Source organism: Hyla sarda, chromosome 1 (assembly GCF_029499605.1).
Source record: "Hyla sarda isolate aHylSar1 chromosome 1, aHylSar1.hap1, whole genome shotgun sequence".
NCBI lineage: Eukaryota > Metazoa > Chordata > Amphibia > Anura > Hylidae > Hyla > Hyla sarda.
Window position 1 is genome coordinate 29,342,597 of NC_079189.1, and position 144,179 is coordinate 29,486,775.

Genomic DNA, 144,179 nt, shown 5'->3' on the forward strand with positions numbered 1-144,179 from the left:
TGGGAGTTGTAGTTTTGCAACAGTTGGAGACTCCCTGCTTGGGAAACACTGACATAGACAGTGATTACAGCTCCCAGCAGATCTTTCTTACTCATATGTAAGGACTTGCTTTATCTATATTAGTGATCTACTTATTTTTCTTTAATCCTCACTTTTTCCTATTTTTGGACGACATTTTGGTGGCTTCAGAACCAATAAACCGGGTTTCCATAGAGTTCTGGTCTCAACATACAATGGTCGTCCTGGAGCCGATTAATATTGTAACTTGAGGGACCATTGCATTTGGATGACATTTGGGGGGGGGGGGGGTTCCACCTACAATGGTCGTTCTGGAACTTATTCATAATGTAACTTTAGGGACCACTGTAATTGGTTAAACAGACCCATGTACATATAGATACTCATTATTAGGGATGTTTCATAAAAAATTAATCTCCCGGGAGATTTATTTTATTTTTTTATCAGTATTTGTGCTTTTTACTTGCTTTTACAGAACTGTAAATTAAAAAGTTTGGTAGCAGACACTTTCTTGGTCACCGTGCAAGGGTCGGGTGTAATGCAAAAAAGGGGAAATGTGTTTAGAAGACATAAAATCGGTTAATAAAAGGTCAATTGTTTTTCCAAAAAGGCAACAAAAGTATTTTTAAAAGGTAAATAAAGTACAGCACATTCACAAGTATTACCAATCCTTTAATGCGCCAAACGTTACATTAAATGAGCTGATATCCAATGTCAACTAGAACGTACTACGTGTTCTTACACAGGTTATTCACCCGTCAGTGGATTGTTTAGACTGTGGCGAGACAAGAAGATGATTGTGAAAGTTTTTGGCCCGTGTAAGCGTTGGCTTCAATCTTGACACAGTTTGACTTACACAAAGGCACAGGAAACAGGCAACTCTCAGTTCCATTTAACATCCCGACGGACACGTTTTAGGAGCTGAACTAAGACCACTCACGATAGCTTTGCCGTATAGGTATCCATGTAATTCGACCAGCTTAGTTTAAAAAGGGGTCATTAGAATAAGGAGATCTGTAAACATTCACATTACAAGGGATAGTTGATACTGCACGTAATCTTACTGAGTAAAGTTGGCCACAAACACAATTCCAGATACAAAGCAATGATCTCCCCAAGTATTTCATCTTGGCAATACATATATTAAATCAAAGGCTGAAGGAGACGTAGGAAACCCACCAACTACTCCTATTCGTTCACAAATGGATGCCCGAGACACTTTACTTGTACAATTCAAAAGAAAAATCTTTCTTTTTTTACACTGGATCCTAGAGCTGCACCATATATATATGGCAATCGCTTTGCGAATTTAGCAAATTGCAATATGTCGATATAGCCCCCCGGGAAAATTCGCAATCAAATGGGAAGACAGTGTTTACCAAACAGGGTGCCCCTAGCTGTTGCAAAACAACAACTCCTAGCATGTCCGGGCATGCTGGGAGATGTCGTTTTGCAATAGCTTGAGGCACCCTGGTTGGGAAACACTGTCCTAAGTAATAATAGAGGCACGGGGGAAAATATAAAAAACCTGACGCTCACCTAGCCCCGGTCCCCGTAGGTCTGCCCCAGATCCTGTTTTCCTCCATGTGGTCCCAGGACCTTCTCTGTGCTCCAGACAAGCATCTGGTTCCAGGACCTTTCTTGCTCAGCCAATCAGTGGCTGCAGTGGTATCATGTGTCAGGCCAGTGACTGGCTGAGCAGGAAGGTCCTGTAAGGCCCATATAAGACACCTGAATGCATGGAGGAGAACAGGATCTATGACAGACCTACAGGGGATTGGTGCTAGGTAGGAATTAATTTTTTTTTTTTTATGTTTCTCCTGCCCCATGTGACAATGTAAAATAAGGGGTGTGGACGTGAAATGGGGGAGGAAGGAAATAGGGGAATCAGACATTAAATGGGGGAGATTGGGCATGAAATGGGGGGGGGATTTCATGGTTTATCATATCACAATCGCATATCGAAATCGCAATATTTACCTATATTATATAAAGGGAATCGCACTTTTCCCCCAAATCGTGCAGCACTAGATCATACATACCTCCCTATGACCAATAAAACATTACCTAATCTTACATATCAAACTGTTCTTTGCTTCTTTGTTACCAAGATTAAGTCTCTTCAGTTCAAAAAGTTAGCAGCCCACTTTCAAGTACTGAATTATTCGAAATAGCATAAATAACAAAACTTTCCTTTAAATGAGCATCTATATTTCCTTAAGTTTAAAGGAATACGCCGGTGGAAAACTTTTTCTTTTATTAACTGGTTCCAGAAAGTTAAACAGATTTGTAAATTTCTTCTATTAAAAAATCTTTATCCTTCCAGTACTTATTGGCAGTTGTATGCTACAGAGGAAATTCTTTGCTTTGTGAAATTTTTTTATTTTTTTTGTCTTGTCCACAGTGCTCTCTGCTGACACCTCTGTCCATGTCAGGAACTCCAGAGTAGCATAGGTTTTCTATGGGGGTTTTCTCCTGCTCTGGAAATTTCCTGATATGGGCATCAGGTGTCAGCAGAGAGCACTGTGGTCAGACGAAAAAGAAATTCAAAAAGCAAAGAATTTCCTCTGTAGCATACAGCTACTAAAACGTACTGGAAGGAGTACTTTACAAATCTGTTTAACTTTCTGGAACCAGTTGATTTAAAAGAAAAAAATATGTTTTCCACCGGAGTACCCCTTTAAAGTTGTCTATACTCAAGATTATCTCCCAAAGAAGCCTCTTTTTGTGGGGTTGAACCACAAATCTAATGTATATCTGGGTGTTCGGCCAGAAGTACATGGCTCAGTTAAAGGTCACAAAGCGGTAGTCTGCACAGTGTTATTCCAACAATGGGCATTACGGACCCATATTTATAGAATGGCAAGCGAATCGAAAGTGGAGGACTCCAAAAACAAATAGTTAATTGTCCTAATTTCTAAGGCATTGCCTCAAAAAGAAAACACAGTGAAGGTCATGTACATGTATCCAAAAGTTACTAAATCTTAAAGAAAAGACTTCAAATCCAGTTTGCGTGTTTAAAGGATAATTCCAGCCATCACACAATTTTACTCCAATGACCTCCTATAGGAGATCAATTCTGATCGGGCATGAAAGGTCTCGAATGAATATTGAGATGTCATTTTTTTTTTTATATCTCCCGTTGCAACATTTCCGATCGAAGTCTCAAAATCTTTCAGAACCTGGACGGAGCTTGAATGTCACACAACCGTATACACTCAGGTAATCAAAGGGGGAAACCTACCGTAATGGAAGAGGAGATTCCTGGAAAGAACATGCCAAGCACTATTGGAATACAATAGCCATAGAAAAACTGTGTATACATGGATCACAAAGCCATTATAACAAACCGATAAGTAACAAAATGTTGACACTATGTGTAAGAGGTTTAGTCTTTTAGTCAACTAAAAGAACTCCTATGACCACTCGTGATTTCCTATGTATAATTCCACCCTTTATCTGCACCCAAATTGTTGAGGTTTTGAGGTCTCTACTTCTGGCTCCAACGAGTGTTGCGTATTGACACGACTGCTGAAACCTGTGACTGGTCGTAGCAGATACATGTGGACATGACAATATTGGAATGGGTCAAGTAAGGAGCAGCAGAAGACTAGTATGGCGAGGACATTGTTTTTATCATCAAACCACCTGTAGAGCTTCACTTCCACATTGAAGTCAACGGGAAAAACGCACAACAAATCCTTGCTCTTTCCACAACAGAGACTGGCACAACTGTATTCCACACAGAAACTCACTATATTTGACCATAAGCTAGGTGCACATCCGCGTTGAGCACCATTCAGGGGAGCTTAGTTCACAGTCTGTTCAAATGACAGAAGTTGAGCAGACAAAAAAAATAAAATAAAAGCAGTTTTTGTTTAGTATTTCTCCACTTACAGGGGGTACTCCACCCCTAGACATCTTATCCCCTATCCAAAAGGATAGGGGATAAGATGTCAGATCGCCGGGAGCTCCGCTGTGGCACCCCGCTATTATTATTGCACAGAGCACACTCGCTCTGTCTGTAATGACCGGCGATACAGGGGCCGGAGCATCGTTACGTCAGGGCTCCGCCCCCTTGTGATGTCACGGCCCACCCCCTTAACACAAGTCTATGGGAGGGGCCGTGATGGCCGCCACGCCCTCTCCCATAGACTTGTATTGAGGGGGCAGGCCGTGACGTCACGAGGGGGCGGGGCCCTGACGTAACTATGCTCCGGCCCCTGTATCGCCGGTCACTACACACACAGAGAGTTTTCTCTGTGCAGTAATGATAGCGGGGTGCCACAGCGGAGATCCAGGGGGTCCCCAGCAGTGGGACCCCAGCGATCTGACATCCTATCCTTTGAATAGGGGATAAGATGCTAGGGGCGGAGTACCCCCTTAACTAATATAAAACAACAGACAGCAGTCCGAAACCTGATGGACACCATCTAAAATCAATGAGACCTGTTGTGCAACCAAAACTGTAATAGGACGGAGCAGATGTGAACGCAGCCTTAGCTGCCAATGTCAACCTTATGCTGTTATTCTGTTTGTGAAGATAAGGAGGAGACTGCTAAAAGGTTTTCTCCACACAAAAGTGTGAGCTTATTATTGGGATCAGTGTCCAGGTTGACACTGGCAAGAGTGCAGGTTTATTTTATAATATAGATAGTAAATTGGAAAGTTAGAAAAAAAAAAAAAAAAAGTCTCTCAAATTCACATTACATATAAATGTGATTTAAGCACTAGGAATTAGCGGTGTTTTCAGCTCCACAGACCCCCTGGACAAATTGTTATATATGTGGATTATGTTATGAAACCCCCGACATGTAGTGTAAGTTCCGCCCTCATGGAAATACAATGTAAAATTAACAAAATGGGAGACTTCCTTTCATGTTAGATTGCTCTTATCCATACATCACTGCGGTAATAGTAGACGGTTTTGCAACTCAAAAAGAAAAAGAACAACCCGGGAATCTGAAATCTTAAAGTACCTGAGATGTTAAATTACTGAATGGTGGCAGCCATACTGCAAAGTGTATTTGAACTAAAGGACTGATCTATTATGTAACAGGAACTTTATACATGAAGCAATGCTTTATGTATTGGACAACTCCAGTTAACTTGAATATGTTTGGAGCTAAATTATGTATTATCCACATTAGTCGACCAAAGGAAGACAAGGGCAGCCGGCACACAAGGGGTGCCCAAGTACAGCCATTATATTACTATAGAAGTGGTCAGGTGACCAGCAGGGCACAACAGATGGCGTTACAAGGCCTGTATGCTGTTATGACATATTTAATTTTACGGAAACCACGCGGAGAACATACCAGGCACCGAGGAAGGAAAGCATGAGGACCACGATACACAATTGCACTTAATTCCAAATTCAGGTTCCAGCAGGTGTCCATGTTATTTTAAAAGGAACACAGTATGGAATCCCATTGTAAACACAAAACCTATAACTTTTTTTTCTTTTTGGACTTTTCACTAGCACAGCTATGAGGGAGCAGAAACGCCAAGGCTACGGCGCCGTTTATATCTCCTAATGTGACCTTTCTAAATAAATATGCAGAAGTCAGTAGAGATTAGCAGCAAAAAGTTGTGTCCCGTTTAAGCATTATATCCCGGAAGGAAGCTGAACGTGATTGGCTCCTCTGGTGTGTGCAGGCGCCAACTTATAGGTGGACCCTCAGCACATCACGGGTGGCAACGGTCCGACTGCAATTCCTGCAGACCACGGAGAGCGACTTCTGAGTTTCGGCCAGGCAAGAGCGACACATGAGATGGCCGCAGGAAAGCTGGTAGATGGGTTCAGTTTTACAGTAAGCTGAAAATGTTCTCATACAAGATGTGCAGCCTTGAACCGCGCTGCCGCTCCTCGTGTGCTCTGTGGAATAAAGATCAGACACGCACAAGACTTTAGTAACACAAGATTCCAAAGAGAATGAATTCAATGTAAAATTTCCAAAATTTTCGGTGTGTTAAGTATGTTCTCTCCCAGCTCTGTGCTATGTGACACTTACAGTAAATTCGATTCTTCACAAACTTCTCGGCTCGGCAGTTGATGACTTATCCTGCATAAATTAGTTCAGCTTTCAGGCGCTCCGGTGGGCTGGAAAAGGTGGATACAGTCCTAGTAGACACTTTCCTAAGACTGTATCCACCTTCTCCAGCCCATGGGAGCACCTGAAAGCTGAACTAATTTATGCAGGAAAAGTCATAAACTGCCGAGCCGAGAAGTTCGTGACGAATCGAATTTACTGTAAGTTCGCTCATCTCTAATTGTAAGCCTATGGCAGTGTTTCCCAATAGTGTGCATATAACAAAACTACTTTGCCTTTGCAACAGCTGGAGGCACACTGGTTAGGAAACACTGGTCTAGACAATCCTCTGTGAGCCCTTGGCTGTCTGGGCATGCTGGGAGTTGTAGTTTTGCTGGATGCACACTGGTTGTGAAACACTGGCCTATGGGATTGTCTGAATTCTAAGAACCCAATGATATGGGGATTTGCTCCTGCTCTGGATCATTCCCGACAAGGACAGAGGTGTCAGCAGAGAACTGTGCAGACAGAAAAGAACTACACAACTTCCTCTGGAGCATACAGCAGCTGATAAGTACTGGAAGGAATAAGATTGGTAGTTTACAAATGTGTATAACTTTCTGGCACCAGCTGATTTAAAGGGGTTATCCAGAAAAAAAACTTTATTTTATATATATATATATATATATATATATATATATATATATATATATATATATATATATATATATATATATATTATATTTATCAACTGGCTCCAGAAAGTTAAACAGATTTGTAAATGACTTCTATTAAAAAATCTTAATCCATTCAGTACTTATGAGCTACTGAAGTTGAGTTGTTCTTTTTCTGTCTAAGCGCTCTCTGATGACACGTGTCTCGGGAACCGCCCAGTTTAGAAGCAAATCCCCATAGCAAACCTCTTCTACTCTGTGCAGTTCCCGAGACAAGCAGAGATGTCAGCAGAGAGCACGGTTGCCAGACAGAAAAACAACAACTTAACTTCAGCAGCTGATAATTATTGGAAGGATTAAGATTTTTTAATAGAAATAATTTACAAATCTGTTTAACTTTCTGGAGCCAGTTGATATAAAAAAAAAATAAAAAAAATAAAGTTTTTTCCTGGAATACCCCATTAAAAGAAAATGTTTTCCAATGGAGTACCCCTTTAAACAATACCAGTAATGGGTGAGGTGGTGGTCCAGGGTGGGCTCCCGGCGCTCTCCATGTGAAAGCCTTGCTGCTGACTCTTCATAAACTTTGCAGTGTAGGATGGCATGGAGCCTAGGGCTGTGGTGAGAGCCTGGTCCAGGCTTTGTGTCAGTCTCTGTTCATGGGACATTGACTCTGTAATAAATAGAAAAAATCCATCTTAGGAACTGTCCTAGGTTGTCTTTCCAGTCATTCCTTACTTGGCACTCAACAGCTTAAAAGTCAGTTCCTTTAGGGAACATTAAAGATGTAAAAATCACATTTTATAAGACAAAATACTTATAAGACAAAATACAATTTCTGAGTTTTAGGCCCAAAGGTTACAAAACCCGCCTGATAAGATCATGTCCATTCTCTACCATGAAAACGTTTATGAGAATGAGCAGGGTGCCTCGCGCTTCTCTACCTGTTCTGTGCCTATGAGACCTGGACTACCCCATAGGCTTTTGTGAGGAGTCCATAAAGGTCACGTCACACAGAGGATGGAGAGAAAGCACTGAGCATGCACATCTCATGGCTCATTCTTGTGATCAGTCAGGGTCTGAACCCCCCGATCAAAACTTTGCATAGGTCTCTATGACATATTTAATGACAGTGCCCATTTAACAAAATGTAATGGGTTACTTTGATTAAAAAATAAATAAATAAATTGACATGTTGCCCAGACATTTTAAAAAGTTTTGATCGCAATTGTTAGGTAAAAGCCGGGAAGTTCATGGCAACATGCGCCGGACTCCCGGGAGGTCAATCAAATCCAACCTTTTCGCTATATAAGTCTAAGGCTGTGTTCAAATCACGATTTCTTCTTCCGACTTGAGTAGACGATTTTTATAGCTTTAAATCGTATGAAATCGTAGATAAAGTCGGATCCATTGACCTCCATTAAAAAAATCGGATCCACACATCCGATTTGATCAACCCCGATTTCAGACCCGAACAAAAATCGTATGTGTGTAATTGATCCGATTTTTTTAATGGAGGTCAATGGATCCGACTTTATATACCATTTCATACGATTTTAAGCTATAAAAATCGTCTACTCAAGTCGGATGGAGAAATCGTGATGTGAACGCAGCCTAAGCAGTGCATAGGTCTGTTATGATGGCAGCCAGGGGAGTCTACCACGATGCTGCAAACTTTACCGGCATATACCGTATTTACCGGCATATACCGTATTTATACCACGCACCCTCATTTTACCAAGGATATTTGGGTAAAAAAAGTTTTTTACCCAAATATCCTTGGTAAAATGAGGGTGTGTGTGTGCATGTGTATACCCCAATACACTGTTTCTGACCCCACAGAAGCCCCCAGGAAAGGCAGGGGGAGAGAGGCCGTCGCTGCCGGCTTCTCTACCCCCCTGCCTGTCCTGGGGTCTAGAGCCCTGCTGCCGCCGCTTCTCTCCCGCTGGCTATCTGCGCCGCTGCCAATTCTCTCCCCCTGACTATCGGTGCCTGCGCCCCATTGCCGGCGCCGATTGCCAGGGGGAGAGAAGCGGCGCCGGCAATGGGGTAGCGGCGCCAACAGACGGGGAGAGAAGGGGCAGCGGCACCCATTGCCGGCTCCGCTGCCCCGTTGCCTCCCCCATCCCCGGTTGTATAATTACCTGTTGCCAGGGTCGGGTCCGCACTGCTTCCGGCCTCCGGTGTGTGTCCCCTGTGTCGTTGCTATGCACTGCACCACGCGGCGCAATGACGAGTGACGTCATTGCGTCTCCCAGCGCATAGCAACCACGCAGGGGACGCACACCGGAGGCCGGAAGCAGCGCGGACCCGACCCTGGCAACAGGTAATTAATTATACAACCGGGGATGGGGGAGGCAACGGGGCAGCGGAGCCGGCAATGGGTGCCGCTGCCCCTTCTCTCCCCGTCTGTCGGTGCCGCTACCCCCTTGCCGGCGCCGCTTCTCTCTCCCTGGCTATCGGCGCCGGCAATGGGGCAGCGACACGGATAGCCAGGGGGAGAGAACGGGCAGCAGCACCAATAGCCAGGGGGGAGAGAAGGGCCGTCAGCAGGGCTCTAGACCCCAGGACAGGCAGGGGCAGAGAAGCCGGCAGCGACGGCAGGTCTCTGCACCTGCAAAGCCGCTGCAGTTCATTGATTTAAAGGGCCCGCTTTAAATCATTGAACTGCAGCGGCTTATCGGCGTATAACACGCAGGTAGACTTTAGGCTAAAAATTTTTGCCTAAAAAGTGCGTGTTATATGCCGATAAATACGGTAACTATTGATCTAGTTACCTTAAAAAGTTTTGATCGCACCAGTTCTCACTCCTAAGATGTGCTGCGATCAAAACTTTTGTCTTGGCAACATGTCAAAAGTATTTTTTTTTTCTTTTAAATGACAGTAACCCTATAACATGAAGAGGCTGAATCTTGTTTTCAGGCTGTGCATCTAACCTTTAGTACGAATTAGTTCAAAGGCAGGATTGCTGCACATTCCACATTTCTTTACTGTACAGTGGTCCCTCAAGTTACAATATTAATTGGTTCCAGGACGACCATTGTATGTTGAAACCATCGTATGTTGAGACCAGAACTCTATGGAAACCTGGTAATTGGTTCTGAAGCCACCAAAATGTCATCCGAAAATAGGAAAAAGTGAGGATTAAAGAAAAATAAGTAGATAACTAATACAGATAAAGCAAATCCTTATATATAATAGTAAGAAAGATCTGCTGGGAGCTGTAATCACTGTCTATGCCAGTGTTTCCCAAGCAGGGAGCCTCCAGCTGTTGCAAAACTACAACTCCCGGCATGCAGGGAATTGTAGTTTTGCAACAGCTGGGGGCACCCTGCATGGGAAACACTGGTCTATGTTGAGGACAGGAGCTTCTTCTGGGTCCTGTACAGTACATGCAAGGTCCTAAAAATGTAACATGGAGTCGCCCTCACCTGGTGTCCAAAGGAGCAGGTAACCCTGGCACAGGTAAAGAGTACAGAACATGTAGTACCTCCCTGTACTGTAGGGGGCACTACCAGACACCAGTCAGTGCATACGCTTCAGTAATACAGGTGTTTTACGAGTATATTGCCCATTCTGATTGGTCAGTTCTTCCAGCCATTGTCAAGTTGCACAGATCTGGATTGTCTGTAGTATTGTATGTTGAGTCTGGTTTCAACTTACAATAGTCCAGAAAAGACCATTGTATTTTGAAACTATTGTATGTTGAGGCCATTGTAAGTTGAAGGATCACTGTATAGGACATCATAGTCTGCTGCAAGGAATATAGTAACAAGCATCCTACTAGAGTCGTGGTCAGAAACTCATGGCACGCAGGGTGCTTTTGAGTGGAACACGAGAAGCAGCAGCAGAGATGGGGCCTGTCCAGCACAGATGCCCCTTCCTGGGGAATCTACGACTACCTACCCCACTAGCTTGCTGGCTACCTACCTAGTTAGCTAGCTACTTATGTAACTACTTACCTATGTACCTACCTACATAGCTTGCTGCCTACCTACTTATTTAGTTACCCATTTACCCACCTAGCTCTACTTACCTATCTACATGGCAAGCTACGTACCTGGCTGTAAATGACAGTTTTCTATGCAGAAGATCACAGCAGGTCTCCAGAAATAACCACTAATGGACACTCCACTGTGTTATAGGATAAGTGGCCCCATTTACAGATAACACCATCCCTTATAGTTGAGGGAATACCTGAATTGGAGCAATCCATCTGGGACATGTGACTGTCGTTTTCAGTCTTCATCTTCTTGTTTCCAAACTCTGAGGTAGACGAGAGGCCGCTCACCGCTGAAAAGTAGGTGTCTACTTTGTCGCCATCATTGGACGAATCCTCCATCCATTCCACTTTCCTCTTCATGGAGGACAAAGTAATGGCAGAAGCAGTCACCGGCGCACCAACTTTGGCTCTTCCTAAGAGGTTTGAGCCTGGAATATTGTGCTGTAAGAGAAAGTAGTCAATCCTAGCTTTGAGGCAAGGGTGGGGGAGAGGCTGGGAGTGTGGAGAGTAAGGAACACCCGTAAATGGGTCACTCGGCATCCTGCCCCATGACGATTCGCTTTGGTTGCATTTATCGAGTGTGCTTTGGTCGATGACTTTCCCCGATGGAAGGATTATAGGGAAAGTCATGATCTCCAGGGTAATAGGGTCCAGAAACTCCTCCGGGACATCTTGGAGTATATTGGCGAGCTCACTCAGGCTGTGCTGTGTATTTTCTGAGTTGCTATAAGACATGTGGTTACTTTCCATAGGCGACGCGGGATGCTGCTGCTGCCCGAAGCCATGGGGAAGACTTAGGCAAGCAATTTGGTAAACATTCTCCACCACTTCCTTGGGGCTCGTCTTTGCAGGCTGTCCCCATACTTCCACCCTCTTTATACTACAAGGCGTTCCCCCCGCTACGTGCGTTATACAGATCTTCAGGTGGGTAACATTACTTAGCGAGTTCAGCCCCTTATTCCACAGATCCTGGCACGACGACCCATGGTAAGACATGACATTATCGGTCTGATGGAACGGGTGTCGTGGTTTGAAGCCTCTGTTATTAAACGTAGCCTTGCTTTGATTTTTAAGCACGACTTTCCCCACCAAAGCAAAGACCTCTTTGTCCAGCGCCTGGCTGACCAAAGACGGATGGCTCGCCTCGTGGGTATTCCAAGACATTTTGTTGGCGGAGGTAGCTGTATAAATGTCCATTCCTGAAAAATGCTGGTGCCCCCCAGAGGAAGTGTCTATATTAATCCTACATATATCTATATTAAATGGAAAAGAGAAGGTGATGTGTATGGGAGGCTTAATGAAATATTCGCAACGGAAACCCCGATTTCTTTTAGCGAGGTCTTCGGAGACCAGATTCTCCACTTCATACCCATCAGCACTTATCTAAAAAAGAAAAAATATATACATATATATTTAACAAAACTAAGAAATTAAATATATTCTTGTGTGTAATGGTCTTGTGTGTAGTGGTTTTGTGTAGGACGCATAGATATTTTAAAGTTGTCTCGCAAGCCCTGAATGATGTTTGGGTGCACTGCATGCACTGAAGTGTTCGCTCCGGGTCTGAATACGGGTGGCGTGTGACGTCACGCCTGCGTGTGACGTCACACTCCGCCCAGCAATGCAAGCCTACGGGAGGGGGCATGATGGCTATCATGCCCCCTCCCGTAGGCTTGCATTGAGGGGCGGAGCGTGACGTCACACGCCGGCGCAGGCCTGACGTCACACGCCGCCCGCCCTGTAGTCGCCGGTAATCAGTTCGCTCCGGGGACTGATTACAAACGAGGTGCCGCGTGCATGATCCCGGGGGTCCCCAGCGACGGGACTCCTGCGATCAGGCATCTTATCCCCTATCCTTTGGATAGGGGATAAGATATTTAAGCACCGGAGAACCCCTTTAATCCTTCCAGTACTTATTAGCTGCTGAATACTACAGAGGAAATTATTTTCTTTTTGGAACACAGAGCTCTCTGCTGACATCACAAGCACAGTGCTCTCTGCTGACATCTCTGTCCATTTAAAGAACTGCCCAGAGTAGGAGAAAATCCCCATAGCAAACACATGCTGCTCTGTACAGTTCCTAAAATGGACAGAGGTGTCAGCAGAGAGCACTGTGCTCGTGATGTCAGCAGAGAGCTCTGTGTTCCAAAAAGAAAAGAACTTCCTCTGTAGTTTTCAACAGCTAATAAGTACTGGAAGGATTAAGATTTTTTAATAGATGTAATTTACAAATTGGTTTAACTTTCTGGCACTAGATGATTTAAAAAAAAAAAATTAAAAAAAGTTTTCCACCAGAGTACCCCTTTAAAGTAGTGCTGAAAACTAATGGTGGCCACACAAAATATAGACACTTTGGGCCCAACTTGGACATTTCCACTTAGGGGTGTATTCACTTCTGTTGCCAAGGTTTAGACATTAATGGCTGTGTGTTGAGTTATTTTGAGGGGACACAACATTAAGCAGAAGGTCATTTCTTCAGTGTTGTCACATGAAAAGATAATGGCCCAGATTTATCAAACTGTGTGAGAGAAAAAGTGGAGTGATTTCCCCACAGCGACCAATCACAGCTCAGCTTTCACTTTACCTCAGATCGTTAGCTGAGCTGTGATTGGTCGCTGTGGGAAAATCCCTCCACTTTTTCTCTCACACAGTTTGATAAATCTGGGCCATTATGTACATAAATGTAAGAAGAGACTGCATGTTCTAAATCACTTAACAGTAGTAAAGCAGAAGCCAAAAATTACCTTGTTGCAAAATACTCTTGGCTTAAACTGAGGAAGGCAGAGGTTCACAACCATCCTGGCGAATATTCTGTAGGGTCTCCACGTAGCAACACCTAGGAGGTGAAATGAATATATCAAAGCACAAGCTTCCCCATGGGGGTCATAAAAATGAACTCTGACCATGCACATTCACAAATCACTTGGTCCTGTTCAGCTCTTCGTTACATTAGGGTTTGGATGAGTACAGCAGGACTGTCCGAGCCGCTCCAGTAGCCAAAATGACCATTTTATTGGACCGGCAAAGATAGATGCTTTATAGCAGTAGAAAAAAGCATGGCACAATAGGCAATTGGCTCCTGGGCCTTCACCATATTGTTATCCATGGCAGCCTCCAACCTTTAAAGGGGTACTCCGCTGCTCAGCGTTTGGAACAAACTGTTAAGAATGCTGGAGCCGACGCCGGGAGACCTGCCCCATCGTGACGCCACGCCCCGCCGCGCCCCCTCAATGCAAGTCTATGGGTGGGGGCGTGACGGCTGTCACGCCCCACCCATAGACTTGCATTGAGAGGGTGGGGTGTGACGTCATGAGGGGGCGGGGCTATGATGTCACAAGCTCCTGGCGCCAGCTCCAGCGTTCGGAACAGTTTGTTCCAAACGCAGAGCAGCGGAGTACCCCTTTAAAGCGTCAGGCCCCTTTCACACTGAGTAATTCAAGAGGAATTTACTTGAGTTATTCCTCTTGAATTCTCCGCTCCAAACTAATGCACATCTCCTCTGCCCACTGACTTCAATGTTTCTTCCGCTGTCCTGTTCACACTGCAGAAATTCTGCTAGCGGAATTCCGACGCTGAATTCCGTTCCGCTTGAAGAAAGAGCATGTTCATTCTTCAAGCGGAATCCGCTAGCAGAAATCAATAAAAGTCAAATGGTAAAAAAAAAATTACGCCCGACATCACTTTCGCACGAAATTCGCGCGGAAATGGCCGAATAACCCTTCACTTCTTTCTCCCCCATTTCCGTGCACAATTCCGTGCAAATTGCGCGCAAATTTTGCACGAAAATAAAATAATTTTTTCCGCCCGTAAATTTTTCGGCGAGAATTACTCTTCATTTACTCAGTGTGAACATAGCCATACTGTCGTTAGAAACAACTTTTTTCCATTTAATACTTCCTTAAAAACGAAGCATTTTCATAATCTACTCCATTAAAAATTTTTATTACTAAAGATGTGAAATAAACGTTTAAAAACATAGCCACTAGGGTCTCTGGTTTGGTTTTCCTGGTCTGGTTTTCCATGTGGCCCAGTATGTACTAAGAAGCCCCCTGACAGGTGTCCCATGGACGTCTAGTATTCATAGTTCCTTGTTGAGAAACAGCTTTTCTGGGTGGATGTGAAAAAAAAAATGGCAACTGGATTTGTTATAAAGACCAACACCACCACCTGGTGGTCAATGGTGACTACAGCAGATCTAAAATCTCAAAAAAGGAGATTATCCAAGGAAACACGATAATGCTAATGCATGATGCTCACATCTGGAAGACGTGCATGGCTGGGCATGGGACCCTTCAATGACAGCAGGGTAGTTGGGTATTCCCAAGTGCAAAATGTTATCTCTTGGAAAAGCAATTTAAAATTTCCCCCCCCCCCCCCAAAATATATATTTTTTAAAATTTTTGGGATGCATTGGGAGGTCTTTAATTTACAACTGGAGCACATCGGATGTACAGTAAAAAGTCTTCTTTAGGTCTTATAGAGTACATTCACATATTCAAGAACTGCTGCAGATACATATGTAAATAAATAACTGAACACATCACCAAATCTGCAGCAGATTCTATATGTGCAGAATATGCAGTGTATTTCCCGCTAGGGATGTGATTGATTTGCGCGATTTTTCATTTGGCGATACTGAATAAATTCAAAATAGTTTTTAATCGATCCTTTTAGGGATGTGGAATTTGTATCTCCTGACGCCCGGAACAGCATGTCCCAGGCGTCAGGAGATACAAATTCCACATTTGTGGAGCTGGGCAGGCCGGATCTGACGCGGCGGCACTCTGGGTGTATGGAGCGGGCTCCGACTCGTGCCCGCTCCGTACTCTGCGGCCCACGGCTGATTTCAGTAGCCGGGGGCCGCTGATGCATCACCGCCGCTAATATCCAGCATGTGGCGCTCAGAGGGGTGTATGGAGCGGGCTCCGGACTCCTGCCCACTCCATACTCTGCAGCCCCTGGCTGTTCTCAGCAGTCGGTATGGAGCGGCTCCGGACTCCTGCCCACTCCATACTCTGCAGCCCCTGGCTGTTCTCAGCAGTCGGTATGGAGCGGCTCCGGACTCCTGCCCACTCCATACTCTGCAGCCCCCGGCTGTTCTCAGTAGCCGGGGGCCGCCGCTAATAGCCAGCATGCTGCGATCTCCGCGGCTGGCTATTAACCCTTTAGATCGGCGCTGTCAAAGCTGACAGCGGCATCTAAAGGGATCTGTGAATGCTCCCTGGTGGGCTAGTGGGGTGGATCGCCCCTCCCCCCACAGCACGATCGCGGGCGGGCGGTCCACTGTGGAGTTAGCCGGAGGGCTTACCTCTGCTTCCTGCTGTTCCTTGGCTCTGTCATTGATAGAGCCTGGCTTGACCAGGCTCTATCAATGGATCGCAGATCAATGGAGTTCAATAGAACTCTATTCATCTGTCTGAGGAATCTAATGATTCCTCCTAAAAGTCTAATAAAGTGTATAAAAAAAATTAAGTTTTAATAAAAGTGTAAAAGACATTGTTTTTGAGACAAACTCGGGATATCGAGATATACCTAGAAGGTATCGCGATATATCGAATCGCCACACTGGTATCGCGATTCTTGGCGATTCACACCCCTATTTCCCGCTGTGCAGCACATTTACGGTAGCTTTTTTGTACATGATCAACCCCTTAAGAACCAAGCCTATTATATTTTTGCATTTTCATTTTTTCCTCCTCACCTAAAAATCATAACTCTTTTATATTTTCATCCACAGACCCATTTGAGGGCTTGTTTTTTGCATCACCAATTTTACTTTGTAATAACATCACTCATTTTACCATACAATGTACGGAGCAACCCAAAAAATATTATTTATGTGGGGAAATTGAAGAAAACCAAAATTTTGGAAGGTATTGTTTTCACGTTGTACAATTTACGATAAAATGACAGGTTTTCTTTAGTCTGTGGGTCAATACGATTAAAATGATACCCGTTATATACCGTATTTATCGTCGTATAACACGCATTTTTTAGGCTAAAATTTTTAGCCTAAAATCTACCTGCATGTTATACACCGATAAGCCGCTGCAGTTCAATGATTTAAAGCGGGCGTTTAAATCAATGAACTGCAGCGGCTTTTTCAGGTGCAGAGACCACCGCCGCCGCCGGCTTCTCTGCCCCTGCCTGTCCTGGGGTCCCTGCTGCCGCCGCCTCTCACCCCCTGCTATCGGCACCGCTGCCCCTTCTCTCCCCGTCTATCGGTGCCGCTGCCCCTTCTCTCCCCCTGGCTATCGGTGCCGCTGCCCCATTGCCGGCGCCGATAGCCAGGGGAAGAGAAGCGTCGCCGGCAATGGGGCAGCGGCGCCGACAGACAGGGGGAGAGAAGGGGCAGTGGCACCGATAGACAGGGGGAGAGAAGGGGCAGCGGCACCCATTGCCAGCGCCGCTGCCCCCCTCATCCCCGGTTGTATAATTACCTGTTGCCGGGGTGCGTCCCCTGCATCGTTGCTATGCGCTGCACGGCACGGTACAATGACGAGAGACGTCACGCGTCATTGCATCTCGCAGCGCATAGCAACAACGCAGGGGATGCCACACCGGAGGCCTGAAGCAGCGCGGACCGGACCCCGGCAACAGGTAATTATACAACCGGGGATGGGGGAGGCAACGGGGCAGCGGCGCCGGCACCGATAGACAGGGGGAGAGAAGGGGCAGCGGCGCCGATAGCCAGGGGGACAGAAGCGGCGGCAGCAGGGCTCTAGACCCCAGAAAAGGCAGGGGGAGAGAAGCGGGCAGCGACGGCCTCTCTCCTCCTGCCTTTCCTGTGGGCTTCTGCAGGGTAAGAAACAGTGTATCGGGGTATACACATGCACACACACGCACCTTCATTTTACCAAGGATATTTGGGTAAAAAACATTTTTTACCCAAATATCCTTGGTAAAATGAGGGTGCGTGTTTATAGGCCGGTGCGTGGTATACCCCTATACCACTATAATTGTACAGTTTTAAAAAAAATCTCAAACTAATTGAACAAAACTGGTATGTTTGAAATTGCCCTATTTTGACCACCTATATCTTTCAAATTTTTCCGTATACAGGGCAGTATGAGGGCTAATTTTTTGCGCTGTGATCTGTAGTTTTTATCAGTACCACTTTTGCTTATATTTAACTTTTTATAAATTTTGTATACATTTTTTTGGGAATAAAATGTGACAAAAAAAAAGCAGCAATTTTTTTTTATTTACGTTTATGCCATTTACCGTACAAGATAATTAATATATTTTGAAAGTTTGGACTTTTATGCCCGTGGCGATACCTAATATGTTTATTCCTTTTTATTTTATTTATTTTTTACGCTTTTGGGGGGGGGGGGGATTAAAATGGGGAAAAATGGACGATTTTCATTTTTAAAGGGGTAAGGGATTTCCCACATTTTTTTTAAACACTTTTTATGTCCCCATAGGGGATTATTTATAGCAATCAATTGATTTCTAATACTGTTCAGGGCTATGCATAGGGCATAGCACTGATCAGTATTATCGGTGATCTTCTGCTCTAGTCTGCTCGATCTCAAACCAGAGCAGAAGACCCCTGGAGACAACAGGCAGGTGAGGGGGACCTCCGGCCGCCATGCTGTATGATCGGATCCCCGCAGGCAATCAGACCATCCATTTTAAGTACCACACTACCGCAGATGCCGTGATCTCTATTGATCACGGCATCCGAGGGGCTAATGGCGGACATCCGCATGATCACTGATGTCCACCATTACCGATGGGTCCCTGGCTACTGATAGCAGCCAGGACCTGCTGCATATGACTGGATCGATGCTCGCGGTCATGTCCATGACATAAATGTGCGTCATGGTGTGCCACGGCACCATGACGTACATTTATGTCCATTGTTGTTAAGGGGTTAAAATATAAATAAAGGAAGATTATAAATGTGTGTGAATTCAACAGTAAATAGGTCAGGTTGTGAGAATGCACCCTTGTTCAGCTAGACACTGCCCTTTTTTGGGTTTGTCAGATTCATAGGTTTACTGCACAAACACAATTTGGTTGCACACTACACACCATTTTGGCGCACAACCCCACAAAAGCAGGCCAAGTTCACAGTAGTAGATCAGGGCCAATGTGTTAAAGCGTACCCCTGATGCTTTTTTAACAAATGACGTTAGCACTGTCATTTTCCTAAATGACATTAATTTAAAATTTGTCCACCGGATCGGGGAAAAGTAGCTGATCGTGCCACATGCTCCTCACTGTATCCCCAGGATAGGGGGATAAGTAGCTGATCCCGGGGGTGGGGGCTGGTCCAAGTGCTACCACACCCCGCAATCAGCTACCTATCCCCTATCCTGTAGATAGGGGATAGCTTTTTTTTTGCCAGATTTCTCCTTTAACCCCTTGGGTACTCAGTTTTGTGCACTTCTGTTTTTTCCTCCTTGCCTTTTAAAAATCATAACCCTTTCAATTTTGCACCTACAGACCCAAATGATTGCTTATATTTTGCATCACTAATTCTACTTTGTAACGACATCAGTAATTTTACCAGAAAATCTACAGCGAAACCCAAAAAAAATGTGTGTGTGTGTATATATATATATATATATATATATATATATATATATATATATATATAGCATTGTGCAAGAAAATTTTTGTAACTTTTGGGGGCTTCTGTTTCTACTCAGTAAATTTTTCTATAGAAATGACACCTTATCTTTATTCTGTAGGTCCATACAATGAAAATTATACACTACCTATATAGGTTTGATTTTGTCGTACTTTTGGAAAAAAAAATCATAACTGCATGCAAGAAAATGTATACGTTTAAAAATGTCATCTTCAGACTCAACTTTTTTTTTTTTTCTGCGCACGGGGTGGTATGAGGGCAAATTTTTTTCTCCGTGATATGAAGTTATCGGTACCATTTTTGTTTTGATTGGACTTTATCGCTTTTTATTCATTTTTTTTATGTGTGTACGCCATTGACCGTGCGGTGTAATTAACGATATATTTCTGACATTTATGCATACGGCGATACCACAAGTTTATATTTATTTTTATTTACATTTTGTTTTTTAATGGGAAAAAGGGCGTGATTTAAACTTTTATTAGGGAAAGGGGTTAAATCACATTAATACATTTTTTTATTTTTTTTTATTTTTTTACAATGTTATAGCCCACATAGGGGACTATAACATGCAGTACATTGATTGCCAGCACTGTTTAATGATATGCCATAGCATTGCATTGAATAGTGTTTTCGGCGGTCGACTGCTCAAGCCTGGATCTCAGGCAGGTAACGGACGCTCCTGTACTAGCTGATCGGGACACCGCGTTTTCACTGCTGTGGTCCCGATCAGCCCGACTGAGCTGCCGGGAATGCTTCTTTTTTTACAGTTTAGACGCGCGATCAACTTTGAACGCCGTGTCTAAAAGGGTTAGTAGCTATTAACCCCGGGTCCCAGCTAATGTTAGAAGCCAGGACCAACCCAATATGACGCTGGGTCACTGTGTGACCCCACGTTATATCGCGGGAGTGGGATCGGGACGTACAGGTACACCCTGAGTACCCAAGAGGTTAAAATTAACGTAATTGAGGAAAAGTGCACAAAAATAATTGACAATACAATGGGAGGTACGCTTTAATTTAAAGAGCCAATGGGTTAAATAGGTTATCCAGGACCAGAAAAACATACCCTTTCTTCAAGAAACAGCTCCACTCTTTAGTTCAGATTGTCTGCATTATTGCAGTTTAATTTCAGTCAATGGAGAAGGCAGGTGTGTCATTTTTGGAAGAAAGAAGCATGTTTTTTCTAATGAAATAATAAAAATAAAAACTATATCACACAGAAAAACTTAAATCCTGCAGCTTTTTTATTTACATTGTAAATAAAAAACATCACCATCAGGAACAGAGATCACCCTTGTTTGTGTCCATTTAAAACCAGTGAAATATTTTGAATTTTATTATTTACGAAGGATCTATATTGTGACCCCTGAATCAATTTCATTCCAATCTCTTCTGGTGGGTCACCTATGACCTTATGCTGCTGCATCGGAGCCAGGATAATGATGTCGTTAGCAGCCGACACAATAGACGCAAACACCCATCACCTGACACGTTCCAGAGACCCAAACACTTTATGATGCAGATAGGAAAGTTTTTCCGACTGTGATCGTTTCGACAGAGGATACCATTCCCAGTGCGGCAGCTCAACCACCACGTAACCCAACTTTCGCAGCTGCCTCCTCTTCATGTCATGGAGACCCAAGAGCCGCTTGCGTCCATAACAGTAGTGATTACGGTTAGTAACCTGGATTGCCAGCTTAGTGACCTCAGTTGCAGGTATTTTAGTAAGTTTTTCTCTCGTGGTCAACCGGGACAACAGGTCTTCAGTGATTTTGGTGGTACTCTTCGCTCTAGAGCTGGACTTTGCATCACCAGGAGTTTGGTTTTTATTCAGTAACCGGCTCATGAGGTCATCAGTGACTTGAATGCCAATGGGTTTCTTCTTAGATTGTGCGACTTTGACATTTGCTTTCAGTGGGATGGGCTTGTTGTTCATATCAAAGTGCACCTCCAGGTCTTTCGATCTAGTATGAGGCAAGATCATATGGTGCTTTACAAACTCTGCTCCTTCCAACAAGATCTCCAGCATGGAGGCAGCTTCCAGTGCCTCCTCTTTCACATATATGTCTTGATTTGAGAAATTGATAAGCATTTCCGTGACTTCTTGTCGGAGCTCGGGTGAAATGGTTTTTCCAGTGTACTCCGGGCATTCGATCTCTACGCTGCCAGCTATAGTAAAGAGATCCTTCTTCAGTTCATACATGCTTATTTTAGTAGACTGTATTAAGAACTCTTCACTCAAGGCCACCTCAATAAGATCTAGGGGGAACCTCTGACAGAAAGCCAGGGCCATCAGACAAGTCAAGAAGTGTTCTGGAAACGTCTTAAATTCTTGCAGATTCTTATAGATTTCGTTAATCAAAGCAGAGTAAAAAATATCAGCGTTGGGTGGATTATAGGTCAGAATACCAAAAGACCACAGCAACTTGGCAATGTCTTTGCTTCTACAGTAAGACACTCTATCAGGAATGACCGATGCTACCGTATTCATAAGGTCTTCATCCAGAACATGCATCGAGGAGAAGGAAAGGGTCATATGCATGATACCCTGAATGCCCATGTTAGGTATACGATCACGGGCCACCTGTCCAACCCGCTTAAAAAAGTCCATATGGTCAACCCGAGTGAACCTAAACATCTTGAGAATGTTAACTAAAGCATAGTTGCTTATGTCGTTTATGTTTTCTACAACCCTGTCGCCAAACTTTCTCATTAAGTACTCCGATAACCCATGACCAGTTTTGAAATATCCTAGACAAATCGTACCAATTTCTTCTAGGTTGATGGCCTGGAGATACCTTAATACCACGGCCTCAAGTTTCTCCATCAGCTCCTCAGGTGCATGTCTTCCTTCACCAATAATATATATTAACTGGATGGCCTGAGCCAAGTTTAGGTCCATACAACGCAAGTGCATATAACTGTACATTATGGCCAAAAATTTGGGTACGCTATATGATAGGCATCTCCACATATCTGCCACCAGCAGCAGCTCATTGGTAGATAAGTACCAAACCCGACGACTAAACTCTTCTTCATAAGCTTTTAGCATGGGGCGGCTGACAGAAGCTTTCAGCGGGACAAGGGCATGGAGGATGCAAATTAGGTCTCCATGGGTGTAAAGTTGAAGGACTTCCATGCTACGGCTACAAAGTTTCTCAAAATGTTTATTAGATTTTAGTCTGTCAATATGGTCTTCAGGTAGATGACTTAGTTTTTCCAAAAATTCATAAACATCTGCAGGAGCTAGATCATCAATGCAAGCCAATTTCTGTAGAAGGGTTTCCCCTTCTTCCGCGGAAATACACATAGTATGTTCAGAGTTGTAGCACAGAGATTTGTACTCTGGTCTACTTTGTTGAAACCCTCGAGGATCAGCCATACTGTCGTAAGACTCAGCTTCATTATAAATGGTCTCTGTTCTGCTTTGCCTATAAATTTTTGCTAATTTCTCCGATGGGTTTTCCCGAGGCAATACTAGCTTTTTAACTCTTGGCCGAATATTCGGTTTCAGATATTGCTGCTTAGAGTCATGTTCTGCCTGTCCAGTCTCAAGGTTATTGATTTTAGAGGAATATTCCAAAGGTTTACTGCTATCTTGAAGATCTCTGGCATTGTCCGCTTTCTTGAAATATGAGGCAGGCTGAATGAGAATTGTCCTAAGTTTATCTGGATGTTTAGCGCTCGTCCATCTAGTAAAAGATGAAAATGTAGCCGTACGGAAAATGCCTCCTTGCAATCCTCGACACAGTGCAGTAGCCATGGGTCTTGAGGTACCGAATTGGCGGGGTCATAGAGTACTGAAAAAAGGGGTAGATGAAGAATGAGGATGAGTCTTTTAGCAGTATAAGTGAGTGCACAAAAAAACAAATCAGATAAAAATCTGAAAATCCACAAGAGCTGAGGCTGAGAGAGCAAAAGGAGCAGCAAAAACTCCAACAGCCAGCCATGGCGCACTCCATTGATTTATTAAAAAATACAGCAAAAACCTTTATACGCACCATTCATCTCATACCAGGTGTTCAATGAAAACTCAGTAGTCAATACAGTTTCCATTAAAGCCATTTCAAGAGAAAGAAACTCAAGTTTAAGGGAACCAGTCATCCATTTTATAATGCCCAAACCGTGGACAGCATAAAACTAGTGCAGGCATTGCCACTCTGGGACTCAATAAGTTACTCTGATAAATCAGGTGTATCATAGTTTAAAAATGCCAATGGGACCTGGGTAACTAGCCCTTGGGGGTGGGTGCCGGCAGCTGCTCCTAGACAAGCCCTTTACACTGTTAGCTGGCTGGGGATTTCTTTAAAGGGAAACTGTCAACAGTGTCACCAGACTAACCTATCAGTAAAGGTGTGTAGTGCAGGTGACACGGATGAGAACAATACTTACCTACTGACAATACGTGGTCCCTTTCATCTGTTATCTTCCTTATTTGGACGACAGGCTAGATGAACGGCAGGAGCACGCTGAAGTTCACCGCTGCTGCTTCTTTGCTAGGTCTGGCGTGCTGCTCGAGTGCATTGCATGCCCCAAGCCTGCCTCACAAATAAGAAGCATAACAGACAAACAGGACTATGATAAAGGGTAGGTCGTTATCACCCGCACAACACGCCTGTACCAACAGGCTAGTGCGGACGATACGGATGACAGTTTCCCTTTAAGTGAACCAGTCATCACTTTCATGCTGCCTGAACCATGAGTCATTGGGGCTGTCCCCGGTGGCTTTTTGCTGCCCCACCAACCTTGACTGACATATTTCTTCCTCATTTGGTATAATGAGAGCTCTTTCAATGAAGGCTGATGGGGCAAGAAGAAGCTGCACGGAACTATCCAAACAACTCGTGGTTCAGGCCACATCAGAGTCATGACAGGTCCAAGTTTCAGGCCCACCCGATCTACAGAGCCAATGTGGGAAGACGCAGGACACGCTGGACAGGACAGTTGCCGAGGCAATCGTACCACACTCAGTAAAATTCCAAGCACAAGTCCTGTTTGTCAGAAAAGGCTTCGTACACGGAACTACGCCGAGTGTGATATGATTGCTCCCAGCACTCACTCACTGATCTCACACCGGAGCTGAAGACCGCATAGGTCTGAACCTTGGGACTTGTGGGTACTGCGTCCTCTAGGGTTACAGCACATGTACATCCTGAGAGGCATCTGGACCCTAAAGCGAACGCAGGGGCACCAGGACGCACCAGTACATCCTGAGTAGAGATGAGCAAACTTACAGTAATTCGATTCGTCACAAACTTCTCGGCTCGTCAGTTGCTGACTTTAGCCTGCATAAATTAGTTCAGCTTTCAGATGCTCCAGTGGGCTGGAAAAGGTAGATACAGTCCTAGGACTGTATACACCTTTTCCAGCCCACCAGAGCACCTGAAAGGTGAGCCAAGTTATGCAGGCTAAAGTCAGCAACTGACGAGCCGAGAAGTTTGTGACGAATCGAATCCCTGTAAGTTCGCTTATCTCTAATCCTGAGTCCTGTCCTGTCCATGAGGTGAGTGTAGGAGCTGCTGGTAATGATGCACATCAACAATCAGTGAATGGTGCAAACATTTCTTTTTTTTTTTTTTTTTTTTTTTTTTATCCAAACTCGAAAATTTATGATTTTTGGTTATATCACATCCCAGAATTTTTTTTAATAAAAAGTGATCAGATATACCCAAAAGACCGATAAAAAAATTATAGATCAAGGCGCAAAAAATGAGCCTTCATACAGCCCCATATACAGAAAAATAAGAAAGTTATAGGGGATTCACAGGGGTGTGAAAATTTAAAACAAAACTACTTGTCCAAGGGACTAAAACGGAGCACATTCTACTTGTCCCTCATGACGATCCCCTTGTCCTGGTGCACAAAATAATTTTAACCAAAATAGTCTGTAAATAAGTTTTTTTTAGTTTATTTCGTTTTTCCACTCTCTTCTTCCTCCTCGCCCTATAATAGCCATAAGTCTTATTTTTCCCATGTACAGACCCATATGAGGCTTGTCTTTTGCGGGGCCAATTGTACTTCCCATAACATATGTTCCAAAACAAAAAACAAGAAAATGATTTGTGACGTGAAATAGAAAAAAAAAATATGCAATTTTTCTAATTTGGGGGGGGGTTCTCTTTTTACGCCATTTTTCTTGTGGTCAAACTTACATGTTATTGTAATACTTTAGGTCGCCCTGATTATACCAATACCAAATTCGTAAAGTTTCTGTCATGTGTTACTAATTAGAAAAAAAAATTATAAACTTTTTTGTATTAATTGCCATTTCCTGACCCCTATAACATGTTTATTTTTTCATATACTTTTTCATAACTTTTTACGTAATTTTTACATAAACAACATTGACGGTACGGGATATATAATATTATATTTTGACAATTTCGCACTCCTCAATACTAGAGATGAGCGAATTTACAGTAAATTCAATTCGTCACGAACTTCTCGGCTCGGCAGTTGATGACTTATCCTGCATAAATTAGGAAAGAGTCTCCTGAAAGCTGAACTAATTTATGCAGGATAAGTCATCAACTGCCGAGCCGAGAAGTTCGTGACGAATCAAAATTTTTTTTTTTTTTTTTATGAAGAATGGAAACTTTTAATATGGAATGGGTTAATGTGTTTTTTTAACCCCTTTATAACCCCTTTACTCCTTAGCCTGTTTTCAAAATCTGACATGTGTCCACTTATTTGGTAATAACTTTGGAACGCTTTTACTTAGGAAAGAGATTCTGAGAGATTTTTTTTCGCGACGTATTGTACTTTACATTAGTGGTAAATTTTGATTTATTTATTTAGCGTTTTATGTATTAAAAAAATCCAAAGTTTTGCGAAAAAAAATAAAAAATTAGCATTTTTCTAGATTTTACATTTTTTTGCTCGCACGAAAAGCCACGCCGAACCAAACTAATGATTAATTCACATTTACAATATGTCCCCATCATTTGATAAACATTCTTTTACTTTTTTAGAATGTTAGAAGGTTTATAATATTTTCAAGAAAATTGCAAAATTCGATTTTTTCAGGGGCCAGTTCAGTTCTAAAGTGGAATTGAGGGGCCTGTATGTTAGATACCACCATATATCATCCCGAATTCTGACGTATTTAGAAATATCCCATTTGTGGCCTTTGTGTGCTACGTGTCTCTCACACAGGCCTCAGACATGAAGGTGTGCTGTGTGCATTTTCGGGCCTCCTTTTAGTTTAGGATATTTTTTTTTTCTTTTTGCATTATGCAAAGTTGCAGAGGCCTTGGGGTGCAAAACTATTTTTTGGGAGACAAGTTGATGCTTTAATTGGTACCATTATGGGATACGTGACACTGATCATTTTTATTTTATTTTTTTTATGTGGTAGTATACATTAGGGATCAGCCGATATCGATTTTTTTTTTAGGGCCGACACGATAATCTGTCACCCTTCAGGCCGATAGCCGATAGTTTATACCGGAATATCGGTATAAGTTATCGGCTATTTCAAACCCCCCGCCCCGGGAAGGGCAGAAGCCGGTTGCAGATCAATGATTTAAAGCGGGCGCTTTAAATCAATGAACTGCAGTGGCTTTTGCCGGGCCAGAGACCACCGCCGCCACCCGCTTCTCTCCCCCTGCCTGTCCTGGGGTCCTGAGTCTAACCACCACAGTTGCCCCATCGCCTCCCCCCCATCCTCTGCCCACATACCACCGCCGCTGCCCCCCATCCTCTGCCCACATACCGCCGCCCCCCCCCCATCCTCTGCCCACATGCCACTGCCCCCCCAATCTCTGCCCACATGCCGCCGCCCCATCGCCTTCCCCCATACCCGGTGTTATAATTACCTGTTCCCGAGGTCCGCAATCCTTCTGGCTCCGTCGGCGTCCTGTGCAGTCACTGTGCACACTGACGGTGACGTCGCGTTGGGGACGTCACTCGTCATTACGCTGCGCACAGCAACAGCGCAGCAGCCAGAACGATCACGGACCCCCGGGAACAGGTAATTATAACTCCGGGGATGGGGGGAGGCGATGGGGTGGCGTTGGTATGTGGGCAGAGGATGGCAGGAGGCAATGGGGCAATGTCTCTGGCCGGGGGGCGGGGCATTATCAGAATGGTAATTGCAGATACCGATAATGTCCAAAATCGCGATTAACGGCCGATAATATTGGCCAAACCGATAAATCGGTCGATCCCTAGTATCCATAAAAAAAAAAATCTATTCTGCGGTTGTTTTTTTTATTTTTTTTAGGTCGTTCATCATGCAGTATTCCCTAATAGACACTGTGTCTACAGGGTTAACTCAGGATCGGAGCGTAGCGCAGCTCTGATCCTGAGTGCTGCAGACGGCCTCCTCCGGCGGGGCCCCCCTCACCACCGATCACTTCCCTGTGTGAAGCGACGGAGGAGAGGGGGTAGGAGGAGACCTCCGCAAGATCCCTGTTATTGGTCCGTCTGTACTGATGGACCAATAGCAGCGATTGGCGGCCAGAGACTGCTGCTTCAGGGAGGCTAGTCTGTGCAGCCCGGCGGCGCTGATGCAGTTTATTCTCATCAGGTACATGTACGTGGTGATGCAGGAAGTCATCCCTAATCATGTACTTGAAATTGCAGGAACAGGGTAAACTTTTATAATTTTTTTTTTATTTATTTTTTTAGTTTTATTAGTCCTTTAGGGGACTTTAAGAAGGAATCAATAGATTCCTCATACAGATCAATAGAATTCCTTATAACTCATTGATCTGTCCAGGCAGGCTCAAATACAATCCAAATACAGATCCACAGGGCCAAAGGAGGAGAGGTAAGCCCTCCGGCTAACTTTATAGGGGATCAACTCCCCGCAACTGCACTGCGGGGGGCAGGGCATTAGGGAGATCCACCCCACTAGACCACCAGGGATGGTTATAAGGTCCCTTTAGAACGCCACTGTCAAAGCTGACAGCGGCAATTAAAGATGAGCAAACTTACAGTAAATTTGATTCGTCACGAACTTCTCAGCTCGGCAGTTGATGACTTTTCCTGCATAAATGAGTTCAGCTTTCAGGTGCTCCCGTGGGCTGGAAAAGGTGGATACAGTCCTAGGAGACTCTTTCCTAGGACTGTATCCATCTTTTCCAGCCCACCGGAGCACCTGAAAGCTGAACTAATTTATGCAGGATAAGTCATCAACTGCCGAGCCGAGAAGTTCGTGACGAATCTAATTTACTGTAAGTTCGCTCATCTCTAGAGGCGATCTAAAGGGTTAATAGTTGGCCACGCTGAACGCCGCAGGCTGGCTATTAGGGGTGGCCCCCAAGCTACAGAAATATGCTCAAAGCTGCCGGGTATGAAGTGGGCTTGAGTCAGGAGTCCGCTACATACACCCCAAGTGCCGGCGTATGAACATTTAAGGTCCGTCCCTGCTTGCCCGATGCAGGGTTAAAGGGGTACTTCGCCCCTAGCATCTTATCCCCTATCCAAAGGATAGGGGATAAGATGTCAGATCGCCAGGGTCCCGCTGCTGGGGACCCCCGGGATCTCCGCTGTGGCGCCCCGCTATCATTACTGCACAGAGCAAACTCGCTCTGTGCGCAATGACAGGAGTCGGAGCATAGTTATGTCAAGGCTCCGCCCCCCTCGTGACGTCACGGCCCACCCCCCAATAAAAGTATATGGGAGGGGGCGTGGTGGCCATCACGCCCCCTCCCATAGACTTGCACTAAGCGGGCGGAGCCGTAACGTCACAAGGGGCGGAGCCGTGATGTCACAATGATCCGGCACCTGTATCGCCGGTCATTACGCACAGAGCGAGTGTGCTCTGCACAGTAATGATGGCGGGGTGCCACAGCGGAGATCCCGGGGCTCCCCAGCAGCGGGACCACGGCGATCTGACATCTTATCCTGTATCCTTTTGGATAGGGGATAAGATGTCTAGGGGCGGAGTACCCCTTTAAGCACATGAAAAATGTACCTTGTTAGTTTGATTTATTTACTTATTTTTTAAAGCAGTTCAATATTAGAAATGTCTGTAAAGATGGGGGATCATCGTGTCGAGCCACAGAATAAAGAGAACAGGTTAGTGTTACTGTAAAGTGCACCGCGGAAAAATGAAACCCCAAATGTGGCAAAATTGGATTTTTCTTTTTAAAGGGGTACTCCGGTGAAAAACTTTTTTTTTTTTCTTTTAAATCAACTGGTGCCAGAAAGTTAAATACATTTGTAAATTACTTCTATTAAAAAAAATCTTAATCCTTCCTGTACTTATAAACTGCTGAATAATACAGCGGAAATTCTTTTCTTTTTGAAACACAGTGCTCTCTGCTGACATCTCTGTCCATTTTAGGAACTTTCCAGAACAGCATATCTTTGCTATGGGGATTTCCTTTTACTCTGGACAGTTCCTAAAATGGACAAAGATGTCAGCAGAGAGCACTGTGCTCGTGATCTCAGCAGAGAGCTCTGTGTTCCAAATGGAAAATAATTTCCTCTGTAGTATTCAGCAGCTAATAAGTACAGGATGGATTAAGATTTTTTAATAGAAGTAATTTACAAATCTGTTTAACTTTCTGTAAATAGCCGATAATTTATAGATCGGTATAAGTTATCGGCTATCGGCCCTAACCTCGATCGATATCGGTCGATCCCTATTTCCTTTATAACGACTGCTGGTTTGTTATTTTAATGCATTTGGGGTTCCTGCCAGGGCATGCTGGCACTTACAGTTCCCAATAGAGGAGCAAAAATAAAAAAAATAATAATTATATATACACACACATACCCAATTTTTTTGGGGGGCACCCTCATACATTTACACAACCCTATAGGTGGCGCTGTCTAGTCAAGGACATAGGGGCCACAGGCATTACACACCAATACCCTATTCTCCTAATCAACCAATCACAGCTCAGCTTTCATTTCCAAACCTGCTATGGGAAACAGAGAGCTGTCTGGTTGCTAGGGGCAACAAGGAGACTAGTGTGTGAGAGCCAGTTACCATAGATAAGGCCAAGTGAGTAGAGTGTCTCCCCCTCATCTAGCTATGGAGGTATACACCGGTGCCGCTCATAGATACACGCAGCCTCATTGTGTGACCCGGCACAGACAGCTGTGACCCCTCTCCAGACATACGTACATAGCAGACACACAGGACGGTGACATACCGGCTCCGGTCTCCTCTATCGCCGCCTGTCCATGCACTGGGGAGAGACGCAATCCGGCGGCGCGCACTGATGACGCGCACAATGTCACTACTGCAGTCAGCCGAGCCGGGAGAGGGCGTGGTCAGTTCTCCAGGAACGTCAGCCGCAAGGCGTTCCGCCAGGAAGTGAACTCTTGACGCTGCATTGCCAGTAAGTGGGCGGAGCAAGACGGTTTTACAAGGTGGGTTGAAGCTGTCAATGTGATACGTAAGGGCGGAGCCGAATCTATCCATCTAATGTGTGAGGAACCAGGAGATGTGTGGGCGGAGCCAGAAGTGATCTCTCAGTATAGTCTAGAGCAGAGTTTCCCAACCAGGGTGCATCCAGACATTGCAGAACTACAACTCCCAACATGCCTTAGACAGCCTTTGGCTGTCCAGGCATGCTGGGAGGTGGAGTTTTGCAACACCTGGAGGCACACTGATTGGGAAACGCTGGTCTAGAGATGTGCAGGCGGGAGTATATGGGTGGAGTCTTTAGACTGGTGGGTGGAGCTCATAGATACAGTCTGCCAGTGAGAGGGCGGAGACTGTATAGAACTTAAAGGGGTACTCCGGTGGAAAACTTTTTTTTTTTTTAATCAACTGGTGTCAGAAAGTTAATCTCGGAATCAGAATGAAAGGTAAAAGCATCTCAGAGTTATTAATGCTTAAAGTGACAGTGGTCAGATATGCAAAAAATGGCTGTGTCCTACAGTGAAAATTGGCTGGGTCCTTAAGGGGTTAAATCAACTGGTGCCAGAAAGTTAAACAGATTTGTAAATCACTTCTATTAAAAAATCTTAATCCTTCCAGTACTTATTAGCTGCTAAATACTACAGAGGAAATTCTTTTCTTTTTGGAACACAGAACTCTCTGCTGACATCACGAGCACAGTGCTCTCTGCTGACATCTCTGTCCATTTTAATTACTGTCCAGAGTAGGAGAAAATCCCCATAGCAAACATATGCTGCTCTGGTCAGTTCCTAAAATGGACAGAGATGTCAGCAGAGAGCACTGTGCTTGTGATGTCAGCAGACAGATCTGTGTTCCAAATAGAAAATAATTTCCTCTGTAGCATTCAGCCGCTAATAAGTACTGGAAGGATTAAGATTTTTTAATAGAAGTGATTTACAAATCTGTTTAACTTTCTGGCACCAGTTGATTTAACCCCTTAAGGACCCAGCCAATTTTCACTGTAGGGCCCGGCCATTTTTTGCATATCTGACCACTGTCACTTTAAACATTAATAACTCTGAGATGCTTTTACCTTTCATTCTGATTCCGAGATTGTTTTTTCGTGACATATTCTACTTTACGTTAGTGGTAAAATTTTGTCGATACTTGCATCGTTTCTTGGTGAAAAATTCCAAAATTTTATGAAAAAATTGAACATTTTGCTTTTTTTTTTTACTTTGAAGCTCTCTGCTTATAAGGAAAATTAATATTCCAAATAAATTATACATTGATTAACATATACAATGTGTCTACTTTATGTTTGCATCATAAAGTTGACATGTTTATACTTTTGGAAGACACCAGAGGGCTTCAAAGTTCAGCAGCAATTTTCCAATTTTTCACAAAATTTTCAAAATCTAAATTTTTCAGGGACCAGTTCAGTTTTGAAGTGGATTTGAAGGGCCTTATTATTAGAAATACCCCATAAATGACCCCATTATAAAAACTGCACCCCCCAAAGTATTCAAAATGACATTCAAAAGGTTTGTTAACCCTTTAGGTGTTTCACAGGAATAGCAGCAAATTGAAGGAGAAAATTCTAAATCTTCATTTTTTACATTGGCATGTTGTTGTAAACCCAGTTTCTGAATTTTTACAAGGGGTAAAAGGAGAGAAATCTTCCTAAAATGTGTAGCCCAATTTCTCTCGAGTAAGGAAATACCTCATATGTGTATGTCAAGTGTTCGGCGGGAGCAGTAGAGGGCTCAAAAGGGAAGGAGCGACAGTGGTATTTTGGAGAGTGAGTTTTTCTGAAATGGTTTTTGGGGGGCATGTCACATTTAGGAAGCCCCTATAGTGCCAGAACAGCAAAAAAAAAAAAAAAAAAACACACATGGCATACTATTTTGGAAACTATTTATTTTTTTCCACTAAAATGCTAGTTTTCCCCAAAATTTTAAATTTTTAAAAGGGATAATAGGACAAAATGCCCCCCAAAATTTGTAACCCCATCTCTTCTGAGTATGGAAATACCCCAAGTGTGGACGTCAAGTGCTCTGCTGGCGCACTACAATGCTCAGAAGAGAAGGAGTCACATTTGGCTTTTGAAAAGCAAATTTTGCTGAAATGGTTTTTGGAGGGCATGTTGCATTTAGGAAGCCCCTATGGTGCCAGAACAGCAAAAAAAAACACATGGCATACTAGTTTAGAAACTACACCCCTCAAGGAACACACCAAGGGGTACAGTGAGCCTTAAAACCTCACAGGTGTTTGACGACTTTTTGCTAAAGTTGGATGTGTAAATGAAAAAAAAAAAATTCACTAAAATGCTGGTTTTCCCCCATATTTTATATTTTTACAAGGGGTAATAGGAGAAAATGACCCCCAAAATTTGTAACCCCATTTCTTCTGAGTATGGAAATACCCCATGTGTGGACACCAAGTGATCTGCTGGCGCACTACAATGCTCAGAAGAAAAGGAGCACCATTGAGCTTTTGAAGACAGAATTTGGTTGGAATAGAAGTCGGGGGCTATGTGCGTTTACAAAGCCCCTCCGTGGTGCCAGAACAGTGGACCCCCCCACTTGACCCCATTTTGGAAACTACACCCTCCACAGAATTTAATAAGGGGTGCAGTGAGTATTTACACCCCAGTGGCGTTTGACAGATCTTTGGAACAGTGGGCTGTGCAAATGAAAAATTCCCATGGGCGTACAGGTACGCCCTGGGTCCTTAAGACCCAGGTACAGAAGGCGTATCCATATGCCCTATGTCCTGTACGGGTTAAAAAAAAAAAAGTTCTCCACCAGCGTACCGCTTAAAAAAAAAAAAAATATATATATATATATATATATATATATATATAGACAAAGAATAAGTCAGCCAGCACTTTAGTTGATACCAAACTATTATATGGACCTGGCCTGCAGGTGCACGCTACTAGGCTAGATATACAGCAACAGAAGAATGCAGCAGCACACTGCCAGCACAAGGATATAGGTGAAACATGAATATGCAGTTAAAACATGGAGAGCTATACAGCTATGGTGTAATAGATGCAAATGTGAAACTATGAAATAGTGAGGCGCTTAGCTCGCAAATTTGTCTCCGCCGGCGGTCAAATAGCTTGGACCGTCCCACCGCGATAAGGTGGCCTCATTGGGACGGACCCTACTCTGTGAATATGCCTCTGTGTGAAATGTTCAGTAAGCATGGCAGGGTCTGGAACATCCAAGACACCTTATATACACACCTGATAGAGGTGGGTGGGGTGCAAGGCCAACATGGAGGTAGCCACTCCCCCGTATGTGCAATACAGACAAAGAATAAGTCAGCCAGCACTTTAGTTGATACCAAACTATTATATGGACCTGGCCTGCAGGTGCACGCTACTAGGCTAGATATACAGCAACAGAAGAATGCAGCAGCACACTGCCAGCACAAGGATATAGGTGAAACATGAATATGCAGATAAAACATGGAGAGCTATACAGCTATGGTGTAATAGATGCAAATGTGAAACTATGAAATAGTGAGGCGCTTAGCTCGAAAATTTGTCTCCGCCGGCGGTCAAATAGCTTGGACCGTCCCTCCGCGATAAGGTGGCCTCATTGGGACGGACCCTACTCTGTGAATATGCCTCTGTGTGAACAGTTCAGGAAGCATGGCAGGGTCTGGAACATCCAAGACACCTTATATACACACCTGATAGAGGTGGGTGGGGTGCAAGGCCAACATGGAGGTAGCCACTCCCCCGTATGTGCAATACAGACAAAGAATAAGTCAGCCAGCACTTTAGTTGATACCAAACTATTATATGGACCTGACCTGCAGGTGCACGCTACTAGGCTAGATATACAGCAACAGAAGAATGCAGCAGCACACTGCCAGCACAAGGATATAGGTGAAACATGAATATGCAGTTAAAACATGGAGAGCTATACAGCTATGGTGTAATAGATGCAAATGTGAAACTATGAAATAGTGAGACTACCTCCATGTTGGCCTTGTACCCCACCCACCTCTATCAGGTGTGTATATAAGGTGTCTTGGATGTTCCAGACCCTACCATGCTTACTAAACTGTTCACACAGAGGCATATTCACAGTGTAGGGTCCGTCCCAATGAGGCCACCTTATCGCGGTGGGACGGTCCAAGCTATTTGACCGCCGGCGGAGACAAATTTGCGAGCCAAGCGCCTCAGTATTTCATAGTTTCACATTTGCATCTATTACACCATAGCTGTATAGCTCTCCATGTTTTAACTGCATATTCATGTTTCACCTATATCCTTGTGCTCGCAGTGTGCTGCTGCATTCTTCTGTTGCTGTATATCTAGCCTAGTAGCGTGCACCTGCAGGCCAGGTCCATATAATAGTTTGGTATCAACTAAAGTGCTGGCTGACTTATTCTTTGTCTGTATTGCACATACGGGGGAGTGGCTACCTCCATGTTGGCCTTGCACCCCACCCACCTCTATCAGGTGTATATAAGGTGTCTTGGATGTTCCAGACCCTGCCATGCTTACTGAACTGTTCACACAGAGGCATATTCACAGAGTAGGGTCCGTCCCGATGAGGCCGCCTTATCGCGGTGGGACGGTCCAAGCTATTTGACCGCCGGCAGAGACAAATATGCGAGCTAAGCGCCTCACTATTTCATAGTTTCACATTTGCATCTATTACACCATAGCTGTATAGCTCTCCATGTTTTAACTGCATATTCATGTTTCACCTATATCCTTGTGCTGGCAGTGTGCTGCTGCATTCTTCTGTTGCTGTATATCTAGCCTAGTAGCGTGCACCTGCAGGCCAGGTCCATATAATAGTTTGGTATCAACTAAAGTGCTGGCTGACTTATTCTTTGTCTGTATTGCACATACGGGGGAGTGGCTACCTCCATGTTGGCCTTGCACCCCACCCACCTCAATCAGGTGTGTATATAAGGTGTCTTGGATGTTCCAGACCCTGCCATGCTTACTGAACTGTTCACACAGAGGCATATTCACAGAGTAGGGTCCGTCCCAATGAGGCCACCTTATCGCGGTGGGACGGTCCAAGCTATTTGACCGCCGGCGGAGACAAATTTGCGAGCTAAGCGCCTCACTATTTCATAGTTTCACATTTGCATCTATTACACCATAGCTGTATAGCTCTCCATGTTTTAACTGCATATTCATGTTTCACCTATATCCTTGTGCTGGCAATGTGCTGCTGCATTCTTCTGTTGCTGTATATATATATATATATATATATATATATAGGCAAACCCGCTTCTAATCTGCCCGCGTAAGGGTCTCGAAGCTATAGAAATGCATCATGTGTGTTAGTGGGCGGTACCAGTATTTGTCTGTCCTACAAATGTGAGTGTAGTCAAGAATTAGGTGGGTGGAGTCTGTAGTAATTTGCTGGCGGTTCTCTAATTGGTTGTCTAATTAATTAAGCCGCAGCAGCGCAGAGTATTTCAGAAGAGGAATATTGCTGACCAGTCAATTAATTTCATGCAAGGATTGGGTTGCATGTGATGGGGATGCTAAGTTTGTTACGGAATAGTAGATGTCAAGTTGTAGTCCCCAACCTGTCGCATTTCGAAAGTTGTGAAACTACAACTCCCATCATGCATAAATGATATTCATTATGGGTCCATCAAGCACAGAAATATTATTAGGTATCTGTTTCTATGGAATACGTCTTATTCTGCTTCTTCATTATAGAAATAGGTAAATTGAAATGGATGATTATTCCACAATCACATCAACTCTGTTCATTCGATTCTGGTGATTGTGATGATTATGTATACAATGCTGGTGATTGTGATGATAATGTATACAATGCTGGTGATTGTGATGATAATGTCTACAATGCTGGTGACTGTGATGATTATGTATACAATGCTGGTGACTGTGATGATTATGTATACAATGCTGGTGACTGTGATGATAATGTATACAATGCTGGTGATTGTGATGATAATGTCTACAATGCTGGTGACTGTGATGATTATGTATACAATGCTGGTGACTGTGATGATAATGTATACAATGCTGGTGACTGTGATGATAATGTATACAATGCTGGTGACTGTGATGATAATGTATACAATGCTGGTGACTGTGATGATTATGTATACAATGCTGCTGACTGTGATGATAATGTATACAATGCTGGTGATTGTGATGATTATGTATACAATGCTGGTGACTGTGATGATTATGTATACAATGCTGGTGATTGTGATGATTATGTATACAATGCTGGTGACTGATGATAATGTATACAATGCTGGTGATTGTAATGATAATGTATACAATGCCGGTGATTGTGATGATTATTTATACAATGCCGGTGATTGCGATGATTATGTATACAATGCTGGTGATTGTGATGATTATGTATACAATGCTGGTGACTGTGATGATTATGTATACAATGCTGGTGACTGATGATTATGTATATAGTGCTGGTGAATGTGATGATTATGTATACAATGCTGGTGACTGTGATGATTATGTATATAATGCTGGTGAATGTGATGATAATGTATACAATGCTGGTGATTGTGATGATTATGTATACAATTCTGGTGACTGTGATGATTATGTATACAATGCTGGTGATTGTGATGATCATATATACAATTCTCGTGACTGTGATGATTATGTATACAATGCAGGTGATTGTGATGATAATGTATACAATGCTGGTTATTGTGATGATCATGTATACAATGCTGGTGACTGTGATGATTAAGTATACAATGCTGGTTATTGTGGTGATAATGTATACAATGTTGGTGACTGTGATGATAATGTATACAATGCTGGTGACTGTGATGATAATGTATACAATGCTGGTGACTGTGATGTTATGTATACAATGCTGGTGACTGTGATGATAATGTTACAATGCTGGTGACTGTGATGATTATGTATACAATGCTGGTGATTGTGATGATTATGTATACAATGCTGGTGATTGTGATGATAATGTATACAATGCTGGTGACTGTGATGATTATGTATACAATTCTGGTGACTGTGATGATTATGTATACAATGCTGGTGATTGTGATGATTATGTATACAATGCTGGTGATTGTGATGATTATGTATACAATTCTGGTGACTGTGATGATTATGTATACAATGCAGGTGATTGTGATGATAATGTATACAATGCTGGTTATTGTGATGATCATGTATACAATGCTGGTGACTGTGATGATTATGTATGCAATGCTGGTGATTGATTATGTATACAATGCTGGTGACTGTGATGATTATGTATACAATGCAGGTGATTGTGATGATTATGTATACAATGCTGGTGACTGTGATGATTATGTATACAATGCAGGTGATTGTGATTATAATGTATACAATGCTGGTTATTGTGATGATCATGTATACAATGCTGGTGATTGCGATGATTATGTATACAATGCTGGTGATTGTGATGATCATATATACAATGCAGGTGATTGTGATGATTATGTATACAATGCTGGTGATTGTGATGATCATATATACAATGCAGGTGATTGTGATGATTATGTATACAATGCTGGTGATTGTGATTAGGGATGCACCGATATATCGGCGGCCGATACATATCGGCCGAAAATAGCTATTTCGGCAAAATGCCGAAACAACAAAAAATGTGCCGATAATGACCACCTCCCCTGCCCGCCCACAGCACAAGTTACAAACACTGCCAGTGGCAGAGGCACTCGTGGGGGGTGCAGGGGGGGCCGGCCGCAACATCTGGGGGGGGTTGCGCTCTGTCCGGGTATGTCCGGGTATGCTGGGAGTTGTAGTTTCACAACAGCTGGAGGCCCCCTGGTTTTTAGTACACAGTATTAGTTTTTATATGCTCTGGTCGGCCCCCGCCTGCAGCCACACACAGGAGCCGGCCCGGGCACATAAAAAAAAGTATTCCGAATCCTATCCCGGACATCCCTGTGTCCCGAAAAATCTTTTCGGGACATAAGCATGTCCGGCGGTCACTCACCATTCCCCGGCGTCCTCCCGCGATCCTCCTTCGGTCCTTCGATTCTCCGCCTCTATGGTCGTACGCACGGGACGTCATAGAGACGCAGGAGGACCGCAGGATCGTCGCGGGAGAACGCGCGCTGACCGGGGCCTGGTAAGTGACCGTGTCATCTTCTTCAGTGTTCCGGTCACCGCTCCTCCGGTCCCGGCACCTACTGCTATGGTCTATGGGCCATAGCAGTAGATGTGACCCCGGCCCGGAGGAGCGGTGACCGGAACACTGTGGGGGCAGCAGTACAGACATACAGCCTCCAGCCATACACTGTATATGGCTGGAAGCTGTATGTCTGTGGGGTGGGGGAACTGCTGACCTAATGTGGGGGGGAGCTGCCTACAAATGTGGGGGGAGCTGCCTAATATTGGGGGGGGGGGAGCTGCCTAATATTGGGGGGGGGGAGCTGCCTAATATTGTGTGTGTGGGGGGGGGGAGCTGCCTAATATTGTGTGTGGGGGGGGGGGAGCTGCCTAATATTGTGTGTGTGTGGGGGGGGGAGCTGCCTAATACTGTGTGTGGGGGGGGGGGAGCTGCCTAATATTGTGTGTGTGGGGGGGGGGGGAGCTGCCTAATATTGTGTGTGGGGGGGGGGGAGCTGCCTAATATTGTTGGGGGGAGCTGCCTAATATTGTGGGGGGGAGCTGCCTACAAATGTGGGGGGAGCTGCCTAATATTGTGGGGGAACTGCCTACTATTTTGGGGGAACTGCTGACCTAATGTGGGGGGGAGCTGCCTACAAATGCGGGGGGAGCTGCCTACTATTGTTGGGGGGAGCTGCCTACTATTGTGGGGGAAATGCTGACCTAATGTGAGGGAGCTGCCTACTATTGTGGGGGAACTACTGACCTAATGTGGGGGGAGCTGCCTACAAATGTGGGGGGAGCTGCCTAATATTGTGGGGGAACTGCCTACTATTGTGGGGGAACTGCTGACCTAATGTGGGGGGGAGCTGCCTACAAATGCGGGGGGAGCTGCCTACTATTGTTGGGGGGGAGCTTCCTACTATTGTGGGGGAAATGCTGATCTAATGTGAGGGAGCTGCCTACTATTGTGGGGGAACTGCTGACCTAATGTGGGGGGGAGCTGCCTAAAAATGTGGGGGAGCTGCCTAATATTGTTGGGGGGAGCTGCCTAATATTGTGTGGGAACTGCCTACTATTGTTGGGGGGAGCTGCCTACTATTGTGGGGAACCTGCCTACTATTGTGGGGGAAATGCTGACCTAATTTGGGAACCTGCCTACTGTTGTGGGGGAGCTGCCTACTATTGTGGGGGAGCTGCCTACTATTGTGGGGGAGCTGCCTACTAATGTGGGGGAACTCCCCATCTAATGTGGGGGAGCTGGCAATCTAATGTGGGGGAATCTAATCTAATGAGCGGAGCGCTGCATTTTACCAGAAGACGGGGAGAAGTCATTTTCGGTATCGGTATCGGTTTTGGCTGGACATTTTTTTTATATCGGTTTCGTTTCGGTTCTGAAATTTCCATTTCGGTGCACCTCTAATTGTGATGATTATGTATATAATGCTGGTGATTGTGATTATGTTCACAATGCTGGTGATTGTGATTATGTATACAATGCAGGTGATTGTGATGATTATGTATACAATGCTGGTGATTGTGATGATTATGTATATAATGCTGGTGATTGTGATTATGTTCACAATGCTGGTGATTGTGATTATGTATACAATGCTGGTGATTGTGATGATCATGTATACAATGCTGGTGACTGTGATAATCATGTTCACAATGCTGGTGATTGTGATGATTACGTTTACAATGCCGGTGATTGTGATGATTACGTTTACAATGCCGGTGATTGTGACGATTATGTATATAATGCTAGTGACTGTGATAATCATGTTCACAATGCTGGTGATTGTGATTATTATGTATTCAATGCTGGCGATTGCGATGATTATGTATACAATGCCGGTGATTGTGATGATTATGTATATAATGCTGGTGACTGTGATAATCATGTTCACAATGCTGGTTATTGTAATGAATACAATGTGAATTCGGGTAGAAAAACAGACATGGTGCACATCTACAATCTTGTATAATGATCTGATTGCTTCTCAGCATAATATCAAAAACTAACAGGTTGTTAGTATATACATTTTTGATCAAAAAGTACAAGCCCACTCGCCACGTCAAGGCCACCTATTTAGAGTGGGTCCCTAACGTCCCTAGCATAAAATGGCGCAGCACCGGGCAGCGACCACCACCGCCGCAACACCAATGCCCACAGGGGGGAACGACCCACTGACAGAGTGGCCCCGATGCCACTCAAACCAGTCTATGGGCCACACCCCCCCCCCGCAGACACGGCACCACGGCAGCAATGGACACCGCACAGCATTACACCAGTGTGAACAAGGTGTAATAGCTCACTTACCATGCTCTCCCAGTCAGACTGGGAGGCTGCTCGGAAAGAAATGGCCCATGTGTAGCTAACTACTACTTATATAGGGTTGGGCTGAGGGGGTGGGGAAGAGTGCAGCACATGTTCAAACAAAAAAAAGGAGGGGATAGAAATCACAGTGTGAATTCGGGTAGAAAAACAGACATGGTGCACATCTACAATCTTGTATAATGATCTGATTGCTTCTCAGCATAATATCAAAAACTAACGGGTTGTTAGTATACATTTTTGATCAAAAAGTACAAGCCCACTCGCCACGTCAAGGCCACCTATTTAGAGTGGGTCCCTAACGTCCCTAGCATAAAATGGCGCAGCACCGGGCAGCGACCACCACCGCCGCGACACCAATGCCCACAGGGGGGAACGACCCACCGGCAGAGTGGCCCCAATGCCACTCAAACCAGTCTATGGGCCGCACCCCCACGCAGACACGGCGCCACGGCAGCAACGGACACCGCACAGCACCACACCAGTGTGAACAAGGTGTAATAGCTCACTTACCATGCTCTCCCAGTCAGACTGGGAGGCTGCTAGGAAAGAAATGGCCCATGTGTAGCTAACTACTACTTATATAGGGTTGGGCTGAGGGGGTGGGGAAGAGTGCAGCACATGTTCAAACAAAAAAAAAGGAGGGGATAGAAATCACAGTGTGAATTCGGGTAGAAAAACAGACATGGTGCACATCTACAATCTTGTATAATGATCTGATTGCTTCTCAGCATAATATCAAAAACTAACAGGTTGTTAGTATACATTTTTGATCAAAAAGTACTGATATGTAGGTCGGACCACCCAGTGTTTAAACACTAGATTGAACAAGCATCGCTTTAATGTGAAAACCGGCTATCAGTTACATAGTGTATCACGTCATGCTGCGATGACACACAATTGCGACTTCTCACAGTTTTCTGTCACTCCAATTGAACAGATACCGGCCACCTGTCACCGCCGCTACACACAGTTATGCAGGAGGGAGAAGTACTGGATATTCAAGCTCAAAACTCTTACCCCCAGGGTTTGAACGAATATATTGAAAATCCCACCTAATACCCTCTCTGCCCAGTACCCTACCTTCCATTCGGTATATCAGAGACATTACCAGCAGCACTGGCGGTCCTGAAATCGGCTTAGACTGCTACTTCAACTCCCCGGTCAGGAAACGTACTGCACACTAAAAATCCGTCACAGACCTTCTTTATTAAGTAGGCGATGGTTTGACTTGCTGAGAATCCCATTTATCAGCAGCAACCAACATATCATATCCATACCTCCCATTCTTCACATTGCCGGGTAGGCTTTAATCCGGTTGGTCGCTTCCCAGGTGACGTCAAAAATTGGAGCCCCTGATTGGCCAAAAGCACACCATCAATTCACTGTGAAGTTATCCCGTCTACCGCCACTCCTACAGCCCGCTGATTGGCTGACGTATCCTGGACCTTATTGGTCATGTCACCCACCACGTGACAACATAAACCTAGGCATTCAGCCGAAACACCGGCGGACCACGTCATCACTTATCCATCATCCGGTTGGTCGCTGTCTTTGCGGCCCTGGAATCTGATTGGTCAACGACCGCTCGCAACAAACAGCGGTCCTTTTGACTTACCTTTTTACACTAGTATAGTACGTCATCGCGTAACTATACTCTGATTGGTCGCCCGTCACACACTGTTTTCAGCGCGAATTACAAACTACGGCAACCCGTCCAAGCCTCATTTCCAAACACTAGCCAGCCCGAGCCTCGTTTTGGAGCCGTGGCTAATGAAATCATAATAGTGACCACTATTTATAGTGTTTCTATATGTTCCTTTAATCAAAACAGAAAACACACAGTTTCAGTACAATTTTATTATATGTAAGCTTGATCAATATGTTTTTTCTGTATGTATTCAATTTATACTACCATGTAATGTTACAGTCTTGCATGACCTTTGACTTATGTTAATTTTCATTGGCGCCATTTTCTAAATGTATTTATGTACGCACTGATCACTGTTACAATAGACTGCATACATCCACAATTGAAAAAGGGAGGGCTCACTCCCGAAACGCGTCTTGTCCTTGTATCACCCCCAAATGTATTTGCCTGATTAAAATATCATTGGACTATACATTCTGCATCATCATTGATTTCTGACGTTCCGAGCAGCACTGGCACAGAGGTCCTTTTTTTCTTTTCGTATCCTGCTTTATGTACTTGCCGACTCCCAGGAGGATCCCGGCCACGACCTGCAGGCTGCAGCTCCGGACCATTCACCAGTACCCCATCATGGAGGGGTTATATGCATGAACCAAAGGTTCACGTAAGGTGAGCACATTACCTGCTGTGTTTCATACAATACGTGACCCATCGGAATTACACAAGGCGCTGTCCTCCATTTTTTTCTTGTTATTTTCATAGAACAGAGGATCCATGACACTGGCAGGTCTCAGCTTTGCAAAGGGAGCACTGCATGCTATAAATTCTGTAGGGTGCCCAAACTTTTGCAGACACCATTTTTTTGTTTTCTGTTATTTAGAAAGTGTAAATGATGGAAATAAAATCTAACTTTTGTTGTCATATTATAAGAATGTCTAATCTGTAATTTGATGCCTTTTGGAGATTTTTCCATCTTTCCTTGGCTTCTTTATGCACATTAATACAAATTTTTACCTGGGGTGCCCAAACTTTTGATCCCCACTGTAATGATGTCCTGAAAGCCAAAGGGGGCTCCTCTCATTCTTGGTCCTACCAGGTGGTCAGACAACCAGATATGGCCTAACTATGGGTACTGCCCAGCCCGGAATGTACATGGTGATAAAATATGAGGCACATTTCCTCCATGTCAAAAGCGACTTACCAAAATGATGTCCCACAAATAAATAATTTGTGAAAAAAAAGCTAATTGATATTTTTTCCACTGACTTTGAAATAATTCTAGCCACACAATAAGGGCTCAACGTACTCACTTTTGCTCTAGGTGAATACTTTAGGGGGTGTAGTTTTGAAAATTGGGTCATTTCTGGGGGTGCAGTATTGTTCTGACAGCTAGAATGCTTTGCAAGATGAAGTGCGGACTATAATTTGTATAATGATATCCTGAAAGCCAAATGGTGCTCCTCTCCTTTTGGGTCCCACCATGTGGCCATGCAACCAAATATGGTCTAAGCGGGGGTATAACCGAACACGGGACGAACAGCGTAATAAAATATGGGGCGCATTTTCTACTTTTCAGATGCAATGTACCAAAAATTTGTGAAAAAAAAAAATTTTACATTTTCCACTGACTTTGTATCCATTCCAGCCACACAAAAAGGACTCAAAGTACTCACTTTTGGTCTAGATGAATACTTTAGGGGTGTAGTTTCCAAAATGGGGTCACTTGTGGGGGTTCTGTATGGTTCTGGCAGCTAAAACCCTTTGCAGGCATGAAGTGCGGCCTATAATACATTCGTCCTAAAATGATGCCCTGAAAGCCAAATGGCGCTCCTCTCCTTCTGGGTCTAACCACGTGGCCAAGGAACCAAATATGGCCTAAGCGGGGGTATTTCCAAACACGGGCCGAGCAGCTTAACAAAATATAGGGTGCATTTCTTGCATTATCAGAAGTGATGTACAAAAAATATGCCCCACAAATGATAAATTTGTGAAAAAATGCAAATTTCGCATTTTTAACACTGACTTTGTAATAATTCCTGCCAAAAAACGATGGTGTTAAAATACTCACTGTACCCCCTAGCGAATACCTTGAGGGGTCTAGTTTTAAAAATGGGGTCATTTGGGGGGGGGGGGTTTCCTATGTTCTACTACCTTCAAATTTCTGCAAACCTTGCATAGCACATAAAAAAAAGATGTACTCAAAAATTCAAGTTAAATTATTAGGCTTCTAATTAATTTACAAAGTTAATAAAAAAAAATGCTGTCAAGTATAAGTTTCATAAACTCTCTGGTCAGTAAGTATAAATATATGCAACCAATTAGTGTTAAAATAGCAAAAAATATTAATAAAAAAAATTTCATGATTTTTTGCATTGTAAAAAAAAAAAACTACAAATGATATCGGCTTACTTTTACTGTGTACGTGAAGGACAACTTGTGACAAAAAAGCAATGTCAGAATTATCGTGATTGGCAAAACGTTGCCAGAGTTATCCTCTTATAAAGACAGACATCCCCGATTTGAAAAAACAGGCCTGGTCTTTCAGGGGTGTACAGGTTTACTTTTATTGGTCCTTAAGGGGTTAAAGGGGTTCTCGGGTGCTTAGACATCTTATCCCCTATCCAAAGGATAGGGGATAAGATGCCTGATCGCGGGAGTCCCGCCGCTGGGGACCCCCGGGATCATGCACGCGGCACCCCGTTTGTAATCAGTCCCCGGAGCGTGTTCGATTACCGGCGGCGTGTGCAAGCCTATGGGAGGGGGCGTGACAGCTATCATGCCCCCTCCCATAGGCTTGCATTGAGGGGCGGAGCGTGACATCACACGGGGGGCACGTCACACGCCGCCGTCCCTGTGGTCGCCGGTAATCAGACCCGGAGCGAACACGCTCTCTGGGGACTGATTACAAACGGGGTGCCGCGTGCATGATCCCGGGGGTCCCCAGCGGCTGGACTCCCGCGATCAGGCATCTTATCCCCTATCCTTTGGATAGGGGATAAGATGTCTAAGCACCCGAGAACCCCTTTAATATACAAAGCCCATGTCAGGGAACGTGAACAGTAATAGTTTATAAACCAACAATAATGGATTCTTTCAGAGTGAAGTAAAGGACCCACTATGACTGATGTCTGGTGGAGAGCAGTAAGAAGTGCAGTAAACAGGCTGTCAGCTCATGTGCTGCACAGTCCATGCAATGTCCTTCCTAACATCTCAGCCGGATTCCATGATGAATTGTCTTGCACTGTGCACATACCATGATAGTGTCCAGCCATATATATTAAACTCTGGTGTCCTGTCTCTGCATGCTGCCCCTGTGCTTCACTTTGGTAGGCAGGGAGATGCGCAGGGACCGATAACTTCTGTAGCCAGCCCCTCTCAGCAGCTGTCCCAGCATGCACTAGTTTGTTAAAGTGGCAGTGGCCCGGCAGAGGGGTCTGCTCCCTGCATGCATCTCTTTCTTAAAGTAGTGGTGGCCTGGTGGGAGTTTAAGTCTGCAGCCTGCAGGTACTTAGCAGTCATTTAAAGTAGTGGCAGCCCAGTGGGGGGGCTAATTTCATTATTGGTCCCCCAGCATGACTTCCCCCCAGTTCCTACCCCCTGGGTCAGATCCCCGTGATCAGCTACTTATCCCCTATCCCATGGACCCATGGATATGGCATAAGTTAATTTTTGCCATAGTTCTCCTTTAATCGGCCAGAACACACCCAAAGTCGGTCCCAGACAAACTTTGCTTTGCATCCTGCCATTTCTCCCAGCTGCTCTTTTTCTACTTGCTTGTAATGCATGCCTACATGCCCTTCCTAATTCCTTAAAGGGGTACTCTGCCCCTAAAAATCTTATTCCCTATCCAAAATATAGAGGATAAGATGTCTGATCATTGAGGTCCTTCCGCTCTCACCCCCGTGATCTCTGTGCAGCACCCGGTGTTCTAAACAATATATGTAGAACACTGAGTTCTCGTGGTGCGGGTAATGATGTCATGCCACGTCCCCTCCATTCATGTCTATGTGATGTCATGAATCTCGCCATGGGAAGCCAGCAATCTAAACATACTGTTTAGAACGCCAGGAGCTGCATGGAGGTCGCTGGGGTCCCAGCAGCAGGGCCCTCACCATCAGACATCTTATCCCTCATCCTTAGGATAGGGGTTAAGATATCTAGGGGCGGAGTACTCCTTTAAGTGCCAGTGCACGTACCCAAAAGTTGATCCTTTGCAACTGTATGACTCCTAGCAAGTTCCCGTTCATCAGAAAAAGGCTTGTGCACGGAACTTGCTGGGTGTCCTACGGTTGCCTCAGCAACTGTACCAACCAGCATCAGCTGCCTCTCTCCTCACCACATTGTGCAGATCGCGCAGGAGAGCAGCTTTTCACACTTTGAAAAAACATTATTTTTCACACACAGAAATAAAATAAATGAGTTGAACAAGCAGTTTAAAAAAAAGGGAAACTTTATTTATTATTTATTAAAGTGTTTGTGTAGGGATTTATGTAACCTCCCATCACTCACAAAGAGCGTACAGTAACTAACTCAGGACAGGAAAAACCTCCAGAGGGGAGGAAACCTGTAGGGAATCCATGGCTACTGTACTGCCCTTCCTCTGGGCATACTAAAGGAGGTTACCTCTAGAATTTGGGCCAATGTGTCAGTGTATGTTCGTGATTCGAGGGGCTGTGCCTTCATCCAACTTCTTGCTGTAGGTCCGGAAATCTAGGCCTTCATCCAACTTCTTGCTGTAGGTCCGGAAATCTAGGCCATCATCCAACGTCTTGCTGTAGGTCCGGAAATCTAGGCCATCATCCAACTTCTTGCTCTAAGTCCGGAAATGCTACTCCACATGCTGGAAATAGTGCATCTAAGATAGGAAAACAAAAGAGAGATTATTTACATGTTTATTATAGAAATGCACATGGAACTGCACTAAAACCTTTTGGACACAACAATGTGATACTTACCAGTCACAGTCATGTTTTTGACTTCACATTCCCGCGTCCCTACAGTGTCCAGCACCGGCCCCTCACTGATGGAGAATGAGCAGGAGCAGTGTTATATCTGCTCAGTGCTGCTCTCTGGTGGACAATGGTTATGACATCACATGTGTGACACGCTGTTACCTCCTGGGAGTTCTATTTGAGCAGTGCTGCTCTCTGATTGGCTGAAAATCAAAAAAGCTTTCTAATATATTCTGTATGACTGTTATCTAAGGGATTTTTTTTTTGCATTTTTTATTAAAATGGCGCTACTCCCTATGGGTGCGTTATATTTGTTTCTCCTAACCAGACGCTTAGTATTTGTAATATCATTTTGTGGCCCCAACAGCCTTGGTGTCTGACGAGTGACGTCCCTGACGTTGGGGTCTGCAGCGTAGGATGTAACTCGTCAGACGTCCCGGCAGCCATTGATTTAAAGTGGTCGTGGCTCCTGCTGCCAGTTCAAGATCAGACACCATGGCCCTAGATTGACATACTGCATCAGTTATCCCTTGTGGCTGTCCACCTGTTACAAAACTACAACTCCCAGCATGCCCTGACATGGGGGGTGGACACCAAAGATAAAGCAATGTGTGATTTGAAAAATGCGGCATATAAACTGTGTTTAATCCCAGCCTAAGCCTAGGAACAGTCACAATATTTGAAAAGACGCCACAAAAACAGCCCCCCCCCCCCCCCCTCATTTCTTTTCTTCCAAGATGCCATCTTTGTGGAATTTTTGACAAAAACATTGGGGGAGATTTATCAAAACCTGTGTAGGGGAAAAGTGGTTGCCCATAGCAACCAATCAGATAGCTTCTTTCATTTTTAAAAAGTCCGTCCTCTGAAAAGTGAAAGAAGCGATCTGATTGGTTGTTATGGGCAACTGGGCAACTTCCTCTGCACAGATTTTCATACATTTCCTCCAATGTGTATGATTATTATTATTATTATTATTATTATAGGCATTTTTTTTCCCCCTTTGGCGTTTTTTTTTCTTCCCCCGGCTTTTCTCTTTTCAAGTCATGTGATTCTTTCATCATGTGACTCAGGGGTTTCTTTTGAAAATTTGGGAAGAAAAACACCAGAACTTCGTAAAATACAAAAAAATAAAAACCCATACTCTCGGCCTCCCACAAATTTGATAGCCTAAAAACGCAATAAATGGATGAAGAAAACCCCATTAGTGTCTGGCATTTCATATTACCCTATTGATTCCAACCTAACATGTGCCCGCAGCGAGCATGGCGTACTTTTTTTTTTTACAAATGCGCCAAGTGTAATCCCAGCCTAAATGATTGTTTTCACAATAGGTTGGAGCAGGCTGCAGGTTGTGCTATAGATTTGTATAGTTTCGGCGTACAGCGCGTTCCGCATTTATGTGGCGGCTTTCTGATGACATATATTCTGCGCTGGCGAATGGGTGTGGTTTTCTAGGTGCACAGTTTACACACTGATTTATGACATGCAACTTGTGCAAAAGTAGCTCAGTTCTGCACATCAACCACTCCATCCGGGGCTAGGCTGATTGAGATGGCACAGGGGGGATCAGAGGGGGGCTGGGGATTGGAATGACACAGGGGGATCAAAAGGGGGAAGGGGCTGAAATGGCACTGGGACCCTGCCTGTTCAACAGCTCGAGCCGCCGCCACCAGGGCTGGTGCAAGGATTTTTGCCACCGTAGGCAAAACCTCATTTTGCTGCCCCTCTGTCCCTTTGTCCCGCCCTTTGGTCTCACCCCTTCTTTGCACCCACCACCTTTTTAATAATTTTTAGGTTATGTTCACACATCAGGATTTCCTCAGGGAAATTCTGCAGCAATATTCCACACGGAAATTCTGCTGAGTGACATCCGCTGTGATCTTTCCTTAACTGCAGGTACTACTACATCCAACATGGAGCACACTCTGCTCCATGCTGGGAGCTGTAGTACCTGCATTAATAGAATGATCACAACAGGTGTCAGAAGTTACACTCTATGCGATCTGTCTATTAATGCAGGTACTACAGCTCCCAGCATGGAGCAGAGTGAGCTCCATGTTGGGAGTAGTAGTACCTGCTGGTAAGAACAGATCACAGCAGGTGTCACTTCTGACACCCAATGTTATCGTCCTGTCAATTGCAGAGATGGAGCGGCTTTCTCCTGCGCTCGCATCTCTGCACTATACTCCTGCCGGCCACTGACTCATTCATATTTCCCTCAGAGCTGTGATTGGCTGCAACCATCTGGCCAATCCCCACTCTGGGCGGGAAATATGAATGAGTGATGTTCTATTCACATCACTGGCCGGAGTACAGAGCAGAGATGTGAGCGCTGTATAGAGCCGCTCCGCATCTCTGCTATATTATGGACGCTCGCATCGGGAGTCATGACTGACACCCTGGGCGATCTGTCTATAAGTACAGGTACTACTACTCCCATCATGGAAGAGTCTGTTCCATGCTGGGAGTAGTAGTACTACCTAAAAAATATGTAAAAAATTTAGAATAAAGTGAAACACACACTTTATTAAAAAAAATAATAAAAATGTTGTTATAAAATATATACATTTTGTTAAATAAAAAATTTTTCATCACTACTGGGTCCTTTTTTTTTTTTTTTTGGTACCCGACAAATTTTGGGTACCAAAAAAGACTGCCAAGGTGCAATTTCCACACAAATGTAAAAACAGCAGAAAAACGCCAGACGCAGGAAATTGCACTGGCGTTTTTTCATGCGTTTTTTTTTCAACCCAAAAAACGCAGGACAAAAAAACAAGTTGAAACTTAACCTATAGAAGACTTTGAGAGAGAGAGGGACTGTCTGTGACTGCCATTGGCAGGCAAGCCTTTTAACCCCTTAAGGACAATGGATGTAAATGTACATACTGATGCGATTGGACTTAACGCACCATGACGTTTATATATACATCCTGTACATGATGTACCGGTTCGGTGCTCCCATCCTGCACGGCAGTTCCCGGCTGCTATCAGTAGCCAGAGCCCACCGATAATGGCAGAAATCAACGATCACACTGATGTCTGTCATTAACCCCTCAGATGTCGTGATCAATACAGATCACGGCATCTGCGGCAATGCGGGCAATGATTGCTATAAATAGTCCCAATAGGACATACAAAGTGTTAAAAAAAAAAAAGTGAAAAATCTCCACCACCCAATAAAAATGTAAATTGACCCTTTTTCCCATTTTACCCCCAAAAAGCGTAAGAAAAAAAATTACATATTTGGTATCACCGTGTGCATAAATGTTCAAACTATCAAAATATAATGTTAATGATCCTGTATGGTGAACGGAGTAAATGTAAAAAAAAAAAAAGGCCAGAATTTCTGTGTTTTGCTCACATCACATTCCCATAAAGATTAATGTGACTAAAAAGTCACTTATACACAAAAGTGGTACTAAAAAAACGACCGGTCATGGTGCAAAAAATGAGCCCTCAAACAGCCCTGTATACGGAAAAATGGAAAAGTTATAGGTGCTCAATACTTATTTTGTAAAAAAAAAAAAAAAATGTTTTAATATGGAAAAATGCTGCCTTCTAGGAGTTGCCAAACTACAACTACTGCCTTCTAGAAGTTGCCAAACTACAACTCCCAGCATGCCCAGACAGCCAAAGGCTGTCTGGGCATGCTGGGAGTTGTAGTTTGGCAACATCTGGAGGGCCACAGTTTGGAGCCCACTATACAGTGGTGCCCAAGTTGTAGTCCTACAGATGTTGCAAAACTATAATTCCAAGCATGCCCAACTGCTCAGGCATGCTGGGAGTTGTAGTTCTCTAACATCAGGCCCTTCAGATGTTGCAGAATTACAACTCCCAGCATGCCTGGGCAGTCTCAGCATCCTGGGAGTTGTAGTTTTTGAACACCTGGAAGAGCACAGTCTGGAGACCACTATACAGTATCTAGATGTTGCAAAACTACAACTCCAAGCATGCCCAGGCATGCTGGGAGTTGTAGTCCGGCAACATGCGGCCCTTCAGATGTTGCCGAACTACAACTCCCAGCATGCCTGGGCAGTCTGGGCATGCTTGGAGTTATAGTTTTGCAACATCTGTAGGGCTACAGTTTGGAGACCACTACTTAGTGGTCTCCAAACTGATCTCCTCCATTTGTTGCATAACTACAACTCCCAACATGCCCTTCGGCTGTCTGGGCATGCTGGGAGCTGTAGTTTTGCAACAACTGGAGGAACACTGGTTGGGAAACATTGTCTGTTTCCTAACTCAGTGTTTCAAAACCTGTGTGCCTCCAGCTGTTGCAAAACTATAACTCCCAGCATGCACTGACATACCATGCATGTTGGGAGTTTTAGATTTGCAACAGCTGGAGGCACACAGGTTGGGAAACACTGAGTTAAGTAACAAACTCTCAGTGTTTTGCAACAAGTGTGTCTCCCGCTGTTGCATAACTACAACCCCCAGCATGCGCGGACAGCCAAAGGGCATGCTGGGAGTTGTAGTATGCCTCCAGCTGTTGCATTACTACAAGTCCCAGAATGCCCTTCTGCTGTCCGTGCATGCTGGAGGTTGTAGTTTCTTTAACAGCTGAAGGCACGCTGGTTGCGAAACACTGAGAGTTTGCAACCCTCATCATGCACGGACAGCCAAAGGGCATGCTGGGAGTTGTAGTTTTGCAACAGCTGGAGCTTGCCCCCCCCCCCCATGTGTATGTACAGGGTACATTCACACGGTCGGGTTTACAGTGAGTTTCTCGCTGCAAGTTTGAGATGCAGCATATTTTCCACTGCAGCTCAAACTCCCAGCGGGAAACACGCTGTGAACCCGGCCGTGTGATTGTACCCTAAAAACACTACACTACACTAACACAAAATAAAGGGTAAAACACTACATATACACTACACCCCTACACATTTACCCCCCTCCCCCTCCAGTAAAAATTAGAAATTTCTGGTATGGCACGGTTTCTAAAACGGAGCCTCCAGCTGGGAGTTTTGCAACAGCTGGAGGCCCCCTGTTTGGGAAACACTGCCATAGGGTAATTTTGGTATCGGAGCCCTGTCGTATTTCAGGCAATAGTTTAGGGCCACATATGGGGTATTTCCGTACTCGGGAGAAATTGCCTAACACATTTTCTCCTTTTACCCTTTATGAAAAGGTAAAGTTGGGGTCTACACCAGCCTGTTATTCTAAATATTTTTTATTTTTTACACTAACATGCTGGTGTTTCCCCATACTTTTCATTTTCCCAAGAGGTAAAAGGAAAAGGAGGAGGAGTATGGACACACCCCATATGTGGACATAAAATGCTCTGCGGGCGAACAACAAGGCTCAGGAGTGAGAGCGCACTATGTACATTTGAGGTGATTTGCACAGGGGTGGCTGATCGTTACAGCGGTTCTGACATAAACGCAAAAAAAAAAACACCCACCTGTGACCCCATTTTGGAAACTAAACCCCTCAAGATACTTAACAAGGGGTACAGTGAGCCTTAACACCCCACAGGTGTTTGAAGAATTTTTGTTAAATTTGGATGTGAAATGAATTTTTTTTTTTTTTCACTAAAATGCTGGTGTTATCCCATATTTTTCCTTTTCACAAGTGGTAATAGGAAAAAAAAAAAAAATTTGTAACCCCATTTCCTCTGAGTATGGAAATACCCCATATGTGGATGTAAAGATCTCTGCGGGCGAACTACAATCTCAGAAGAGAAGGAGCGACATTGGGCTTTTGTAGAGAGAATTGAAGGCCACGTGTGTTAACAAAGCCCCCCGTGGTGCCAGAACAGTGGACCCCCCCAAACACACACACATGTGACCCAATTTTGGAAACTACACCCCTCACGTAATGTAATAAGGGGTACAGTGAGCATTTACGCCCCACAGGTGTCTAACAGATTTTTGGAACAGTGGTCCCTGAAAATGAAAAATGTAATTTTTAATTTGCATAGCCCACCGTTCCAAAGTTCTGTCAAACGCCAGTGGCGTCCAAATGCTCACTGCACCCCTTATTAAATTCTGTGAGGAGTGTACTTTCCAAAATGGGGTCACATGTGGGGGTTTTTCCGCTGTTCTGGCTCCATGGGAGGTTTGTAAATGCACATGGCCCCCTGACTTCAATTTCAGCTAAATTCTCTCTCCAAAAGTCCAATGGCGATCTTTCTGTTCTGAGACCTGTAGTGCGTCAACAGAGCACTTAACGTCAACATATGGGGCGTTTTCTTAATCAGGAGAAATTGGGCTTCAAATTTTGGGGTCCATTTTGTCCTATTACCCCTTGTGAAAAAGAAAAATTTGGGGTAACCCCATCATTTTAGTGTTAAGAATTTAATTTTCCATTTTCACATTCAACTTCAACCCAAAGTCATCAAACACCTGTGAGGTGCTAAGGCTCACTGTACCCCTTGTTACATTCCTTGCTGTTCTGGCACCATGGGGGCTTCCTAAATGCAACATGGCCCAAAAAACCATGACAGCAAAATTTGTTTAAAAAAATCCCACTCTTTCCCTCTTGAGCCATGTTGTGAGCCCGCAGAGCACTTTATGTCAACATATGAGGTATTTCCATACTCGAGAGAAATTGGGCTACAAATTTTGGGGGGGCTTTATACCACTGTTAAAAATGAAAAAAATGGGACTACAAGAACATGTAAGTGTAAAAAATGTCTCCTCCACTTTGCTGCTATTCTTGTGAAACAACTAAAGGGTTAACAAACTTTCTGAATGTCATTTTGAATACTTTGAGGGGTGCAGTTTCCACAATGTGGTCATTAATGGGGAATTTCTCACAGAAAGGCCCCTCAAATCCACTTCAAACATAACTGGTCCATGAAAAATTCTGATTTTGAAATTTTTGTGAAAGTGTTGAAAATTGCTATACTTTGAAGCCCTCTAATGTCTTCAAACAGTTAAAACATGTCAACTTTCTGATGCCAACATAAAGTAGACATATTGTATTTGTGAATCAATATATAATTTTATTAGGAATATCCATTTTCCTTACAGACAGAGAGTTTAAAAGTTAGAAAAATGCAAAATTTTCAAAATTTTCATGACATTTTGGGATTTTTCACCAAGTAACGACGAAAATTTACCACTAACATAATGTAGAATATGTGACGAAAAAACTGTCTCGGAATCAGAATAAATGGTAAAAGCATCCCAGAGTTATTAATGCATAAAGTGACAGTGGTCAGAGTTGCAAAAAAAGGGCTCAGTCCATAAGGTGAAAAAGGGCTCAGTCCTTGAGGGGTTAAGGAGATAAAAACTAGCTGCCTAGCCCGGGCGCTGCTACATTCACTGGTGGGGGCAATGTTAAACCTGTTTGATCTGTGATTTGGGACGCAGCATGCAATCATTAGCCACACTGCACAGAGCTTCTGCTGCATTACGCATTAAGCCTGAAAATGCCCCAATTTTCACTTGCCAGTTATCTTCAGGCAAAGTTTCTACTTGTTTTTTTGTCCTGCGTTTTCTGGTTTGAAAACGGCAGTGCAATTTCCTGCATCTGGCGTTTTTTCATTTGTGTGGCAATTGCATTTTTGGCACCTTGGCAGTTTTTTTTGGTACCTAAAATTTGTTGGGTACCAAAAAAAAAAAAGGATGCAATAGTGACGGGAAAAAAATGTATTTAAAGAGATTTCAATTTTTTTATAACTAAATTTTAATTAATTGTTAATAAAGTGCGTGTGTTTCACTTTTTTTCTCTATTTTTTAGGTAGTTCTACTACTCTCAGCATGGAACAGACTGTTCCGTGATAGGAGTAGTAGTACCTGTACTAATATACATATCGCCCCGGGTGTCACTCTGACACCCGATGTGATTGTCCATAATATAGCAGAGATATGGAGCGGCTCTATACAGCGCTTGCACCTCTGCTCTGTACTCCAGCCAGTGATGTGAATAGAATTTCCGCCCAGAGTGATGATTGGCCGGATGGTTGCAGCCAATGACAGCTCTCAGAGGGAAATATGAATGAGTGAGTGGCCGGCCGGAGTATAGTGCAGAGATGCGAGTGCAGGAGAAAGCCGCTCCATCTCTGCAATAGATAGGACGATCACAGCGGATGTCAGTAACGATACCCGCTGTGATCTGTTCTTACCTGCAGGTACTACTACTCCCAACATGGAGCACACTCTGCTCCATGCTGGGAGCTGTGGTACCTGCATTAATAGGCAGATCGCAGCGAGTGTAACTTCTGACACCTGCTGTGATCTGTCTATTAATGCAGGTACTGCAGCTCCCAGCATGGAGCAGAGTGTGCTCCATGTTGGGAGTAGTAGTACCTGCAGGTAAGGAAAGATCACAGTGGATGTCACTCCTGACACCCGCTGTGACCCTCCTGTATAATGTATAGATGCGGCGGCTCTTCTATGGTCCCCTGTACTGCCGTATATATACACATATTCATATTTCCCACAAAGAGCTGTGATTGGCTGGAACCATCTGGCCAATCACAGCTCTGCGGGAAATATGAATAGGTGTATATATACGTCAGGGCAGGGGACCATAGAAGACCAGCCTGCCGCATCTATACATTATACAGGAGGATCGCAACTGGCAATCTGTCTATTAGTACAGGTACTACTACTCCCATCATGGAACAGTGTGTTCCATGCTGGGAGTAGTAGCACTACCTAAAAAAATAAAGAAAAAAAGTGAAAAACACACACACTAAGTTTTTATTATTGCCGGCTACATTTTTAGGTCCCTACCACATAAATTGATCCTTGTTTAAAAATTAATAAAAATGTTGTTATAAAAAAGATACATTTCGTTAGATACAATTTTTTCCTTCACTACTGTATCTTTTTTTTTTTTTTTTTAATGGTACCGTACGAAATTTTATTAAAAAAGGTATCTCCATCACTTTTTTTGATAACTGCAAAAACGCCAAAGTTAAAACCCACATATCGTTTTTCTTGATGTTTTTTCACTCCCATAGACTTCTATGGGAGAAAAATGCCACGATTTTGACAAAAAAAATTGCCAATGGCTCAACATGCTGCGATTTTGGAAAACCGCCAAGGAGCTGAAAAATGCCAAAAAGAGTGAAAAAACGGCAAAAGGATTAAAAAAAATAAAATGCCAAAGTGAAAAACGCCAAGTGGAATAAGAACTTTGCGATTTCTCATTGATTTACAGCTAATATCTGGCCGCAGCGTTTTTTGGCCGAAAAAACGTCATGTGGCAGAATTGGCGTTTTTCTTGGCATTCCCCCCCCCCCCCCCCCCCAAAAAAAAAACAAAACAAGTAGAAACTTAGCCTAAGAAACACTTTAACATAGGTAAATTTCCATGACCAATAATACTGGTATACAAGGAGTAAATATATACCACCACACAATAACTGGATAATACCGCCATACTGTATAAAACCACTATACACAGACCAGTATACTATAAAGGATCTGTATACAATATAAGTGATTATATACAGGACCATGTGGCGGTAGATATTAGCTGTACACAGGATGTGTATACCATATAAGTGATTACAGTTACATTTTGGGACTCACAATTACATCTTTTCTGATCAGCGGCGTCCTCTTTCCTTTTCTTCTCCGTCCGGATAAGATCGCCATGTAGATCTCTTAACATCTGCAGGAAAAACATGTTCGACTCTGCATTTTTCCAGTGCCCTCCCCTCCTCTACACAATCTTTCCAACTATAGGCCCACAAACTGTAAAAATGCCCTCCTTGGTGTCCTGCACAGTAAAAGGGCAGGTAGGTAGGTAGCCAGGTAAATAGGTAGGTAGATCAGGAAGCCAGATATGTAGGTAGGTGACAAGCCAGGTAGGTAGGGGGCTAGCTAGGCAGTTAGGCAGCCATGTATGAAGGCCAGGTATGTACATAGTTAGGTAGCTGGGTATGTAGGTAGTTAGATAGCCTGGTATGTAGGTAAGTAGTTAGGCATCCAGGTATAAAGTTAGGTAGCTCCCCTTCCCTGTAGGTATAGGCAGCAGAGTTAACCCCCCCTTCCCTGTAGGTATAGACAGCAGAGTTAAACCCTCCCCTTTGCTGTAGATATAGGCAGCAGAGTTAACCCCTCCCCTTCCCTGTAGGTATAGGCAGCAGAGTTAACCCCCCTTTCCCAAAGGTATAGGCAGCAGAGTTAGCCCCCCACCCTTCCCCATAGGTATAGGCAGCAGACTTAACCCCCCTTCCCCATAGGTATAGGCAGCAGAGTTAAACCCCCTTCCCAATAGGTATAGGAACAGAGTTAACCCCCCTTTCTCCTTAGGTATGGGCAGAGTTAATCCCCCTCCCATTCCCCATAGGTATAGGCAGAGTTAAACCCCCTTTTCCCCATAGGTATAGGCAGAGTTACCCCCCCCCCTTTCCCCATAGGTGTAGGCAGAGTTACCCCCCCTCCCAATTGGTATAGGCAGAGTTACCCCCCCCCCTTTCCCATAGGTATATGCAGAGTTACACCCCCCCTTTCCCATAGGTATATGCAGAGTTACACCCCCCCTTTCCCATAAGTATATGCAGAGTTACACCCCCCTCTTTCCCATAGGTGTATGCAAAGTTACACCCCCCCCCCTTTCCCATAGGTATATGCAGAGTTACACCCCCCTTTCCCATAGGTATATGCAGAGTTACACCCCCCCTTTCCCATAGGTATATGCAGAGTTACACCCCCCTTTCCCATAAGTATATGCAGAGTTACACCCCCCCTCTTTCCCATAGGTATATGCAGTGTTACACCCCCCCTTACCCATAGATATATGCAGAGTTATACCCCCCTTTTCCCCAAGGTATATGCAGAGTTACACCCCCCCTTTCCCATAGGTATATGCAGAGTTAAAAAAAAAAACTATGCTCACCTAATGTCCCACGCAGCGATCTCCTCAGCAGCAGGGGTCCGCGTCTTCTCCCCTTCACAGTAGAGGTGCCGATGAGTGATGTCATTGGCACCTGTACTGTGTGCTGCGTGGGGGCGGAGGTCACGTCTCCTCTGTGTAAGCTGCAGATGCGGCTCAGACAGAGGGGACGCCTTCTCCTGTATGTGCGTGTATCGGATCCTCAGTAGCGGTGGCGGCAGTGGGCCCTTAACCCGGCGGGGCCCTCAGACGACGTTTGATGAAACCGGCTGGTCTGTCTGCCCCCGGCACCCCCATTGTGAGTGGCACCCTCAACAGCAGGTATGCCACTGAATATATTATATAGTGCATTATATAGAGTTCTGAGGAGAGGGGACCCATGACAGACATTGAGCAGCATCTGCCACACAGGATGGGCAGGAGTACAGAAGAATACGTAATTCTGTACTGGGTCACTAAAAATGTTGACAATTAATACGGTGCTCTCCTGCCCTGTTCAGGATTGTCAGGATTAAAAATAGCTGTGCCCTTTCCAAACCGTGCCATACCTGTCCACAGGTTGTGTGTGGTATTGCAGCCCAGATCTGTTCACTTAAATTAATCTGAGCTGCAATTCCAACCATAACCCATGATTAGGTGTGGCGCTGTTTCTAGAAGACAGCCGCCATGTTTTTTCCAACCCTGAACAACCCCTTTGATACTGCCAGCAGGTGGCACTAATACACAGTGAACCTGGTATTGAGTACTATACATCAATGGGGCCACAATGCTCTGCAATTTCTTAGCACAGACATGTGTACCCTATTTTTTTGGAGGCATGTTGCTGTTGCCATTTTTTGGGAGCATAAAGCTGTGCTTTTTCTTGGGAAGGACAAGAGCACCCTGTTTGTTTGGAGGCATGTGGCTTTTTGGGAGGCATCTGTTTTGTTTGATAGGTTGCCCCATTTTTGAAGGCATACTGCATTGTTATTCCTTGTGGGCATAAAGCTGTCCTGTTTCTGGGTGGCAGGTGGCTGCAACATTGATGTGCGACCATCAAATGGAATCAAAGGCTGCATCTGAGGACCCCGTTGTGTCATATGTTGCCCCTCATGGGGCTTGAGCTCCCCCTAGTGTTTGGCAGATGTTGACATATTTTTCATGTTGTGCCCATCTCAGGCCCCTTTCATGCTGTATACATGACAGGGCTGTATTCCAGTGAACCACACAATAGTTTATAACCTGTAGATTTTTATTTCAAGATGCCCCATTTTTAGCGTCACCTAGCTAAACACATTTCCGAAAAAATCTCAGGAAAATACAAAATGCGATGTATGAAAAAAATAAAATAAATCACAGGTACCTAGACGCTAGCGGTTCATGATACAAGAACGGAAAATGAAAATTCTCCCTGGTTACAAATACTGGATCCCAGAATATAAGGAATGTGTTGTAAACCCCTGCCGCACCCCTCCCCCCTCCAATACAGAAATAAAACATAATGCCAAGGAGCGCGAGTGATGCCCGGTCACCGACAAGTCTTGGGGGATGGTAAACAAGGCGTGGCTTCAAAACAACGCAGGAATCGGAGGATGAAAACGCGTAGAGTAATCGGTTATAACGTTACTTCTTCTGTAGCTGCCGCGCCAGTACATCAGCCTGCCGGAAAATAGGAAGGTGGAGGGTCAATGTACAGGACAGTTATGGTATATTATTTTATTGTTGACTTGTATTCATGGTAATAGATGTGGTTTTTTTTTATAGGGTTTTAAGTGGAAGCGTTCTTGTTTGCTGGCAGAACTTACTATTTATTTAAACTTTAGCGTATTTCTCTCTTTTTATCCCCTCCAAACAGGGCTCAAGTCCTGCAGGAACTCATGGGAACAGAGCTCCTGCACTTTTTCCACAGCAGGAACGCAGTTCCCATTAGCAGGAGTACTGCAGGAACAACCCTTAAAGGGTTGCTCTGCCCCTAGACATGTTATCCCCTATCCAAAGGATAGAGGATAAGATGTCTGATCGCGGGGGTCTTGGCTGCGGCACCCCGGACATCCGGTGTACGGAGCGAACTGCATGGGCAGAGACTCGTGACGTCACAGTAATGCCCCCTCAATGCAAGTCTATGGGAGGGGGCGTGACAGCCGTCACGCCCCCTCCCAATCGACTTGCATTGAGGGGCCGTGACCTTGAGTCATGAGCCTCTGTCACTGCACCCAACGCTCTAAACGAACACCGGGAGCAGACATCTTATTCCCTATCCTTTGCATTGGGTATAAGATGTCTAGTACCCCTTTAAGTGGAAATCTAGGGTGAGTTCCCACACTTTTTTTTCCCCGGGACTTGACCCCCTGCCTCCAAATATATCTTTACTACACAGCAGACTGTGGAGGCCTCATTGTAATGTATGAGGTGATGTCATGTGACATGGAGCATTATCCTGCTGGAAGTTTCATCAGAAGATGGGTCCACTGTGGTCATAAAGGGATGGACATAGTCAGTAACAATACTCAGGTAGGCTGTGGTGTTTATACCGGGATCAATTGGTACTAAGGGGCCCAAAGTGTCCAAGAAAATGTCCCCCACACCATTACACCCCCACCAGCCTGACCCGCTGATACAAGTTAGGATGGATCCATACTTTCATGGTGTTTACACCAAATTCTGACCCTGTCATCTGAATGTCACAGTTGGAATCGAGACTCATCAGACCAGACAACGTTCTTCCAGTCTTTATTGTCCCATTTTGGTGCCTGTGTGAATTGTACCCTTATCTGACAAGAGTGGCCCCCGGTGTGGTCTTTGCTGCTGTAGCCCATCTGTTTCAAGGTTGGACATGTTGTGCGGTCAGAAATGGTATCCTGCACACCTTGGTTGTAACCAATTGTTATTAAAGTTACTGTCACTTGTTGAACCAGTCTGCCCATTCTTCTCTGACCTCAACTAGGCATTTTCCTCCAAACAACTGACGCTCACTGGATATTTTCCCTTTTTCGGACCATTCTCTGTAAACCCAAGAGATGGTTTCGGGTAAAAATCCCAATAGATCAGCAGTTTTTGAAATTCTCAGACCAGCCCATCTTTTACAGTTACTCCGCTCCCCAGCGTCCGGAACTCAATGTTCCGAATGCTGAGTGCGGGTTCCGTATTCACGCCCGCCCCCCTCGTGACGTCACGCCCCACCCCCTTGTGATGTCACACCCCACCCCCTCAATGAAAGTCTATGGGAAGGGGGCACAACGGCCGTCACGCCCCCCTCCCATAGTCTTTAATTGAGGGGGCAAGACGTGATGCCATGGGGCGGCGCGTGACGTTACGAGGGGGCGCGAACACGAAGCCTGCACCAAACGTTCGGAACATTGAGTTCCGGATGCTGGAGAGCAGAGTAACCCTTTAAATCCTCTATCTTCCCTATATTGATGCTCGGTTTGAACTTCAGCCAGTTGTCTTGACCACGTCTGCATGCCTTAGTGTATTGAGTTGCTGCCATGTGATTAGCCACTCCTGTTAAAGGGGTTATCCAGGAAAAAACTTTTTTATTTACATATCAACTGGCTCCAGAAAGTTAAACAGATTTGTAAATGACTTCTATTAAAAAAAAAATCTTAATCCTTTCAGTACTTATGAGCTTCTGAAGTTAAGGTTGTTCTTTTCTGTCTAAGTGCTCTCTGATGACACGTGTCTCGGGGACCGCCCAGTTTAGAAGCAAATCCCCATAGCAAACCTCTTCTAAACTGGGCGTTTCCCGAGACACGTGTCATCAGAGAGCACTTAGACAGAAAAGAACAACCTTAACTTCAGAAGCTCATAAGTACTGAAAGGATTAAGATTTTTTTTAATAGAAGTCATTTACAAATCTGTTTAACTTTCTGGAGCCAGTTCATATATAAAAAAAAATATATATTTTCCTGGATAACCCCTTTAACAAGCAAGTGAACAGGTGTACCTAATAAAGTGGCTAGTCACTTATTTGACTAGACCATAAAACTTAAAAGTAAGTTGTTTTTGTTTGTTTGTTTGTTTCATATTTAATTTTTATCATGTTTTCCCTCATATTCTTATATGTGTTTTTTAAACATCAGGAACTTTTGCAAAACTACAACTCCCAGCATGCCCGGACAGCCTTTGGCTGTCCGGGCATGCTGGGAGTTGTAGTTTTGCAACAGCTGGAGGCACCCTGGTGAATTTTGTATCGTTTTCTGTGACCATCCAATACTGCTAAATATCTGATAATCCAGCACTTCTTACCAATATGTTCTTTAACAGGTTTTTCCTGGGGTTCCTGAGATAAGCGCATTCCTCTCCTTCACAAAGCTTAATTTCTTCTGAGATCTGCAGGAAAAAAAAAACAAAAAAACATCAAACAGTGATAATATGATATAGTAAAATGCACATACATGTATCCTAATGAAGTCAGCGTAGTTTCAAGGGGTTGTCCACACTTAAAGGGGTACTCCGGTGAAAACCTTTTTTCTTTTAAATCAACTGGTGGCAGAAAGTTAAACAGATTTGTAAATTACTTCTATTAAAAAATCTTAATCCTTCCAGTACTTATCAGCTGCTGAATGCTACAGAGGAAATCCCTTTCTTTTTGGAACACTGATGACATCACGAGCACAGTGCTCTCTGCTGACATCTCTGTCCATTTTAGCAAACGTGCAGAGCAGATGTAGGCTAAGGGCAGCATGGTGGCCCAGTGGTTAGCACTGCTGCCTTGCAGTGCTGGGGACTTGGGTTCAAATCCCACTAAGGACAACAATAAATAAAGTGTTATTATTATTATTATAATAACGTCAGCAGAGACTGTGCTCGTGATGTCATCAGAGAGCATTCCAAAAAGAAAAGAATTTCCTCTGTATAATTTAGCAGCTAATAAGTACAGGAAGGATTAAGATTTTTTAATACAAGTAATTTACAAATATGTTTAACTTTCTGCCACCAGTTGATTTAAATGAAAAAAGGTTTTCACCGGAGTACCCCTTTAACCCCTAGGGTCATTGTGACTTTTCCTAGATAGTAGATTTGGGGGGGGAAAGAAGGATTGGGATTGTCGGATTCCAACATGCCCTATGGTTTGTTGTCAGTGGTGTCTGGCAGCAGTTTATTCCCCTCTGCCTATTCAGTACACATGAACCATCAGCCGCGCGTTCATCTGTATGGGAGAATCGGGTGAATGAGAATTTAGGATCAAGGAATCTAGGAGGCTTACACTAGAAAGGTGGTCGAACGTTAAAGGGTTATTCCAGGAAAAAAAAAAAAAGGTTATTATTATTTTTATATCAACTGGCTCCAGAAAGTTAAACAGATTTGTAATTTACTTCTATTAAAAAATCTTAATCCTTCCAATAGTAATCAGCTGTTGAAGTTGAGTTGTTCTTTTCTGTCTGGCAACAGTGCTCTCTGCTGACATCTCTGCTTGTCTCGGGAACTGCACAGAGTAGAAGAGGTTTGCTATGGGCATTTGCTTCTACTCTGGACAGTTCCCGAGACTGGTGTCATCAGAGAGCACTTAGACAGAAAAGAGCAACTCAACTTCACCAGCTCAAGTACTGAAAGGATTAAGATTTTTTTTAATAGAAGTCATTTAGAAATCTGTTTAACTTTCTGGAGCCAGAATTTTTTTAATATATGAAAATAATTTTTTTTTTATATATGAAAAAAGTTTTTTCCTGGATAACCCCTTTAAGGGTTAAGCATTTTTTTTTTTTATAAAGCAGCTCTGTAGAATAAAAATGGGTGTAAATTTGGCCCTATGGGAACGGGTTCTTTGCCTTGGTACTCTGGTAGCTTATTAAGTTTGAATGGTCAGATTCAAAAACTTTTGAAATGTTGTATATCTTGGCAAAACATTAACCTTTCTAATATACTTCATAAAAAATTGTATCTCCTTTTTATAGAAAATGTGACTTATAAGAAAGACCACTAGGGGTCCCCATACCATCCAGAACATAATCATGTTCAGCTGCAGCATAATCTTTGTCTCAGGCAGGGACAAAGTCCAGTAAGTGAGGGTGGGACTAGCACTCCTCTGTGCTCACTCCTATCAGACTGTTTCATGAAAACAGAGAAGAGGGGGTTAAAGAGCAGTCTGCAGTGACTGGATAGGGATACCCAGCACAGCAGATTAAGGGAGGAAGTGAATGCATGAAAAGTGAGGGTGACCTCCATGCTTGCCTCGGACACACCGCTTACTGAGCAGTGCATGTCAGAATGAGCGAGCAGCAGAACAGAGGGATTTGTGAGCCAGATACAAAAGATAAATAGTGGAGATACAAAAGGAGACAGAGAGTAGCGCTTATAGTGCTTTTATCCAAAGTTTAGAAAAAGGGGGGAGGGAGTGTGAACAGTGGGCATAAAGCACTTGCTCACCTGGTAGTGTTGCGCAACAGGCACAACACTGTTTATCGCTTATGGATTTAGTAATCCTAACTCCTGGTGGCAACATTCTGTAGGCAACGGTGCAGGTACAGATGAGGACGATGCGGATGATGGTTTCCCAGCTGGGATGCCTTTGCCCGAAAAAATCTGACTTCTGGAATACTCGACCAGGGAAGACACAATTCTCGAATATGTTTTTCCAGTGTTTATTGTTACACACAGAAGAAACAGCGGTGGTTACAACAGACGACGCGTTTCAAAGGGTATTCCTTAATCAGGTCCATCACCTGTTGGACCTGATGAAGAAGGGGATACCCTTTGAAACGCGTCGTCTGTTGTAACCACCGCTGTTTCTTCTGTGTGTAACAATAAACAGTGGAAAAACAAATCAAGAATTGTGTCTTCCCTGGTCAAGCGCTCCAGATGTCGGAATTTTTCGGACAAAGGCATCCCAGCTGGGAAACCCTCAAATACAAAAGATAGACACAAAAAAAGGCATGTAAAGAATCTGCATGACCTAGTGAGTAACACGTGGAAGCATTATATTTTTCTGTGATTTGATAGGTACACTATTATATATATATATATATAATCTGGTAGTCCACCTTTAATTTCTTTAAAGCCTTGTCGGAAAAAAAAAAAAAAAATATATATATATATATATATATATATATATATATATATATATATATTTTTTTTTTTTTTAACTATTATTTTTTATATTTTTTTTGCATGAAACATTTCATATTGCTATAGAGCATTCTCACATTTGAACAGATAATAATAGCTACGGTAAAAAAAATATTTAACTTCAACAACAAATATATTTTCCATGTAGTTGTAGTAAGTCAATGAGTGGGGTGCGGTATATTGACGACGTACCTCTGGGGATGAAGGCATATCCAGCTCTCTCTTGCCTCCTGGGTACCAACCATGAGACCAGTGCTGTCCCTGTGATAGCTGTGTGCTGACTGCTATCAGGACGAGGAGGAGGAGTACCAGGTGGCTTTGGCAGGCCATGAGTCTGTTTAGGGTCACAGTTCACAGAACTGGGTCTGAGAAGGAAAAGAAATTACCCATAGAAAATATTCTTCTGTTAGATATTAAAGATAAATGATACAATACTTTTTAATGGCTTTGATAGATAGGAGTTTAAAAAGTAGGATATCTTTATAGTGAGAGGGTGACTGGCTGTCAGGAAGAGTTGACAGAAGGAAGGGGAGGAGTCTACAGGTGGCACAGACAGTGGTCCTAGAAAAGTTACTGTGGCTGACAATGGTGACTACAATCAGACGGCTCCTTCCTCTCTTAGGCTGGGTTCAGTATTCCCATCAGTATGGTTAATATTTTTTGTCAAAGCAAGATGTGGAACTGACACAGAAAAAAAATTATAATAAAAAGATTTGCACATTTTTTTGCACCCACTACTTGGTTTGGGTAAAATGTTCGAAGCGAGGACCAAATAACAAAACAAAAATAAATGTAAACCTATCTTAAGGGATTTCGAAGCCTGGTAGTAGAAAAACTGAAGGATCAAAAATATATCGTAGGTCAGGAGGAGTAGACCTAGATGCAAAAATATTAGTATTTTATGAAATTGATGGTTGGGTATTAGAATCCAAGCTTTTTGTTTATGCTTATTGCGTTACGTGTAGGGTATGTTGTTTAACCAGGAATCCACACAGTGATGAATAGAAGATTCAACAATACTCAGTTTTTTACTGCTACTTCTATCATTACTACTACAACTGTTACTACTACTACTAGTGTTACTGCTACTATTAATACTACAACTGCTACTACTACTAGTGCTACTGCTACTATTAATACTACAACTGCTACTACTACTAGTGCTACTGCTACTATTAATACTACAACTGCTACTACTACTAGTGCTACTGCTACTATTAATACTACAACTGCTACTACTACTAGTGTTACTGCTACTATTAATACTACAACTGCTACTACTACTAGTGCTACTGCTACTATTAATACTACAACTGCTACTACTACTAGTGCTACTGCTACTATTAATACTACAACTGCTACTACTACTAGTGCTACTGCTACTATTAATACTACAACTGCTACTACTACTAGTGCTACTGCTACTATTAATACTACAACTGCTACTACTACTAGTGCTACTGCTACTATTAATACTACAACTGCTACTACTACTAGTGCTACTGCTACTATTAATACTACAACTGCTACTACTACTAGTGCTACTGCTACTATTAATACTACAACTGCTACTACTACTAGTGCTACTGCTACTATTAATACTACAACTGCTACTACTACTAGTGCTACTGCTACTATTAATACTACAACTGCTGCTACTACTAGTGCTACTGCTACTATTAATACTACAACTGCTGCTACTACTACTAGTGTTACTGCTACTATTAATACTACAACTTCTACTACTACTAGTGCTACTGCTACTATTAATACTACAACTGCTACTACTACTAGTGCTACTGCTACTATTAATACTACAACTGCTACTACTACTAGTGCTACTGCTACTATTAATACTACAACTGCTACTACTACTAGTGCTACTGCTACTATTAATACTACAACTGCTACTACTACTAGTGCTACTGCTACTATTAATACTACAACTGCTACTACTACTAGTGCTACTGCTACTATTAATACTACAACTGCTACTACTACTAGTGCTACTGCTACTATTAATACTACAACTGCTACTACTACTAGTGCTACTGCTAATATTAATACTACAACTGCTACTACTACTAGTGTTACTGTTACTATTAATACTACAACTGCTACTACTACTACTGCTACTATTAATACTACAACTGCTACTACTATTGTTACTGCTACTACTATTAATACTACAACTGCTACTACTACAGTGGTCCATCAACATACGATGGAAATTGGTTCCAGGTAGACCATCGTATGTTGAAACCATCGTAAGTTGAGGGATCACTGACACTATACATGGAGGCACACAGACAGATGCTCAAGGAAACTCACATGTCCCAGACGCTCCAGCCTGTCAGTTCGCTCCTCCTCTGCTGCCATATCACTACGTCGCCGCTGCCCTGTGCCGCCTATTGGACGACGGGGCGGTGTGAGCGGCAATGTGATGACGGCGACATGGAACAGCGGCAGCAGAGGAGCAGCAAACTGACAGGCCAGAGTGGCGGGGACATGCAAGTATCATTGGGCGGGGCACATGGGGCACATTAAGCAGTGAGTGCTGCCGGATAGCCATTTTTGCGATGGCCCGACACACAGAAGCATCGTATGTTAATGCTGTCTTCAACATACGATGCCCTCAGAGAGGTCATCTTATGTTGAAACGATCATATGACGGGGCCATTGTATGTCGGGGGACCACCGTACTACTAGCGTTACTGCTACTACCACTACAATAACATTAGTCTCCTGACTTCTCCTCTGGTCCTCTCCTCTCCTGAGTCCATCAAGTTCAATCTGTATCCTGAGGCCATGTTCACACATCGGAATTTCTGTGCAGAATTCTTCATTAAAATTCTGCACTGAGATTCTGCAGCAGCAGAGTCCCACTGAATTTAACAGGATTCTGCTGTGCTGTGTGTGATTTCCGCGTCCGCAAAAAAAAATTAACTTGTCCATTCTTTCTGCAGATTCCTTTGCGGTCCTAGCGCTGGCATATTGTGCCGGCGCCCGCAGTCTGCAGAATGTCTGCACAGAGATCTTCCATGTGAACATTCCAAGGTGTAAACATAGCCTTACTCTGTTGATCCAGAAAAAAAAGCCTGATAAAGGCAAATACCAATTGCAAATACCATTGCTTTCTTTCTGATTCCAAAAATGGCAGTTAGAATATATCCCTGGATCAATGTCCTGTCTCAAGAAATCTATTAACCATGGCTTGTAATTTTTTTTAAATGGCAACCAAGCTCCTCCTGAAAGTAGGGATGTCCCGATACCGATGCTAGTATCGGTATCGGGGCCGATACTAGCAATTTGCATGGTATCGGGGACTCGTTTAATGTCCCTGATACCATGTCCGATACCTGCTGCCGCTCCGCTGCCCCGTTCTCCCATCCTCCCATCCGTATCATAGTGTTCCATAGAGGAGCATGTGACCCACACGAAGGAAGCAGAGTGACGTATATGTCACATGATCCTCCATAGGACGCCATGATGCGTACGGGAGAACGGGGCAGTGGAGCGGCAGCACACGACAGAGGACAGCCGCAGGTGAGTTGTCTACAAGGAGGGGGCTGCTACTAATGTCTACAGGGGGCCCTGCTGTCTAGAGGGGGGAGGGGGGCTGCTGTCTACAGGGGGAGGGAGGGGGGTCTGCTGTCTAAACGGGGGGGTCCTGCTGCTGCTGTCTAAAGGGGCGGCCCTGCTGCTGCTTTCTAAAGGGCGGGCCCTGCTGCTGTTTAAATGGGGGCCCACTATCTAAAGGGGGGCTGTGGTCTACAGGGGCTGCTACTAATGTCTACAAGGGGCTGCAGGCTACAGGGGGGCTGCTGTCTACAAGGGGGGCTGCTACTGACGACTGCCAGGGGGCTGCTGCTAATGTCTGCAGGGGGATACTCCCTACTATTAAAGACAATCTTACAGCAGAGTCACCTGCACTAACTTGAATTTATATGTAGATAGGTCAGGTGACCCGGTTTCTATCACTGCTAATCATGTGGTCATCGGTCTCACCATCAATGCAAATTCCCTGTTCTGCCCAATGGAGAAGAGAGAAATCTTGGCTCATACTACAGCAGCCGCCTCCATTGTACACAACAAGGACCCACATATCATACGGTAAACAGCGCCAGAAACCGCGTCAGCCTGGTGTCAGATTCCCTTTAAAATAAAAGTACTCGTAATTAGTATCGGCGAGTACTGGAATTAAAGTATCGGTACTCGTACTTTGTCTTAAAAAAATGGTATCGGGACATCCCTACCTGAAAGTTCTATAGTCTCCATGCTCTTACAGTAAAGAATCTCTGTCTGTGATGATGGTTAAACCTTCTTTCCTCTAGACATAGAGGATGCCCCCTTGTCATGGTTACCAGCCTAGGTATGAAAAGATCACTAGAAAGATCTCTGTACTGTCCATTCATATATTTGTACATTGTGATCAGATACCCCTAAGACGTCTTTCTCCAAACTAAATAACCCCAAGCTTGATCACCTGTCTTGGTCCTGTAATCCCCCCATACCATCAATTACCTTGGTAGGCCTTCTCTGCATCAATTCCACCAGGTTCTTCTTATATTGAGGTCTTATTAGTGATTTGTATGGAGGCAAAAACGATGTACTTGCCATAAAAGTCTATGTCACGATAGTAGAACCGCTGCTACAAATGTCGCTGCTACTACTTCTACTACTATTAGTACTGCTGCTGCAGCGACTACTGCTGCTACAATGACTACTGCTGCTACAACGACTACTGCTGCTACAATTACTACTGCTTCTTCTGTTGGCACTGCTTTTTCTGTCACTACTGCTATGACTAGTACTACTGCTTCTACTACTAGTAATGCTGGTGCTACAACTACTACTAGGAATAATGTTGCTACGACTACTAGAAGTGATGCTGCTGCTACTGCTAATACTGCTGCTGCTGCTACAGCTACCACTATTACTAGGAATGCTGCTGCTAGTACTGCTACTAGGAGTGCTGCTACTAAGACTATTACTACTGCTGCCGTTTCTAGTACTGCTACTACTAGGAGTGCTGCTACTAAGACTATTACTGCTGCTGCTGCTACTAATACTACTACTACTAGGAGTGCTGCCGCTAGTACTACTACTACTACTAGGATTGCTGCTGCTATGACTACTACTACTGCTGATGCTGCTAGTATAGCTACTAATACTAGGAGTGCTGCTGCTACAACTGCTACTACTACTGCTGCTACTACTACTACTATTAGGAGTGCTGCTGCTGCCGCTACAACTACTACTAGTAGTACAGCTGCTAGTACTGCTACAACTAGGAGTGCTGCTACTACAACTACTGCTGCCACTATTACTGGTAGTACTACTGGTACTACTACTACTAGGAGTGCTGTTTCCAGTGGTGTAGCTTTAAGGGTCATAGAGGTCACAGTTGCGACCAGACCCCTTAAGCTGTAGGGTCCAGGGGCCTCCCTGGCCACATTGATGCTGACTGGGCTGCCAGAGGAGGCATTACTCCTTTCATGTTCTGTTCCACCACATGGCACACTGTGCGGTAGCATTGTTCTCCTGGCTCCTCTTCAGCCTCGCACTGCTCCCGGTGACAGCAGAGAGATCAGGAAGCAGCTGCTGCAGAGACTCCTTACTGTGCTGCGCTCGCCTCTGTACGGTCACGTGATGGCACTGTCTTCCTGCCTGTCAGTCCCCATCTCCTCCCACAGTCCTCTCAGCTGCTGTGATGAAAAGTCCCTATAAGCTGCGCAGCCTCAGCCGGGGAGCTGACAACTCCCTCCCTCTTCATTTCCTACAATAACATATACAGTGGTATCTGCCAATAGAGGGCACTCACAGGGAATAAAAAACTGTCCGCTATTGAGAGGTGGCCCCTATTGGGGGAAAAAAAGGCTCAAAAATCTTCCTAAACGACGGAATACTGTACTGTAGTCACTCCAGAGTGTAATTACCTATAAAACATGATAAAAAGCAATATTACAGTAGGATCTCCCAGTATCGTTTAATCACCCCTTATCCCTCCCCCGTATCATTTCATCCCCCCTTTATACCCTGTGCCACCTTATGCCTTGTGCCAAATTATCCCCCCTTTACCACATCATTTTTCCCTTTGCCATTTAATTCCCCCATTATTACCCTCTGTGTAAACTCATCACCCCGCTCTGTAATATATGTGGAGCTTAAAGGGGTACTCCGGCACTTAGACATCTTATCCCCTATCTAAAGGATAGGGGACCCCCGTGATCTTGCACGCCGCACCCCGTTTAAAATCAGTCCCCGGGTCTGGTTACAGTCGATCACGGGGGCCGGAGCGTTGTGACGTCACGCTCCGCCCCCCTCAATGCAAGCCTATGGGAGGGGGCGTGACAGAGTGACGTCACACGGGGCGGAGCCTTGACATCACAACGCTCCGGCCCCGTGATCGACAGTAATCAGACCCGGAGAGCGAACACGCTTCGGGGACTGATTCTAACGGGGTGCTGCGTGCACGATCACGGGGGTCCCCAGCGATCAGGCATCTTATCCCCTATCCTTTGGATAGGGGAAAAAGATGTCTAAGCGCCGGAGTACCCCTTTAAGGGTCTATTCACATGTACAGTATTTTGCACAGATTTGATGCGCAGGATTTGAAGCAGTGTTCAGTCATTTAGTTTACATAAAAATCTGCAGTATCAAATCTGCACAGAATACTGTGCGTGTGAATACACCATAGAGGAGTACTGCCGGCTTAGACAACTTATCTATATCCGGAAGATGGGGACTAAGTGTCTGATTGCAGGGGGTCCGAACGCCTGTACGGGGGCCCCGGCTCCATGCAGGAGGCGTGTTGACCACAGCTTGATGCCGCGTCCGAAGCGCCCCCTGCATGTGTGGTAGAGGGTGTGATGGAAGGCAGATGTTATTACCCTAGGGGCAGATGGCATTAACCCCTTGTGCTCGTGATACAAGGGCGTGGTTTTACCTCTACACCACCCGAAGGTATGGCTGCTAGATCCTGGGCTAGGCACGGGGCAAATAATGACTCCGACGACAAGTTAGACAGATGTAATAGTCTATACAGCTTGGCTAGGCACAAGGAGGTGACCAGTGACTTCAGAGACCACAGGGCTTGCAGGGACTTATAGTGGACTTGGAAAATTTGATGCAGGACCACGTGGACTTGGACTAACTTGACTGAGACTGACTATGACAGACCTCACCCCGTTTGTAGCTTACCAGGTTTTGACTTTCACCTGTGGGGTAGTAGACTGGTGGGGTCGTGGCTGCGTGGTAGACTTTGGGCCTTCCTAGGACACCAGACACTCTCTCAGGACCTCACTGTAGCTCAGCAAAGACTAAAAGAGAGAGAGAGAGAAAGCTCCACTCAGGGCTTATATGAGGGAGACTCTGGAAGGGTCCCATAGGTCACCCTGTAGGTCACATGGTCACTGGTACCTTCCCTGGTTACAATCACATGACAATAATACTTAAAGGCATAGAACAATATATGTACATTACACTAAATAGCATAGGCACTTAAAATGATACATAAGACAAAAGTACGGGGGGGGGGGGGGGGGCTGAGGTCACTGATATGGAGTCTGCCTGACAGGGCAACAAGGATGCAGGGGTGCAACTCCTGTACTGGGCCACCACACATGTATCTTTATGGGAGAGGTGGAGATGCAGCGTTTGTGCATTCCCGCCTCTCCCATAAAGCTGAATGGAGGGGGCGTCTGTTGACCTCTTAGTGAGGTCTACGATACGAGCATTAGTTGCGCAGAGCTGCGGCAGTTCCAAGTGCCCATACGGGAGTTTTTCGGAGGGTCCCAGCAGTTGGACCCCCCATGATCAGACACTTATCCCCTATCCTGCAAATAGGAGATAAGCTGTCTAAGGCTGCAGTACTCCTTTAAGTCTTTTTCGGATTCTGTTCTGTGGCTACGTAGCTAGTAGAAGTCGGAATAACTCTTAAAAGGGGTACTCCAGTGCTCCAGCATTCCCTGATGCTACACCCCCTCAATTCATGTCTATGGGAGGGGGCGTGTAGGCAGACATGCCCTCTGCCATAGACATGAATGTGGGGGTGTGGCGTCATGTCACGAGGGGGCGTGGCCGTGACATCATGACCACTGCCGCAGGGACCCAGTATTTGTTTAGAATGCAGGGTGCTGTGGGAGATCGCTGGGGGGCCCCCACGATCCAAAGGATAGGGGATAAGATGTCTAGCAGCGGAGTACCCCTTTAACTCTGAGAATTATTTTTTCCAGCACAACAATGCTCCATGCCACACAACCAGGTCATGGCCAGCCAATGGCAAACTGAGCTACTTGAATTTTTGTGCCAGGAGGAGCATAAAGTCACCAGAAATGTGACTGACCGGTGAAGAACATGCCAAAACGCATAAAGGTTTGATAAAAAATTTAGGGTAATTCCCCCAAATACAGTTAAAACATTAGTATTAGTGAAAATTAATATGATTTTTTTTTTTCATCATTTTCTTTGTTATTTTGACCAGTTATTATTTTATACACATAAATACTAAATGACAATATTTTTGTTTGGTTTTTGGGAGAATAAACCAAAACTATTCATTTTGAAGCAGTCTCTTAACTTTTTGACTGTTTTCTCTATTGCACTTTTGAGCATTTTATTATTCATAGGAAATATTATCTATCCACACTATTTTTAAAATTAGGGGAAACTGGATTTAACATTGCTATAATCCCTGTGTACACACTAATGGGGACCAGTTGCTTATAGCAACCAGATTTCTTCTTTAATTTTTAACCCTTTAATGACATAGGACGTAAATGTATGTCCTGGTACGGAACGTACCAGGACGCACATTTACGTCCTGTACATGACACGGGATTGTGCACGGCATGGCAGGTGCCGGCTGCTATCAGCAGCCAGGGACCCGCCGGTAATGGCAGACATCACCGACCGCGCTGATTTCTGTCATTAACTTCTCAGATGCCGTGATCAATACAGATAACGGCATCTGCGGCAATGCGATCGTTTGAATGGACGATCGGATTGCCTGCGGCGCTGCCGCGGGGATCCGATCATCCGACATGGTGGCCGGAGGTCCCATCACCTGCTCCGGCCGTCATCCCGGGGTCTTTTTCTCTGGTCTGCTCAATGACCAGAGAAGATTGCCGATAGCACTGATCAGTACTATGCCTATGCATAGCACTGTCCGGTATATGCAATCTAATGATTGCTATAGAAAGTCCCCTATGGGGACATAAAAAGTGTAAAAATAAATGGGAAAAAGCCTCTCCCCTGGTAAAAATTTAAATGGCCCCTTTTTCCCACTTTATCCCACCGCATGCGTAAATGTCCGAACTATCAAAATATAATGTTAATGATCCTGTACAGTGAACGGCGTAAGTCATTAGAAATGACAATTGGTTTTGTAAAACAAAAACAAAACAAGCCCTCATATGGGTCTGTGGATGGAAATATAAAAGAGTTATGATTTTTAGAAGGCGAGGAGGAAAAAAAGAAAAGGCAAAAATAAAATTGGCCTGGTCTGTAAAGGGGTACTCCGGCCCTAAGACATCTTATCCCCTATCCAAATGATAGGGGATAAGATGTCTGATCGCGGGGGTCCCGCCGCTGGGGACCCCCGCAGTCACTCATGCAGGACCCACCTGTCTCATCTGCATGCAGCGCTGGAGGCTCCGTGTCTGAAGCCTCAAGACCACAGGGCCGGAGTATCGTGATGTCACGACTCTGCCCCTTGTGACGTCATGCCCTGCTTCCTCAATGCAAGTCTATGGGAGGGGGTGTGACGGCCGTGATGCCCCCTCCCATAGACTTGCATTGAGGAAGCAGGGCATGACGTCACAAGGGGCAGAGTCGTGACGTCATGATACTCCGGCCCCGTGGTCGTGAGGCTTCAGACACGGAGCGATGATCGCTCCGTGCAGCTGAGACAGGAGGGTGCTGCATGAGAGATTGTTGGGGTCCCCAGTGGCGGGACCCCCGCTATCAGACATCTTATCCCCTATTCCCTTTAAGGCCAAAATGGGTTGTGTCCTTAAGGGATTGAAAAGGTCTCTGAAAAATGAAAGAAGCAATCTGAATGGTTGCTATGGGCAACTGGTTAACAGGGCCTTAGATATATGACACACACTCAAAGGTGAGCCACTGTATAATAGACTCTTGGCCTGCTGTCTTATAGATATGCTGCCGCCAATATACATATATTTATTTAAAATGTGTGTTGGGGTACTATTACTACGGCTGCTGCTGTTGCTACTGATACTACTACTACTGCTGCTATGACTGCTGCTACTACTACAACTATTGCTGCTTATACTACTATGACTGCTGCTGCTACTACTACTACTGCTGCTATGACTGCTGCTGCTACTACAACTATTGCTGCTGATACTACTATGACTGCTGCTACTACAACTATTGCTGCTGATACTACTATGACTGCTGCTGCTACTACAACTATTGCTGCTGATACTTCTATGACTGCTGCTGCTACTACAACTATTGCTGCTGATACTACTATGACTGCTGCTGCTACTACAACTATTGCTGCTGATAATACTATGACTGCTGCTGCTACTACAACTATTGCTGCTGATACTACTATGACTGCTGCTGCTACTACAACTATTGCTGCTGATAATACTATGACTGCTGCTGCTACTACAACTATTGCTGCTTATACTACTATGACTGCTGCTGCTACTACAACTATTGCTGCTGATACTACTATGACTGCTGCTGCTACTACAACTATTGCTGCTGATACTACTATGACTGCTGCTGCTACTACAACTATTGCTGCTGATAATACTATGACTGCTGCTGCTACTACAACTATTGCTGCTGATACTACTATGACTGCTGCTGCTACTACAACTATTGCTGCTGATAATACTATGACTGCTGCTGCTACTACAACTATTGCTGCTGATACTACTATGATTGCTGCTGCTACTACAACTATTGCTGCTGATACTACTATGACTGCTGCTGCTACTACAACTATTGCTGCTGATACTACTATGACTGCTGCTGCTACTACAACTATTGCTGCTTATACTACTATGACTGCTGCTGCTACTACTACTACTGCTGCTATGACTGCTGCTGCTACTACAACTATTGCTGCTGATACTACTATGACTGCTGCTACTACAACTATTGCTGCTGATACTACTATGACTGCTGCTGCTACTACAACTATTGCTGCTGATACTTCTATGACTGCTGCTGCTACTACAACTATTGCTGCTGATACTACTATGACTGCTGCTGCTACTACAACTATTGCTGCTGATAATACTATGACTGCTGCTGCTACTACAACTATTGCTGCTGATACTACTATGACTGCTGCTGCTACTACAACTATTGCTGCTGATAATACTATGACTGCTGCTGCTACTACAACTATTGCTGCTTATACTACTATGACTGCTGCTGCTACTACAACTATTGCTGCTGATACTACTATGACTGCTGCTGCTACTACAACTATTGCTGCTGATACTACTATGACTGCTGCTGCTACTACAACTATTGCTGCTGATAATACTATGACTGCTGCTGCTACTACAACTATTGCTGCTGATACTACTATGACTGCTGCTGCTACTACAACTATTGCTGCTGATAATACTATGACTGCTGCTGCTACTACAACTATTGCTGCTGATACTACTATGATTGCTGCTGCTACTACAACTATTGCTGCTGATACTACTATGACTGCTGCTGCTACTACAACTATTGCTGCTGATACTACTATGACTGCTGCTGCTACTACAACTATTGCTGCTGATACTACTATGACTGCTGCTGCTACTACAACTATTGCTGCTGATACTACTATGACTGCTGCTGCTACTACAACTATTGCTGCTGATAATACTATGACTGCTGCTGCTACTACAACTATTGCTGCTGATACTACTATGACTGCTGCTGCTACTACAACTATTGCTGCTGATAATACTATGACTGCTGCTGCTATTACAACTATTGCTGCTGATACTACTATGATTGCTGCTGCTACTACAACTATTGCTGCTGATACTACTATGACTGCTGCTGCTACTACAACTATTGCTGCTGATACTACTATGACTGCTGCTGCTACTACAACTATTGCAGCTGATACTACTATGATTGCTGCTGCTATTACAACTATTGCTGCTGATACTACTATGACTGCTGCTGCTACTGCAACTATTGCTGCTGATACTACTATGATTGCTGCTGCTACTACAACTATTGCTGCTGATACTACTATGACTGCTGCTGCTGCTACTACAACTATTGCTGTTGATACTACTATGACTGCTGCTGCTACTACAACTATTGCTGCTGATACTACTATGACTGCTGCTGCTACTACAACTATTGCTGCTGATACTACTATGACTGCTGCTGCTACTACAACTATTGCTGCTGATACTACTATGATTGCTGCTGCCAATATGTCAGCCTTTGGATGTCAGGGCATGCTGAGAGCTGTAGTTCTGTAACAGCTGGAGAGCCGCATGTTGGGAAGCTGTGTTCTATAATGTTAACATCTTCACTTTGCAGCTGATTTACAGGATATTGTTATTGCCTCAGCATGATCTAAGTGTAGCCTTTCTGAGACAAGGGCACCTACTGATCTCCTATGTATCATCCCAGCTTACAAATACACTGATTTATGACTGGTTCCCTAGATATCTGGCGCCTAAATATCTCCTTATGACCTCCAGGAGGCAGTAGACATCACACTGTAGAGGGGAGTTTGCAGTATATCACTATCTCACTGACGGAGTTGTCTTAAAAGTGCGAGATTTCTACCTAATTGTTAGAAAATCGTATCCAATTTAAAGGGCCACACACACACGTAAAACGTAGCATGATATCGTTCAGCTTTTAACCCCATAAAGTTTTAAGATGCCGCACTTTGTGGTGATTGAGTTCTTATTATAGACCACTAGGGGGAGCTGAGTCTAAACATGTAATCCTATGTAATACTATATGTTTACTTCATGACTTTACAATGAGTTTTCCCCCTCCCCCGAATTACAAACTCAGCTCTGCTGGATCTGGGTTAAACATTGGTGTAGTTGAGTTGTTTAGCTGTAGATTATTTTTCAATCCTTTTCAGCTTGTTTTATCCCGCTATGAATGGCCCTGCCGCTTGTCCTGACTCCCTGATGGCTAATTCCAGCTCTCAGACTTCGGTCCCTGATTGTATTTTAATGCAATTACTGAAAAAGCTTGTTTGTCGTCTATTGTCAAGTGTGAACTCTTACCGAAATATGTACCTGGTGTGATACATATATATGTCTCCATACACGGATATGGTATATTGTTCCATACTTGTATAAAAACATACGAGCCTAGCGACATCCTATTATTATTTCATTTTTTTCTTGTTTAAATGCAATATTAACATAACTGAGAATGGTACATATACAAATTAATAATTAAAAATTAATAAATAAAAAACAAAAAATATAATATTCAGGTTACTGTTCTTGCAGATGAGTGTCTCTACCTGGCTATTCTCAAAATATGTTATTAACCTATGATGTAAATGTTTACACTGTATTTAGAGAAAGTCTATTATAACAACAAATGTTTTGGGTGTACCCAGGTGTGAACATGGCTTAAAAAATTTGTGTTTCCCAATCCGATACTACAGCACCATGTCTTGTATTAGAACGATTTTACTATGATGTGTGTGGTCATGTGACCGCTATTTTGTGTATTTTAAGACGTTCATTGTGGTTACCTGTTACCTACGACTAAGCACTCCGGTGCGAAACGCGTCAGGCTCCTGTGTACTGCGTTATGCTGAAATAAAGTTCTGAGTTCTTAACTGCATACTACAGTTCTGTGCCGGACTATCTTCTTTGTTGCATATATATATATATATATATATATATATATATAAATTGTTGAAGAGAAAAATCACTTGCACTCACCGGTTTAGTGGACGTCAGTGTTCCTGATTATCCGTTGTGCCGTAAGACGTGTAGATGAGGGTGCTCAGAGGCTAACAGCCTTTTTCGCGCCCAGCCGTGCGCTTCTTCCGGCCTTCTTCGTGGCCGGAAGAAGCGCACGGCTGTGCACGAAAACGGCTGTTAGCCTCTGAGCACCCTCATCTACACGTCTTACGGCACAATGGATAATCAGGAACACTGACGTCCACTAAACCGGTGAGTGCAAGTGATTTTTCTCTTCAACAATTTTATAATTGTACTAGCATTTCATATCACTTAGCACCACTGCAGGGAACAGTAATATTGGCAGCTACGGCCACTGACACCTCTTTAGTTATTCCATCACACGGTTACATAACAAATGGAAAGGAAAAGCAGTGCCCTCCTAACCCTTTATCAAATGTAATATATATATATATTGTGGTCAGGACAACTGTTAGAACCGACCCTCAAGCCTGCCTGACCCTAACCTACAAGCAGCCTAAGTTGTGCCATAACTGCAGCGACAGATATACCTAGGAAGAGGGCAAAACACAGACGCTATGAATATAATGAAATTCTTTATTAAGTGGCAAAAATTACAACACTAGATTCTGAAAGGCAGATGACATCTCAATTTGCGGATAAGGCACATATCTATCATAACATGCGGATTTCCACCTCCCCAGTTTCTTGATCACATGTACAGGAATGTTATTTTTTGACGTTGCTGAAGCTGCACCAATCCTGAGTGAGTGACCCGTGATAGTTAGTGGATCAAAACCAAGATTAGACAAAACAGCTCTAATATGTTTGATAAATACAGCAGTAATGGTGGGCCATCAAAAGAAAAAACGGCGAATTAGGTGAAGCATTGCCAATCACTCCGTTGCACTCGCGGATGACTTCGACTGGACACCATTGAATTTCTGTAGGGAAATATATAACTTCCAACATTTTCCTTGGAGCAGAGGTTTTAAAGGATAATAAAGTAAGCACATAACAGTGACCGGAACATAAGACCAGACAAGGGTTGGTGTATGGGAACATGGCGGATACTATTCTTTTGTATAACTTTCAAGATGGCTCTGATAGGGTGCGCAGAAAATAAAGAAGGTTGCTCTGGGAACTGTAAAGAATGAAATGCTGAATACCAGATGAATACAGTTTTATAGTAGAATGAGATAGTTTTAATTCTGAATGGCAAAAAGCTACAAAACTAAGTAGCTATTGAATGTGACTAAGGTCTTTAGGAGGATGCGTGCTTTAAAAATGACAAAATAACTTCCATGCCGTGTTGTAGATTCTAACCGTGTTAGAAGAGTGATTTAGAAATAAGAACTTTGGCAGATTCCAGAAACCGACTTCGGCTGCATTCACACCTAGTTTTTTACATACGGGTGCCGGATCCGGCTGGGGGAGGGGAAAACCGGGCGCTTCCGTACCCCAGTCGGATCAGCCTGTGACTCCATTTACTTTAATGAGCCGATTGGAGTCAAACGGTGACTCCGGTCAGCTCAGTTTTGACCCGTATCGGGTTTTGGACTGGACCTAATACCGTAGTATACTACGGTTTTAGGTCCGGTCAGGAAACCGCATGCGGGTCAAAACTGAGCTGACCGAAGTCACCGTTTGGCTCCAATCGGCTCATTAAAGGACCCGTATGTTAAAAACGAGGTGTGAATGCAGCCTTAGTCCATTACCAACAGGTCGTGTATTTGAGTGGGAGTAGGAAGAAGGTCTGCCCCTGGAAGGACCTTAAAGAAACGTTTAAAATTAAGTCTCCACAGTGCATCTGCTGCAATGTTCCTTTCCCCACTAATATGGACACAAACAAAATGAAAATGATGTGTCAAAGACAGCCACGTAAATCTTCTAACAAAGGGCATCACTTCTCTGGCATTAGATCTGCCCTTTGTCAAAATGTCCACTGTGATAGCGTTAATAATAAGATAAGATAAGAATACTACCGGAGAATTTGACCACAAACTACCCCATGTTTGTGCTGCTGCCACTATAGGAAATAACTCAAAAAGTGGTGAAGACTGTTGGAACCCTGCAATTCCATAGACGTCTGGAGGCCATGGGCTAGCTATCCAATGAGACTCAAAAATGGCCACAAAACCCATAATAGATGCTGTCTCAGAGAAAACACAGGGGGGATTCTGTGAGATGCTTGGAATAAAGAGTGAAATTCCGTTCCACTGAGTTGGAAACATGTCAAGCCTGACCACAATGTCTTGCTCGGGGGCTGATGGTAATAACAACAATAATCTGGAAACGAAAGAACGGCCTTGTGGAATTACCCTCATCACAAAGTTTAATAACATGCCAAGGAGCGATTGTAATTCAGTTTTATTAGTCACCTGAGAGACCACTACTTTGTGGATAGCTTCCCGTATTCTACCCAACTTATCAGGCGTGAGACTAGCTTGCACCCTTACTGTATCCAACGTTAAACCTAAAAAAGTAATGACTGTACTAGGGCCTTCCACTTTACTGGGAGCTATGGGCACTTGTAGATACTGGAACACTGAGAGTAAGACGTTCAAATCCCTTGGTTGTTGACCTGGGTGCTCGAACAGGAGAAAGTCATCAAGGTAATGTATCACATCACTACACTGAAACCGGTTAATCAAAATCCAGTGTAGAGCCTGCGCCAACTGGTCAAACAGCCAAGGGCTTGATTTAGACCCGAAAGTCAATTTGGAAGCAATTTGTTGTTCCACTTCAAAACATGCCACTTCCATAAGCTAGGTCTGATGGGAGGTAATTTGAAGGTGTCGCTGATGTCAGCCTTTGACAACCAGGCGCCTCTCCCCAGCTGAAGAATCAACTGAATAGCTTCATCAGCAGAAGAATATCTCATTGAAAATTCCTCAGATGGTATGAGGGAATTCAAACTTAGGACCTGGGAGGAATGAGGCGCGGACAAGTCATAAATAAGTATTTTTTTATTTGAAAACTTCCCACAGACTAGGCCAATAGGATTAACTCTCCATATGCCGAAAGGTGGTGAGACCAAAGGACCGATGATAAATCCCTTCTGTAATTCAACTTCTAACAAACTAGTAACCGTGACAGGATCCCTAACTGCGGACAGCAAAAGTGGCTAGGGGAAGAGCTATCAAACCTGTGTGGAAGCCTTCTACAAAACCATAAACCAAGAACTGTACCCAAGGCTCATCAGGGTAATCAGACAAATAAGCCTTTAACACTTCCGTATCCACCACACTTAGTCATGCTGGGTTCAAATTTTGAGGACAAGAAACCATAGGATGAGCACTATAACAGTTTGAACACAAATGTAATAACCTACATTGGTTATAGTAGCATGAGGTGTAATTATAATTATTACATATTTGTGATCTCCCAAGATATTTAATAGGACGCCCCATCTTATCAAAAGTGGCTTTGGACCTGAAGCGGAGGAGAGGCCAGGAAGTGATTTAGCCTGAGACTGATCATTGGCCTAATTTTCAGTCAGTCATGTGCGTCATGGAGCTACAAAGATTGCATGTGGGAGCCTTGATACCAGCGAAGTGACAGCAAAACATCTCTGTGTCCAATTTTGCCCAGTTAATCACATGATTGAATTGGGACAGAGTTGCCGCCACTTTAGTTGTAAAAGATCTATGATATTCATGGAACGCCAAGCCACCAAACATCACGGAAAAGGCTAAAAGCCAACATAAATTCAGCCAGAGATAATTTAAGATTCAATCTTACATCTTTGGATTTAAGTACCATGGACACTTCCCCACACGCAATGGTCTTATTGTCTGAAACTTCATGAGAGGCAATCAACAGTGAAGCAAGATTCACATCTCTTCCCTCCAAAATATCTTTCCTGATGTTAGCAGGGATGAAATGAGGAGGAACCACATCAATAACAGAAACAGATGCACTTGCTACACTACTCTGGGCAACAGGAGTTGTAATCGGAGTTTGAGGTACATTAACAGCAATCTTATCCTTACTTTCTACCAACACCATTCTAGATTGTAAATCGGTAATAGATGATGACACATTATTCAACATAGCGTGAAGTTGGGTCAATGAAGTTTGAACAGTGTCCATAGAAGGCTTTTCTTGACTAGTACTTGGCTTATCAGAAGACAGTAACCGGAAAAGCTTGGCTTTTGTCGCAGAGGCTAGAAATGGTATTCCCTTTTTTTAGCAACTCAGCCATGAGTTTGGGAATGGTCCATGACCTAAGGCTGGGGATGCTGCCATGCTGGAATTGTAAGTCCACGTTCTCCGGTAAAGAAATGGAATCTTCAATATCAAAAACATGAGACATCTTATCACCTACTGTGTAGAGAAGGGAGACTAACAGAACCTACTATCCTGTCTAGACATGACTCAGTGACAAGATTCATGACAAATGTGCTAACACCCAGCATCGACAGCCCACGATCTTCCCCAGTGGAAACATGGCACCTATAGTCATAACAGGACAAGCGAACTAAGCATGCAGTAGTTGTTAGCAACCTGTAACCCATTATCTAAACCATACCCGGAATTGACGTACCACTAAGCGTGTAATCGAGTCAAGATCAAAACTACTCCCCGTGCCTGCAGTCATGCCAGGACAAATGTATATGCGTAACCACCGTGCCTGTAGTCGTGACAGCACAAATATATGCGTAACCACCGTGCCTGTAGCCGTGACGGGACAAATATATACGTAACCACCATGCCTGTAGCCGTGACCAGACAAATATATAGGTAACCACCATGTCTGTAGTCATGACAGGTGAAATATATATGTAACCATCGTGCCTGTAGTCCTGACAGGACAAATATATGCGTAACCACGTGCCTGTAGTCGTGTCAGAACAAATATATACGTAATGTAGTCGTGACAGGACAAATATATGCGTAACCAACGTGCCTGTAGTCGTGACAGGACAAATATATACATAACCACCGTGCCTGTAGTCGTGACAGGATAAACATATATATGTGTAACTATCGTGCCTGTAGCCGTGACAGGACAAAAACATAAGACCGTGCCTATAGTCGTGATGGGACATAACAACCACCGTGCCTGTAGTCATGACAGGACAAAACATAACATCGTACCTGAGCTCACAAATGAGGCGAAAAGCAGTATGTATAACATAATAGATCCCTTGAGATGCCGCTATCAGGATCGAATCAACCTAAAATTAAAAGACCTATTAACACCTGCTAATATATATATATATATATATATATATATATATATGTATATGTACACACATAACCTGGCACCCAACTGAACCTAAATACACAAGCATCCCCATAAATGTATTTACCTATATATATATATATATATATATATATATATATATATATATATATTTTACCTACCTGTGGCCAATACTGGAAGATAACCCCCGACTCGAGAATACATCGGAAAAAGTAGACTTGACACCTGACTAGAGACCACCAAATTAGAAAGACATTCCAGATAACTAACTGGACAGATGACACCGAAAACACTGACCCTAATAACATACTAGTACATACCAAAAATCCCTAAGACTAACACGGTCCAGAGAGTAAGACACTGCACCGTAATGTCCTCAAAACCGTGTAACAGCAAAACCGACTGGCTGCAGAGATACCTAAAACAGCAGATATTGTAATAAAACGATTCCACATAAAACTATTTGCTACCCCCTCCCTATATATACCCTTTTTTTTTTTTTTTTTTTTTTCAACCTAAAAACTTGCTGGGTTAATTCGTCTGGTGGTTTTGATGAAACCAGGATACATGACACCCCTCAGAACACTAAACACTGGAAGCATAAAACAACAAATATGTTAGCAACTGAGCAAAAATTACCTTGATATGTCCTGTATGTGAATAATGTGGAGACTTAAACGGAACTACTGTCCTGATATACTGCACCCCCCTGTAAAAGAAACACATTCCTATAAGTCGCTGATGCGTACTGGGCACGAGCCGCTGGCTGTGTAAACCTGCATACCTTATCTATTATAACACAGCCGGGTAACACTAAGCGGGGATACAGCTGAAACGCCCACGTGACCGAAGTATGTGAAACCCACGACCCAACTAAACTACAAGAGAGTAAGGGAGAAGAACTCCACATAGAAACCATACTATACCACAACGATAGCGGAGGCCGACACCTAACCCTCAGTCTTACTTAACTTGCGGAAGCGCAGCACACACCACGAGAATGCCAGTGAAACCGCCAGAGGACCCGACACGGAAGTGGAACGTCAGGAAGCAGTGACCCGCCAGGAAAGAAGCACAGGGATACCTGCCTACGGTATTTATGGTCAGAGTTGCCCCTCCGACAAACACGGCTATCATAGCCTAACACACACACACATATATATATATATATATATATATAGATAGATAGATATACATTTGTGATGTCCCAGTATGGGATGATGTGGCCCAGTGCTGTCCTCCTGCCCTGTCAGGCAGAGTCCCTACATGTCCCCAGGGCTCCCCTGCAGCATACCCCCATTATGTATATAAGTTTGCCTCATTTAATGTACTGTTGCTTTAATGTTTGTACCACATGATTGTTACCCAGAGGGCTCCAGTGATCAGGTGACCCCCAAGTGACCTATGGGCTCCTTGCACAGCCCCTCTATACAACAAGGGGAGGGGCTGCAATCGCTCTCTTAGTTCCTGGAGTCCAGTGCAGTCAAGTTGTTCCAGTGTCTGTGTCCAGAGCATTGGAGGCCTCAAGCCTAAAGTTCTGCAGCCACAAGTCGGTCATCAGTCAGTCAAGTCATCTTATCGTCAGTCACCATCTCTGTCAAGTCAAGTCCATCTGTAGTCACCGTGGCCTGCACTAAAGTCAGTCTAACTACTAAAAGTCCCATCAAGCCTGCGAGGTCCCCCTGTGTCACTATATCACCTGTCTTGCCTCAGTAAAGCTGCCGTTATCCTTAATCTGGCGCTGGTGTCTTTATTGCCCCTGCCTAACCCAGGATCAGCAGTATTAACTTTGGGGGGTTAAGGCTAAATCATGCCCTGGTTTCACAAAAAGAAGGGGTTAATACCACCTGCCCCTTGGGCCATAACATCTACCCTGCACCTCACACCCTGACACCACATATTTATATTTATTTAAATACCCCACCCGTCCTCTACACTTAATAAAATAAGCTACTGAGGGAATTCTTATGCTGCAACCTCAGTGATTTTAATGTATCATACAAATGGTCGAATTATTGTACAAGTTCCCTTTAAATAAGAAATGCCAATATAACAAGTCACAAGGCATAACAAGTAGAACCACCATGGAGCCTGTACTGTAGTATGAAAGTACTTGTATACTCTCACACAGCAAAGTCATAATGCTAAAATGATTGTGCACTACAGGGAGCTTACTGCATACTGCTTATATATGGAACACAATAACACTGCCGAACCATTAGCTGTGTACATACATTACATTACTTATCCTGTCTATCCTGTATTATACCCCAGAACTGTACTCACTATTCTGCTGGTGAGGTCACTGTGTACATACATTACATTACTTATCCTGTCCTGATCCTGAGTTATATCCTGTATTATACTCCAGAGCTGTACTCACTATTCTGCTGGTGAGGTCACTGTGTACATACATTACATTACTTATCCTGTACTGATCCTGAGTTATATCCTGTAGATCTTTTATTAGAAAAATATAAATCATAACAAAAACACAAAACCAGCACAACTTGGCCATAACTGAAAACAGCAACATGAAATAACATAAACCAAAACTTTACATTTAAAATAAAAGAACATAAATCCTGCCTAACCGGCCAGCCCAGTTTTCCTAACAAAAAGAAACACACCTTACATAACCTAATATCTAACAACACACTCACATGCATACTCAACTTACATAACCAAAAAGAAACATAAAAATAGCACTATTTAGCTGTAACTCAAAAACACCCAGACTTGGGAAAAACACAAACACACAGAAAACACAACAAGCACTCCCACTACACACCACAGCCCTTTTTTTTTTATTTTTTTTTTATTTTTATTTTTTTTTTGTATTTTTTTTTTTTGTAAACTATTATTTTTTTTTTTTTTTTTTTTTATAATAACACTAATAATAATAATAATAATAATAATAATAATACTATGCCACACACATGCATCACAGATCCATAACTTTACAAAGGCATAAAGATAAATTAATCTACAACTCAAAAAACACCCAAACTTGGGAAAAATCACATATTACAAACCGAAAACACTCCCACTGCACACCAAATGTTATATATATATATATACACACACACACACACTTTTTTTTCCCCCCTTCCACACACACATATATACATTAGTTTTCTACGTTATCCCACAAGACCTAAACCACAACTGGATACAAAAATTACTACAAAAATAACATCTGGTTCGACTGCCATATCTATCTCTACTATAAACACAATATAAACAATATATAATTCACAAATCAAGATTAAAAAAAAAAAAAAAAAAAAAAAAAAAAATTATATATATATTTTTATAGTAATTACATGTAATGTACACAATTTATACATATAAACTATATACACTATATACACACCTATTATTATACAGGAAACACACCTAAATATACAATAAAACATCCTACTCTAAACTATCCCTTCACCCACACCACCCGCCCTTCTGTACATGGGTCAGAGTCCACAGTTCTCAATGTCCAGCCACGACTGACCGATGCCAGGTCCACAAAAAAAAAAAAAAACACCACCCACCAAATACACCCACCCAACCTAGAACTCCTCCCAACCAACTTAACCATAACCAACTTTATAACATACATAAACAATATAACCCACACTAGGCCCAAGTTCGGTGCCTGTAAGCCCTTCATAACCTAAACATCGGAAAACAAAACAAAAAGCTATGGTACACATGCATTAGCCCACCACCAGGAAGAAGGATGGCAATCCTGATACATACAAAAATTTACATACTTTCCCTAACACCTCCCTACCTCTCACCCTACCATTATCCCTAAAATAGAAACTGACCCTACTATCACCCTAACCCTGTCCCCTTACATCACTGTCCCTAACCAAAACAAGGGTACTCTACCCAGAAGGTCTAGTACCTAGGGCACATCAAAAGAAAACCCTCTCCATAGGAGAGAAGCCCTACTGGTACCAAGACTGCCATACTCCAAAGACCTGATCTTCCCGAGGTCACCTGTGATATTCCTACAGACCTCCACCTCGGAGAGGACTTTACGCTGCGTAGACACTAAACACCGTGCGTTCCACGTGTGGTACCTAATCACTAAGCTAACTAAGAATAAAGTGCCCCGGTCTCGACCACCCAGGTTCCTGAATGCCCCATAAGCCCACTCCGGGTAGGTAAGGCCGGCAAGTTGACTCCAGCCAATGGAAGCGCCCACCCTGTTGTAAACCCCTATATTAAAGGGACAATGAAGGAGGAAATGGTCCATGCTTTCCAGCGTGTCCACACACTCTTCTCGGGGACAGTCCCGGTCATCAGATCTCCTACACTTCAAATTGTCCCTCACATATAGCTTCCCCTGAAAGTAGCGCCAGGCCAAGTCCCAAAACTTCTGGGGGATCCTTTTCATGTTTAAAAGAAACAACCCCACCCTCAGATCCTGACCTGGGCAGTCCCTGAGCGCCAGAGGCTTCTGGAAGTGGGTCAACAGAACCCGTTTGTCAAGGAACTGCCTTGACTGGGTCCTGATCTCCCACACTCCCAGACCCCACCGACGTATCGCCTTCAGAGTCGGGGTAGCATAAGCCGGAAGATATCCATGGGGCGTACGGAGGTCCTTCACTTGCCCTCCTGTCTCCCATTCCTGGAAGAAAGGCCGAAACCATTCCCTGCAGGAGAGTACCCACGGAAAAGCCCTCTCTGACCAGAGGTTTGAGATGTTGGCTTTCAAGAAGGTGTTTGTTAAGAACACCACAGGGTTTACCATAGATAAACCCCCTAGTCTCCTCGTGCGGTACGTAACCTCCCTCTTGACTAGGTTCATCCTGTTCCCCCATAACAGTTGGAAAAACAGGCTGTAGACCCTAGTGTAGTAAGCCTCTGGCAAGATACATACGCTGTCCAGGTAGATAAACAAGGGGAGCAGGTACGATTTGATCAGGTGTACCCTTTCCCTGAGGATCATAGACCAACCCTTCCACTGGTTCACCTTCTGAGTGGCATCCTGGAGCTTACCATCCCAGTTTTTGGTGGGATAATCATCCTGGCCGAATGTGATGCCCAAAACTTTTGCTGATTCTTGGGGCCCCGGAAGGGTGTCCGGGAGATCAAATGTGGGATCCCCCCCTCCCAGCCAGAGACTTTCACACTTATCCCGGTTGATCTTAGACCCGGAAGCCTCCGAGTAGCGGTCCACCTCTGACATCACCACATCGACCTCCCCCCTCGAGGAGACGAAAATGGTGACATCATCAGCATACGCCACAACTCTCTGGGCGACATCCGGCTCCGCCAGACTCATCCCGACTCCCGCCAACGGTCCACAATCTACCCTCCGGACGAAGGGATCGATTGCGAACACGTATAACAGCGGGCTCAAAGGACAACCCTGACGGACTCCGGACCCAACCTCAAAAGAGCGGCCAGACCAACCGTTCACCAGCGGGAAACTCTCTGCCCCTGCATACAAGATCTTGAGCCAATTAACAAAAGTACTCGGTAAGCCATATCTTAGAAGGACGGACCAGAGGTAGTCATGGTTCACCCGATCAAATGCTTTTGCCTGATCCAAGGACAGTAAGTACCCCTTCCAGAGACCTGCACTGCTCCGCTCCACTGCCTCCCTGACACTGAGGACAGCACTTAACGTGCTTCGGCCTGGAACAGAGCAGTGCTGGGCCCCCGAAAGGAGTCGGGGTGCAAAATCCACCAACCGATTAAACAGTATCTTGGCCAGAAGCTTCCTGTCCGTATTGAGAAGAGCTATGGGCCTCCAATTCTCAATCCGGCTAGGATCTTTACCCTTTGAGAGAAGAATCAGGGCTGACCTCCTCATTGACCTAGGCAGAGTGCCCGAGGAGAGACACTCATTGAATACCACAGTCAAGAGGGGAGCTAAAGACTCCTTAAAGGTCTTGTACCACTCGGATGTTAAGCCATCCGGACCTGGCGACTTCTTGGGGGCAAGCCCCTCGATCGCCAGTCTCACTTCCTCTTCCTTAATCTCTTCTGCCAAAACGCCAAGAGAGGGGTCTACCCCTGGCTCAGGAATGGTTTCAGCCAGGAAAGCCGACATCTTGTCCCGATCTAGATCCTTCCTCCCCAAGAGGTGCAAGTAGAAGGATCTGACGACCTCCAGGATCCCTGATCTGGACCGATTCAGAGATCCCGTACTATCAATCAGTCCTGAGATGATTTTACTACTCACTGACATCTTGCAGTTTCTGTAAGGGTCGGGCGAGCGGTACTTCCCAAAATCCCTCTCAAAAACCAAAGATGCGTGCCTATCATACTGACACCTCATCAACAAGGACTTCACTCTGGAGATATCATCACGACTACCTCCAGTCGAGACGAGAAGCTCGAGTTTCCTCCTCAGACCCTGATACAAGCGATACCTGTTCAGGGACCTGAGGCTCGAGAGCTGGCGGAAGAACCCCGCAACCCGCTTCTTGAATATCTCCCACCACTCTGACTTACTACTACAAAGGTCCAGTAAAGGTACCTGACTCTGAAGAAAATCCTCAAAGGACTGTCTTACCTCCGCTTCCTCCAGGAGGGACGAATTCAGCTTCCAATAACCTTTACCCATCCGGGGGGTCCCTGAAACATTCAAGGAAAACAAAATCATACAGTGATCGGAGAACTCCACCTCAACCACGGACACTGCGGAAGAGACGGCTTCCTCCTTTAAATAAAACCTGTCTATTCTAGACCTGCAGCTACCTCGATGATAGGTGAAACCCGCGTGGCCTGAGGGGCTCCGGATGTGGGCATCCTCTAGGCGAGCTTCCCTAACTATATTATTGAGAGCTATGCTATCGTAAGCCAACCGATCATTGGAGCCTCTCCTATCTTGGGACCTTGTGACAGTATTGAAGTCCCCTCCAAAGATCACTTGCCGGCTAGTAAAAAGGAAGGGCTTGATCCTCATAAAGAGATCTTTGCGGCCCCACTTGGTTTGTGGGGCGTAGATGTTAATGAGCCGGAGCTCCTGTCCCTTCATGAGGACATCTAAGATCAGGCACCTCCCCATTTCTAACTCAATAACCCGTCTGCATTCAACCGGAGCGGTAAAAAGGACCGCCACCCCACTATACGGCTCAGCCGCAAGAGACCAGTGGGAGGGCCCGCGCCTCCACTCTCTCCTGGCTTTTACCAGGGAGGCTAGATCTGACAACCTGGTCTCCTGCAGATACAAAATATCGGCTTCAACACGGCCGAGAAAATCAAAGGCTGCGAATCTAGCCGTATCAGACTTTATACTGGCACAGTTAATAGATGCCAGCGTCAATGGGGTGAGTGCCGCCATCATGGGTGATTGAGTTAGACGGCCCTAACCCCCTCACTTCTGTCTTTTCTTTACCCCCTCATCCCCAGACGAGGAGGCTTCTTTCTCTTTTAGCCTTTTTTTAGACTCTGATTGGTCCATTTTTGAATCCCCATCTCCGTCTGGCTCTGGTTTGGCCCCATCCCCTGAGGAAATTGCTCCATCAGGACAGGGCCCAGTTCCCCCCGGAGGCTCCCCCACTTCAGGTACCCCATCCTCGACCACCCCCTCCAAAGAGGGGGAGGAGATGTCATCAAGGACAGAGAACCGGTTAGACAGATCAATCAGAGGGGGGGCAGGTAGGCTTCCGCTTGGGACCTGGTCCGTAGCACGGGGACTAGAGGGCTCCGACCTCTTCTTTCCCCTTTTATTGCCCTTCTTTTTTGGCCGCTCTTCACCCTCCTCATCCACACTTTCAAAGTGGGAGGAATCGGAAAGATCGGCCTTGCTGCCCTCTTCTCCACAGATTCTCCTCGCTTCCTCCTCCAGCACATCTTCCTCCAGGGCCTCAGCAGTTTCAGGACTAACCTCTGGAGCAGGGTCAGAAGCTACCCCTGCCACATGGGAACTCTCCAGTTCCCTGCTCCTTCTGCGATTAGCCTCCCGCCTCAGCTTGGCGGGACTTTTCCTCTTCACTGACCCTGTTGCACCTTCACCCGCACTCGTGCCCTCCCCAGCTGAGGCAACATTACTGCTCTCCCCAGCCAAGGTGACAGTTGCCCGGGCAAAAGCGCTAGGACAACGGCTGAAAGGGTGTCCTAAGACACCACACAGATGACACCGGATCTGCCTACAGGATGCGGCAAGATGACCTACCCCACCGCACAGTGCACAGACCTGCACGGTACAAGCTGCGCTAAAGTGGGTGGGGCTGCCACATCTGTGACAGACCTTGGGCTGCCCCTGGTAGAAAACTTGGATTCTGTCTCTCCCAAGAAAAGCAGCTGATGGGATGTGGGCAACAGTGCTCCCCGAACGCTTCAGTTTGACGGAAAACGTCCAGGCCCCAGACCAGATCCCATGTTCGTCATAGTTCTTTTTTGGCATGTCCGTCACATCCCCATATCGGCTGAGCCAGGTCATGATGTCATAGCAAGATAGTGACTCGTTACGTGTCAATACGGTCACTTTCTTGGCCAGATTCTGACGGGATATCGCCTTTACGGCGAAATCCCGCCAGCCGGGCTCACTCTTCACCACCTCATAGTTCGACCAGAAGAGTTCCAAACCCTCCGGCCGAACGAAGCTGATGTCAAATTCGGAAGTACCGTAGGGGTGAATCAGGGCAAAGATGTCACTTGCCCTGAATTCCATCCGGAGGAGGAGCTCAACCACCTTACCCCGAGGCGGACACGCATCTTCGCCCCTCCACACTAAACGGACCACATTCCTACGGCCACTTTCCTGCCCGGATGTCGGGAGGGACCAGACCACCTCCCCGTTTTGTTCTCGGAAGGCGCCTAAGCCGTGTCTTTCTATCCAAAAAGACAGGTCAACCTCACCCCTCCCCTCTACATGGATTGACCTGTCTCCCCTACGTAGAGCCTCCAGGAGGCGCTGTTGCAAGTGACCCCCAGAGCCAGATGGAGATGGGGATCCCCCTGATCCCCCGGCAGTGACTCTGGCATAGCTTCTGGGAGAAGCAGCCACTACCGGGGGGGCAGTCGAACCAGGACCTGACCCAGATCCCAAACCAGGACCCTTGTTCTTAGCTGAGGTGTCAGTCAAACCTCTCTCTGGCATTCCACTACCACTCCTCACCTGCATTCCACTTGCACCCCTCTCTTGCACTCCACTTACACCCCTCTCTTGCACTCCACTTGTACCCCTCTCTTGCACTCCACTTGCACCCCTCTCTTGCACTCCACTTGCACCCCTCTCTTGCACTCCACTTGCACCCCTCTCTTGCACTCCACTTGCACCCCTCTCTTGCACTCCCCTTGCACCCCTCTCTTGCACCCCACTTGCACACCCCTCATCCACACTGCTACTACAACTCCTCCCATGCGCACTACCATAACTCACACTCTGGACATTACCATTTTTCCACACATTTTTGCTCTCACTTTCACTCTTGCCTACACTCTGTATATTACAGGCTGGGCTGGCTGGGTCTATTGCATTATGTATAAGGGTCGCTGGTTTCAGGACTAAGGTTGCATTTCCAGTCTTCTGGGGTGCAGACACAGGCTCCGCCTCTGATATGGATGGCACCGCCCCCTCACACGAAGTCATGGATTTTGGCAGGAGCTGTCCCTCCGGACGCACTCCTGCCCCGCCTACTGCAGCTGACGTGCAGGGAACCTCCCCCTTTACAGGTGAGTGCCCCGCAGCGCCAGAAACGGTACCAACCGCACATAGGGGACCGCCCCCTGAACCACCAAGGTCTGGTGCCCGGACACTCCCCCCCCTCACAGGGGAGTGCCCTGCAGCGCCAGGACTTGTACCGCTCACTTCAACCCGGGGACCGCCCCCTGAACGGGAGAAACTGCCGCCATTTTCTGGTGCCTGGACACCCTCCCCCCTCACAGGAGGGTGCCCTTTTTTTTCTATAGCACCCGCGGCCATTTTGGGTGCACTACTGTATCCCCCATGCTGGCCCCGCTCCACTACAGAAACGGGGTCTGGCAGATTGGGGGACCCAGCACCCTGAGCTGACTTCTCAGCCGACCCAGGTTGCTGGAAAGAAGAAAAAACAAATTTCACTCCTTGTGCCTTCTTCCTCTTCTTGCCCTTCACTTTCTTCCTCTTCCCCTTCTCTTCTGGGCCCAAATCATCACCAAAAGTGAAGTTCTCCAGACGGGTGGGGGACTCCTGCATAACAATCGCACGCAGGAGACCCCCATCTGCCGAGCCGCTGCAATCACTACAGTCACTGCCATCCTCATCGTCCTCACTGGAGGGAGGTAAGGCCACCTGAGCCGGATTTATGTAGTCCACACTGAGGGTAAGTGGGGGGTCTGGGGTAACAGTGGTGGTACAAACAGAACCCGTGTCCATATCCCCCTCACTCATATCCCCCTCCTCACCTCCCTCCATCTCCTCCTCCTCCTCACTCTCATCTTGGTGACTTTCTTTTTCTGCACCTCTGGAGACCCCCTTTTTGGGGAACCTCTCTTCATTAAGAATCTTCTCACTGAAGAAGCCGGCTCCAGCCACAATGTCTGCTCTCAGCTGCACAATCTCCTCCACCTCTTTCTTTAGTGCTCTCACCTTTGCAGTGAACGCTGCTCTCTTGCCCTTGGCTGCTGTATCCGCCTGGTAAGTTGCAAACTTTATATCTTCTCTAAGACCACGAAGCTGTTTCCCAAGACGTTCATATTGGGCCATCTTTGCCTGGATTCTAGATCCGAAAGTCTCCAGGGATTCCCTTGGCTCCTTGACCCCCCATTGCTGGGGTTCTGAGGAGCCTGAGGTAGAAGCCTTCACTCCACTCCTCTGCCTGGATGAGCTTCTTTTCCCAGAGGAACTTTTGCTGGAAGCCTTGCAGCTCCCAGCTGGGGATGAGGGAGGGGGCCCCACATGGCGATGGGCCCTGGTGGATCGTCTCACCCCATCCTGGCTACTGGCCGTCGCATTTTCCTTTGCACCCACCGCCGGCCGGGTACGGGGAGTGCAAGATGAAGCCTCCTGGGGCTCCATAGCAGGAAAACCCTCTACCCAGGTATCTGCCACACACCTGGGGAGGGGCGGATGGAAATCACTGCTTCACTGGAAGAGTCTGGAAGTAACAGGAGCTCAGACACACCCAACCTCTCTCCAGAGCTGTACTCACTATTCTGCTGGTGAGGTCACTGTGTACATACATTACATTACTTATCCTGTCCTGATCCTGAGTTATATCCTGTATTATACTCCAGAGCTGTACTCACTATTCTGCTGGTGAGGTCACTGTGTACATACATTACATTACTTATCCTGTCCTGATCCTGAGTTATATCCTGTATTATACTCCAGAGCTGTACTCACTATTCTGCTGGTGAGGTCACTGTGTACATACATTACATTACTTATCCTGTCCTGATCCTGAGTTATATCCTGTATTATACTCCAGAGCTGTACTCACTATTCTGCTGGTGAGGTCACTGTGTACATACATTACATTACTTATCCTGTCCTGATCCTGAGTTATATCCTGTATTATACTCCAGAGCTGTACTCACTATTCTGCTGGTGAGGTCACTGTGTACATACATTACATTACTTATCCTGTCCTGATCCTGAGTTATATCCTGTATTATACTCCAGAGCTGTACTCACTATTCTGCTGGTGAGGTCACTGTGTACATACATTACATTACTTATCCTGTCCTGATCCTGAGTTATATCCTGTATTATACCCCAGAGCTGTACTCACTATTCTGCTGGTGAGGTCACTGTGTACATACATTACATTACTTATCCTGTCCTGATCCTGAGTTATATATCAGACAGGAGGCTCATATCTTATGCATTATTCTTTCTTTAATAATGCCCATAGCAGAACAAAATTCAATAAACAATTAGTGTAAAGAAAAAACTACAACTCCCAGCAGTCCCGGGACCACAGCAGCCACTCCTCCTCTGTAGCCCCTATATAAGGACTGCCCACATATGGATCCTCCTCTTTCTTTCTGCTCATGGCAGAGCATGCAAGCTAAGTGCTATCTGTGATTAATACTTTGAATTTCCTTACTTGTTAGTCATACCTATTATAGATATTGTGGTGTTGGGAGAAGATATTCGCGATTATCTTCACCCATTCGCATTCTATGCGATTTTACTCCGTTTCGGACAACTATTTCCCCGGCGCTAGTTTTCTCCTTGCTCCGGTTCATCACCCCACTACTCTCTCCAACTCTCCGCTCCTCATACCTCCCACCGCTTTCCATCCCCCCCCCTCTCCCGGCGCCATTTTACCTTCTTCTCCTACGTTTCTGCGCTTCGCGCGCGCGGGATAGGGGCGGATCTTTCGCGTGCCGGCCGCATTTCTTCACGGCCTACACGCTGAGAGGGGCGGAGTTTCCTTTCGTCACTGGACCGCGCTCCTGCGCCTTCCAATCAATGCCCAGCCGGACGTAGTCTCGCGAGACTTCGTCCCCGGGTACAAGGACTCTCGGGCTCACCTCCCACCGCTGCGTCAGTGCAACGCTAGCGGTGTGGAGGACGGAGCCTGTACCAATACTTCCCTTTACATATATTGTAGGTAGATTTCAGGAATTTATTCTTTTCCCTCATCAACCATTCTCTCTTCCCTCTAGTTCCTCCTACAGATAACCTAGTAGATTACAGGAATTTATTCCTCCCCCTCATCAATTCTCTCTTTTCCCACTAGTTCTCCCACAGATTACCTGTTAGTCACTATGGCTGAGGAACCCTCATCTGCTCCCAGTAGAGGGGAGAGCTCTTTAGACTCGGCCCAATTTATGACCGCCAACCAGATACAAGACTTAATTAATAAGTCTGTTCAGGCGGCTTTGGCCTCCGCCATGGTAACCTCTGGATCACTACCAGCGGTATCCTGTGCATCTGTCCCGCCATTCCAAGGCGGTGAACCGCCAATTAAGAAGGGAAAGGTTTCCCATAAAAGGAAACACACATTGGCGACATCTGACTCCCCGGCAGGGGAAGATAATAATGTGCTCCAGGCAGCCCCTACCCCGGCCTGCCAACCCCAGCATCCATCAGACTCCACTCGACCCCTGGGCCTCAGGGAGTTACATGAGAAGAGGCACAGATCCGCTAGACGGACCAAACCCGACTCTTACGTTGATTCCTCTGACGAGGATTCGTCAGGATCATCCAGCGAGTCTGACGACTTTGAATCCAACCCTAATGTCGAGGATGCTGGGGATACGGCGTTCGACACCGACGCCAACCCTGTTACACAGGGCACTGTGATCCTAGACTCCCTAGGTGAACCCCTTTTTCACCCTGATTCCATCTCTCATCCACGATCGGGTGAATGGTCCCCACATACTGGGTCACGTGAGGAAGTGGGGACCATTCACCCGATCGTGGATGAGAGATGGAATCAGGGTGAAAAAGGGGTTCACCTAGGGAGTCTAGACAGGACCAGCCGTAACAAGCTGAGAGCTGAGTGTCCCAGGCCCTTTATTCCCAATAAAGTAGTGGCAATCCCCGAAGTGGACCCCATTTTGATGAAATACCTAATGAAATCGGGTAAATTCCCTAAGAAGGGAATAGAACGCTCATTTAAAACTATCCAGGAGCGTATCTTAGACTTAATGGGCCCTCTCACTAAGATACTCAACCTGTCTGAGCAGGCCGCAACGACAGATCAGCCCGTCGATACCCGTCAACTCCGGGGGTGGGCCCAGAGGGCCATATGCCTGGCAGGTACGGCCAACACCACCTGCTCGACTGAACGTCGTAGGTCGATCCTTATGCGCCTCGACCCGCAGCTGTCCCACCTAGCTGAAACTGAGTCTGGGCCTGCAGCAGCAGGAATGCTCTTTGGGGACAACTTGATGAAGGACATCAACAGGTTTGTCGGCCTGTTTACAGGGCTGGATAAAGCCCAAACTTCATTAAAGAGATCAGGGGCAAATAAGCTTTTTTCTCGGGCCGGCAGAGGTAGAGGCCGATCTGCCGGCCGCACCCCCTCCTATAGGCCACAGGGCAGACCCTCTGCCCAATACCAGTACCCTCAGGCTCCTCCGTCCTACACTGTCCCAATGGCACAACCGTCGCCTTTCTTCCCTCCCAGAGGTCGACCTTGGCGCGGACGTGGCGGACGCGGATATCCCCGTTCCCGTCCAACTACCGGTAAGTGTGCCAGATATTCCACATGCTCACATCCCTGTGGGGGGGCGCCTGATGTATTTTTCCCACGCCTGGTCTGCGATCACGGCAGACGCGTGGATCCTACAGACAGTAGCGGGATTTCACATAGAACTCCAATCTCTACCGGTCCTGGGTATACAGCCAGCCCCTATCCGTTTTTCACAACACAACATGTTGCTCATAGACAACGAGATTCAAGATCTCCTGTCCAAACAGGCGATCCGAGAGATCGACCCTTCTTCCCTGGGGTTCGTAAGCAACCTTTTCCTAGTGAAGAAAAAAGGGGGCGGTTACCGTCCGGTCATAAACCTTCGGGAACTAAACCAACATGTCACGTATCGCCATTTCAAGATGGAGGGAATTCACTCCCTTCGCGATTTGTTACAACCAGGCGATTGGCTGGTGAAGGTGGATTTGAAAGACGCTTACCTCACCGTCCCTATCCACCAAGATTCACAGCACCTTCTTCGTTTCCTCTGGAGACACCACATGTGGCAATTTACTTGCCTTCCGTTCGGCCTGTCATCAGCTCCGTGGTGCTTCACCAAACTGATGAAACCAGTGGTGGCATCCTTGAGGAGCAGAGGGGTCCGTCTGATCATTTATCTGGACGACCTCCTCATCATGGCCCACTCCAAAGCGCAAGCTTCTCTCCACATGTCATGGACGGTGCTACTTCTGCAGAATCTGGGATTCATAATCAACCGAGAGAAATCGGTTTTGATCCCTCTGCAAGAGATGGAGTTCCTTGGCTTCTTAGTGGACACCAATCATGCCGTTCTCCGCCTTCCCAAATCCAAACTGGCCCTGATCCGCAAGGAAATCAGAGCGGTCTTACGCAGAGGGTGCTTATCCTTAAGGGTACTAGCGCGCTTGGTGGGCCTATTAGCAGCCTCTATCCAAGCCATCTTCCCGGCCCCCTTGCATTACAGGGCCCTTCAGAGACTCAAGATTATGCACCTGCGCCAGGGCCTCAGGTATGCGGACGAGGTTCCTCTTTGTCCGGCAGCCATCGAGGAGTTGCAGTGGTGGCTTCGTCATGCCGTCGAGTGGAACGGCAAAACCATATTCAATTCCTGCCCGGACGTCATCATAGAGTCGGACGCGAGTCGTCTCGGCTGGGGCGCGCGGTGCGGGGAGGCTTCCACAGGAGGGACTTGGTCCGCCACGGAGGTCGCCCTGCACATCAATGCCTTGGAGCTCTTAGCGGCATTTTTTGCCCTCAAGAGCTTCTTGCCACAAGCGTCCAATTGTTGCGTTTTGTTACGCATGGACAACGTGGCGGCGGTCCAATACGTCAACCGCCTTGGGGGCACCAGGTCCAAGATGCTTGCAGATCTTGCCAAGGACTTCTGGCATTTCTGTCTAGATCGCAACATTATCCCGGTGGCGGAGTATATTCCGGGGGTCTCCAACACGGTGGCCGACTGGAATTCTCGCTACTTACTAGATTCCAGCGATTGGCGGCTGGATCGATCAGTTTTTCTACGGTTGAGACAGCTTTGGGGTCCATTGTGTACGGATCTTTTCGCTTCTCGCCTCAATCATCAATTACCTCGTTTTTTCAGCTGGAGACCGGACCCAGAGGCGTCGGCAGTCGACGCTTTCCGTCTCATCTGGCCCAGGGGAACGCACTACGCGTTTCCCCCATTCCAGATGATCTCCAGGGTTCTTCTACATACGATGAACCAGAAGGCGACGATTGTACTGATCACCCCCTGGTGGCCCACACAACCGTGGTTCCCTCTCCTTCTGGGGATGGCAGTGGACTACCCCAGACTTCTGCCCCAATTTCCACAGCTCCTCTCCAACCCGACCGGGGATCTCCACCCTCTGGTGTTGGAGGGCAACCTTCCTCTCCTAGCGTGGTTGGTTTCGGGGTCCCGGATGCGGACCAGGATCTTTCAAGATCAGCTAGGGATCTCCTCGCCCTGGCCTGGGCCCCCGGGACTAGATCGGCTTATCGATCAGCCTGGAGGCTTTGGGTTCGTTGGTGTGATCAACGACAGATTGATCCCGTACATGCACCTGTGTCTGTAGTGGTGAACTACTTGGCGGATTCCTTTGAATCCGGCAAATCTTATAGTTCCATCAACGTTTACCGATCGGCTATCGCGGCTTACCATTGCCCAGTGGACTCTTTGCCGGTGGGCAAACACCCACTGGTATGTAGACTGTTGCGTGGCATTAAGTTTACCCGGCCCCCGCGGCCGAGATATCAGTCGACCTGGGATGTCTCCAGGTTGCTCGAGATGTTTGTCTCTTGGGAAGACAATGACGATCTTCCCCTAAAACTGCTGTCGTATAAACTGACTGTCCTTTTATGTTTGGTGTCTATCAAACGCGTCTCGGACGTGAAGGCTTTGGACGTCTCTAGGCGACAATTTTCGCCTCAGGGAGTCAAGTTTTCCGTGGTCCGACGGACCAAGACAGGTATCCACTCGGTTTTTTACCCGTTTTTTCCCGCGCATCCTCGACTTTGTGTGGTTCGTTGCCTACAGGCGTATGAATCGCAGACTGCAGATTTACGATCTCCGGATTTCTCACAACTTCTTATATCCTATGTCAGACCTCACCATCCGGTGGCCTCCGCTACCTTGGCTCGTTGGGTGCGTTCCGCCATGGATATGGCGGGCATAGACGTCTCCCTGTTTGGAGCTCATTCTTCTAGGGGTGCGATGGCTACTAAAATAGTCACAGCAGGGGGCTCCCTTTCTGACTTGCTCATGGCTGCTGATTGGTCTTCAGAGTCTACCTTTCGCCGGTTCTACTTCAGACCGGAGGACCATGTTTCCATGTCAGTTTTGTAATACTATTTCTGATTTTGTTTTCTCTGTCGATACTTATTAGCTTTGAACTTGCATAAGATATGAGCCTCCTGTCTGATATATAAATCGAGATTTTCCTAGCTTGTGACGGAAAATATTAGTTATATGAAGACAGGAGGCGAGTATCTTCCCTCCCTACCCACCCTGTTATGATTTTTATTGTCTTTTCAGGATACTGAAGGCATTGGCTGGTTTCCTGTCTACTAATAACCTGTTGGTTAAGCACTGCTGGAGTTCTCTAAAGTCCCCGTTGGGACGAAGTTAGGCCGTCGATTGGCCTCGTTTCCTGAGTTCTGGCCTTACTGGCCGAAGATTGAAGGAGCGGTGTGGATGTCTGGCTGGCGTTTCGGCTTCCTATGCGGCTCTGATTCGCGTGAAGAAAGAGGAGGATCCATATGTGGGCAGTCCTTATATAGGGGCTACAGAGGAGGAGTGGCTGCTGTGGTCCCGGGACTGCTGGGAGTTGTAGTTTTTTCTTTACACTAATTGTTTATTGAATTTTGTTCTGCTATGGGCATTATTAAAGAAAGAATAATGCATAAGATACTCGCCTCCTGTCTTCATATAACTAATATTTTCCGTCACAAGCTAGGAAAATCTCGATTTATATCCTGTATTATACTCCAGAGCTGTACTCACTATTCTGCTGGTGAGGTCACTGTGTACATACATTACATTACTTATCCTGTCCTGATCCTGAGTTATATCCTGTATTATACCCCAGAGCTGTACTCACTATTCTGCTGGTGAGGTCACTGTGTACATACATTACATTACTTATCCTGTACTGATCCTGAGTTATATCCTGTATTATACTCCAGAGCTGTACTCACTATTCTGCTGGTGAGATCACTGTGTACATACATTACATTACTTATCCTGTCCTGATCCTGAGTTATATCCTGTATTATACTCCAGAGCTGTACTCACTATTCTGCTGGTGAGGTCACTGTGTACATACATTACATTACTTATCCTGTCTATCCTGTATTATACCCCAGAGCTGTACTCAGTATTCTGCTGGTGAGGTCACTGTGTACATACATTACATTACTTATCCTGTACTGATCCTGAGTTATATCCTGTATTATACTCCAGAGCTGTACTCACTATTCTGCTGGTGAGATCACTGTGTACATACATTACATTACTTATCCTGTCCTGATCCTGAGTTATATCCTGTATTATACTCCAGAGCTGTACTCACTATTCTGCTGGTGAGGTCACTGTGTACATACATTACATTACTTATCCTGTCCTGATCCTGAGTTATATCCAGTATTATACTCCAGAGCTGCACTCACTATTCTGCTGGTGATGTCACTGTGTACATACATTACATTACTTATCCTGTACTGATCCTGAGTTATATCCTGTATTATACTCCAGAGCTGTACTCACTATTCTGCTGGTGAGATCACTGTGTACATACATTACATTACTTATCCTGTCCTGATCCTGAGTTATATCCTGTATTATACTCCAGAGCTGTACTCACTATTCTGCTGGTGAGGTCTCTGTGTACATACATTACATTACTTATCCTGTCCTGATCCTGAGTTATATCCAGTATTATACTCCAGAGCTGCACTCACTATTCTGCTGGTGAGGTCACTGTGTACATACATTACATTACTTATCCTGTACTGATCCTGAGTTATATCCTGTATTATACTCCAGAGCTGTACTCACTATTCTGCTGGTGAGATCACTGTGTACATACATTACATTACTTATCCTGTCCTGATCCTGAGTTATATCCTGTATTATACTCCAGAGCTGTACTCACTATTCTGCTGGTGAGGTCACTGTGTACATACATTACATTACTTATCCTGTCCTGATCCTGAGTTATATCCAGTATTATACTCCAGAGCTGCACTCACTATTCTGCTGGTGAGGTCACTGTGTACATACATTACATTACTTATCCTGTACTGATCCTGAGTTATATCCTGTATTATACTCCAGAGCTGTACTCACTATTCTGCTGGTGAGATCACTGTGTACATACATTACATTACTTATCCTGTCCTGATCCTGAGTTATATCCTGTATTATACTCCAGAGCTGTACTCACTATTCTGCTGGTGAGGTCACTGTGTACATACATTACATTACTTATCCTGTCCTGATCCTGAGTTATATCCAGTATTATACTCCAGAGCTGCACTCACTATTCTGCTGGTGAGGTCACTGTGTACATACATTACATTACTTATCCTGTACTGATCCTGAGTTATATCCTGTATTATACTCCAGAGCTGTACTCACTATTCTGCTGGTGAGATCACTGTGTACATACATTACATTACTTATCCTGTCCTGATCCTGAGTTATATCCTGTATTATACTCCAGAGCTGTACTCACTATTCTGCTGGTGAGGTCACTGTGTACATACATTACATTACTTATCCTGTCCTGATCCTGAGTTATATCCAGTATTATACTCCAGAGCTGCACTCACTATTCTGCTGGTGAGGTCACTGTGTACATACATTACATTACTTATCCTGTACTGATCCTGAGTTATATCCTGTATTATACTCCAGAGCTGTACTCACTATTCTGCTGGTGAGGTCACTGGGTACATACATTACATTACTTATCCTGTCCTGATCCTGAGTTATATCCTGTATTATACTCCAGAGCTGTACTCACTATTCTGCTGGTGATGTCACTGTGTACATACATTACATTACTTATTCTGTTCTGATCCTGAGTTATATCCTGTATTATACTCCAGAGCTGTACTCACTATTCTGCTGGTGAGGTCACTGTGTACATACATTACATTACTTATCCTGTCCTGATCCTGAGTTATATCCAGTATTATACTCCAGAGCTGCACTCACTATTCTGCTGGTGAGGTCACTGTGTACATACATTACATTACTTATCCTGTACTGATCCTGAGTTATATCCTGTATTATACTCCAGAGCTGTACTCACTATTCTGCTGGTGAGGTCACTGTGTACATACATTACATTACTTATCCTGTCCTGATCCTGAGTTATATCCTGTATTATACTCCAGAGCTGTACTCACTATTCTGCTGGTGATGTCACTGTGTACATACATTACATTACTTATTCTGTTCTGATCCTGAGTTATATCCTGTATTATACTCCAGAGCTGCACTCACTATTCTGCTGGTGAGGTCACTGTGTACATACATTACATTACTTATTCTGTTCTGATCCTGAGTTATTTCCTGTAGATCTTTTATTTAAAAATATAAAACATTACAATAATAATAAACACCATAGCAATAATACAAACAACATACACCTGTACAATATATACAAAAAGTCCGTATTAGTCCATTAAAGTAATTTCCGGTCCAGTCTCACTCTCAGGCTGCTTTCACACTATTAAAACACTTCTGTTATTACGGCCGTTATTTTGTGATGGGCGAATGAACGGGAGAAATACTGCATGCACTAATTCTCCCGTTACTATCGCCCGTCACAAAATAACGGCCGTTATTAATAATGGGCGATAACGGGTTAAAACGGCTATTAGAAAAATCCCATAGACTATAATGGGATTTTCTAACGACCGTTAGTTATTTTGTACCAGCCGTATAACTGCTGATCTTCCACTGATCCACATTCTGAGCGGCAATTTTAAAGGGGTACTCTGCTGCTTCAGTTTGTTTGTTCCAAACGCTGGAGCCGGTGCCGGGAGTTCGTGATGTCATAGCCCCCCCCCCCCCCCCCCCCCAAGACATCATGTCCCACCCCCTCAATGCAAGTCTATGGGAGGTGGCGTGGCATGACCTAAGTCACCACACAGGTGACACCCAAACATTGGGGGAGATTAATCAAAACCTGTGCAGAGGAAAAGTTGACCAGTTGCCCATAGCAACCAATCAGATTGCTTCTTTCAAAGGCCTCTCACAAAGGTCTCTGAAAATGAAAGACGCGATCTGATTGGTTGCTATGGGCAACTGGTCAACTTTTCCTCTGCAGAGGTTTTGATAAATCTCCCCCATTGTTCCTAATCACATTACCAACTGTGTCCCTTATCATCTGTATACTGCTGCTGCTATCTCTATGGGATCAGGATACATAGTGGGAATACACTATATAGTGCTATATACTGCTGCTAATTGACGGTATACAGGGCTGGCCTTAGGTGTTCAGCGCCCTGTGCGAACACACTAATATATATATACTGCCTGTGCAGAGTTATACACAGCACATATATATATATATATATATATATATATATATATATATACACAGCCTGTGCAGAGTTATACACAGCACATATATATATACAGCCTGTGCAGAGTTATACACAGCACACATATATATATATATATATATATACAGCCTGTGCAGAGTTATACACAGCACATATATATATATATATATATATATATATATATATATATATACAGCCTGTGCAGAGTTATACACAGCACACTAATATAATCAGCCCTGGTTGGGATACACTGGTATACACACACATAACAGGGACTACAACTCCCAGCATGTGTCATTCAGGAGTCTTCAGTCTGTGGTATAACACCAGCATGCTGTCTCTGTAGTCTCCTGGGGGTTGTAGTTCACCACACCTATATTGTGTCTCAGTAGTCTACTGTGAGTTGTAGTTCACCAAAAACTCTATTGTATCTCAGTAGTCTCCTGGGAGTTGTAGTTCACCAACACCTATATTGTATCTCAGTAGTATCCTGGGAGTTGTAGTTCACCAACACCGATATTGTATCTCAGTAGCCTCCTGGGAGTTGTAGTTCATACACCAGTGTTTCCCAACCAGGGTGCTTACAGATGTTGCAAAACTACTGCTCCCAGCATTCCCAGCAACACTGGCATATACACACATAGCGGGGACTACAACTCCCAGCATGTGTCATTCAGTAGCCCCCCCCCCCTCACACATAGAATTCATCCCCAGTATGATATTTATTCCCCTGCAGTCTGTCCTCCTCACACACAGAAATCCTCCCCAGCCCGTGCAGTGCAGTCTGTCCTCCTCACACACAGAGATCATCCCCAGCCCGTGCAGTGCAGTCTGTCCTCCTCACACACAGAAATCATCCCCAGCCCGTGCAATGCAGTCTGTCCTCCTCACACACAGAAATCATCCCCAGCCCGAGCAGTGCAGTCTGTCCTCCTCACACACAGAAATCATCCCCAGCCCGTGCAGTGCAGTCTGTCCTCCTCACACACAGAAATCCTCCCCAGCCCGTGCAGTGCAGTCTGTCCTCCTCACACACAGAAATCATCCAAAGCCCGTGCAGTGCAGTCTGTCCTCCTCACACACAGAGATCATCCCCAGCCCGTGCAGTGCAGTCTGTCCTCCTCACACACAGAAATCCTCCCCAGCCCGTGCAGTGCAGTCTGTCCTCCTCACACACAGAAATCCTCCCCAGCCCGTGCAGTGCAGTCTGTCCTCCTCACACACAGAAATCATCCAAAGCCCGTGCAGTGCAGTCTGTCCTCCTCACACACAGAAATAATCCCCAGCCCGTGCAGTGCAGTCTGTCCTCCTCACACACAGAAATCCTCCCCAGCCCGTGCAGTGCAGTCTGTCCTCCTCACACACAGAAATCATCCAAAGCCCGTGCAGTGCAGTCTGTCCTCCTCACACACAGAAATAATCCCCAGCCCGTGCAGTGCAGTCTGTCCTCCTCACACACAGAAATCCTCCCCAGCCCGTGCAGTGCAGTCTGTCCTCCTCACACACAGAGATCATCCCCAGCCCGTGCAGTGCAGTCTGTCCTCCTCACACACAGAAATCCTCCCCAGCCCGTGCAGTGCAGTCTGTCCTCCTCACACACAGAAATCATCCAAAGCCCGTGCAGTGCAGTCTGTCCTCCTCACACACAGAAATCATCCCCAGCCCGTGCAGTGCAGTCTGTCCTCCTCACACACAGAAATCATCCCCAGCCCGTGCAGTGCAGTCTGTCCTCCTCACACACAGAGATCATCCCCAGCCCGTGCAGTGCAGTCTGTCCTCCTCACACACAGAAATCCTCCCCAGCCCGTGCAGTGCAGTCTGTCCTCCTCACACACAGAAATCATCCAAAGCCCGTGCAGTGCAGTCTGTCCTCCTCACACACAGAAATAATCCCCAGTCCGTGCAGTGCAGTCTGTCCTCCTCACACACAGAAATCCTCCCCAGCCCGTGCAGTGCAGTCTGTCCTCCTCACACACAGAAATCATCCAAAGCCCGTGCAGTGCAGTCTGTCCTCCTCACACACAGAAATAATCCCCAGCCCGTGCAGTGCAGTCTGTCCTCCTCACACACAGAAATAATCCCCAGCCCGTGCAGTGCAGTCTGTCCTCCTCACACACAGAAATCATCCCCAGCCCGTGCAGTGCAGTCTGTCCTCCTCACACACAGAAATCATCCAAAGCCCGTGCAGTGCAGTCTGTCCTCCTCACACACAGAAATCATCCCCAGCCCGTGCAGTGCAGTCTGTCCTCCTCACACACAGAAATAATCCCCAGCCCGTGCAGTGCAGTCTGTCCTCCTCACACACAGAAATCATCCCCAGCCCGTGCAGTGCAGTCTGTCCTCCTCACACACAGAAATCATCCCCAGCCCGTGCAGTGCAGTCTGTCCTCCTCACACACAGAGATCATCCCCAGCCCGTGCAGTGCAGTCTGTCCTCCTCACACACAGAAATCATCCCCAGCCCGTGCAGTGCAGTCTGTCCTCCTCACACACAGAAATCATCCAAAGCCCGTGCAGTGCAGTCTGTCCTCCTCACACACAGAAATCATCCCCAGCCCGTGCAGTGCAGTCTGTCCTCCTCACACACAGAAATCATCCCCAGCCCGTGCAGTACAGTCTGTCCTCCTCACACACAGAGATCATCCAAAGCCCGTGCAGTGCAGTCTGTCCTCCTCACACACAGAAATCATCCAAAGCCCGTGCAGTGCAGTCTGTCCTCCTCACACACAGAAATCATCCCCAGCCCGTGCAGTGCAGTCTGTCCTCCTCACACACAGAGATCATCCCCAGCCCGTGCAGTGCAGTCTGTCCTCCTCACACACAGAAATCATCCCCAGCCCGTGCAGTGCAGTCTGTCCTCCTCACACACAGAAATCATCCCCAGCCCGTGCAGTGCAGTCTGTCCTCCTCACACACAGAAATTATCCCCAGCCCGTGCAGTGCAGTCTGTCCTCCTCACACACAGAGATCATCCCCAGCCCGTGCAGTGCAGTCTGTCCTCCTCACACACAGAAATCATCCCCAGCCCGTGCAGTGCAATCTGTCCTCCTCACACACAGAAATCATCCCCAGCCCGTGCAGTGCAGTCTGTCCTCCTCACACACAGAGATCATCCCCAGCCCGTGCAGTGCAGTCTGTCCTCCTCACACACAGAAATCATCCCCAGCCCGTGCAGTGCAGTCTGTCCTCCTCACACACAGAAATCCTCCCCAGCCCGTGCAGTGCAGTCTGTCCTCCTCACACACAGAAATCATCCCCAGCCCGAGCAGTGCAGTCTGTCCTCCTCACACACAGAAATCATCCCCAGCCCGTGCAGTGCAATCTGTCCTCCTCACACACAGAAATCATCCCCAGCCCGTGCAGTGCAGTCTGTCCTCCTCACACACAGAGATCATCCCCAGCCCGTGCAGTGCAGTCTGTCCTCCTCTTACATACAAGTCATTATGGAGGTGAGGAGCTCTGCAGGTACGTCCTCTCTCCCCTCCCCCTGCTCTGTATTTTCCCCGTGCAAACTTGCAACCTCCCCGTGGTAAGTTAGGTCCTGTGGAGACAGAGCAGGGGGAGGGAGCTGTGTACCTCTTGTCTAATGCAGAGCTGTGTCCTCCGTCTTCCGGGAGGGAGAGATAAGGGGGCGTGGCTTAATTATCTCATGCAGACGTGCGACCTCGGTCCGACTTTTGCATGGGTTTAAAAATCTCACCTTACACCAGCCTGTTAAACTGCGAGCCCGGCGCCCCTGTTGCTATGGCGCCCTGTGCGGCCGCACAGCTCGCACACCCCAAAGGCTGGTCCTGATGGTATATCACGGTATTTAGTAGTTTTACAACTCTACCAGCTCTATCTGTATACTGCTGCTGCTATCTTTATGTCATCAGGATATATAGTAGTTACACCCCTCCCCACCAGCTCTATCTGTATACTGCTGCTGCTATCTATATGAGATCAAGATATATAGTAGTTATACCCCTCCCCACCAGCTCTTTCTGTATACTACTGCTGCTATCTATATGAGATCAAGATATGTAGCAGTTATACACCTCCCTCCAGCTCTATCTGTATACTGCTGCTGCTATCTTTATGTGATCAGGATATATAGTAGTTATACCCCTCCCCACCAGCTCTTTCTGTATACTACTGCTGCTATCTCTATGAGATCAAGATATATAGTAGTTATACACCTCCCTCCAGCTCTATCTGTATACTGCTGCTGCTATCTTTACGGGATCAGGATATATAGTAGTTATGCACCTCACCTGAGGCTATGTTCACATATTGCATTTTTTTAATTTTTTTTTAATTTTTTTTTAGGTATTTAGCTATTTTGGAAAATCATTGGAAATAAATGTCCCAACTGCAGTGAAAACAAAATGCAGTGTAAATGCAACGTGTAAAACAGATAAAAAGACTTCAGATCTTCATAAAACACCTCAATTGTGATTATAGGTCAAATCACTTTCTCCTCAAGGCAATATTTCTCTAAAAAAAATTGTATTGACTTAGAAAACGCATCAAAACTGCATGTAGTGTGAACCGACACCAATCCACTTATAGGTCTCAGCAGCTTAGGCTTCTGGGTGCTGGAGTCTAGCAGGTGATTAGGTTGATCTTATAAAGTTAATTGTAGTGAGGAGACTCCACCTCCTCTCTCTGCAAAGCCAGAGGATTCGTGGGAAATGTAGGCAGCCTGAGAAAATAATTTCTGTTCTGAAATAGTAATTAGTATGGCTGAAAACCCCATGCCTGCCACAACAGCTAAAACAGGTAAGCACAAGGCATACACAAGAACCTCTACATTAATCTCTAATAATAGCCTATGCAGCACTATATAAGCAAAACTAATTCCCTGGAGTGCTTCTTTAACCTCTTAAGGACCCAGGGCCTATGGATACGCCCTCACACCCTGGGCCTTAAGGACCCAGGGCGTATCCATACGCCCTGGCGTTTTCCGGTCCCTGCCGCGCGCCGGGCAGAGATTGGAACCGGATGCCTGCTGAAATGCTTCAGCAGGCATCCAGGGCAAACGCCGGGGGGGGGGGGCCGGGGGGGCGATCTGCGGCGATACCGGGCTGATCGGGTCTCTGGGACCCGACCGCCCTGTAATTTTGCATGATCCCGGTTGTCACAGACAGCCAGCACCATGCTGAAGTATAGGAGAGAGGTGGCAAGCCGGCCACCTCCTCCGATCCCCTGCGATTCTTCGATTAACCGACCAATCGCAGGGGGGGGGGCGGTTACTTCCTCCCGCCCTGCCCGGCCCCTGGAAGTCCGGAGAGGACGGGAGGAAGACCGGAGGACGCAGAGGGGGACGGGGGAGTGCTGGGGACCGGCCCCGGTACTTACCTTGTCCCTGAAGACCCGGATCCCGGCGATGAAGACCGCGGCGGCGGCGACAGGTGAGTTGATTTTCAGCCACGGTCGGGCCCTTTACAGCAATGCACGTCGCCGTAAAGCGACATGCATTGCTGTATTGGGACCCTGTATACTACAACTCCCAGCATGCCCAGCCAGCCCTTGGCGTCTGGGCATGCTGGGAGTTGCAGTTTTGCAACAACTGGAGGTTCACAGTTTTGGGACCACTGTGCCCTTCCAGATGTTGCAAAACTACACATCCTCAGCATGCCCTTACTGTCCAGGCATGCTGGGAGTTGTAGTTTTGCAACAGCTGGAGATCCCCCCCCCCCCCTGTGAATGTACAGGGTACATTCACATGGGCAGGGGCTTACAGTGAGTGTCAGGCTGCAAGTTTGCGATGCAGCAAATTTTGCGCGGCAGCTCAAACTCGCAGCGGGAAACTCGCTGTAACCCCCCGCCCATGTAACTGTACCCTAAAAACACTACACTACACTAACACAAAATAAAATAAAAAGTAAAAAACACTACATATACACATACCCCTACACAGCCCCCCTCCCCAATAAAGATGAAAAACGTCTGGTACGCCACTGTTTCCAAAATGGAGCCTCCAGCTGTTGCAAAGCAACAACTCCCATTATTGCCGGACAGCCGTTGACTGTCCAAGCATGCTGGGAGTTTTGCAAACAGCTGGAGGCACCCTGTTTGGGAATCACTGGCGTAGAATACCCCTTTGTCCACCCCTATGCAAATCCCTAATTCAGGCCTCAAATGCACATGGCGCTCTCACTTTGGAGCCCTGTCGTATTTCAAGGCAACAGTTTAGGGCCACATATGGGGTATCGCCGTACTCGGGAGAAATTGCCTTACAAATTTTGGGGGGCTTTTTCTTCTTTAACCCCTTATGAAAAGGTGAAGTTGGGGTCTACACCAGCATGTTAGTGTAAAAAAATAAATTGTTTACACTAACATGCTGGTTCTGCCCTATACTTTTCATTTTGACAAGAGGTAAAAGGGAAAAAAGCCCCCCAAAATTTGTAATGCAATTTCTCCCGACTACGGAGATACCCCATATGTGGGCGCAAAGTGCTCTGGGGGCGCACAACTTTGCCCAGAAGGGAGAGTGCGCCATGTACATTTGAGGTGATTTGCACAGGGGTGGCTGATTGTTACAGCGGTTTTGACAAACGCAAAAAAACAAAAAAAAAAACAAATGTGACCCCATTTTGGAAACTACACCCCTCACGGAATGTAATGAGAGGTGCAGTGAGAATTTACACCCCACTGGTGTCTGACAGATCTTTGGAACAGTGGGCTGTGCAAATAAAAAATTTCGTACAGCCCACTGCTCCAAAGATCTGACAGACACCAGTGGGGGTAAATGCTCACTGTACCCCTTGTTACGTTCCTCAAGGGGTCTAGTTTCCAAAATGGTATGTCATGTGTTTTTTTTTTGCTGTTCTGGCCCCATAGGGGCTTCCTAAATGCGACATGCCCCCCGAGCAAAATTTGCTCTCAAAAAGCCAAATATGACTCCTTCTCTTCTGAGCATTGTAGTTTGCCCGTAGTGTACTTCAGGTCAACTTATGGGGTACCTCCATACTCAGAAGAGATGGGGTTTCAAATTTTGGGGGGTATTTTTTGCTATTAACCCTTGCAAAAATCTGAAATTTGGGGGGGAAACACCCATTTTAGTGAAATTTTATTTTATTTTTTTACATATGCAAAAGTCGTGAAACACATGTGGGGTATTAAGGCTCACTTAATTCCTTCTTACGTTCCTCAAGGGATCTAGTTTCCAAAATGGTATGCCATGTGGGGTTTTTTTTTGCTCTCCTGGCACCATAGGAGCTTCCTAAATGGGACATGCCCCCGAGCAAAATTTGCTCTCAAAAAGCCAAATATGACTCCTTCTTTTCTGAACATTGTAGTTCGCCCGTAGTGCACTACAGGCCAACTTATGGGGTACCTTCATACTCAGAAGATATGGGGTTACAAATTTTGGGGGGTATTTTCTGCTATTTACCCTTGCAAAAATGTGAAATTTGGGGGGAAACACACATTTTAGTGAAATTTTATTTTATTTTTTTACATATGCAAAAGTCGTGAAACACATGTGGGGTATTAAGGCTCACTTAATTCCTTGTTACGTTCCTCAAGGGGTCTTTTTTCCAAAATGGTATGGCATGTGTTTTTTTTTGCTGTTCTGGCACCATAGGGGCTTCCTAAATGCAACATGCCCCCCAAAAACCATTTCAGAAAAACGTACTCTCCAAAATCCCCTTGTCACTCCTTCGGTTCTGAGCCCTCTACTGCGCCTGCCGAACACTTTACATAGACATATGAGGTATGTCCTTACTCGAGAGAAATTGGGCTACAAATATAAGTATACATTTTCTCCTTTTACCCCTCGTAAAAATTCTAAAATTGGGTCTACAAGAACATGTGAGTGTAAAAAATGATGATTGTGAATTTTCTCCTTCACTTTCCTGCTATTCCTGTGAAACACCTAAAGGGTTAAAAGGCTGACCGAATATCATTTTGAATACTTTGGGGGGTGCAGTTTTTATAATGGGGTCATTTGTGTCATGATGCCGGCTGGCAGGAGGTGGATCCTCTGTGCCAGAGAGGGATTGGCGTGGACCGTGCTAGTGGACCGGTTCTAAGTCACTACTGGTTTTCACCAGAGCCCGCCGCAAAGCGGGATGGTCTTGCTGCGGCGGTAGTGACCAGGTCGTATCCACTAGCAACGGCTCAACCTCTCTGGCTGCTGAAGATAGGCGCGGTACAAGGGAGTAGACAGAAGCAAGGTCGGACGTAGCAGAAGGTCGGGGGCAGGCGGCAAGGTTCGTAGTCAGGGTGGATAGCAGAAGTTCTGGTACACAGGCTTTGGACACACAAAAACGCTTTCACTGGCACAAGGCAACAAGATCCGGCAAGGGAGTGCAAGGGAGGAGATCAGATATAGCCAGGGAGCAGGTGGAAGCCAATTAAGCTAATTGGGCCAGGCACCAATCATTGGTGCACTGGCCCTTTAAGTCTCAGGGAGCTGGCGCGCGCGCGCCCTAGAGAGCGGAGCCGCGCGCGCCAGCACATGACAGCAGGGGACGGGAACGGGTAAGTGACCTGGGATGCGATTCGCGAGCGGGCGCGTCCCGCTGTGCGAATCGCATCCCCGACGGCCATGACAGTGCAGCGCTCCCGGTCAGCGGGACCGACCGGGGCGCTGCGGAGAGAGAGACGCCGTACGCGCTCCGGGGAGGAGCGGGGACCCGGAGCGCTAGGCGTAACAGTACCCCCCCCCTTAGGTCTCCCCTTCTCTTTGTCCGGTAACTGCCTCCCTTGGGATGAGGACACCGGGAAAGGATGGAGGGATTCCTCAACGGCAGGCAGTACAGCAGGAGTGGGAATGGGGAGGGAGGGCAGAGGGCGAGGCCTGGCACGGGGCAGTGTGACACCAGGACGAGGACCATGAGGAGGCACCGAGGCTTGCCTGACTGGACTGGGAGGGGGGGAGAGGCACTTCTTAAGGCGGGCAGAGTCCATAACGACCTTAGGGAGACCGGATACAGGAGGAACCACAGGGTCAGGGCAGGGAGTACTGGGAACCGGTTTAAGGCAGTCCTTGAAGCAAGAGGTACCCCAGCTCTTGATCTCCCCTGTGGACCAATCCAGGGTTGGGGAATGGTGTTGAAGCCAGGGTAGTCCAAGGAGAATTTCGGAAGTGCAACTGGAGAGGACCAAAAACTCAATTTTTTCGTGATGAGTTCCGATGCACATTAGGAGGGGCTCCGTGCGGTAACGCACGGTGCAATCCAACCTGGCTCCGTTGACCGCGGAAATGTGGAGTGGCTGGACAAGACGGGACACCGGGATGCGGAATTTATTCACCAAGGACTCCCGAATAAAATTCCCAGAGGCACCAGAGTCCAGGCAGGCCACGGCTGAGAGGGAAGAGCTGGCTGAAGAAGAAATCCGTACAGGCACCGTGAGACGTGGAGAAGCCGACTTAGCATCAAGAGACGCCACACCCACGAGAGCTGGGTGCGAGCGTGCGTTTCCCAGACGTGGAGGACGGATAGGGCAATCCACCAAAAAATGTTCGGTACTGGCACAGTACAGACAAAGATTCTCTTCCTTACGGCGATTCCTCTCTTCCAGGGTCAGGCGAGACCGATCCACTTGCATGGCCTCCTCGGCGGGAGGCCTAGGCGCAGATTGCAATGGAGACTGTGGGAGAGGTGTCCAGAGATCTAAGTCCTTTTCCTGGCGGAGCTCTTGATGCCTCTCAGAAAAACGCATGTCAATGCGAGTGGCTAGATGAATGAGTTCATGCAGGTTAGCAGGAGTTTCTCGTGCGGCCAGAACATCTTTAATGTTGCTGGATAGGCCTTTTTTAAAGGTCGCGCAGAGGGCCTCATTATTCCAGGAAAGTTCAGAAGCAAGAGTACGGAATTGTATGGCGTACTCGCCAACGGAAGAATTACCCTGGACCAGGTTCAGCAGGGCAGTCTCAGCAGAAGAGGCTCGGGCAGGTTCCTCAAAGACACTTCGAATTTCTGAGAAGAAGGAGTGTACAGAGGCAGTGACGGGGTCATTGCGGTCCCAGAGCGGTGTGGCCCATGACAGAGCTTTTCCAGACAGAAGGCTGACTACGAAAGCCACCTTAGACCTTTCAGTAGGAAACTGGTCCGACATCATCTCCAAGTGCAGGGAACATTGCGAAAGAAAGCCACGGCAAAATTTAGAGTCCCCATTAAATTTGTCCGGCAAGGACAGGCGGAGGCTAGGAGTGGCCACTCGCTGCGGAAGGGGTGCAGGAGCTGGCGGAGGAGATGATTGCTGCTGAAGTTGCGACTGAAGTTGCTGCACAATGGTGAACACTTCCGACAGCTGGTGGGTTAGATGGGCGATCTGTCGGGATTGCTGGGCGACCACCGTGGTGATATCAGAGATATAAGGCAGAGGGACCTCAGCGGGATCCATGGCCGGATCTACTGTCACGATGCCGGCTGGCAGGAGGTGGATCCTCTGTGCCAGAGAGGGATTGGCGTGGACCGTGCTAGTGGACCGGTTCTAAGTCACTACTGGTTTTCACCAGAGCCCGCCGCAAAGCGGGATGGTCTTGCTGCGGCGGTAGTGACCAGGTCGTATCCACTAGCAACGGCTCAACCTCTCTGGCTGCTGAAGATAGGCGCGGTACAAGGGAGTAGACAGAAGCAAGGTCGGACGTAGCAGAAGGTCGGGGGCAGGCGGCAAGGTTCGTAGTCAGGGTGGATAGCAGAAGTTCTGGTACACAGGCTTTGGACACACAAAAACGCTTTCACTGGCACAAGGCAACAAGATCCGGCAAGGGAGTGCAAGGGAGGAGATCAGATATAGCCAGGGAGCAGGTGGAAGCCAATTAAGCTAATTGGTCTTTAAGTCTCAGGGAGCTGGCGCGCGCGCGCCCTAGAGAGCGGAGCCGCGCGCGCCAGCACATGACAGCAGGGGACGGGAACGGGTAAGTGACCTGGGATGCGATTCGCGAGCGGGCGCGTCCCGCTGTGCGAATCGCATCCCCGACGGCCATGACAGTGCAGCGCTCCCGGTCAGCGGGACCGACCGGGGCGCTGCGGAGAGAGAGACGCCGTACGCGCTCCGGGGAGGAGCGGGGACCCGGAGCGCTAGGCGTAACAATTTGTGGGGTATTTCTAAGATGAAGACCCTTCAAATCCACTTCAAACCTGAACTGGTCCCTGAAAAATAGCGAGTTTGGAAATTTTGTGAAAAATTGGAAAATTGCTGCTGAACTTTGAAGCCCTCTGGTGTCTTCCAAAAGTAAAAACTCGTCAATTTTATGATTCAAACATAAAGTAGACATATTGTATATGTGAAAAATATATATATTTTGAATATCCATTTTCCTTACAAGCAGAGAGCTTCAAAGTTAGAAAAATGCAAAATTTTCAAATTTTTCATAAAATTTTCACATTTTTCACCAAGAAAGGATGCAAGTTACAAATTTTTTTTACCACTATGTTAAAGTAGAATATGTCACGAAAAAACAATCTCGGAATCAGAATGATAACTAAAAGCTTTTTAGAGTTATTAATGTTTAAAGTGACAGTGGTCAGATGTGCAAAAAATGGCCGGGTCCTAAGGTGTAAAATGGCCTGGTCCTTAAGGGGTTAAAGGGGTATTCCAGGCAAAACCTTTTTTTATATATAAATCAACTGGCTCCGGAAAGTTAAACAGATTTGTAAATTACTTCTATTAAAAAATCTTAATCCTTCCAATAGTTATTAGCTTCTGAAATTATCTATCTAACTGCTCAATGATGATGTCACGGTACGTGAGTCATCAGAGAGCAGTTAGACAGAAAACAACAACTCAACTTCAGAAGCTAATAACTATTGGAAGGATTAAGATTTTTTAATAGAAGTAATTTACAAATCTGTTTAACTTTCCCGAGCCAGTTGATATATATATATATATATATATATATATAAAAAAAAGTTTTGGCCTGGAATACCCCTTTAACTCTACTCTACCCTTTATTCTGGTAAAGTATAACTACAACTCCCAGCTTGATTAAAAGCACAGAAATGTTACATGGTGAGCAGCTGGCCATTATACTGGATATACCGGGGGATGGCGGGGGATCCAAATATTTGCCGATAATAATTTGAATTGATATGAGGATTATCCTCTGTTTGCAGGTTCTGACATCCCGATCACCAGAGACTACTTAATCCTGTCTCCCAGGGGCCACATTATCCAGACATATCCCCCCTAAATAGTATTCATGGAGGCTGAAATCATTAAAATGAATGCAACCTCTAAGAGGATGGGTTTTATACATTATTTCTTAGGCGTATGCGGGGGGTCATGTGGACATCCGTGCCCTACACTTGCACTGTCAGAGCTGCAGACATGGACAGATAACTGATAGCTAGAGAAAGCAAATGACACCTGTCTCTTAGCTGATTACTTTTTACATTTATAAAATCATGATTTCCTTCTAAGCTTAAAGGGTTATTCCAGGAAAAAAAACTTTATTTTTATATCAACTGGCTTCAGAAAGTTTAACAGATTTGTAAATTACTTCTATAAAAAAAATCTTAATCCTTCCAATAATTATCAGCTGCTGAAGTTGAGTTGTTCTTTTCTGTCTGGCAACAGTGCTCTCTGCTGACATCTCTGTCTGTCTCAGGAACTGCACAGAGTTGAAGAGGTTTGTTATGGGGACAGTCCCCGAGACAGTTGTCATCAGAGAGCACTTAGACAGGAAAGAACAACTCAACATCAGCAGCTGATAAGTACTGAAAGGATTAAGATTTTTTTAATAGAAGTAATTTACAAATCTGTTTAACTTTCTGGAGCCAGTTGATTTTTATATTTTATATATATATATATATATATATATATATATATATATATATATATATATATAAAGTTTTTTCCTGGATAACCCCCTTAAAAGCTGTAGAGATGGTGCTGAGCTGCAGCATGCATGCCTTCTCCCTTCCCCACCCCTCTTTGCTTTGTATGATTGATGTACAGGGCTCAGTGCCTGAAACCAAGGGGGGGGGGGGGGGAGATGTGCATCCCTTATGTGGTATAAATTTGTGCAAATGACAGGAAGCCCCTGGATAGTTCAAAAAAGTGCCATTCAGTAGTATAGAAAAGCTAGGTGAGGATATGTCACCTAACTTTTCCAGGTTCTTGAATGGTATATCTGTGTTATAGTCGGACCCTGTAATGATTACCGTTTGTCACACACAGCTTCCACAGGCTCCTAAATAGCACTTGATTTGCTTAGTATTGACACATTTCTAGCCACTCAAGAGACTGGTAAAGCTGTGTGTGACAGTCAGACCATGTAATCATTACAGGGCCATGAGTCATTATAGGGTCTGCCTGTCACATACAGCTTTTCCAGGCTCCTGAATGGAACATCTGCCTATAGTTGTGTGTGACAGTCAGACCCTCTATTGAGTCATTACAGGGTCTGACTGTCACACACAGCTTTTCCAGGCTCCTGAATGGATTGTCTGCCTATAGTTGTGTGTGACAGTCAGACCCTGTATTGAGTCATTACAGGGTCTGACTGTCACACACTGCTTTTCTGGGCCCCTGAATGGCACATCTGCTTAGTAAAGCAACCAATCATTACAGGGACTATTATATAAGTTGTGAAGTGTGCTTGTGCATACAGTGATACAGCTATAAGCAAACATGCCATTCAGGAGCCTGGGTCATTCTCACCTAGCTTTTCTATGCTCCTGAATGGCATATCTGCTTATAGCTTTATTAGTTTATGCACAGACACACATTACAACTCATATAATAGTCCATGGAAATTACTAGCAGCCATGTTGGTTGCAGTACTAAGCAGATTTAGGAGCCTGGAAAAGCTGGGTGGATAGTGTTAAAGGGATACTCCGGTGGAAAACTTTTTTTTTTTTTTTTTTTTAAATCAACTGGTGCCAGAAAGTTAAACAGATTTGTAAATTACTTCTATTAAAAAATCTTAATCCTTCCAGTACTTATTAGCTGCTGAATACTACAGTGGAAATTCTTTTCTTTTTGGAACACAGAGCTCTCTGCTGACATCACGAGCACAGTGCTCTCTGCTGACATCTCTGTCCATTTTAGGAACTGTCCAGAGCAGCATATGTTTGCTATGGGGATTTTCTCCTACATCTATCTATCTATCTATCTATCTATATATATGTTATAGCGGTGTCAAATTTGTGCTTATATCATTATGCATTAGTTAGTAAATTGGTACCTTGCAAAAAGAGACAGTTCAATGACATATCCAGCTCTGCATTATATGTTAGAATGTAGCAGAGCCGAGTTTGTCTTTGGTGTACATCGCTCCTTTATTATTGGTCTTTCTATAGTATTACAGGAAAACTAGCAGGTCATAGAAAAGTCTAGAAAAAAGGAGTATAATTTATAGAGTATATTTATAAATGTAGCAGAGCTGAGTTTGGCTTTTGGCACAACTTACACATCTGGATATGTAAAGATGTAGCAGTGCTGTGTTCGTCCTTAGTTACAATTCATGGTCATATCTGACTCTATTGCGAGTGACCTGTCCATAGTACCCAAATATAAGAATTATAATGGACTAAGGTAGGAATTCAAAGACACATTGAGCTCTGCCACGTCTGTAAACATAAGCTGTAGCAGAGTTGAGTTTGTCAATGTAGCAGTGAAATAAATAGCACAACACACTAGAAGAACAGTGATATTTCCAGTAAATGAACTAAACCACACAAGCGCAAACAATACTAGTTCAACAACATGTTTATATTTGTGTAGGCGAAGATGTAGCAGAGATGAGTTTGTCTTTAAGTATTTTTATAGGACTCCAGCAAAACGAACAGAGAGTTTTTGGGATGTCTAAAAGAAACAATTGAATAGAATATGTATCCCTGCCACACATGTGTGTGTAAAGGTGAAGTAGTATTGACTCGGTGCAGCAGAGCTAAGTATGTCATCAGATTAGACTCCAGCAAAATGTCCAAAAGTATCAATTCAATAGAATATGGATTCATTCCGAATGTGTATATGTAAAGGTGTAGTAGCCTTGAATAGTGTAGCAGAGCTAAGTTTGTCATGAGACTACAGCAAATCCTACAACAGGAATTATCACATACACAAAAGATGACATATTCAACACTCCTACATCTGTTTATGTAAAAATGTAGCAGAGCTGAGTTTGTCAGCGTGTTGTGTTGTCACTCTCGATTAACATCAGTATTACCACAGCATGCAGAAGAAAAAGATAAATTACACGTTCAGCTCTGCTACATCGATGCATAATGAACATTAATAAAGTACCATGATGCTTTCTAAAAAGATAGAATTTGGCAGACAAGCCAATAAGATAGAGGTAAGGTAGGCGGCAGGAGAGGGCACTTACCTTGCAGATGTCTTCTTAGATCCACCAGACTTCACTGATAAGTCAGCCCCTGCCCTGGGTATTTATACGTTCCCTTGGATGAAGAGGATTCCCTTGGATCTGCCTTCTGCTGACGTGCGGGGTCTGCGCTCTCATGAGTGACATATTCTGGTCCAAGTCACAACACATGCCACCACGTCCTGGTGGGTGGAGGTGTGTGTTTGTGGGGGGGGGGGGGGGTCTGAGAAATAGAGCTGTAATGTACTAAACCAAACATAATACAAGACTAGAGATTAGACCGTAACTGTACACTGACAAGTTTGGGAACTTTTAAATATTTTCTATGTTTCAATTCCCCAACATGCTCATATGTGCAAGAATATAACTACTATAATACTGCTCCTATATACAAGAATATAACTACTATAATACTGCTCCCTATGTACAAGAATATAACTACTATAATACTGCCACTATATACAAGAATATAACTACTATAATACTGCTCCTATATACAAGAATATAACTACTATAATACTGCTCCTATATACAAGAATATAACTACTATAATACTGCTCCTATATACAAGAATATAACTACTATAATACTGCTCCCTATGTACAAGAATATAACTACTATAATACTGCCCCTATGTGCAAGAATATAACTACTATAATACTGTTCATATGTGCAAGAATATAACTACTATAATACTGCTCATATGTGCAAGAATATAACTACTATAATACTGCCTCCTATGTACAAGAATATAACTACTATAATACTGCTCCTATATACAAGAATATAACTACTATAATACTGCTCCTATATACAAGAACATAACTACTATAATACTGCCCCCTATGTACAAGAATATAACTACTTTAATACTGCTCCTATGTACAAGAATATAACTACTATAATACTGCTCCTATATACAAGAATATAACTACTATAATACTGCCTCCTATGTACATGAATATAACTATAATAATACTGCTTCTATATACAAGAATATAACTTATATAATAATGCTCCTATGTACAAGAATATAACTACTATAATACTGCCCCTATAATACTGCTCCTAGATAAAGAATATAACTACTATGATACTGCTCCTATATACAAGAATATAACTACTATAATACTGCTCCTATATACAAGAATATAACTACTATAATACTGCCCCCTATATACAAGAATATAACTACTATAATACTACTCCTATATACAAGAATATAACTACTATAATACTGCCTCCTATGTACAAGAATATAACTACTATAATACTGCTCCTATATACAAGAATATAACTACTATAATACTGCTCCTATATACAAGAACATAACTACTATAATACTGCCCCCTATGTACAAGAATATAACTACTATAATACTGCCTCCTATGTACATGAATATAACTACTATAATACTGATTCCTATATACAAGAATATAACTACTATAATACTGCTCCTATATACAACAATATAACTACTATAATACTGCTCCTATGTACAAGAATATAACTACTATAATACTGCTTCTATATACAAGAATATAACTACTATAATACTGCTCCTATATACAAGAATATAACTACTATAATACTGTCTCCTATATACAAGAATATAACTTCTATAATAATGCTCCTATGTACAAGAATATAACTACTATAATACTGCCCCTATAATACTGCTCCTGTATAAAGAATATAACTACTATAATACTGCTCCTATATACAAGAATATAACTACTATAATACTGCTCCTATATACAAGAATATAACTACTATAATACTGCCCCCTATATACAAGAATATAACTACTATAATACTGCTCCTATATACAAGAATATAACTACTATAATACTGCTCCTATATACAAGAATATAACTACTATAATACTGCCCCCTATATACAAGAATATAACTACTATAATACTGCTCCTATGTACAAGAATATAACTACTATAATACTGCTCCTATATACAAGAATATAACTACTATAATACTGCTCCTATATACAAGAATATAACTACTATAATACTGCTCCTATATACAAGAATATAACTACTATAATACTGCCTCCTATATACAAGAATATAACTACTATAATACTGCTCCTATGTACAAGAATATAACTACTATAATACTGCTCCTATATACAAGAATATAACTACTATAATACTGCTCCTATATACAAGAATATAACTACTATAATACTGCTCCTATATACAAGAATATAACTACTATAATACTGCCTCCTATATACAAGAATATAATTACTATAATACTGCTCCTATATACAAGAATATAACTACTATAATACTGCTCCTATATACAAGAATATAACTACTATAATACTGCCTCCTATATACAAGAATATAACTACTATAATACTGCCCTTATATACAAGAATATAACTACTATAATACTGCCTCCTATATACAAGAATATAACTACTATAATACTGCCCCTATAATACTGCTCCTGTATAAAGAATATAACTACTATAATACTGCTCCTATATACAAGAATATAACTACTATAATACTGCTCCTATATACAAGAATATAACTACTATAATACTGCCCCCTATATACAAGAATATAACTACTATAATACTGCTCCTATATACAAGAATATAACTACTATAATACTGCTCCTATATACAAGAATATAACTACTATAATACTGCCCCCTATATACAAGAATATAACTACTATAATACTGCTCCTATGTACAAGAATATAACTACTATAATACTGCTCCTATATACAAGAATATAACTACTATAATACTGCTCCTATATACAAGAATATAACTACTATAATACTGCTCCTATATACAAGAATATAACTACTATAATACTGCCTCCTATATACAAGAATATAACTACTATAATACTGCTCCTATGTACAAGAATATAACTACTATAATACTGCTCCTATATACAAGAATATAACTACTATAATACTGCTCCTATATACAAGAATATAACTACTATAATACTGCTCCTATATACAAGAATATAACTACTATAATACTGCCTCCTATATACAAGAATATAATTACTATAATACTGCTCCTATATACAAGAATATAACTACTATAATACTGCTCCTATATACAAGAATATAACTACTATAATACTGCCTCCTATATACAAGAATATAACTACTATAATACTGCCCTTATATACAAGAATATAACTACTATAATACTGCCTCCTATATACAAGAATATAACTACTATAATACTGCCTCCTGCTGAAAGAAGGAATACTGAAGTAAGGTATTGGCAGATAAGTATAACCCAAAGGAAAATAACTTAGGCTGGGTTCACACTACGTTTTGTCCCATACAGGACTGCATACGGCAGGGGGATTTTAGGTGCGGTGGGAAAACCGCACACGGGGCAAAAATGAGCCGACCGGAGTCAGCGTTTCACTGCGGTCGGCTCATTGAAATGAATTACATACGGGACCGCATGCAAAGGCATACGGGAGCGCAAGTTTTCAGCTCCCCCTGCCGTATGCGGTCCCATGTGAACCCAGCCTTATTATTATTATTATTATCAAGCCCACATGTTTGTATCTTTTGTAGGTTGACTAGACTAATATAACTATATAATGATTCTGAGCATTTATAAATAGCACTCACCCTCTTTTATAAGCAGAAACAATATTAAGGGGAACACATGACCATCACTTAGGCTGGGTCCACACCACGTTTTTGCAATACAGTTCCCGTATACGTTTGAAAACCGCACAGAACCGTATTGAAAACCGTATGCATTGACTCTACATTAAAAACCGTATGCCAATAGATGCATCAGGTTGTGTCCGTTTCGCACCCTGTACGGTTTTGTCAGTTTTTTTCCCATACCCAAAACCATAGCCTACCACGGTTTTTGGTCCGGGTGAAAAAACGGATTGAAACATATACTTTTTTGTTTTTTTTAACATGGGAGTCAATGGGAACTGTACAGAACCGTATGTGCGTACGGTTCCATCCGGTTTTCACATTACGTTTTTTTTGGGGTAATTTCAACCAAACAAGTGAAACTTTATTCATAATGGAGTGAAAAGTTAAAAACGTATACTTTTTTTTATTTTTTTAAACGGATGCAACCGGACATCATTTTTCAAACCGTATACAGATTAAAATTTGTACACACGTTTTTATACAGTTTAGTCTGGTTTTGAGGAATCCGATTTTTATCAAAAACCTGAGACAGGAACTGTATTGCAAAAATGTGGTGCGAAGCCATAGTGATTCCTTACTGATCTCTCACTGTCTCGGTGTCTGAGGATTCTGCTGGTTCAGCAGGCTGTGTCCTGGCACAGAGGGGTCTCAGTGACCCGGGGGCAGCATGGCTCCTCTGATCGTCACTGCTTCTCTCTGCAGTCCGCTCTGATAGTTCATATCATGAGATATTCCATTTAGCTGTTGATTGTTGTAAACTATAGCAAGATATAAGGGGAGCTTATAAGGTCCAGAATGCAAAGTGCAGTAAAATGAAATAGTAATAAAGTCAATCCTTAGGTACGCAAATATGTATTAGACTGAACAGGGGTGTATCTTAAAAGTGCATCCTCCTGAGCTCCCTGCAGAGCAGCTACCTGTCCATATTGATGAATTTATAAGCCTGACTTCCCTACAGGGGGTCATAAGGCACTTCTTTAATTGTTAAGGGAACCAAGTTACAGCATCACATTACAAAGCAAGAGACGCTGAGCATATTAATATATATGCAGTGTCCCACTGGGGACCCTTACAAAGACTGTGGTTGGGTGTTGTATGTCATAGGTCCCTTTTTATGTAATATTGTTGCCACTGTTGTTAGGCTCTGTGTTTTATGAAACTGTATTTTGAACAATTTTAGCAGGCAAGGCTGAGAGCTGTAAAGGGTTAACCCACACCCACTCACATAGCAGAACCGTTCCACAAGAGGAAGCAGCACTTACCCTATTCCAGCCTATCTACAGAGAGAAAGTCAGTTCAGTTTGAGAGCTGAAGAGGATCTCCAGCTAAGAGTTCTGTCCTAGATTTGTGTGCAGGCAGAGAGGAGTGTGAGGAAGCCTGTTGGGTTAAGGTAAATAAGGGCCCTATAGCTTTATATTTGGACCCAAGTGGGCTTCCAGCCAGGTCTAGCACGACAGGGCTACCATGTCATAAAGCATACAGAACTGCACCCCGCTGTTGGGCATTGCAGTATCAGATGTGCAACTAACATGCCTGACCCTGAGCACCATGAGACAATCAGATGTGTCTTCTTGTCTCTGAGCTACACCATGGGACAAACAGATAAGAATATCTCATCCCTGAGCTCTGCCGTGTGAGAAAGACAAAAACTGTGAACAGAGAAATAAATAAGACTAATAATCAGGGCAAGAGTAGAAGATAAACAGCTCATGATCTCCAAGGAAGGAACGTACACCTAGGATCAACACTGCTCTAGTCAAAGCCAAGCCTGCCTAAACCTTAATTTAAAGGGGTACTCTGCTGCTCAGCATTTGAAACAAACTGTTTGGAACGCTGGAGACGGCGCCGGGAGCTTGTGACGTCATAGCCCCGCCCCCTCATGACATCACGCCTCACACCCTCAATGCAAGTATATGCTGTCACACCCCCTCCCATAGACTTGCATTGAGGGGGTGGGGTGTGGCATCATGTGGGGGCGGGGCTATGACGTCACAAGCTCCTGGTGGCGTCTCTAAGCATTCGGAACATTTTGTTCCAAACGCTGAGCAGCGGAGTACCCCTTTAAAGAGGCACTGTTCTCAACATAATATATTGATATTTTGCAGATAAAGTAATTATAACACTATCTCTAACATATGTGTTTTAAAAATATTGTGGTTTTTATATTTGGCCATTATAATTCCAGCCTCTAAATGTCCCCATACAGGCTAGTTTGATATTTAGACACAGGAAGTGAAAGGTAACACAGCTTACTCTGCTAGGGATAGGAATGCAGGAGACCTGAGTAGCACAATGGAGAAGATATTTGTCCAGAACTAGACTGAGAACAGATAAAAATGGCAGGAACAGGATGCTTATTGTATTGGGAGTAACATCCTTTTTTTTTAATGTTGATGACAGGTACACTTTAACTCCTGATGCAGTTCAGTAGGTGAACTGTGGCAAGAGAGACTGTAGAACTTCAGTCACTCCACGTTTATAGAAAACTGAGGCACGACACTTGGAGAAGTGTATCTGGGAAAAGTTCCCCTGACTTAAAGGGGTACTCCAGCGCTTAGACATCTTATCCCCTCCCTCTCCAAAGGATAGGGGATAAGATGCCTGATTGCAGGAGTACCCCTTTAACAGGTTAGGTACTGGAACATGACCAGAGACAAAACTAAACCAGTGCAGCACTATCTTCACGTTGGCCCTTTGTAAATGATGCTGAAAAGCTGATTGTTCCTTGCAGGAGGACTTGTACTAGGCAACAGGCTGGATTTGATTGTAGACAGTACTGGTGAAATTTTCTGGCCTGTTTGTAGAAGGTAAGCCTGACTTTAGCTTGACCTAGGCTTACTACTATCAGTGGTGTGAAAGGAGCTGGCAAACTAATACACCCTACTTGCTGAGACCAGGGCAAGACTCAGACTGACTACCTAGAGATCAAGATCCACCTCTTCCCAAGCTAGGAGGGTGTGGTGTAGTAGAGACAACTTCTGTATCTATTGGCTAGGAGCTTAAGCTGTGACTAGATTCTGTTCTCTGTACCAAAAATACTTTTTTGCATTTGTAATGCAAGACAGTGTTTGCAAGACTTAAAGGGGTACTCCGACCCTAAGACATCTTATCCCCTACCCAAAGGATAAGGGATAAGATGTCTGATCGCGGGGGTCCTGCCGCTGGGGACCCCCGCAATCTCTCATGCAGCATTCATCTGTGTAAACTGCAAGCCAGTGCTGGAGACTCCGAGTCTGAAGCCTCATGATTACGGGGCCGGAGTATGGTGACATCACGACTCTGCCCCCTTGTGAAGTCATGCCCCGCCCCCTCAATGCAAGTCTATGGGAAGACTGAATCTGAAATAGGCAAGCAGCTTGGTGTGAAGAAATCAACTGTGGGAGCAATTATTAGAAAACGAAAGACATACAAGACCACTGATAATCTCCCTCGATCTGGGGCTCCACGCAATATCTCACCCCGTGGTGTCAAAATGATCACAAGAACAGTGAGCAAAAATGCCAGAGATTTTGAGTGAAAACCTCGTTCCATCAGTAAGGGCATTGAAGATGAAATGTTAATGATCCCAAACACACCTACCCAGGCAACGAAGGAGTGGCTTCGTAAGAAGCATTTCAATGTCCTGGAGTGGCCTAGCCAGTCTCCAGATCTCAACCCCATAGAAAACCTTTGGAGGGAGTTGAAAGTCCCTGTTGGCCAGCGACAGCCCCAAAACATCACTGCTCTAGAGGAGATCTGCAAGGAAGCAACAGTGTGTGAAAACCTTGTGAAGACTTACAGAAAACGTCTGACCTCTGTCATTGCCAACAAAGGGTATATAACAAAGTATTGAAATGAACTTTTGTTATTGACCAAATACTTATTTTCCACCATAATTTGAAAATAAATTCTTTAAAAATCAGACAATGTGATTTTTTTTTCTCATTATGTCTCTCATAGTTGAGGTATATTTTCAAAAAATATTTCTAATTATTAGTCTTTACTTTCAAAGTGTCACCTTATACCTATACAATGATCTGTATGGATTATGGAACACATGGGACTGTAGCACATACATGGTTTTATAGTATATGATATGACAAGATATTACAGATCCTATAATGCAGCACAGAATGTATATCTGTCCCTGGTACCTGCAGAAGATGAAATGTGAATACATAGTTCATTTTGAAGGTTTATTGGACTCCCTGACCCTGATCATTACGTCCTTTTCACTCAAGGGCCCTCATTTACTATTGCAAACCTGACACGTTTTGTCGGGTTGTGCGCCAGAAATTCTGTCTGCGCCAGAATTTGCGCCAGAATTGGAAAAAACACGACTAACTCTCCATTTTGCTGAGAAAACCCGCAGAAGGGGCGTGGCCACCGATAAAAGGGGTGTGGTCTCTGAAAAGGGGCGTGTACCCGACATTTTCACAAAGACCCAACATATTTACTAAGGTTTCCACATAAAATGTGGTGGATTTCAGCTGAGAAAAAACAGACAGATCAGAGCATGTGTGAAAAAAGCAAAATGTAGGGAAAGTGGAAAATGTAGGGAAACCTTAGTAAATACCGTGGAAAATAAATTGTAGGGAATTAGAACCCACAAAGAAACCTACACAGCACTCTTAGTAAATCTTCATACTTTGTATTAAAGGAAGGAATAATGCCAATAAATGGCCAATACAGAGTCTGGAGTGAAGAAAAACATGGGAACAGGGTGATGTGCGTATGTGAGCATTTTTTCGGCGTAAATAGATGTTGTTAATGTATCTAAGGGTGCATTCACACGGCCGTCTGTCCCCATTTTTTATCCCCGTTTCTGTTCCGTTCTTGCATGCTGTAAACGGATTAAAAACGGTTTTAAAAAAATCCCAATCATGTCAATTTCTTACACATAGCAAGGACAAGAGGTCCATGAGGGTCAGGTCCGGGTAGCCCATAAGCAGTGCAGGCCAGGTAAGTGTTCCTCCTGCTCTGCTGTGAGAGGGAGACTGTCACTGTGTCTACCTGGGATGTACATACAACTTGTGCTGCCCTAGGCACTCAGACTGAATACACCCTATTATGGCGATTCCACAAGCATCTACATTTTTCATGCAGATCTGTCATAAATGTGCGAAAAAACTGCATGAGCTATATATGGATCTCATAAATCAGCAACATAGTGAGCAGCTGCGGCTACAAATCTACCGGTAAAATTTGCAGCAGTTCTGACCCATGTGAATTCAACTAAAGGGGGGAATGATTTTTAGTTTCCAGGCAACATCTTAGTGGCAACAGCTACATCAAAAGTATAAAAAAATATTTTTTTAACTCTCCTAAGAGCTGGCCCCTTAAAACTGCCACCCTAGGCACAGGCCGAGTGTAACACTAACATTTCAGAAGACAGGAACTTCGGTGGATGTGGATCCACTGGACCTGGGTGGCAGATGACTCAGAGCGTACCAGGGAGCGGAGTCTAAGGTGCCGCTGGTTTTCACCAGAGCCTGCCGCAAAGCAGGATGGACTTGCTGCGGCAGGCGGCACCCAGGTCACTACCCCTGGCACGGCTCGACCACACAGGCGGCTGAGGAGATGCGAGGCACAGGAGGGATAAGGCAGCTTGTATTCAGGATAGCAGAAGGTCAAGGCAGGCGGCAAAGTAGTGTAGTCACGACGTAGCAGGAGGTCAGTAGGCAGGCGGCAGAGGAGCAAGGTCAAGTCACAGAGCAAAGGATCAGATACACGGTAAGGCAACTCTCAGGAATGCTTTCTCTCAGGTACAAGGCAACAAAGATCTGGCAGGGAAGTGAAGAGGGTGGAGGAATTTACCAAATAGCCACAGGTGAATTACACTAATGAGCGCCCTTTAAATCTAAAAGCTCCGACGCGCGTGCGCCCAAGGGGACGGGAACACGCTCGCCAGAGCAAAGAGGCAGGGGCAGGAGAAACACCAGGTGAGTGACGGACTTGGGCTCGCATGCGGGAGCGTCCCACGATGCGAGTCCCAGCCCCGCTGGCAGCAGCAGGTAACGGGACCATGCGCGTACGGCCAGCGTGTGCGGCCGGAGCGCATAACGTAACAGTACCCCCCCCCCCCCTTTGGTCTCCCCCTCTTTTATGAGTCAGAAAACTCCTGAGAAGGATATTCTCCTCAGGCTCCGAAGATCTCTCCTCTGGACCGTAACCCTTGACCAAAAATAATTGTTTACCTCTCACAGTTTTTGTAGCAAGAATCTCTTTAACCTTGAAGATGTCAGAAGAGCCGGAGACAGGTGTGGGGACAAGATTCTTCTGAGAAAACCGGTTAATGACAAAAGGCTTGAGGGGAGAGACGTGGAAGGAATAGGGAATATGTAACGTAGCAGGTAGACAGAGTTTGTAGAAGACAGGGTTGATTTTTTGTAGAATCTGGAAGGGACCAAGGAAGCGAGGACCAAGCTTGTAACAGGGGATCTTGAAGCGGATGTACTTGGATGAAAGCCACACCATGTCACCAGGAGAGAAGGTCGGAGGAGGTCTTCTACTTTTATCCGCTTGCGCCTTCATGTGTGAAGAAGCCTGAGATAACCACTGTCAGGTCTGTTGCCAGATGGTAGAGAAGTCACGGACCAGCTCATCAACAGCAGGCACACTGGAGGAGACTGGAAGAGGAAGACGGAGATGGAGTCCATAGACAACAAAAAAGGGAGACTACCTTGTGGACACAGAATCCTTATCATTATATGAGAATTCAGCTCAGGGAAGAAGGTCGACCCAATCATCTTGGCGAGCTGAAACAAAATGCCGAAGATAAGTCTCTAGGATTTGATTAACCCTCTCCACCTGACCGTTGGACTGAGGGTAGTAGGCCGAGGAGAAGTCCAGATTGATGTCCAGACTGTTACAAAGGGCTCGCCAGTACTTAGAGACAAACTGCACACCTCGATCCAAAACGATATGCTGAGGAAGACCATGTTAACAAAAGACATGCAACAAGAAGTACTTTGCCAGCTGCGGGGCAGAAAGAAGACCTGGTAGAGGAATGAAATAAGCCATCTTGGAAAACCGAAATACAACTACCCAGATGAGTGTTATTATGAGATGGTGGCAAATCGGTGACTAAATCCATGGCGATATGGGACCTGCAGGTCTCTGTCGAGGAGTTTTGTCACGGGCACAGGAACAAACAAAATCAGAAACATCATGTTCAAGATGGGGCCACCAGTAGTGCCGGGAGATAAGAAGTAGAGTCTTGCTTATTCCAGGATGTCCTGCTATCAAGGAAGAATGACCCCCATTTCAGGACCTTGCATCTCAATCTGGCGGGCACAAAGGATTTTCCGGGAGGAGCTTGCTGAATCTAGGCAGGAGCTGCAGGAATCACACGGTCAGGAGGAATAATATGCCTAGGCGTGGAGTCCAAACCAATGATGTCAGAGGACCAGGAGAGAGCATCAGCCCTGATGTTCTTGTCTGCTGGACGGAAGTGAATGAAGAAGTTGAACCAGGAAAAGAACAGTGACCACCTTGCCTGGCGGGGGTTCAAACGCTGAGCAGACTGAAGGTATAGAAGATTCTTATGGTCGGAGTAGATGCTGACCGGATGAGAAGAACCTTCCAATAAATGTCGCCATTCTTTCAACGCTAGCCTGATAGTGAGGAGTTCACGATCTCCAATGGAGTAATTCCTCTCAGCAGGAGAGAAGGTCTTGGAGAAGAACCCACAAGTAAAAGTCTTGCCCTTGGCGTTTTTCCTAGTAAGAATGGCACCCACTCCAATAGATGAGGCATCAACCTCCAAAGCAAAGTGCCTCTCCGAATCAGGTCTTGTAAGCACGGGAGCAGAGGCAAACTTAGACTTTAAACGGGGGAAGGCCTCTTCAGCCTCTTGAGGCCTAGACTTCGGATTAGATGCCTTCTTAGTGAGAGCCACAATTGGAGCAATCTGTCACGATCACACCCTATCGGTCCAGCCAAGACGCTAGAGAGAGTGTGATGGTGCAAAGGTTAAAGCTGCCAGACCTCTGGGTATCCACTGCTAGTCCCAGCAAGTCACCAAATTAACCCTCAGATAAATGTGTTTCCACCCGAGCTGCCTTCAGAAAGGTGAGCTCATATATTTAGAGATCAAAGACCAGAGCTGATTAATTAAACATTTAATCTGATAAAAGGTATCACAGTGCTATGCATAAAAATAAACAAATGACATACAGGTATAAGAATATATATAAGAGTTTAGCAAGACAAGTTCAGAAAGCAAAAATGAAGTTCTTACAGAACGATGATATTAGCAGTCCATGAGAGAGAGTGAGGTTCCAGCTGTTCTTAGGATGGTCTTGTCAGCTTGTTCCACAGCATTGAACACACATTCTAGCATTGTTAAATATTATATATCTCCTTTTTGGAGGGAGACTCCATTCCCCCCTCCCCTCTGATCCCACCAGGGGGGCATCTCTCTTCCTGGCCCTCTTATCTGGTTGATTATATGATGGGACCAGCGTGCATGACTTCAAAGGAGATGTAAACACACAACCAGACCCCCAGTAAACTGCAATACACAAAAAACACAGTATACACCGTCTGAATGACCGCTCACCCCCCAGGTCTTAGTTTATACATAGATGCAATTATAAAACACATGTATGTTTCCATAATCAGGCCTTCAGGCCTTGGGCCTGACACAACCAAAGATGAAAAATGTGTGATAAATTGACAACAATAGTTAGCGAATCGCAGAAAGCGTTGAATACCATGTAGGCCCGAAAGACGAGGCCAATCCAATACTGCAGACAATTTATCTGGATCCACCTGCAGGCCCTGATGAGAGACAATGTAGCCAAGAAATGGAAGACTAGATTTCTCGAACAGGCATTTCTCCAGTTTGGCGTAGAGATGATTCTTCCGTAATCGCTGAAGAACCAGACGAACATGAGTACGATGCTCCTCTAAGTTGGAAGAGAAGATCAGGATGTCATCTAAGTATACGACAACACAAGTGTAGAGAAAATCACGGAAGATATAATTGACAGTATCACAATTTCTCCAATTCTCCAATCCAGGTGCGGAGAATGGCGTTGCAGCCAAGGAAGGCCAAGAAGAATCTCTGAAGTACAGTGTGGCAGAACATAGAATTTTTAATCTTTTCTTAATGCAATACACCCACTTGCATGACAAGAGATTCAGATTGTACAGAAATAGTTAAGCAAGGAGAGGTGTTCTTCACACCTAGGGATCCCTCTCCTACGTGCCCTAGGTGCAAGCGTCTTTAATCCTGCTAGACAGTCCTTTTTTGAATGTGGCACACAAGGCCTCATCATTCCATGCTAGTTCTGAGGCTTGAGTGCGGAACTGAACCGCGTAGTCACCAACGGAAGAATTCCCTTGACAGAGGTTCAGCAAAGCCGTTGCAGCAGAAGAGGCACGTGCAGGTTCCTCAAAGACACAACGAAATTCTGCCAGAAAAGCTGTCAAGTTTGAAGCTACTGAATCCCCGTGGTCCCAAAGGGGTGTAACTCAGGCCAGGGCTTTTCCGGACAGTAGACTAATGACAAAGGTCACCTTCGCATGTTCTGTCGTAAACAGTTCTGACATGAGCACCAAGTGCATGGAGCACTGTGTGACGAAATCTCTGCATGAATTGGAATCCCCAGGAGCTGGTGGTGGGAGTGGGCCAGGTTGCGGTACCTGCTGCTGTTCAAGGCCAAAAGCTGTTGCATCATAGCTGAAAGTTGAGAAAGCTGCTGCGCCTGTCAGGCCAACTGCTGTGACTGACGTACCACAATGGAGGGAAGATCCGCAACTTCAGGCAGGGGTACCTCAGCGGGATCCATGGCCGGATCTTACTGTAACACTCACATTTCAGAAGACAGGAACTCCGGTGGATGTGGATACGCTGGACCTGTGTGGCAGATGACTCGGACCGTACCAGAGAGCGGAGTTTAAGGTGCCTTGCTGCGGCAGGCGGCACCCAGGTCGCTATCCCTGGCACGGCTCGACCACACAGGCGGCTGAGGAGATGCGTGGCACAGGAGGGATAAGGCAGCTCATAGTCAGGATAGAAGAAGGTCAAGGCAGGCGGCAAAGTAGCATAGTCAGAATGTAGCAGGAGGTCAGTAGGCAGGCAGCAGAGGAGCAAGGTCAAGTCACAGAGCAAAGGATCAGATACACGGTAAGGCAACTCTCAGGAATACTTTCACTCAGGCACAAGGCAACAAAGATCTGGCAGGGAAGTGAGGAGGGTGGAGGAATTTATCAATTGTTACTCTATGCGCTCCTGCCTCACACGCTGGCCATGAGCGCATGGTCCCCTTACCTTCTGCTGCCGACGGGGCTGGGACTCGCATTGCGGGACGCACCCGCATGCGAGCCCCAGTCCGTCACTCTCCGGGTGTTTCCCCTGCCTCTGCTTCCGCCTCTCTGCTCCGGCGCGAGTGTCCCCGTCCCTTAGGGCGTGCGCGCCGGAGCTTTAAGATTTAAAGGGCCAGTACGCTCATTAGTATAACCACCTGTGTCTTGTTGATAAATTCCTCCACCCTCCTCAGTTCTCTGCCGGATCTTTGTTGCCTTGTGCCCTAGAGAAAGCGTTCCTTTCTATTGCCTTGCCGTGTACCAGATCTCCTGCTCTTGTGACCTTGACCTTGCTTCTCTGCCGCCTGCCTACTGAACTTCTGCTACGTCCCGACTACGCTACTGTGCAGCCTGCCCTGACCTACAGCTATCCTGACTGCTTTGCATCAGGCTCTGGTGAAGACCAGCGGCACCTTAGACTCCGCTCCCTGGCACGGTCCGAGTCATCTGCCACACAGGTCCAGCGGATTCACATACACCGGAGTTCCTGTCTTCAGAAACGTGAGTGTTACATCAATGATGGGTAAATGTGCAGAATTCCTTTCCACTTTCTTCATGGACTTTGCTGACACATGACTCTGTTGGTGTATCCAAAAGGAACTCCCAGACTTAGCTATTTGCTATCTGAACTAGGACCAAGAGGCAAGACAACGCCCAATTTCTGTTGCAATCGGGCCCTCCCGAATGCAACTTTAGAACTTGCAGTGGGACTCAAGAAGGTTATCCACCCATAAGGTAATTTTAAGGTAATGAACATTATTCCAAAATTAAATGGCTTAGAATGTAGCCGCGACTGGGAAATAATGAACATAAATTACCAAAACAAAATACTAATCATAGGTCATATACAAAAGCATTGCAAATCTTTATTGGTAGAAAAATACATAAAAAATATCACTTAATGGGGTACTCCGCTGCTCAGCGTTTGGAACAAACTGTTCCAAATGCTGGAGTCAGCGCTGGGAGCTCGTGACGTCACGCCCCGCCCCCTCAATGCAAATCTATGGGAGGGGGGCGTGACGGCGAGACCCGGTGCGATCAATCCCTCAGCCCCTGTACTACAACCCCCATCATGGAACAGAGTCTGTTCCCTGATTGGGGTAGTAGTACAAACACTAATGTAGGCTCCCCAGCCACTGGCAGACTCCAGCAGCCGGGGAATTAATACTCCCATCATGGAAACAAGTCTGTTCCATGATGGGAGTAGTAGTAGTCCCTAGTCCCTCAGCACTGCAGGAGTTTGCTGATGTCACCTTTTCTGAGCATGCTCAGGAGTAATAACGGATATTATAAACCAGGTGCAAACGGATGACATGAAGGCTCATCCATCAGCCATAGACTTCAATGTTAAAAATAATGGCTGTTAATTTACCCGTTTCTTAGGACGGAAGAAAAATTTGTGCATGTGCAGTTTTTTCTTCCGTCACAAATAACGTTCATTATTTATGACAGGCTATGACGGGTCATAATGGATAATCAAAAAATCCCATAGACTTTAATGGGATTTTGGAACAGCCGTTCAACTTCCATTTTTAAGGCTTTTCTAATGTAAGTGTATAACGGGTCTTTTCACGGAGCAAATTTATAGTGTGAAAGGGGCCTAAAACTTTTCCCCTATCCTTCGGATAAGAGATACGTTTTTATGCATGAGACTGTATACAGGGCAGGTTGCAGACTAAGTGTGGCCGTGGGCAAAAATAAAAATGGGGCCCATGGGTCATATGACCAAAGATCACCATGTTGAATTGTGCTGCATCTCAGCTGAAGGCCACAACACAAATGCATTATAGGGTCCAAATCTAAGCTATATAGGGGGAGATTTATGAAAACCTGTGCAGAGGATCAGTGGTGGAGTTGCCCATAGCAACCGATCAGAGGCCTTTTTAAAAATGAGAGTAACGTCCTCTACATAGGCTTTCATAAATCTCCCCCATAGTGAATACTTTTTGTTTAAAGCGCAACTGTGACATAAAAATAGGTCAATAACCTGTCAGCACGGCACAAGCCGATCACTGGTATACTGCAGCCATACATTTGTTTTGGCACTCCTTGTCTTCTATGCTGTAAAAATGACTTATGTACAGTTGCCAAAAGTCAGAGAGGCGTAGTCAGGGATCTGCAATCTCTTTTCCGACATCACAGCACCGCCCCGACACTGCTCAATGACTGAGAAAGAAACAGAGCTGCGTGCCAGTCAGACTGGGGCAGTGCTGTGATGCCAGAGAAGAGAGGCTTGGCAGCCCCGGGGCATTGTAGATCCCTGGCCACTCCTCTCTGACTTTTGGTAACTGTGGGTAAAAGTAATTTTTACAGCATAGAAGACGCAAAGTGCCAAACAGAGAGATGGCCGCAGTATACCAGTGATCAGCTCGTAGGCCGCAGTATACCAGTGATCAGGTAGTAGGCTGCAGTATACCAGTGATCAGCTCGTAGGCCGCAGTATACCAGTGATCAGCTCGTAGGCCGCAGTATACCAGTGATCAGGTAGTAGGCTGCAGTATACCAGTGATCAGCTCGTAGGCCGCAGTATACCAGTGATCAGCTCGTAGGCTGCAGTTTACCAGTGATCAGCTCGTAGGCTGCAGTATACCAGTGATCAGCTCATAGGCCGCAGTATACCAGTGATCACCTCATAGGCTGCAGTATATCAGTGATCAGCTCATAGGCTGCAGTATACCAGTGATCAGCTCGTAGGCCGCAGTATACCAGTGATCAGCTCTTAGGCCGCAGTATACCAGTGATCAGCTCATAGGCCGCAGTATACCAGTGATCACCTCATAGGCTGCAGTATATCAGTGATCAGCTCGTAGGCTGCAGTATACCAGTGATCAGCTCGTAGGCCGCAGTATACCAGTGATCAGCTCTTAGGCCGCAGTATACCAGTGATCAGCTCATAGGCCGCAGTATACCAGTGATCAGCTCGTAGGCCGCAGTATACCAGTGATCAGCTCGTAGGCCGCAGTATACCAGTGATCAGCTCTTAGGCCGCAGTATACCAGTGATCAGCTCTTAGGCCGCAGTATACCAGTGATCAGCTCATAGGCCGCAGTATACCAGTGATCAGCTCGTAGGCTGCAGTATACCAGTGATCAGCTCGTAGGCTGCAATATACCAGTGAGCAGCTCGTAGGCCGCAGTATACCAGTGATCAGCTCATAGGCCGCAGTATACCAGTGATCAGCTAATAGGCCGCAGTATACCAGTGATCAGCTCGTAGGCCACACTATACCAGTGATCAGCTCGTAAGCTGCAGTATACCAGTGATCGGCTCGTAAGCTGCAGTATACCAGTGATCAGCTCATAGGCCACACTATACCAGTGATCAGCTCGTAAGCCGCAGTATACCAGTGATCAGCTCGTAGGCTGCAGTATACCAGTGATCAGCTCATAGGCTGCAGTATACCAGTGATCAGCTCGTAGGCTGCAGTATACCAGTGATCAGCTCGTAAGCCGCAGTATACCAGTGATCAGCTCGTAGGCTGCAGTATACCAGTGATCAGCTCGTAGGCTGCAGTATACCAGTGATCAGCTCGTAGGCCGCAGTATACCAGTGATCAGCTCATAGGCCGCAGTATACCAGTGATCAGCTTGTAAGCCGCAGTATACCAGTGATCAGCTCATAGGCTGCAGTATACCAGTGATCAGCTTGTAGGCCGCAGTATACCAGTGATCACCTCGTAGGCCGCAGTATACCAGTGATCACCTCGTAGGCCGCAGTATACCAGTGATCAGCTCGTAGGCTGCAGTATACCAGTGATCAGCTCATAGGCTGTACAGTTGCCAAAAGTCAGAGAGGCATAGTCAGGGATCTGCAATCTCTTTTCCGACATCCCAGCTAGGGTTGCCACCCTGCCGGTATTTTACCGGCACAGCCGGTATTTTCATCTACATTCCGGGCTGTGCCGGTAAGTTTGGATGAAAAATACCGGCTATGCAATGGCCGGTATTTTTCATTCACTGACAGGGGCGGACGGAGCAGCATCCCCAGAAGAACACTTCTTTCATGACCGGCCGTACAATGCCCATGTCTGACACCACCAGCCTGTGACAGGGAGAGCTCCGTGCGATGACAGGAAGAGATTGTACAGTGCTGGGGAGGGGGCGTGACCTCCTGTCTCCTCTCTCCCCCTCCCCCGCCTTCCCTCTGCCCCGTGCAGTCTTACAACCCTCCATAGGCAGAGCAGGGAGGGGAGAGGCCGTGTATTCTGTCTCCATCTGCTGCGCAGGGCGGGTGAGTGTCTGTGTGTATATATGTGTGTGTGTGTATATATGTGTCTGTATATATGTGTCTGTGTATGTGTCTGTGTGTATATATGTGTCTGTGTGTATATATGTGTCTGTGTATATATGTGTCTGTGTGTATATATGTGTCTGTGTGTGTGTCTGTGTGTATATATGTGTCTGTGTGTGTCTGTGTGTATATATGTGTCTGTGTATGTGTCTGTGTGTATATATGTGTCTGTGTTTATATGTGTCTGTGTCTCTATGTGTCTGTGTATATATGTGTGTGTGTGTGTGTGTGTAGGGGGGGGGGGGGGGTAAACTGCCTAATCTGGGGGACAACTATGCTGCCTAATCTGGGGGACAACTATGCTGCCTGATCTGGGGGACAACTATGCTGCCTAATCTGGGGGACAACTATGCTGCCTAATCTGGGGGACAACTATGCTGCCTAATCTGGGGGACAACTATGCTCCTAATCTGGGGGACAACTATGCTGCCTAATCTGGGGGACAACTATGCTGCCTAATCTGGGGGACAACTATGCTGCCTAATCTGGGGGACAACTATGCTGCCTAATCTGGGGGACATCTATGCTCCTAATCTGGGGGACATCTATGCTCCTAATCTGGGGGACAACTATGCTCCTAATCTGGGGGACAACTGGGGTACAACTATGCTCCTAATCTGGGGGATAACTGGGGTACAACTATGCTCCTAATCTGGGGGACAACTGGGGTACAACTATGCTCCTAATCTGGGGTACAACTTGGGTACAACTATGCTCCTAATCTGGGGGACAACTGGGGTACAACTATGCTCCTAATCTGGGGGACAACTATGCTCCTAATCTGGGGGACAACTATGCTGCCTGATCTGGGGGACAACTATGCTCCTAATCTGGGGGACAACTATGCTGCCTGATCTGGGGGACAACTATGCTGCCTAATCTGGGGGACAACTATGCTGCCTAATCTGGGGAAAAACTACCCGGCCCTCCACAATATTTTTAGTTTCTCATGTGGCCCCATGGGATAAATAATTGCCCACCCCATTCCTCCTCAACCCCGGACATTCCTAACCTGGTGCCGCCCGGGGAAAGGAGAAAGTGAAGACAAGAGACTGGTGAGACCTCTCTGCAAAATTGTGTATTTAATGCAGTGTTTCCCAACCAGGGTGCCTCCAGCTGTTGCAAAACTATTACTCCCAGCATGCCCAGACAGCCTTTGGCTGTCCGGGCATGCTGGGAGTTGTAGTTTTGCAATAGCTGGAGGCACCCTGGTTGGGAAACACTGATTTAATGTGTGAAACTATCTGCTGCGCTCTGTATCTAATCCTGTCATGTGCGATACTGTCTGCTGCGCTCTGTATCTAATCCTGTCATGTGTGATACTGTGAGCTGAGCCTGTATATCCAAATCTGTCATGTGTGATACTGTCTGCTGAGCCTGTGTATCTATATCTGTCATGTGCGATACTGTCTGCTGAGCCTGTGCATCTAAATCTGTCATGTGTGATACTGTCTGCTGAGCCTGTGTATCTAATCCTGTTATGTGTGATACTGTCTGCTGAGCCTGTGCATCTAAATCTGTCATGTGTGATACTGTCTGATTAGCCTGTTTATCTGACGTTGCGCAGGGGGACGTCACTCGTCATCAGAGAGAGCCAGCGTTGCTGTCGCGCACCACCACTACCGCCGCCGCCGGCATAAATAGGGTTTTGGTAGGTATTCTCTAAATGTAAATTTTTTTGTGCGATATAGGAAAACTCCCCCCGCATATATATTGTATCCATCCCATCCCCCATGCCATTTCTTAAACCCCCCTCCCATCCCCCATGCCATTTCTTAAACCCCTGATCCCTCAGCCCCTGTGCAATCTGGCCCCTCCCCTTTTGTAGCTCCACCCCCACATAGCCACACCCATGACCGGTATTTTTCTGAGGGAAAGGTGGCAACCCTAATCCCAGCACCGCCCCGGCACTGCTCAATGACTGAGAAAGAAACAGAGCTGCGTGCCAGTCAGACTGGGGCAGTGCTGTGATGCCAGAGAAGAGAGGCTTGGCAGCCCCGGGGCATTGTAGATCCCTGGCCACTCCTCTCTGACTTTTGGTAACTGTGGGTAAAAGTAATTTTTACAGCATAGAAGACGCAAAGTGCCAAACAGAGAGATGGCCGCAGTATACCAGTGATCAGCTCGTAGGCCGCAGTATACCAGTGATCAGGTAGTAGGCTGCAGTATACCAGTGATCAGCTCGTAGGCCGCAGTATACCAGTGATCAGCTCGTAGGCCGCAGTATACCAGTGATCAGGTAGTAGGCTGCAGTATACCAGTGATCAGCTCGTAGGCCGCAGTATACCAGTGATCAGCTCGTAGGCTGCAGTTTACCAGTGATCAGCTCGTAGGCTGCAGTATACCAGTGATCAGCTCATAGGCCGCAGTATACCAGTGATCACCTCATAGGCTGCAGTATATCAGTGATCAGCTCATAGGCTGCAGTATACCAGTGATCAGCTCGTAGGCCGCAGTATACCAGTGATCAGCTCTTAGGCCGCAGTATACCAGTGATCAGCTCATAGGCCGCAGTATACCAGTGATCACCTCATAGGCTGCAGTATATCAGTGATCAGCTCGTAGGCTGCAGTATACCAGTGATCAGCTCGTAGGCAGCAGTATACCAGTGATCAGCTCTTAGGCCGCAGTATACCAGTGATCAGCTCATAGGCCGCAGTATACCAGTGATCAGCTCGTAGGCTGCAGTATACCAGTGATCAGCTCGTAGGCCGCAGTATACCAGTGATCAGCTCTTAGGCCGCAGTATACCAGTGATCAGCTCTTAGGCCGCAGTATACCAGTGATCAGCTCATAGGCCGCAGTATACAAGTGATCAGCTCGTAGGCTGCAGTATACCAGTGATCAGCTCGTAGGCTGCAATATACCAGTGAGCAGCTCGTAGGCCGCAGTATACCAGTGATCAGCTCATAGGCCGCAGTATACCAGTGATCAGCTAATAGGCCGCAGTATACCAGTGATCAGCTCGTAGGCCACACTATACCAGTGATCAGCTCGTAAGCTGCAGTATACCAGTGATCGGCTCGTAAGCTGCAGTATACCAGTGATCAGCTCATAGGCCACACTATACCAGTGATCAGCTCGTAAGCCGCAGTATACCAGTGATCAGCTCGTAGGCTGCAGTATACCAGTGATCAGCTCGTAGGCTGCAGTATACCAGTGATCAGCTCGTAGGCTGCAGTATACCAGTGATCAGCTCGTAAGCCGCAGTATACCAGTGATCAGCTCGTAGGCTGCAGTATACCAGTGATCAGCTCGTAGGCTGCAGTATACCAGTGATCAGCTCGTAGGCCGCAGTATACCAGTGATCAGCTCATAGGCCGCAGTATACCAGCGATCAGCTTGTAAGCCGCAGTATACCAGTGATCAGCTCATAGGCTGCAGTATACCAGTGATCAGCTTGTAGGCCGCAGTATACCAGTGATCACCTCGTAGGCCGCAGTATACCAGTGATCAGCTCGTAGGCCACACTATACCAGTGATCAGCTCGTAGGCTGCAGTATACCAGTGATCAGCTCATAGGCTGTACAGTTGCCAAAAGTCAGAGAGGCATAGTCAGGGATCTGCAATCTCTTTTCCGACATCACAGCACCACCGCGACACTGCTCACTGACTGAGAAAGAAACAGAGCTGCGTGCCAGTCAGACTGGGGCAGTGCTGTGATGCCAGAGAAGAGAGGCTTGGCAGCCCTGGGACATTTTAGATCCCTGGCCACTCCTCTCTGACTCTAGGTAACTGTGGGTAAAAGTAATTTTTACAACATAGAAGACGCAAAGTGCCAAGACAGAGAGATGGCTGCAGTATACCAGTGATCAGGTCGTAGGCCGCAGTATACCAGTGATCGGCTTGGAGGCCGCAGTATACCAGTGATCAGCTCGTAGGCTGCAGTATACCAGTGATCAGGTCGTAGGCCGCAGTATACCAGTGATCAGCTCGTAGGCTGCAGTATACCAGTGATCAGCTCGTAGGCTGCAGTATACCAGTGATCAGCTCGTAGGCTGCAGTATACCAGTGATCAGGTCGTAGGCCGCAGTATACCAGTGATCAGCTCGTAGGCTGCAGTATACCAGTGATCAGCTCGTAGGCTGCAGTATACCAGTGATCAGGTCGTAGGCCGCAGTATACCAGTGATCGGCTCGTAGGCTGCAGTATACCAGTGATCAGCTTGTAGGCTGCAGTATACCAGTGATCAGCTCGTAGGCTGCAGTATACCAGTGATCAGCTCGTAGGCTGCAGTATACCAGTGATCAGCTCGTAGGCTGCAGTATACCAGTGATCAGCTCGTAGGCTGCAGTATACCAGTGATCAGCTCGTAAGCCGCAGTATACCAGTGATGAGGTCGTAGGCCGCAGTATACCAGTGATCGGCTCGTAGGCCGCAGTATACCAGTGATCAGCTCGTAGGCTGCAGTATACCAGTGATCAGCTCGTAGGCTGTAGTATACCAGTGATCAGCTCGTAGGCCGCAGTATACCAGTGATCAGCTCGTAGGCCGCAGTATACCAGTGATCAGCTCGTAGGCCGCAGTATACCAGTGATCAGCTCGTAGGCTCCAGTATACCAGTGATCAGCTCGTAGGCTGCAGTATACCAGTGATCAGCTCGTAGGCTGCAGTATACCAGTGATCAGCTCGTAAGCCGCAGTATACCAGTGATCAGGTCGTAGGCCGCAGTATACCAGTGATCGGCTCGTAGGCCGCAGTATACCAGTGATCAGCTCGTAGGCTGCAGTATACCAGTGATCAGCTCGTAGGCTGTAGTATACCAGTGATCAGCTCGTAGGCCGCAGTATACCAGTGATCAGCTCGTAGGCCGC

General features: G+C 45.2%; 3 protein-coding genes and 1 long non-coding RNA gene across 10 annotated transcripts; all 4 read right to left on the bottom strand.

The window, feature by feature from the left end:
• Nucleotides 1–4,281: 4,281 nt before the first annotated feature.
• UBOX5 (U-box domain containing 5) lies at nt 4,282–30,581 on the bottom strand. 2 transcript variants are annotated; one of them, XM_056553468.1, is made up of 5 exons: nt 30,416–30,496; nt 13,472–13,563; nt 10,922–12,110; nt 7,230–7,397; nt 4,282–5,896 (listed from the first exon to the last, which is right to left on the bottom strand). In XM_056553468.1, the coding sequence occupies exons 2-5, from the start codon at nt 13,523–13,525 to the stop codon at nt 5,685–5,687; spliced, it is 1,623 nt and encodes a 540-aa protein (XP_056409443.1). In that variant the 5' UTR covers nt 13,526–13,563; nt 30,416–30,496; the 3' UTR covers nt 4,282–5,684. The 2 variants fall into 2 exon arrangements, with proteins under 2 accessions (XP_056409443.1, XP_056409431.1); XM_056553456.1 differs by having other exon boundaries at nt 4,283–5,896; nt 30,444–30,581.
• FASTKD5 (FAST kinase domains 5) lies at nt 20,479–30,501 on the bottom strand. Of its 4 annotated transcripts, none has more exons than XM_056553429.1 (2): nt 30,444–30,501; nt 20,479–23,132 (listed from the first exon to the last, which is right to left on the bottom strand). In XM_056553429.1, the coding sequence occupies exon 2, from the start codon at nt 23,093–23,095 to the stop codon at nt 20,813–20,815; it is 2,283 nt and encodes a 760-aa protein (XP_056409404.1). In that variant the 5' UTR covers nt 23,096–23,132; nt 30,444–30,501; the 3' UTR covers nt 20,479–20,812. The 4 variants fall into 4 exon arrangements, with proteins under 4 accessions (XP_056409404.1, XP_056409405.1, XP_056409412.1 ...); XM_056553430.1 differs by having other exon boundaries at nt 30,416–30,492; XM_056553437.1 differs by lacking the exon at nt 30,444–30,501 and adding an exon at nt 30,207–30,227.
• A 16,602-nt stretch (nt 30,582–47,183) lies between the features above and the next one.
• On the bottom strand, nt 47,184–48,404 carry LOC130328992 (uncharacterized). Its single transcript, XR_008872865.1, has 2 exons — nt 47,707–48,404; nt 47,184–47,606 (listed from the first exon to the last, which is right to left on the bottom strand). It is a non-coding gene; the product is annotated as an uncharacterized LOC130328992 (long non-coding RNA).
• Nucleotides 48,405–59,710: 11,306 nt separating this feature from the next.
• Nucleotides 59,711–121,189, bottom strand: LOC130328622 (progonadoliberin-2). 3 transcript variants are annotated; one of them, XM_056553492.1, is made up of 4 exons: nt 121,098–121,189; nt 65,742–65,914; nt 62,730–62,813; nt 59,711–60,143 (listed from the first exon to the last, which is right to left on the bottom strand). In XM_056553492.1, the coding sequence occupies exons 2-4, from the start codon at nt 65,877–65,879 to the stop codon at nt 60,108–60,110; spliced, it is 258 nt and encodes an 85-aa protein (XP_056409467.1). In that variant the 5' UTR covers nt 65,880–65,914; nt 121,098–121,189; the 3' UTR covers nt 59,711–60,107. The 3 variants fall into 3 exon arrangements, with proteins under 3 accessions (XP_056409467.1, XP_056409468.1, XP_056409459.1); XM_056553493.1 differs by lacking the exon at nt 121,098–121,189 and adding an exon at nt 71,374–71,477; XM_056553484.1 differs by lacking the exon at nt 121,098–121,189 and adding an exon at nt 70,074–70,258 and having other exon boundaries at nt 59,741–60,143.
• Between the last annotated feature and the right edge of the window lie 22,990 nt (nt 121,190–144,179).

Excerpts from the sequence above, each read along its gene's own strand:
- UBOX5 (XM_056553468.1), bottom strand. The coding sequence starts at position 13,525 with ATGGTTGTGAACCTCTGCCTTCCTCAGTTTAAGCCAAGAGTATTTTGC. Across the intron at positions 12,111-13,471 it reads CAAGAGTATTTTGCAACAAG|ATAAGTGCTGATGGGTATGA; the intron begins GTAATTTTTGGC and ends TTTCTTTTTTAG. Across the intron at positions 5,897-7,229 it reads CACCACCTCACCCATTACTG|AGCACACGAGGAGCGGCAGC; the intron begins GTATTGTTTAAA and ends TTTATTCCACAG.
- LOC130328622 (XM_056553492.1), bottom strand. The coding sequence starts at position 65,879 with ATGGCCTGCCAAAGCCACCTGGTACTCCTCCTCCTCGTCCTGATAGCA. Across the intron at positions 62,814-65,741 it reads ATATGCCTTCATCCCCAGAG|ATCTCAGAAGAAATTAAGCT; the intron begins GTACGTCGTCAA and ends TTTTTCCTGCAG. Across the intron at positions 60,144-62,729 it reads ACCTGTTAAAGAACATATTG|GCTGATGTACTGGCGCGGCA; the intron begins GTAAGAAGTGCT and ends ATTTTCCGGCAG.
- FASTKD5 (XM_056553429.1), bottom strand. The coding sequence starts at position 23,095 with ATGGCTACTGCACTGTGTCGAGGATTGCAAGGAGGCATTTTCCGTACG.